Source organism: Peromyscus eremicus, chromosome 3, assembly GCF_949786415.1.
Source record: "Peromyscus eremicus chromosome 3, PerEre_H2_v1, whole genome shotgun sequence".
NCBI lineage: Eukaryota > Metazoa > Chordata > Mammalia > Rodentia > Cricetidae > Peromyscus > Peromyscus eremicus.
The window spans coordinates 99039680-99183382 of record NC_081418.1 but is presented as its reverse complement, the minus strand read 5'-3'; the positions used below and the strand labels follow the sequence as shown (position 1 = coordinate 99183382).

Below are 143703 nucleotides of genomic sequence, written 5' to 3'. Positions count from 1 at the left end.
GGTGCCTACAGAGTAAGGCTGAACCTTCCATCCCAGAGGAAAACACTCCTGAACAGGCCTCTCGTCAGCCTACAAATGGTGTGTGCTCCACCGGCACCCACTGGAAAGCTCACTCTGTAAACATAGGTCCTTGAGCAATCACTATTTTTGAAAGGATAGATCATTTGAGACCCAAAGTGCAATGTCTATATCTCCAATTTAAAAGGCAGGAATAAAGCTATAGGTTAAGAACTCTGAAAATTGAAACGAGCAGAGGATTTTTAAACTTCTTAGTGATATCAGTATGCAGTGTTAGCTTTCTTTGTACACACGTCAGGTGATCTACCTACACTGTTTCCATCCCTCAGGACAACCCCAAGGGGTTGTCATCCTTACCTACATTTTGCACATGAAGAAAGAGGCTCAGAGACAAGTAATTTTCCTGTTCTTCCTTAGCTTGGGGAAAGACCTGAACCCTTGCTGTCTCACCCACAACTGGCCTGGCAATTCTGATTTGCAGTTGTACAAAAAAACAAAACAAAAACAAACCAAAAAAACCCATGGCAGGTACACAGAATTGCAGACAGTCATAGAACACAATTCAAACTGTGGGTAACACACAATGGACTGGGGTGCAGCTCAGTGGCAATGTTGCCTGGTATGTGCAAGGATCCAATCCAGTTTTTCACAAAGGCACAGAACTTGTAAGTAAGAATGGGGAAAGGAACCATTTGGAACATTTTTAAATTGCATGCTGTTTGTTAAAATTTAAAAATTGAAGTAATGTGAGCAACTATTAAAGCAACCAATTTAATATTCCTAAAAATGCCCTCTTTTGGCCATTTTAACATCTTGGGTTTTGCACTTTTATATTTCCTCCCAAGTTTCACTTTTTTTCAGTCTTTCTCTCTCTTTTTCCTTTGAGAGAGGATTTCTCTGTGTAACATCCCTGGCTGTCCTAGAACTAGTTCTATGGACCAGGCTGGCCTCGAACTCGCAGAGATCCACCTGCCTCTGCCTCCTAAGTGCTGGGAATAAAGGCGTGTGCCATCACTGCCCGGCTCAGTCTTTCTCTTTTGCTCTCAACAATTTATTTCAACCTAGTCCTATTTCAGGATAATAATTCTTCTCCCATAATTGTTCCAACTGAAAAGTCACACATTTCTTTTTAAAAGGGTGGTCAGAGTTTGAAACCCAAGATAGAGCAAATAAAGCAAGTAATTTAAGCACCAACAAGTTTAAATTCAACTCCAAAACAAAACAAAACAAAACAAACAAACAAACAAAAAAACCCAACCCAATTACATAAACATCGGAGACCAAGACTAAGGAATACAGCAATTTCCTTTCCTGGTGATGGAAGAAATGGATTAGTGACACCAACTAGGACTTGACATCAGGGAGAAGAGTCTCTGGTGCCATCTACTGGCAGTGAAGCAGTAAGTGGAAAACAAAGGGCACTCCAGCTTTCAGTACTTCCCTACAACCCCGAACCCAGGTAGGCAGAGCTTTGTGCCCAAACAGGAGAATTCTAAATGCATGAGCCCCAGCTTTATGGCAAGAATCTTAATAAAAAAGCTGCATGTGATAGCATAGGAAGGTGCTTTGCAGCATGCAAGATAAAACTAAGGGCTGAGTAGTTAAAATGGAGAAACAAAAATCCACGGCATGGTTATGAGACAACCTTCGTGTAGTCTCTTAGTCCCCACTGTCTAAGGGCTTTTCTTCCCATGGTCCCAGCCGGGTGAAAGGTTGCTGCCAATGCTGAGCTCATCTCATATGTCACATCTGACCAAGAAGGGCTGCTTTGACTAGCACCTCAGTTCTTGACGCCCACAGCCCTCAACTGTCTGAAAGGCCTAAGGCTGTGGGAATTAAAACCTTCTTAACAACCAAGTTTACAAAACCACTATGAGATGAATTTTGTCTTCTAAGCTTCTGAGGAGTTGACTTCATTTTTGAAGTGGCAAATATTCACACAGGACATTACTGCTTTAGTATCAACCCTTCTTTGCAGCCACTTTGAACACTTCAGAGTCATGGCTTCTCTCATCATATTAGAATCTTCCAAACTTCCAAAACAGAAACACACACACACACACACACACACACACACATGTATACACACCCATATATAACACATACTGCACAGCACACAGGAGGGCAGTGAGGTCTCTAAAGGTGGATGGCATTTACACAGGCACAGAAAGCTCTACAAGGCTCCATGTTAATTCAATTATAAAATTATCTCTATGTGTTATTTGTTTAAAAAAAGAAAGATGGAAAAAGCAAGCAGGCTGCAGTGTAGCCCATCTGCAACCCCAGCACTCAGCACTAGGGCAGGCAACAGTGACTTCTATGCAAAAGGGCATTAGGACTGGCGAGCAAGCAAGGTCAGCGGTTAAGAGCACCTGCTGCTCTGCACAGGATCTGGGTTTGGTTCTCAGCACCAACATCACATGGCTCACAACCACCTGTACCTCTGTTCCAGTCGATCTGATGTCCTTTTCTGGTCTCCGCATGCACGTGATGCACATACAGATAAGCAGGCACATATACATAAATACAATTTAAAAATGAGTAACTTTAAAAAAGGGAATCAGTCCTATTTAAGTTAATGTCTTAAACACTTTCGAAAAACAAATTTTATATGGTTTAAACAAAAATCAGAAGTGGCTCAGTGAGAAAGCTGATAGCACTATATTCCAATTCAAAAGGTCCCAGGCACTCCATGGGACTGGGGCTATGTCAGCAAATAAGGCAAGGCACATTTCTCAAAACGGAAGGGCCAGTTGGTAAAAGCACAGAGGACAGACAGAAGCTTGTGCTAATTGCTGTGAAGTTAAGTAGATGTGGGCTTGGAGAGCAGGTATAGCACCCTCCTACACTACGGGGGAATGGAAAAGCTTAAACAAGTCATTATATAACCCAGTAATTTTACTTCTATATAGACAGACCAGAGAATTGAGAATAAAAATGTGTTCATTGTAGCTGGGTGCAGTGTTACACACCTTTAATTCCAGCACTGGGGAGACAGAGGCAGGCAGATCTCTTTGAGTTCCCGTTCTAGAACTGCCAGGGCTACATAGAGAAAAGACTTTGTCTCAAAAAATAAATAAATAAAACATAAATGTGTTTTTTACAAAAGTATACTAGTGTCCATGGAACATTATTCACAAAAGCAAAAGCAACCTAAATGCCCATCTGCTGTTGTTGAATTATAAGCAAAAACATGGTACAACCTCAGAATGGAGTATTAATCAGCTGAAAAAAGGAAAGGGACACCAATATATGCCACGACGTGGATGATGCCATAGTGAAAGCAGCCAGACAAAACTGTATGTGATTCCATTTACAAAACACCCACAACAGGCACACATCTAGAGACACAGCACGTGCTGGCGAGTTGTGGGAGCATTAAGAGTTGTCCGAGTTCAAGGTTTCTTCGAGGGATGATGAAAGACTAGATGTGAAGATGGATGTCTGCCTAAATGAATACACTAAAACTACTGTCAACTTTAACAGAGTATGTTTTATGGTCTAGGAATCTTATCCCAATAGAGAAGAAATATGAACATATCCAGGAGAGGGACCATTCCAGAGGAAGAAAAAGAAAGTGGGAGGACTAGGCAGGCACATACCTGGCTTCAAAGCACATTAGCACAGCAGATGTGTCCAAGTGCAGTGAGCTATGGTGTGAGTACATGAGCACAGACACACAGGAGCCTGAGACTGCAGCAAAACGGACTTTCTTCTAACAGTATCACTGAGACCAGGAGTGTGCGGTCTTTGCTGTGGGTGGAGAGTAGAGACGCAGCAAGAGCAGAAAGAGGGGACCCATCTGGAGCTTCTGCAGTAGTCCAGGTAAGGGTGTGAGCCTGGACTGGTGGTGGTGGTAAGCAGTGGCCAAACAAATTCTGAAGGGACTTTCCAGTCAATCAGATCCAGGGCATGAGGATGGGCCCAGAATTTGACTGAATGAAGGGCCATTTAGTACACAGCTATGAGCTAAAATGGGGGCGTCTCAGGGAAGAGGGCAGCAGGAAAGTGAGGGCTCAGTTCAGCCTCACATCTGAGGTGCCTGATCTGCAGGCTCAAGCAAGGCTGCAGCGTAGTGGAGGTCCAGCCTGGCATACATACCCAAGGCTATGCGGTACACAGTTAAAGCCACACGGAGTGCAGGGAGAGGGTCAAAGGCCAAAGCCCTGGGCATGCCAAGACACAGATATTGGAAACAGAAGATCTTACACAAAGTGTGGCCCTGGATGACAGCAGTCTATTAGAGGAAAAGGTCCTAACCATACTCCCCATCTCTTCCCAGATTTAAAAATCTAACCAAATGGAAATGGAGATCATTATGCTAAGTGAAATAAGCTAGACTAACACAAATATTGTTTTCTCTCATACATGAAATCTAGATTTAAATTTAAGTACATGTTTACATACATGTGACTGGGGTCATGAATGTATACAGGGAACCATGATAAATGGGGAGGAAGAGCTCTTGAGAAGGTAGGGGGAAGAAGAGAAGGTACTGGAATATGCATCACATGAAAGTAGAAGGAGGAAAGGAGCCAGCAAGAGGAGGCAGGCACGAGGAGAGTGATGTATACCATGATGTATACCATGAAAATGCCCAACAAGACTCATTACTCTATATGCTAACCAAAAAACTAATAAGGACATTAAAGATACGGCCAAAGAAATACAAAATCATGAGACACAGGTGTAATTACAGAACTATTTAAAATTGCAAAAAATTGGAAATAATCTGAATGCTAACATCAAAGGGGGCTGAAATAACCACAGTCCATCTGCAATAAAATAGAGGGGCTTTACATGCACTGCCCAATGAAGGCTCTGCTACAGCAGAGACACAGCCGACTTCCATCTGAAGCAGACACATACAGAAGTATGTCTATGCCGTTGTGGGCTGTCTCTAATGGACATGAAACCTGCTATAGATACCCTTCTCAAGGCATCAGAAAAGGCTGGTCAATTATGATACAACTAAAAAGCCACAGGATGCCATTGTCTCTAAACAATACAAGCGTAAAATATTCATAGTAAATGAGCCAAGGGTTAGAGGAGGGCTATATGTACTTTTTACATATTATTCCATGGGTGGGGATAAGAAATACTCTTCCGTAGGAGCCTGAAAAGACACACAATAGAATGTTTCTGGAGTAGATTGTGGGGAATTTTGGCTTTTCTTCTGCTGTCTGGTTCTCCTAAGTGTTTTTAAAGCAAACATATATCACTTTTGTTTCTGAGGGAACATAGTAAATGATATTTTGGGGAGAAATGAAGAATACACAAAAATCCAAAGCTATACTTTTTCCTTCTTCTGGCTTTTAAACTACCAAGAATCAAAATGGCTTAGTCTAAGCTGGCATGGTGACATATCTATAATCCCAGCCACAAGGGATGGAGGCAGGACTGTCCCAATTTCAAGGCTAGCCTGGATTACAGAACAAGACCTTACCTCAAAACAAAACAGATCTATGTGTGGAAAAAGAAAATGTCTAGGAGACTCTTAATAATAAAGATATTTGTCAAATAAATATAAAATGGGTAGAAATACAGTTTTATTGGAGAAACTCATATCTAAGTTACTTTCAGTTTTTTAAGAACTCCTAACAAACATTCAAAAAGAAAGCACACACAGGTTCAAAGGAACAAGACAAACGGGCTGTAGCCACCACAGGGTCACCACCTTAAAAAGTGTCACCTCCCTCTGAGGAAAGGAAGTACACTGGGGGTCATAAATAAGGTGTTCTTACTTTATAGGAAGGAAGAACCGAGATCCTGTTTGGAGGTGGATTAAATACAAAATATAAAATACTCTCTGACCCAGATGAAGGGGAATCCTCCAACACCTCAAGTCTCATGCAATAAAATCCAGAGGTCTGTTGAATCCGCCTTTTCGATTCATGTACTGCCTATGATAAAAAGAGAAAAGTATTTTTAAAAAATTTGGACTCTTATTTTAAAAATATAGTAAAACCATACTTCAAAATTCAAACTAACAACACCTTTCAAAATGCTTCACCTGGGTGTGATGGTATGTGCCTGTAATCATCACTACTGCAAGGGTGGAGATACAAGGATTGCAAGTTCAAGCCCAGCTTGGGATACACAGAGACCCTGTTCTCAAAAGCAGGGCTGAGGGACAGTATAAGGTAAGAGGTAAGAGCGTTTGACTTCCAAGCATGAAAAATGAAAAAAGCTAGGCATGGCTGTGTGTGCCTATAACCCCAGCAGTGGGAGGGCAGAGAGCTCCCTGCGCAGTCCAGCCAGCTATGAGCTTCTGGTTCAGAGACCCCGCCTCAAGGCAGCAACAGGCAGAGCTATTTGTTCACATGAATACCGGAAGGAAATTGTAATACATCAGAATCCAAACAACAAAGACAGTACAGTTCACAGGCACCAGTCTTGGTGGCACAGGTTTGTAATCCCAACATTTGGGCGGTGGAGGCCCAAGGATTGGATCATAGTTATCTTTAGGTGTATGTCTCAAAAACGAGGACACACACACACACACACACACACACACACACACACACACACGGAGTGAGCAAGCTAGCACACGTGTGCAAACAGTATGGAAAACTTCAACATTTCCAAAACATACACAACTGTCCTGTAACAAAATTCCCTTCCAAATGTGAAACTAATTTGAGGTCCAGCACAGGGGCCATGCATACCTGTATTTCCTCTTCTGAGACACGTTTATGGCATAGGCATTTACAGAGCCATCTACCTTCTTCCCCTGGAAAGAAACAGAAGGCCATACTAAATACCTGGGTCACAGAGGGGGATCCTGTGGGTATATTTTGAGTAACAAGAGCCCAATGAAGGGCAGATAGCCCAAGAGGACACCCCATGAATGCTCAAGTGTTACAACTCTGTTCACACCTAAGTATCAATACAGTATTAAAAAACCAAACACTTGGGGCTGGCGATGTACTTAGTGGTAGGCGCCTGACTAGCACGCACAATCCTCAGCCCCACAAAGCAAAAACAGTAAGCATTCACAGTGCTCATGTGATATACAAGGCATGCTGAAAACCAGAGGCAGATTTTAACTTCCTTCAAAGATCTTTTGAGGGGCTGGAAAGATGGTGCAGCGGTTAAGAACACTGGCTGCCTTCCAAAGGACCGGGGTTCAATTCTCAGCACCCACATGGCAGTTCACAACTGTTTGTAACTCTAGTTCCAGGGTAACTATGCACATAGAAATTAAAACTGAAAAAAAAAAAAAAAAAAAAAAGACTCCTTTGAAAAGTTCTCAGACACATACTTGGTTCATAATAGTCTCAAATCAAGCTAGGACAGTTTCTACATATTTAATTCCCATCTCTTGCACAGAAGATTGACTCTTTGACATTTAAATCAGGAACTGGAAGTTGGAGCTGGTACGAGCTGAGCTGGTGCTGTTGGCTTTTCCAAATGTGCATCTCTCCTCTCACTGTGGTCCAGACCTTCTGCAGCCACTTCACTCCCCATTCCCACTTGTCCCCATGCTGTTCCTCAGGTCTACATAGCCGTCCCTGCCCTTACCCAGCCTGCAGCTATCTGGGTGCTGTCCATGGGTCAAGCCTAATTGAACGGATCCAGCTGCTGACAGCACCATTGTCTTTAATTCCTGGACAGTAACAATGTCAACTGTGCCTTCCTTGAAGCACCACGTGTTACCTTTCAAAATTGTGCTCTTTCTCCTGAAACAGCACAATGCTGCTTTTTGTCTGTCTGTCCGTTAGTTTTGAGACGGGCTCTAGCAGCCAAGGTTAGCCTCAGTATGTAACTGAGGATGACCTGAACTTCTTGACTCTTCTACCCAAGTGATAGGATTATAGGCATGGTTACCTATCTGGCTTGAGACGGCAGCTTCTTGATGGAGGTTGTACTCTCAGGGCCTAGGCTACCTACTTTCAGAAATTTAGAAAAATGACAGCTCAGTGAAAGTCACTAACCACTGCCATAAAACACTGGCACACTCTCAACCCTCTTCCATTAGGAATGTGGCTTATCGGTGTGGAACATCACCGGACACTGCGTTAGGGAAAACCAAGGATTCTAGTACTGAAGGTTTGTAGAGGTGAGCCCACACATTTGAAATGGAGCTAAGATAAATAGTTTTGATTAATTTTCTTTCTTCCTTTGTGTGTGTGTGTGCATGTTCATGCAGATGTACATGAACATATCCGTGCATTCATGTAAAGGCCAGAGGTCTATGTTGGGTGTCTTCCTGAAGTGCTCTCCACCTTTAAAAATTTTTTTTTGTTGTTTTTTGTTTTGTTTTTGAGACAAGGCTTCTCTGTGTAACAGTGTTGGCTGTCCTAGAACTCGCTATGTAGACCAGGCTGGCCTCTAACTCACAGAGATCCACCTGTATCTAACTCCATAGTGCTGAGATTAAAGGAGTGTGCCACCATGCCCAGCCCTTAATTTTTTTTTTAAAGATTTATTTATTTGTTATATATACAGTGTTCTGCCTGCATGTGTCCCTGCAGGCCAGTAGAGGGCACCAGATCTCATTGCAGATGTGGTTGCTGGGAATTGAATTTAGAACCTCTGGAAGAGTAGCTAGTACTCTTTTTTTTTTTTTTTTGGTTTTTCGAGACAGGGTTTCTCTGTGTAGCTTTGCGCCTCTCCTGGAACTCACAGAGATTCACCTGGCTCTGCCTCCCGAGTGCTGGGATTAAAGGCGTGCGCCACCACCGCCCGGCTTTTTTTTTGTTTTTTTGAGACAGGGTTTCTCTGTGTAGCTTTGCGCCTTTTCCTGGATCTTGCTCTGTAGACCAGGCTGGCCTCGAACTCACAAAGATCCACCTGCCTCTGCCTCCCGAGTGCTGGGATTAAAGGCATGCGCCACCACCGCCCGGCTGAGTAGCTAGTACTCTTAACTGCTAAGCCATCTCTCCAGCACCCCCCCCCCCCCCACACCCACACCCACATCCACTTTTTTTGGTTTTTTGAGACAGGGTTTCTCTGTGTAGTTTTGGTGCCTGTCCTGGATCTCGCTCTGTAGACCAGGCTGGCCTTGAACTCACAAAGATCCAACTGGCTCTGCCTCTTGAGTGCTGGGATTAAAGGCCTGTGCCACAGCAGCCCCAGCCCTTCAATTTTTGACACTTATCTTCAGCGTGCATGTTGCTCACAAGCACACACACTACCGAGCTGTCTCACCAGCGCTCTGCCTTACTTGAGACAGGCTCTCACGGGAACTCACGAATTCAGATAGAGACGCTAGCCAACAAGCTCCGGGCATCTACCTTCCCATTTGTGTTTGGGGGACTACAGATGCACACTACTGAACCTGGCTTTTCTGTAGGTGCTGAGGATCCAAACTCAGGTCCTCACACTTGCACAGTAGCACTTTATCAACCGAGCCACCTCCTAAGCCCCAATTTGGACTTAATCTCCTATTCCTCTTTTTATTTAAATTTCCAGGGGGAGCAGTGGTACTGAACAAACTACCGAGCTCCTAAAAACAGACAGTAGACAAGACCCAGAAAGACTAGCCTTGGAAAGGAACATTATGCTAACCTTTTCAGAGTTCAATCTCTAGAGGCTTACTCAATTATTTGGACGCTTTTGGAGAGCTGCATATTACTAACTCTATTCTCATGCATTACATGTTGGGAGAGAAAATTATCCATTAGTAAAAATAAGGAAACTATGAATGTTTAATAGAAAGGAAAATGAATGAGCTGAGAGCCACATGAAGCCAACTGCACATAAACTAAATTAGCACCAATGTGGGGTAGTTAGAAATAACCACGTTTGGCTGTGTTGTGGCTCAGTAGTGCATAAATGACCTATTATGTACTGAGCCAAACCAGACCAAAGCAGAGTCCTGACCCCAGCTGCTCTCATATTATGTATGCTACACTGCATTTCGGAGCATCTAAGAATGCTTACTTTATGTCTCCTTTATAAGCAAACCTCTTCTGACTATAGTAAGGCAGTGTCTTGAGACCTTTAAAACCCTCAGGAATTACAAATATCAACCAGGCAATAACAAGACTAGAAACCAAGCTCCTTCACTACTATTCTAAGAACATAAAACCATAACTACTGCCAGGCAGTGGTGGCGCACGCCTTTAATCCCAGCACTGGGGAGGCAGAGGCAGGCAGATCTCTGTGAGTTCGAGGCCAGCCTGGGCTAAAGAGTGAGTTCCAAAGCAGGCTCCAAAGCTACAGAGAGAAACCCTGTCTCAAAAAACCAAAACCAAACCAAACCAAACCAAAAAACCATAATTACTTTGCTCTATAAGTACTGTTACTTAGTAGATTCATATTAATAGTGATTAATAATACATATTATAAAATACTCCAAATTAAAGAAAGAGGACTTAAGCTGGGTGTGGTGCTGCACACCTGGAATTCTAGTGATTGGGAGGTTGGAGCAAGAGGGTCATGACTGTCTCAATCAACAATGCCAACCAATACAATAAGAGGATTTGGTATATTCAAAGACAAAAAGCTGAGATGTTAATAGTGTTAAATTCCAAAATGGGGTTCACATAACCACTGCAAGAACAAAAGTGTAGAGAGGAAAATGTTTCAAGATCCAGTTACACGAGAGCAGTCCAAAAAGGACTCTAGCAGTACAGGAAACAATTCCAAGACACTGGCAGATGGGACAGCTATTAGAAAGCTCTGTGGTGGAGGAACCCATCAGCAGGCTGAAGAGACAGCCAACAGAGCAGAGAAACATGAATCCTTGCCAGCTACACATGAACAGAGTATTCCCATCGACAGTATACACAGGACTGCAACAATTAAACACCAAACAAGAAAGAAAAAAAAAACCTTGTCAATCAATAAATGAGCTAATGAACTGAAGACAATTCCCAAAAGAAAAAAAACACAATGACCAATAAACATTTATCTTTAATGATCAGGGAAATGTAAAATTACTTCATCTTATCCTGGTCAGAGTAACTATTATCAAAAACCAAATGACAGAGGCTGGAGAGGTGGTTTAGCCGTTAAGAGCACTTACTGCTCTTCCAGAGCACCCACGTTTGGTTCCCAGCACGTACATAGCAAATTCCAACAGCCTGTGCTCCAGTTCCAGGGGATCTGGCATGCACTTTTAGCATCTTCAGGCACCAGGCACGCATGTAGTGCAAGTACACACCACAGCAAGACACTCATAAACATTCAAAGAAAAAAAAATTGATTTAAAAAATAAAATAATCAACAACCCATACTGCCAAGAATATGGCCAAAAGGAACCCTTCCTCACTACTAGTGGGATTATATAAAACAGATGAATGGATAAAGACATATAAACTGGGCATGGTGGTGCCTGTCTATAAATCTCATCACTTGGAATGTAGAGGCAAGAGAATCAGACGTTCAAGTTCTTCTTCAACTACATAACAGGTTTGAAGCCAGCCTGGGCTAAGTGATACCTTTTCTTAAGAAAAAAAAAGGGGGGGCGGGGTTGGGGATTTAGAACACTTGCCTAGCAAGCGCAAGGCCCTGGGTTCAATCCTCAGCTCCAAAAAAGATTATGGACTAAAATCCTTGCTTCTTCTTCTTCTTCTTCTTCTTCTTCTTCTTCTTCTTTTTTTTTTAAAGATTGATTTATTTATTATGTACATAGTGTTCTGCCTACATGAATGCTTGCAGGCCAGAAGAGGGCACCAGATCTCATTACGGATGGTTGTGAGCCACCATGTGGTTGCTGGGAATTGAACTCAGGACCTCGGAAGAACAGCCAGTGCTCTTAACTGCTGAGCCATTTCTCCAACCCCAAATCCTTGCTTCTTAATCCTAGCACTCATATGACTAAGGCAGGAGGATTTCAATAAGGCCAGCCTGTGCTACATAGTGAAACCCTTCTGAAAAAGAGCAAAACTCTTCCTTGCTCTAAAACATCTACAGATTCGAATCCCTTAACATGGTGAAGGGAAAAAAGTCTGCCCTAGAGCCCCAGGCAGTCCTTAGCATTGACTGGTCACTACACCGCACTGCACACAGGGGAAGTCTCCACCATGCACCCTGTATCCTCATACTTACTGAACAGCACTCTGCTTTAAATTTGCTCCTTGTCTGCCTCACCACTACCTGCCTTTGAAAATCGACGTCCTTTGGACTGGAGAGTCCCAGAATATAAAGTAGCTTAGCACTTTCTCTGTGTATGTTTAAAGCCCCTCAAAATCCGTCTACAAGAAGCTAAGTCGTGCCTGTGGAAGAAGTTATTAGTGACAGCAAAGAATATGGAAAACCAGGACAGGTGTAAGGGACAAACAACCCGGAACATGTAACTGGTTCCATCTTTTACTTACTTTTGTGGAGTCAAAAGAGGCAAATCCCATTAATTTCATCATTTCTATTTCTTCCTCTGTCTTACCCTCCAGATCTTCCTCTGCAAAAATAAATGAGTTTTTGAAGTCCTATCATTATATGTGTGGATGCACAGAGATGTTCATCTGCACAAATGAAAAAGTAGCAACAGATGTGCAGACATGTCACCTCAGCAGCAGTGACTAAATAAAAGGTGAACCTATCAAGAAAAATTCCTATTAACTTTGACATGCCAGAATATCCATCATGTGCTCTCCACAGAGCCTTTAACATCAGATACAACACCATCAAGTTTGGAAGATATTCCCCAGATAGAATTTTTTCATGTTTTTAAAAATACCTTTCCTAAATCAGAACCAACACATACTGGAAATTCACTAATGTATAATTAAAATTAAACCTCAAAATGAACCCTATAAAAGGTTAATATTTACATGCTCAAAATTACACTTTGTTTGTTTTTTTGAGACAGGGTTTCTCTGTGTAGCCTTGCCTGTCCTGGATCTCATTTTGTAGACCAGGCTGGCCTCAAACTCAGAGATCCACCTGCCTCTGCCCTCTGAGTGCTGGGATTAGAGGTGTGCCAAATTTACACTCTGAATAGGACTGAAATTATCTCAACAAGTCTGCTCATCTAGTAATATTACCAGTGATCTGACGTTCTTTACTCTTTCCTTCTTTAGGTTCCTTCTTCTCTTCATCTCTTCGTTCCTTCAGTCGAGAAGGGGAAGGAGATGTGGATCTATGTCGCCTTGGAGACCTAATATTTATCATTTAAAAGCTGTTAGAAACACATACTAGGCAATTCTGTTGATCTGCACAGTTACTCATGAGCCCCTGACAAGTGGAGGCTGGACAAAGCCAGACCAGAGACCAGAGTCCATTTGGCTCTGACGGCTGAAAGAAACACTTTATTCACCAGTTACCAGTACAACTAAGGTTTAAAAAGTTTTGGGAGACAGAAAAATCTACCCTCAAAATTCTAAGAGGAGGCCAGAGATGGATCAGTGGTTAAGAGCAAGTACTGGCTTTGCAGGGGACCCAGGTTCGGTTCCAGTCACCTGCAGTTCCTGGGATCCAGCACCCTCTGGCTTCCATGGGCACCTACAGGCATGCAATTGGCACACGTAAAACGCATGCAGGTGTGTGTATATGCTCCCTTGCTCTCTCTCACAACACACACACACACACACACACACACACACACACACAAATTGGAAGTATCTTTAAGAAAGTTTGTAATAGGACTCGTGAGATGGTTTTGGAGATGAAGGTGCTTGCCGACCTGAGTTCATTCCAAGGACCCATGTAGTGGAAGCCAGAAAGTGACTTCCCAATTGTCCTGATGTCCACATGCCCACTCCACACCCCCTTCAAATGTAATAACAAAATTTAAGTTTCAGCCGGGCGGTGGTGGCGCACGCCTTTAATCCCAGCACTCGGGAGGCAGAGCCAGGCGGATCTCTGTGAGTTCAAGGCCAGCCTGGGCTACCAAGTGAGTTCCAGGAAAGGCGCAAAGCTACACAGAGAAACCCTGTCTCAAAAAACCAAAAATAAATAAATAAATAAATAAATAAATAAATAAATAAATAAATAAAAAATTAAGTTTCTAACAATTACACAAGTCCTCCTAAACAACTGCTGATGTTTTGGAAGAGTCCATTTCTACCACCCTGCTAAGGTCACCTGTTCTTGATTACACACTTAAATTTCTTACTCTACCAAGCACCATGCTAAGTGGTTTCCTCATTGTTCTTCCAAGACAACTGTCTTGGGCTGGAGAGAAGGCTCAGTGGTTAAGAACCCTAGCTGCTCTTCCAGAGGAGACTGGCTTCTAGCACCCACCCCACAGCTCACAACTGTCTGGAACTTGTTTCAGGGAATCAGATGTATCGTACACAGACATACAATGAAGGCAAAATACCCATACATAGGGAATAAAAGTAAGATAACATCTTTTAAAGACTACTTTCTTATGCAGTATAATTAAACCATTTGCCAGGAGTACTGCTAGCTTCAGGATAATGTGTGATTAAACTCTGCCTTTTTATTTTCTGCAGCTTTGTAGTCAAGCTTCTGGTTTTTTCTCTACACTCACCTGGAGCGTCTTCGGTGTGGGGATCTTGAGCGGCTCCTTCTGCGATCCCTCTCCCGAGACCTGGACCTTTCTCGGCGCCTTCTTTCTCGATCCCGTGATGTGGACCGGGACCGCCTACGCTCTAATACATACACAAAAATAGCAGAGACAAAAGTTATCTCAAACACCTAGAGCTGTCCTACTGAAGTATAATGCAAGCCGCTTCTAGCAGTCACAATGAAAGATTAAAAAAAAAAAAAAAAAAAAAAAAAAAAAAAGAGCCGGGCGGCATTCGGAGGCAGAGCCAGGTGTATCTCTGTGAGTTCGAGGCCAGCCTCGTCTACAGAGTGAGATCCAGGACAGACACCAAAACTACAAAGACAAACCCAGTCTCGAAAAACCAAAAAAAAAAAAAAAAAAAAAGTCAGCTGGGCATGGTGGCCCAGTGTTCTGGAGGAAGAGGCAGGTGGCAGATCTCTGTGAGTTCGTGTGAGTTTCAGAATAGCCACAGCTATATAACAGAGAACCCCTGTCATGAAAAGTAAACAGACAAACAAAAAGTAATTCCTGGGCATAGTAACACACACCTGTAACACCAGGACTGGGGAAGTGGAGGCAGAAAGATCATCGTTCAAGACTACCCTCTGCTACGTAAGGCCCTGTGTGGAAAAAGAAAGGTAGGGGTGTTGCTCAGAACACTTGCCTTGCATGTGAGAGGCACTGGGTTCTGTTCTCTTCACCACACACACACACAATAAAAACAGCCCAAAAATCATATTAACATTTTTGACTCAATATATCCAAACTATTAACACTTCAACACATAATTTCACTTAAAGTTAGGCAATGTGGTATATTTAAAATCACCCCGTATTTCTACTGTTTATACAATAGCTTAGTATTCAATTGTATTACCTGATAAATTATATTTTTAACACAAAGTTTTGTGCTTTTTGAAAATATGGCTGTGTATGAGGGTATAGTCCCCCCCCCCCAACTTGTTCAATCTACCATTTCTTGTACTAATTAGTAAATTGGTCAAAGTAAAGGATAATGCTACAAAATAAGTATTTTCCCCCCAAAGGAAACCCACTGACTATTGTAAATTTACAGCACTGTAATGGCTCAATTTGCTTGAGGTCCTGGTTGTCTAGTAAGAAAATCAAGAGTATTCACCAGCTGAAGACGAGCCTTGTTCTAAACATCTAGAGACTCTAATTCTAATCCCTTAACATGGCTAAGGGCACAAAAACTCTCTGAGTTTTCCACAGTCCCACCTTACCCCTGCCTCAGTACTGTACCCTCGGGGGCATGGGTACAGAAGACATTAGGCCACCCGGTATCAAATTCTAAACACTTCCGACTAATGACCTGGGCAAGGCACTAACATTTAGTAAGCATTTGTGAGCCAGGGCAATCACATGATGAATGTGTGAGGTTAATTCCCACATCGTGGGTAAAGTTACCCACGATGATTACGGGCACAGAACTAAAAGAACGGTGGGTTGACATATGCACGGTCACCCAGAAGCTAAGCGAAGGAACTGAACTCTAACTGAGGGCCGGGCTGAGCAGCGCAGGCCCCGGCCTCGCCCCGTCCCGCACCCTCTCCGTCCCTCCGGGCTGAGGACGCAGGGAGCGCCTGTCAGCGTCCCGAGCCGCACGACCTTCTGAACTCACCCCTCCGCGGGGAGCGGCTACGGCTACGACCCATCGGAGCTCCACTCCTCTGGCCGCCCCGGAAACGATCCCACAACTTCCGGAGCAGCCGGAAGTTGCTTCTGCTCACCGACTGGAAACCTTCAAGGACGCGCTGCGAGGGTTCCGGGCGCTCCAACAAGCGGATGGCGCCAAATCCTGCCCCGGATGCAACTCCAGGGCCTGGAGTTCCACGAGGAACTGACAGTCGCTTCCGTTTCTTCAAGTTCGTTTGTTGTTGTTCGCTATTTCCCCATTTGTCCTCCTGGAGAACTCACCTAGCTGTGTACCCCTCCACCCTGCGCCATTCTCTCCCGTTTCTCCATACGTATAAAATACATCATACTAGTTCTTTTTTATTGTGGTTTTTTGAGACAAGTTTCATTATGTCGCCCTCGTTGTCCTGGAACTTGCTATGAATACCAGGCCTGTCTTGGGATTAAAGGCGTACACAACATTTCTTTCTTTCTTCTTCCTTTCCTTTCCTTCCTTCCTTCCTCCCCTCCCTTTCTTCCTTCTTTCCTTCCTTCCTTCCTTCCCTCCCTTCCTCCCTTCCTTTTTCATTTTGCTCGTAAATGTCGTAAGAAACGAATAACCAAAGGATGCAGTCAGCTTTATGTTTTCTCAGATGACAACATTGAGACTGTGCCCTAAACTACTACGGTGGTTTTAGGAAGTTTTATTTTTTATACATACGAGAGTGTCACCAGAGGCTAGAGGAGGGCTTGTATCCTTAGGAGCTGGCCTTAAGAGCCTCCTGACAGCAGGTGCTGAGAAAATGAGCAGCAAATGCCTTTACTGCCCTGCACTCTGCCATCTTTTCAGCCCCAGCTATGATCTTTTCTAAGTAAAAGGCTCTAATATCCCGTTCTATTCCCTCAAAGAAGCCTCCAGAAACTGCCATAACCTTCAAAATGAAAGGCTTTATAATGCAGAAAAATAAGGAAAAAGGTTCCCTTGCACTCAAAAGATGAAGCTTTCTGCAGTAAAACTTGAATGTTCTAAATGGAAAAGGCTGGAGCCTCTGCTGCCAGAACCAGTGCTTTTTGCTAGTCTTGCAAGGGTCAAAGGCTGAGGCCCAGCTTTTAGAACAAAAAGCTGGGGATAGGCTACATTTAGTTTGCAAACACTTGGCCCACTGGTCATCATGTTAAAAAAATTAATATATACATTTTGATGTAGCCTCTTTAATACCTGTTCCCAACTAAACTAGAATTTTCACCATGAGGCCTGATTCCCATAGTTTTGAGATTATGGCATAATGTGTGTCAAGGTATGGAAGAGAGGGTTCAAAGGAATAGGAGTCTCAGTCTTTGCGAAGGAAGATTTCGGGATATTATTGGATAAACACTACTAACAGTTGAAGTCACTGTCCATAAGGAAGATAGGGGAATTAGACGACGGCAAAGACTGTGCATTAGAGGTTTAAGAGAAAAGCAACATGGTGGTTACAGGTGATCAGACATACACCCCACTCCCATCCATACAGGACATCAAATTCTTAGCACAAAGGAGATTTATTACCTTGGGGGGGAGGCTGCAAAGGCAGTAGCAGCAAGGAAACTAGCAGGTATTTCTGCAGGGATGGGATTTTAAGGAGAAAAAGGAGACTCTCTGCTAGGGTGAGTTGGTAAATCCTGACTGGACATATTAGCCAAATAATGAATTTTGATTGTTGGATCTTGGTGTTTTGTCTCAGGAATGAGTCAGTGGACAAATAAGGGAATGGACCTTGGGGACTAGCTTTAGGAATGCCATCTAATGGTTTTTAGCAAGGGAGAGGAGGGTAAAAGGCGAAACTTGTTGGCACCATGTTTACCATGCTTGGGCCTGCTAGAGCCCCTCAAAAACACTTCAAGAAATCTCTTCAGACTTTCAAAAAATGGTTGGGAAGTATGATGGAAATTGGTTTAATAAACATTTTTGGAATGCCTGCTGAATGATGGACACTACTACTTCAGCATTAGGGTGAAAAAATGAACGACATGGTCTCTGCCTCAAGAGGTTTGCAATCTTAATTATGGAAGTAGATGATGGGACGTTTTCATAATGTGGTAGAGAAGATATTGTCTAGTGTGTTATGAAAGGAAAAAGGCCATTCAGCTTAATTTGATATTCCAGGAGAGTTTCTGGGAATAATATTCCTGAGAGTTAGGATTACCCACTGTGCTATGTGCTAGGCATGATGAATACAAAGTTTTCTCACAGATACACACACACATATGTGCATACAGGCGTGGTGCCAAGCACCTTTACCTGCTTAGCCACCTCACCAGTTGCCTTTTGACAATGCTTATTGAGAAAGTAAGGGTTGGTCTGTTTGCAACATTCATAACATGACGATGTCCATATGGAAGACACAGAGAAGGCAATGAAAGAGTACTTCCTTTATTATTTGAGGGCTCCTGTGCCACGGAGTAACATGGGGGACACTCTCTTGCCCTTAAGTGCCACTTTATCAATTCAATGGAGCTCTGTGTACTCCAGTCTGAGAACCTGATTATACTTTAGCTTGTGGGAAAACCCGAATTCTATTTTGTTAGTTAAACTATTCAGTATGATGAACACAAGCCAGGCATGGTGGCAAAGGCTTCCCATCCTAGTACTCCAGAGTCAGAAACAAGTGGGTCTTCATGAGTTCCAAGCCAGCCTGTTCTACATACCAGAACCCAAGATCTGGGGAAGAGGTAAAAAATAAAGACAGAGGTGAGGGATTTATGAATCACAGGAGTCCAGGAGAGTGTCCTGAGACCAAGGCCAGCCCCAAGGGCCTGTGGACTTACACAGAAGAGGAACAGTCAGCAAGGAAGCCAAATTATGGTTGTCAAGTTTGAAAATACCACTTGAGCACAGTGTATCAGAATCCACAGGATAGAGTTCTGAGAAGGAAAGAGAACGGCTTCGTTAGTACACAGACCAGCAAAGAAGCTGGTCCTCATCTTCAGAGCCTGTGGATGTTGCCTATGTGTAAGGATGTTCAGATGAGGAGGCTGCCCTCCATGACCCAGGAGGGCCCTAAGTGCCTTCTTGAAGATCTACAGAAAGGCAGAGGAAAGGTGATATGGGGAGCAGGTCCTGAGACTCCAGAGGCAGGGGATGACATCAGAATGACAGCAACAGGGGCTGCACGAGGCGGATGATGGACCCTTCATGGGAAGCTGCAGAGGGAGCACAGCTCTGCTGACACCTGGCCTCAAGCACTGAACCAGGGACTGGACTTCTGGCCTCTGCAACTGTGGAGAGAACACACTTCTGCGGTTCTAGGCCAACATGTCCATGGTAATTTACTACACAAGGGTCAGGAAACCAAATCCATTAGCACAGCAAGGAACCCTGAAAAATAACTGAGCAGGATAGAACACTAGTGAGCTGCCTGCATTTATCTTTTTCCATCTAATCTGAATAGCAGTGTAAAGAAAGACCACAACCATATTTAAAATGTAGAAAAAGCATTTGACAAAATTCACCAAAAGATTTGGCAAATCTTGACCCAAATCTTGCCCACTGCACACTCAGAATAGCATAGATTTAAACACAGAATGCAAAAGGTATGGTACCTTTTAGGTGGTAACGGAGGCCATCTTTGGAATTTCCTTAGTCTGTCCAGCTGTGGAAAGGTAGCTTATAACAGAAATTTGTTCCTTACAACTTCATAGGATGGGAAGTCCAAGGTAAGGCTCTAAGGCTGCGTGTCTAGTGAGGACTCTGAGTCCTGGCTGCTGCCCCGTGATATACTGCTTGCTGTTTGTATGGTCTGGCTCCCTGCTGGGTTGCAGTTTTGGCTCTGCCAGGAAAGCAGATCCAATCTCATCATCAGCTATGATGTTGAATTTCAGTGTTACAATTTTTCTTACTGGGTATTTTCTGTCCTCACTCTGTAACCTGGGCTGACTTGGAACTTAGTACATAGCTCAGGTTGTCTTTGAACTAGAGGCAATCCTCCTTAGTCTCCTGAGTGCTGGTTGTGAGTTGTGCTGGGAACTCCAGGGATGTAGAGCTTTCATGAGCTGTCATGTTCCTGTAATTATCCCCAGTAAACCCACTGAGGTTTGTAATGAGTCTTTTTCTGTCCTGCCAGCCAGCTTCTAAAAAAATGACATGGAGACTTCTGATTAATTATGAAAGCTTGGCCTATAGCTTAGGCTTTTTCCTAACTAGCTCTTAAACATAAGCCAACCCATTTATATTAATCTATGTTCTGTCACATGGTGTTACCTCCTCCATCTTGCACCTCAAGTTTCCTCCCTGGGTCTCCTGCATGCCTAGATTCCTCCTCCTCCTCCTCCCCCTCCTCCTTTCTTTCCCGGGAAGTCTCGCCTATACCTCCTGCCTGATTATTGGCCTTTCCGATTTTTATTACATCAATCCCAGCAACACCTTCACACAGTGTACAAATATCCCACAACAAGGGTTCACCAAGTTAGACTCAGGTAGAATCTTTGGTCTGTCGTCATCAGTGCCCTATCTGGGCTGAACTGATGTTTGCTCAGCTCATGTCTCTATTAGTTATTTTTTGTTGTTGCTGCTGTGACAAAATACCTAGTAAAAGCAACTTGAAGAAGGGTTTGTCCTGGCTTACAGAAGAGTTCATCCTGGCAGGTAACAAATAGCAACAGGATCTTGAGGTGGCTGATTACAGGCCACATCTGTAGTCAGGAAGCAGAGCTTGATGGATGCTTGTGTTCAGCGTTTCTCCTTTTTTGTGCACTCCAAGACCCTAACTCAAAGAACAGTACTGCCTATATTTAGGATAGGTCATCCCACACACCTCAACCTCATATAGATATAATCCTCACAACGAGATATGCTCAGATTTGTCTCCATGATGATTCTAAACCCCATCAAGGTAACAATCAACGCTAACCATTATGTTGCCCTGAAGTCATGCAATAGACAGCTAGTTTTTGAACCTTCCCAGAAGGCCTTAGGAGAGATGATTTGGTACCTGGCTCACGGATGATTACAGCAGGGGACACTGGCCTATCTTGACAGCCGGTTTAAAGGGCTGGAGTGATGGCTCAGTGGTTGGTGCTCTTTTAGAGGACCTGGTTCAGTTCCCAGTCACCCATATGGGTGGTTCACAATCATCCATGACTCCAGTTCCAGGAGATCAATGCCTAACATCAGGCACACACATGGTGCACATACAGGGAAAACACTCATACACATAAATCAACCTTTAAAAAATTAAAAGAAGGCTGGGTGGTGGTGGCGCACGCCTTTAATCCCAGCACTCGGGAGGCAGAGGCAGGCAGATCTCTGTGAGTTCGAGGCTAGCCTGGTCTCCAAAGTGAGTTCCAGGAAAGGTGCAAAACTACACAGAGAAACTCTGTCTCGAAAAACAAAAACAAAAACAAACAAAAAAATTATAAGAAGTGTTGGGGAAGTGGGACTGGCTGGTCTGTGTGTAAATGTACATGTGAAAGGGAGTCCATTGATGCTCTAGGACTCAATTATAAGGAGTCTGGCCTCAGCAATGCACTAGTTGTGGAAACACCAGAAAATAAAATGTCACGATTATCAGTCATACTATTCACATTTAATGCATACTTATATATCAAAGGACTGAACAGTGAAAAAAGGCACATGAGTTTGAGGGGCTTGTAGGTATGAGGGATACAGATAAGGAAGTGCTACAAAAGTTTAGTCATGTGGAACATGACAGCAGGAAGGTACAAATGGCGAGCACCTGCCTAGTGTTGAGGGGAAAGATCATGCAGAAGAGCTTCTGAAAGGAAATGATGTAAGCGGAAAACAGCCAGAAGACAAGGGGGAATTGTGTGCTGGGGGAGAGGTCTCTACACACTGCAGGGTAAGGGCAAGAGGTGAGGGAGAAATGAGGGATGTGAGACTAGGGTTACCTGAGGGCACATGTGGAGCCTCTGCAGTTTTAGGGATGGGAGAGTAGTAGATTTGAGTTTCTTCAGAGAACACTTTGGGGTAATACAGGGCTGATTGAAAAGAAAACTGCATTGGAGGTAAGGACATTTATCTAGGTGAGTGTCTCAGTGTGTTGAATATAATACCAGAGACCAGGGAACTTACAATGAAAAGCAATTTCTCTTTTGTAGTTCTGGAGGCAGTGGATTCCATGGTGCTAGAATCATTGTGTGGTGTGAGAGCAACAAAGGAGAAGGTAGGACGCCATTCTAGACACAACCACACTGGCTCACGAAGGGCATAGTTGCTTTTACACATTACATTTATCAACATTATTGCTTAGGGAAATAAATTTCCAGTGAGTACTGAGCAGGGTAGGGTGAGCCTGTAACCTCAGCACTTGGGAGGTAGGGACACTGGAGAAGCCAAGGAAGAAAGATCTTGAGTTTGAGGCCAGCCTGGGCTACATAGAGCCTGTCTTAAGAAAATCTAACCCCAAAAGTTGGTGACTACTGTGGTTTTCACTTACGTTTATGCATCTTGCTAAGGCTTAAGCCAGATCCACAGAAAAGACAGGAAGTGTGTGTGTATGTCCATATGCCTCTGTAATAATTCAGAAACTACAATAATTCTCTTCTTTACTGATAAGATAACCAAATAAATTATTAATAGGTGACTAAAATAACCAAATAAATTATTAATAGGTGACTAGTTTTCTAGTCCTAACAGCCAATAGAAAACAAAACACACAAACAGAACTTGGCAGAGACTATATAGCAAGAGCTGGCAAGTACAAAGCCCACACACATGGTCTCCAATCGTCACCTGAAACTGCTCACACTTGGTAAGCTGACAACCTGACCAGGGAAAGGAAGTAGGTTATCTTCCTTGTTGATATATCCCCACTTTACTTGCCAAGATTTATAAAGACATATTTGGGTATAATTGTTTTTTGTTTTAAAGCAGGGTCTTGCAATGCAGCCCAGGCTGTCCACAATCTTGTGATTCTCCTGCCTCAGCCTCTTGTGTGCTGGCATTACAGGTGTACGGCTCTGTTGGTTTTGTTTTTTGAGACAGGGTTTCTCTGTGTAGCCCAGGAACTCACTCTGTAGAACAGGCTGGCCTGGAACTCACAGAGCTCAGCCTGCCTCTGCCTCCAGAGCGCTGGGATTAGAGGCGTGCGCCATCACCGCCTGACTATTTTTTAATATATAAAGAGTAAAGAATTTCTTATGCTGCTGAGAGAAAACAACTTAGCAGTGGGAGAGGAAATTACAGCCAGGTGTACAGTTCAGAAGTGGGGCCTATCACTGGCCAAACCATTGCTTCAGAAATATTCCTGTTGCAATTCTAGGAGGCAGAAGAAGACATTCAAAGTAGTTACATTTTGGAAAAAAAAACAAAAACCAAGGATAATTTGTGACCCTATCAACATTTTACCAGGAAAGAAAACCCACCAGTAATTCAAAGCTAGAAGCAGGTGGGAGCACGCACCTGTGATCTCCGGAGCTCAGTCTGTCTACTGTCTGTGTGAGAACTCAGCCTTTTTGTTTTCTATGGTTTTTGTTCTGTGTTTGTTTGTTTAAAAATAGTCAAGGCATGGCAGTGGTGGTGCATACCTTTAATCCCAGCGCTCGGGAGGCAGAGGCAGGCAGATAGATTTCTGTGAGTTCGAGGCCAGCCTGGTCTATAGAGTGAGTTTCAGGACAGCCAGGGCTACACAGAGAAAACCTGTCTTGAAAAACAAAACAGAACAAAAACAAATAAATAAAAATGAGTAAATAAAAACCAAGCAGCCAAATCTAAAGCTGCTAGCTCCACCGACCGACCCAGGTGTCCTCTCCACAGACTCCACAGCTGAGCCGGCCTTTCACCCTCTGCCTCAGAGCAAGGCTTCCCTAGCTCCTTTTCCCAGAAGCCTCTGAGATTTAGTCTTCCAGTCCAGTTGGTTTTTCTCTTACTCTCTAATAGAATTCTGCTTTAAAACTAAAGAAATACAAAGAACCAAGTACTTGGAAAAAAATTGAACTTCAAGAAAAAAAGAAAATCCTAGTTTTAGGTGAGGTTTTTGAGTCCACTTTAAACAGGAGCGTATTCCTTTTCCAAATGAGCATTTTATTTGAACAGATACATAAAAATGATTCCAATTTTAAAAAAATACTAAAACATACATCAACCATAAAAGCACTTCCTCTGACTGGAGGAAAATGGGAGTGGCTATTTTCAAAATAGCCATAAACACAAGGAGCCAACATAGCAATCATGACACGCATACATCACTTTCTTGACAAAAATAAGTTGTTCTAACACGAATGTTTTGTTCCAGCTCCTCCTGTACATTCCCCATAAAATCTGTTTGCGTATGTGACTCAAAGGCACTCAGTTCAGAGGTTATAAAGTCCTGAGCTCAAGTAGGAAACAAGATTCCCAACTAAAATTTGAACATAAATTCCAGTAGAACACGAAATGTTTGAAAATGTAGTATTGTATATAAATAATTCATAACAAGAACACAGAATGCTAGACAAGACCACGCACATAAGGTGAAGGAATATCCTCAGAATCAAACCAGTTTCCCTTATTCAAGTTTATTTCAAGTCCTAAAGCTGATTGCTGTTGTTGTCATTTGAAATTGTAGGAAAGTTAAAGTTTTAAAAAATATGAAAAATGCTTAAATTTAGATTAAAAAACAAAAACAAAAGCAAATCAAACCGAAACAGAAATAGTTCCTAAGCCTAGTCCCCCAAACCATGAAAAGGCTCTGATGGGAAAAAGCAGCGGAGACTGAAGGAAGGCATCAGACTGAACCGAAGACTCAATGAGCGACTGAGAACTAAAGGACAGCTTTAAAGGCACCCACTCAAGGAGCAGTTATAATTGGTCATCCAAACTCTGCCCTTAGCATTCTCTTAACAAAACAGGAACACATTTACAGATGAAAAAGTCAAGTTCACTAACACTAGGTAGGGTCAAAATTCAAGCTCAAAATTAAATCTGTATTTTGTTGCAAGGAAATGAGAAATTTACCTATAGTAATTTTCTACTGCTACTAAATTAAAGCGAGAGTTGATATCCTTTTAACATACATGGTTTGACAGATACTTTCTTAGTTTTAAAATACTTTTTCATATGTGCATAGAAACGTAATGAGGATGAGGACATCTCCTGCAACATCCATAAAGTTCATAAGGCCCATCACTGTTAGTCACCTTAGATGTAAATGCAGTAGGCCGGTAAGTTAAAGCTGGCCCCTACAGTTTTCAAAGTGCTCCTCTTCCCACCGACGAGTGCCTCAGTTTCCTGGGTTTTCTGGGTGACGATTACTTTCAGTTCTTTTTTCTGGTGATATATACAAGAAGTTACAGCAGATATACAAAGGGAAGACCAGAAGCCTGCTGTCCAAGTTCATCACCACTTGTTCCTACAAGACAGATTGGTAGGTTTAATGACAAGTAGACAGCAATGTTTTATAACATTTCTAAGTCAAGCTGTTGAATGAAATGAACTAAAGCAGCAGCGTGGGATGAAGCACTCACCACAGCTCTAATTGTAGACTCCGGCCCATTAGATGTGTGTATGAGCTTGTTAGCCACATTTCCCTCACTGTTTGGCTCCCTCACTGTTTAGCTCCTGGCTCATAGGATGGTACTGAGGACTAAAGCGGACAGACAGAACCAGCTACTCAACAGGGCAGCTATTTTCAGTTTTATAAGAGTCTCTATCAAGTTCCTGCGTATTTTATGAGCACAGAGTAAACAGAGGCTGGGCTCACAGCTCAGAGGCAGAGCACATGCATAGTGCTATCTGAGCTCGTCACTACTTTGAGTCCAGCATGCACAGGCTCTAGTTTCAATCCCCAGCACCTGAAGCAACCAACACACAAGCCCCTATGCACAGTGAACTGCTCACTTGGTTTCAGTTTTTAAGACACCAGTACAGACCACTAGACTGAAGCAGGGAGTCGATGCTGTCGTCACCAAGCACAGCCCTGCCCTTATCTAAATACCCCACTATGCCTAGAACACAGCACATAGTATTATCATGTAAAAGCATTTTGAGTTCAGCTACATCTATGCACATGAAACCTCCCAAAGACAGGTGGTGAGAGCCACAAGGGAACCACTGGTGCCTTGGATCTCTCTGGACTTCACAGATCTGTCCCAGAACCAGAGAGCAGAGTAAACCCTTAAAGAAGCAGCACTGAAATGACGGTCCCACATCTAACCCCAAGGGACGTCCCACAGGCTGCAGGCATCGGTCATGTTATTCTATACATTTCAGAGACTACTAAAAGCACTGTTTAGAGTCTGAAGCCCAATTCCTATACAGATCAACTATGTGAGTGACCAAAGTAGGCTTAAAGAGCTCTTTTTGCTGTTGTTGTTGATTGAGACAGGGTTTGACTGTGTAGCTCTGGCTGTCCTGGAACTCACTCTGTAGACCAGGCTGGCCTCCAACTCACAGAGATCCACCTGCCTCTGCCTCCCGAGTGCTGGGATTAAAGGTGTGCTAGCACCGATAATAGTACAACTTTTGTATGGGGGGGGGGGGAGATTTAAGAACATAAATTTAGGTAAATGTATAGAAATTTTATTCAAATATAGCCCACAATTTCTCTGTACTCCTCCCCAAAGGGAAGGTGGTATTCAGGAAAATCTCAGGGAGTAAAATCAGGACACTGTCATATTGGCAGACGGGCAAACAGTGCTGCCAAAAGGAATGTCAGCACACATCTGAGCCACTCTGCCTTGGGCCAAACTTGTCCTGTCCCTTCGACCCGAGTACAGCTTTACTAAGCCTTCACATCACATTTACTAAACTTGATGATTATCTTTGAAGCCATGCACACTGATGATAAAGAAAAAAAATCCCAACTGTGCACTGACAAAATCCAAACAAACAACCAATGTCAGGGGTCTGAGTGCAGTTAAAACTGGCCTCAGGTAGGTCGAAGGGCTAACTCCAGGGAAAAGAGGAAGCCGATGTCACTGTCTCAGGCCCAATGGACACATCAGTCTTGGAGTAAACTACATTAATCCCTCTCTCCAATCCCTAACACACTAGATGGCTTCCGGCATCCTCAAACCTTTAAACTCTACTCCGTACGCCTCCACCGAAACACCTGCATGGTGAAGTGCTCTCTGCAGGGTCCACTCTGGCTGTGCATAGCAGCAGCACACACCCAGGTTCTTTGCACACCAGGGCCTGCTTCCAGACAAAGAACTCACACTGCTGTGCGCAGTGTCTCCACCACCTCACCCCTGTGTTTAGACCGAGAGCCCATCTAACCTCCACTGGGGACTTGAGGAGAGAAACAGCTCTGATTCCTCCTTTCTGAGCACCTATCCTGTATGCTTTCACTCTGGCCTTCACTCCCCATCCTTGCTCCTGAATGTCTCCCAGGATCTTTATTCATTTATTTAGCTCCTATCTGACAGATCAGTCTTCCATTATGTCCCATATAGTGAACTCCTGGATGGCCAGGGCTTAGAGAGACACTGATAAAACCAGTTTTAAAATGAAACCAAGTGCATGCCCTCTGATAAAGAAACATTATCTAATGTAAAAAGTCATAAAGGAACAGAAAAAAGTACTGATGACAATTACACAGTCTTAATAAGAATAAGAATCACTCCAAAAGAAGAAATCACTGAGGGAAAAAGAAGCTGATCACCTTAAAGATTTGGAAACTGGCAACATGTGACAAACATTGCTCAATGTAAGTCATCAGTTTACACGGGGAGTCAAACAGAAACAAAAACCCAATTATACCAGCAATCCAACAAGTGAAATTTAAAGCTAACACAATTTGTACTTTCTTCCTTTCTTTTGTTTTTTGTAAAGATTTATTTATTTCCCATGTTTGTGTGTGCCTGAGTATATGCGTGTGTATGCAGTGCCCTCAGAGTTAGAAGAGGACATCTGATCTCTGGAACTAGAGTTACAGACAGTTGTGAGCTGCCAAATGTGGGAGCTGGGAATCAGACCCATGTCCTCTGCTAGAGAGCAGGAGCTCTTAACCACTGAGTCACCTCTCCAGCCCCCGAATTTACTTTCCACATCAAGTAAAAGATTAGAATGAATGCAATACTCTACTGGATGTACTCTCCTCTGCTGCTCAGAGGGCTGCAATCTGGCCATTAGAAAGGCATGTGCTGCCAGGAGCAGTGGTACACACTTGCATTACCAGTGACCAGACAGCCGGGGCAGAACGACCAGTGAGAGCCAGTCTAGGCTAAAACACATAAACACACAATAAATAATAGAAAAATACATGTGGGTATGTGTATTTCTTATAATAAAAACATTAAGAGACAACTTTTACCCAGTAAAGATGAATAATCTAAATTATGGTATTTGCTGGTTTTTTCCAGCCTAATACCTGTAACACATGGAAAACACATACACATAAGTGACCAACCAAAAGCCTCCGGCCTTCCCCTGCAGTCCGTCACACCTGCTCTATCCGTACTGAACTCGCTCCACCTCCCTCAGTTCTGAAGTGACCAGCAGCTCTCTTGCCCCTGTCTCACGCACCTGAGGCTTCTTAGGCTCACTTTTTCAGCCCAAGTGTTCCCTGAGCTGTCCTCACACTCATCTTCAACCTTGAAGCACGGGTTAGGGCTTCTCCTCCTCCACTGTCAGCCATCACATCTACCGTCAGCAATGCGACAGGGGTCAGGGCTTCTCCCTCTACATCACACAGCGCTCTGGGATCATGCTACAGTGCTTCTTACTAGGCTAACCCAACACAGGCTCATGTGGATTTCCTCCCCTACAGGAACAGAACTCAGCATGCAGTAGGCACAACAGCACTAGGCAAATAAAGTAGGTATGTAGTTAACTTGCCCTGGAGCCTTTTAGCTTTCTGGATGCTTTGAGGTGTCTGGATGCTATTTGTTATGAAGTTCCAGACAGAAGGTAAGGACAGACATTGCTCATTTAGTCACAGGGCCAACAGGAAATTTCAGTGCAGGAAGACAGGGATTTGAAGGACCTCATTCCATATCTGTTGAAAAAGACATTTCCGGCCGGGCGGTGGTGGCGCACGCCTTTAATCCCAGCACTCAGGAGGCAGAGCCAGGTGGATCTCTGTTGAGTTCAAGGCCAGCCTGGGCTACAGAGTGAGTTTCAGGAAAGGCGCCAAAGCTACACAGAGAAGCTCTGTCTAAAAAAAGAAAGAAAGGAAAGGACATTCCCACATACGACTTGCCATGCCTGCGTCTCTTTCTGCTTCTGTGGATCTGCAACAGTGCTCAGCGCCTCTCTCACACGGCCAGCACTCTGCCATGAGCTGTGCCCGCCCTTCGCATGGGCAGCAAGAGTGGAAGTGCACGCTAGGGAACTGTGGTGGGAGGTTCCCTAAGGCCCTTGGGGCACAGCTACTGAGTCTCCTCAGTGCCAGCTCTCCCACCTGAGGAAGTAAGGGCTCAGCAAAGGACTTCCTACCAATGTGGTAGGCTTTTCAAAGAAACACATTTCCTCACCATTTAGCACTCTCATTTTTGTTTACTTTCTCATCCTAACATTTCAAAGTTTATGCATGCATGTGGATGATGACATGACCAATGACTTCAGAGATAATATGGAGACTGTTATGGATGTCTATCCTCTTCCACTCAGGAGCAATAGAGGGTTGTCAGGCATCTTCAGGACATCTGCTGTGAGAGTGTGAATAAGCGCTCCCGGGTACAGGATAGAAGAAGCACTGCACAGCTTTGTGAAGATGATATTCACAGGAAGTATTTCCTTACCACCAACTCCTTCCTTCCCCTCAGATGATCTTTTGTTTGGTTTTGTTTTTGTTTTTGGAGACAGGGTTTCTCTGTTTAACAGCTCTGACTGTCCTGGCATTTGCTCTATAGACTAGACCTGCCTTGAACTCACAGTGATCCACCTGCCTCTGTCTCCTGAGTGCTGGGACTAAAGGTGTGCGCTACCACCACCTGGTGAGAGGATCTTTTTGTTTCAAAGGGTAGAGTAGCTCTCATCTGAAAGTCTTGAGACCAGACTGTCAGCCTTTGTATTTTTCCAGATTTCAGAACATCTTAAGTCTACACACAGATTCATTTGTGTTTCATACATACATTCATACAAAGAGACTCAAAGTAACTGTATGCACCATTTATTGGAAATATTGTTTCATGATGGACTGCTCCCTATGGTGCTCAGAACACTTCAGATTTTAATACAGCATTTTGGGTTTCATGGTTTTGGATCCAGGACACCAGGTCTACAGTGCTGGAATCAATCGAGCTCTGCAGAAGTGACCAGGATATTTTCACCTTTACTTTGCAACAAAAATTCAACTAATTTTCACATCAAAATATTGTCATTTTAATGTCAGTTTTACTTAAGAGCTTCAAAGACTCCAAACACACATACAATGCAGCCAAGTGGCAAGCACACACGCACACAAGCACACATGCATGTAAGCACACAAGCACACATGCACACAAGCACACACAAACACACATGCACATAAGCACACATGCACCCATACACGCACACATGCACACACAAGCACACATGCACACAAGCACACACGCACACAAGCACACATACCTGGTCTTTTTCAAGCGTCAGTATTTGGTAGCCAGTTGCTCTACTGCATATGAGTTTTCCACTACTGTCAAAAGAAGCCAATCGCAATCTAAAATTAAAAAAAAAATACAATTTTAACGTGGAGACTAATATAAACAAGGTCTTCCCCATTCTACTTTTTCCCTCTATATCCCTGGAAGCCTTATTTCTGGCAGTGCTGTGGACTGAGCCCAGCCCAGCGCCCTGGACATGCTAGGCAAATGTTAACACAGCTACAGCTCCAACCCTTGGTTTTTAGGAACAGGTCTCATTATGGAGCTCAGACTGGCCTTGAACCATGATCTTCCTGCCTCTACCTCTACTACTTACAGGAGTGAGTCCTTTATAAAGGATTTTAAAATTAACTCTATTCAGACTTCTAATTTGTGTTATTCTAATTATTGTATAAAAACAACTCTGAAGTGACCTGTCATCACCATGGTGAGACACACACATATATGAAGCTTACTATTTAGTTTCTTTGCAATGGCATCACCACATCTGTCCTCAGAGCATTTCCACCTTCCCCAGCTGACACCATCCCCACTCTTCAAATCTCTTCCCCCAGCTTACTTTCTATCCCCATCAACTTTTCTATTCTAGGCATGAGTGGAATCAGGATTGCTGGAGGGTAGAAGCAACCTGTGTGAGGCTTGAAAGATAACTGGATAAACATGGGTGGTAATGCCCACACCGCAGAACATGAGTCATCCTTCAAAGGGGAAGTCCAACAAAAGGCCAGCAATCCTGATGGAGTTGATTTTGCAAATAGCATCACTCAGCTACTTGTCCCTGTCAGTCCACAGCACCAGCTCCAGGAAGGACTTTCAGGCAGGGCTTTCTAAGAACGCCTGTCTTACTCTAGTGTGCACATTTTATTTGCTAGGAATGTAACATGGTGACAGTTTCGTGCTTGGAATCAAGTTGTCCTTCATTCCTATTCTAGCTGCTTATCCTGACACTCAAGACCTTCTCTTCTTGTTTACGGAGATATATTCAAAGAAATGGCGTTTTCTCAGCTCCTGGTACTTCCCCATATACTGCGTCTTACCCAAGTCCTACACTGGTGATCAAGGTTTCATCTCATTTCTTACCCTTTCACTGGTGTAGGAAGTGGGGGTGCCATCCTACCTAAATGCTATGCTCCTTCGAGGCTGTAAGCTGACAGATCCACTACATGGCTGATTCAGTGTATTGCGTTTGAAAATGATGTACCGATTGGTGTAAGTCACAAGGAGGTCAAAGCCGAAATTAAAACCCGTCCACCGCCAGCAGTACTAAGAAATACAAAAGATTCATTTCAGTTCATCACATTAGCAAATCATAAATTAAAAGTTCAAGTTTTTTTTTTCCCCCTTTTACATCAAGTATGTGCAAAGAAAAGCACTTTCTGTCTGTGTCTCTCCCATATGACTCTGCTCAAAACATCCGCCCTGGACTTGAGACCCCTTCTGTGGCCAGACTCCCCAAGCGTTATCCTATACTTCCCTTCACATTGCAGTCCCATTCCAGGCAACCACGCCTCCCACTACAGTTCTGAGTACAGACAGCTTGGGTACCTGGCATCTGTAGTAAAAGCGACTAGGCTCAGAAGTTCTCTAAAATGCTTCAACCAACTGCCAGACACATGAAGGCCACTCCAGATAGCATCGCCACAGCTACCAGTTAATCAGAGAGGGAAGTAAGGCAGTGTGGGAAAGGATAGAGTGTTAATACAGACACGATGAAATGCATTTTAAGGATTGACCCTTGAGGGATTTCTCATTGACACAAAGAGTGGAAGGAAAGAATTAGGCATCCACATAAATGCAGTTTGGAGCATAGATGACAGATGAACAAAGGTGCTATCTCCAAGTAGGAATCCTGGGGAAAACTGAGGAATGCTCCATCTGAGATGCTCTAGGTATCTGAGAAAGATGTCCAGCGGGAGTCAAGAGCCATTTCTGCAGACAGGCTGTAATGTCAAGGGAATAAATGAGAGCACATGGGACTGAGCATAGACAGGGACTAAGACCCGAATCTCAGTCAGTAGTACTGCTAAGGAAGAGAAGAATCTAGTAGACTTTAGAAGGAGCAGCCAATGACATAGGAAGACAACTGTCTGAGCAAGTGTCCTGGAAGTCAAGTGGAAAGAGACGCCAGCAGGGATAAGTGAAAAAGCTCATTGTTGCCAAGAGCATCAAGAAGAGAACAAGACTTGAACATGGATCATCACTGACACTGCTGTGGCAGTTCCAGTGGAGTGCTGAGAATAACTGCAGGGGAGTCAGAAGAGAGATGAGCCAGAACTAGCAGGAGGTGTGCAGCCAAAGAGCAGTCAGTCCTCAGGACCAACAGTCAGGATCTGAATGAGTAGGTGCAGCAGAAGAGCAGTGTGGATGGTGCAGCGGAGGGAGGTGGGCACTTCAGGCTTCTCAGTGTTAAAAAAGATGGAATCAACGGGCGGTGGTAGTGCACACCTTTAATCCCAGCACTTGGGAGGCAGAGGCAGGTGGATCTTTGAGTTCCAGGATAGCCAGAGCTACACAGAGAAACTCTGTCTTGAAAAACAAAAACAAAAACAAAAAGATGGAATCAAGATGGTGGGCAAGACAAAACAGACAGCTCAGGACAGTGGCAGGTCAGGGAGGCTGGCAGACTGCTGAAAGGAAGGTATACAGACTCCTACCGAAGTGAAAGTCAAGGCACCGTGTGAGCATCGGATGAACAGCATGGCCCTCATAAAGTGAGAAGGCGGAGTCACTTCAGACAGGGAGGACATGTCCACTGGAGAAAGGTAGACAGCCTACCATGCAGCACCACAGACCTGGGTGATGTTCATGGTTACAACACTAAGGAAAACGCACCAGGAACGGTGCTTGTCTCTAGCCTTGTTCTGGCTAGTCTTACATCAACTTGACACAAGCTAGAGTCACTTGAGAAGGAAACCTGATTGAGAAAATGTCCACACAAATTGTCCTGTAGGGCATTTTCTTGATTAATGATTGATGTGGGAGGTGCCCTTGTGGGTGGTGCCACCCCTGGGCTGGTGGTCCTGGATGGTGTAGGACAGCAGGCTGAACAAGCCATGAGGAACAAGCCAGTAAACAGCATCCTCCATGGTCTCTGCTTCAGCTCCTGCCTCCAGGTTCCTGCCCTAACTTCCTTCAGTGATGGGATTACAATCTACAACAACAAAGGCAGCTCTTCATGTGGAGAGCATTCTGAAGGGACATACGACTTTGAGTTAGAGTAACTGTCAAACAGAACCTCACTAAGACTACGCAACACCTCCCACACAAACAATCTCAACTTCTGTACTGCAGAGGGACCTTCTCAAGCTTCTCGTCTGGACTCTAAACCCAAGTTCAATGGTTTCAAACAAGACTGAGTAACTACTGAGTATGGTGGCTGTAACCCTTGTTCAGGACACCAAGCTGCAGAAAAGATGAAGTAAGGTCTCCTTAAGCCATGACATTCTAGTAATCAGGAGTCCCAGACATTTGCTTTCTTACACTTAAACTACTTTAAAAGAACATGTACTTATTTATTTTTGAGGCAGTACGAGTGCCATGGATATCCCACTTTTAAATATCATATTAGGAAAAACTGCAAACACATGAAAGTAAAGCAAAGAGTATAAGAGAATTTCCTCAGTAAGCTGAGAACATACAGACCACAGACGTACTTACTTCGCCATCTTTGGCAAGCTTTCTACCACACCTCATGCTATTTCCCTCAAGTTCTTCTTTATTGATTTCTTGAGGCCTAAAATGATATAAGAGTCATGAGCTTTCATAGATAATAGGCAACTAGCAATTGAAAAAAAAAAAAGAGCTGAGTTTAAAAGAACAGAAAATTGCTGGGCAGTGGTAGCGGACACCTTTAATTCCAATGCTCAGGAGGCAGAAGCAGGCAGATCTCTGAGAGTTTGAGGCCAGCCTGGTCTACAGAGCGAGTTCCAGGACAGCCAAGGCTACATAAAACTCAAGGGGAGGGTGGGTCAGCCCAGGATAAGTGTTATTTGCACCTGAGGGGGTGTTTGGTAGAATGTGTATTCTTTGCAGGGGAGGAATACAAACAAACAGTCTATTTTTCCTTTTTTGTTTACAGAGTGTCAAACGGACATAGGATTTGGTCAGCTGAGTGTAAAATAAGCGTGAGATGACAGAGGTTTCTGGGATAGGCTGCTTGCTGAAGGCTCCCATAGGCCATGATTATGAGTTTCTCCTGAAGTTTTCCTGAGTTCCCAGACATGTGTTCTGTGACTATTCAACTTTTTAGTATGATACTTTGCAGGCATATTAAAGAAAACAGCATAATGAGTCAAATATTCATTATCAAGCCTCAGTAACCCAGAGGAGCAACTCAACAGCATCAGATGTCTGTATTTGCCTTCAGGCAGAAGTGACACACTGCATTTCTGTTTTAGAAAGATAATCCTCTTCAGTCTGGGAGAAGATCTTGGAAGGTGGCTTTACTAGATCATAAGACAAAGTCCTCACACTTTGGAAGCCATGAAACTGGACCAGGCACTCAGCTGCATGAACAAGGCTGTGCAGTCATACAGTATAGTTGTATGCCCTCCCTGTTTACTACAGTGCTAAGGCCTAGGACATCCTGCATGACAGGTCAGCATTTGACCCGAGCTATGCCCCAAGTGGAACACATATTCCAGGGGTCAAGCAAACACTTACAGAAGCTGTGTCTTTGCTAAGAGAGAAAGGACAAAGCAGAAAAAAACCTCAAAAACATCCTAAACTTAAAGCCTAATATACAGTGCTACAGTGTCACTGGGAACTGCTTGACACCAACATTTCAGATACGCTTTCCACTAAATAACTGGGTCTTTGCTACTTCTTAATTTCTTCTACTTCAGGAATTTCATCGTCTTTGTGCTGATAAGTATGCTACAGACAAACTTGGAAAAAGATGAGACTATAAATAAAATAGAAATTTCAAAAACCCTGACAATAAGAATCTTGTAGCCCAGGCATGCACCACCATGTGAATTTGAAACCAGCCTGGTCCAGTTCCAGGACAGCCAGGGCTACATAAAGAGACCCTGTCTGTCTGTCTGTCTTTTGGGTGGGGGGTAGGAGTTTGAGACAAGGTTTCTCTGTGTAGCTCTGACTGTCCTAGAACTCACTCTGTAGACCAGACTGGCCTTAAACTCAGAGATCTGGCTGCCTGTGCCTCCTGAGTGCTGGGATTAAAGGCATACACCACCCACCACCACCAGCTGGCTGAGAGACCCTGTCCCCAAAACAAACAAACAAACAAAAAATCTTGTGAGTTTTATAGAACATTTTCATATATTTGCTGTTTGGACAGAAACTTACAACTAGGCTATTATTTTTTGGAAATTCTTTGGTGCATAAAAATGGGTTAAAAGAAAGTAAGGTAAAACAAAAAGTTCTCTTAGGCTTCCTTTGTGCAGCTATAACCCGATGGCTTTCATTCACTCAATGCAAATATCTTCAAAACCTATTTATTAATCATAATTTGACATCATCCCACAGTACGAAAATGAGCTTTATCTGCACATAAATTTCTAAAAGTGTCAGTTTAAACAGCATGGCAGTATGTGAGTGGATGCCTTTAAAAAGTCACGGCAACCACGTGAGGTGCAAACAGTCTTGCGCATGTGAACTACGTCTGCTGCATGCCTGACAGCAGCAGTACCTCAGGCAGCAACGACTGCAGCTGCAGGATGACAATGTCAGACAGAATTCTGAGGGAAGCAAGCACCTCACTTTCTGTTTGCAGGGCTCTGCCTAGAAGAAGTCTCGAGTCCCATGGTCTTGCTCACAGGCTTTCTCAAAATCGCTCAGCATTGGGCAGCTTTCCCCTCCAGTCCTCTTTTCTGCCCGTTTTCTTAGACGGCCCTTCCTAAGGAGCTCCACTAAAACTATAGTGGAAATTCATAGCAAGGCTTACTATTTATGTTGGATTGGGGACTCTGTGGTAGAGCACTGAGTGGAGCACATGCTAGGCCCCAGGTTCAGTCTCCCCCTGAATACCCAGTAACACGATGGAGCATACTTACCCCACTTCACTGTCTTGTTCAGCACGGAGCATAGCCAGCCACTGCTGTTTATACACTGAGGACAGCCACTCTAAAGTGTAGACAGCAATTAACAAGTGGTTGGTAAAACTTACTCCTAAACTTATATTTAAAACAGCAATTCACAAAGCAGGCAGTTTGTTTTATAAATACACAGCAGCAATGAGACTCTTAGCTCTACCGTGATAAAGGGCATTAAGCCTTCTCTTAGACTTAAGAAGGACCTCCTTTCCGGAAGAGAGAAAACAGGCTATGCTGGCACCAGGCTATGCTGGCACCAGGCTATGCTGGCACCAGGCTATGCTGGCACCAGGCTATGCTGGCACTTCCCTTTGCTCCTCGCAGCACATCGATTCCATTTGTGAACATTGTTCCTAAGAGTGTTTTCAGGTATTTTTGGACCAGGCTGGCCTTGAACTTACAGAGATCTGCCTACCTCTGCCTCCTGAATGCTGGGCTTAAAGGCATACACTACCACTGCCTGGCTATTTTCAGTTTTTAATAAAGTTCTGTATTGGGGGACTTAATAATGGATTCTTCATCTATTAAGTTATCTGTAGTAACATCTCATTATGGGAAAAAAGCCATCTGTCAAGTTCTAGAGTGCTCTGCAGTAGGCGTGTACAGGGAAATGGAACAAAGAAGGTCTTGCTGGCTTTTAACTTTACCTAGTGGAAGGGCAACTGCGTGTAACCTACCACCATCCACACAAAATCTAAGACCACAGAGCTGAGAAAAGACAGGCAAGGTTCCACAGAGCAGTGGAGAAGAGAGGACTGAAGAGACAGAGGACTGTGAAAGGGAATGGGGCTATGAATGGCAGGTGAGATAACAGCTTGAAAACACCAAACTTCTGATGCAGAGCAATTCTGATGAGCAAGTCATGGCATTTCCATGGGTGGTAAGTGTCTACTATTCTGCAAAGATACATGTTCCCAGAGCTGAGGTCAAACAATGAGAAGGTAGGAATCCTATAAATAAACTGACTGGTTGGGAAGGAAGAGGGTAAATCAAGGGGTGATGTGGAGGAAGGAGTAGGGGTCAGGTCACGAGCAGTACTGGAAAGGACACTGGGGGCTAGGACTGACTGTGCCTGTCTTAACTTCCTGGTCCCTGGTCACCAGGCTGAGAGATAAGGTTCTCTTTAGTACAGCTAAATAAATGCAGAGAGGAGACAGACGATTTTGAGATTTTGTTGATCCCACCTCTAGAAAACAAACGAACGAACAAACAAACAGGGCTTGGGAGGTGTGGCGATAAGATGGATGAGAGTGGAGGAGGCCTAGCAGAGGCTACAGAATAAGACATCTGCTGAGATGACCTATGACAAATCTAACTCCACGACATGACGAACCTCAATTGAGCCTAACATTAAGACACCCGCTCTCCTGCTGAGGATGGAACCCAGGGCTCTGTGCATGGCACTCAATATCTCTGCCCCAGCCTACATCTTTAGCCCCATTTCCTTCTGAGAGCATATTCCAATGAGCCACATGACACTGTCTGCTTCCTTACAAAAGTGTGACATTTAACTTTAACTTACATTTTCTTTTTAAATTGAAATTTTGAACACACAGAAAATTTTGCTTATATTTATAAGATTGAATAAAATTTGTTTCAAGTCTTCTTAAATCACTTCACATCGGAAGAAAAAAAAAAACCCTGAAATCTGGCCATAAGTCTATTTTTTAAAAAATTTTATACCGGGTTGGGGATTTAGCTCAGTGGTAGAGCACTTGCCTAGCAAACACAAGGCCCTGGGTTCGATCCTCAGCTCAAAAAAAAAAAAAAAAAAGAAAAAAAAAAAAAGAAAGAAAGCTCCAGGCCAGCCATGGCAATACAATAAGACCCTGTATCTATCTATCTATCTATCTATCTATCTATCTATCTATCTATCTATCTATATACCAAATAAAATGCTTCAGACTCCAGATGTTTATACAATTTGTCTTTCAGACATAAAACTTGTCCCCTTGTACCAGACACACCAAATGTAAATTATATCAGACTGTTTTCCAAACTCAACCATCCTTAAAGATGGGGCTGGAGAGTTGGCTCGGTTGCTGCTCTTCCAGAGGACTCAAGTTTGGTTCCCTGCCCACAATCAGACAGTCTGCAACCAAGCCTGTGTAACTTCGGCTCTAGAGAATCCAATGCCTGCACCTGTACTCAAATGCACACACACACACACACACACACACACACGACACGTACTGATACACAATTAGAACCAATCTTTAGAGCACCTTAAGGAAAGTTTGACTGGAAGGACGTGTCATGGCTTTGGCATCTAATTTCCATCTCTGCCTGGGGTTTAGGACACACTAAACTACTATAGGCTTGGCGCCCTGCTTGCTTTCTCTCTTTTTGCTGGACTTTGCTTCAAAACCAGGGTCTTAAACATACTAGACAAATGTCCTAATGTACTTATACACTACCAAATGCAGCTTGCTACAACTACAACAGACTTATAAAAATAAATACTTGTTTCAAGAAATTTGAATTATAATGAGTAGACATACTTGATTCGACATGTTTAGGAATTCAGAAAAAGAAAAAGCAGAAACTAAGCAAATTTAAGAGGAACTAATAAAAGGAGCAGCTGTACTTTTTAAACATATCGAAAGTAATTTTTTCAGGCTACTATTCAAAACAGTGCACTGGTTACCCAACCTGAGGAATACCCAGAGCCAAGTGTGTGGTCGTACGCTTCCTACGGCAGCACTTGGGAAGTGGAAGTCTGAGATCAAACGCTTCAAGTTGGGGCTGAAGCTACAGCTAACTGGTAGGGGCTAGCATGCAGCACAAAGCCCTGAGTTTGATCCTCAGTACAGAAAACAAAAACAAAGTACTCTATTGCAAAATGCTTCTTAGTCACTTAAATATTGTGGCAGGTACTTTAATAATGACATGACACAGTATGAAATGTGAGCACCGGATGTTCACATGCTCATCTCCATGAGCATAAAGATACATACTTTATGGGATCAAAGATGACTTCCTGGTTTCTTTAACTGCTCTTTCCTATGCAAGTATGAAATGCTACAATCAGAAAAACATGACTTCAAGTCACAAACACATCAGGTTTTCTTACCTGAAGGTACCAGAGAATCCTGCTCAATGATCCTTGCAGAAGCCAGGTCACTGATAATGTACTGTAGCCTTAAATGTCTGAACACGGACACAAACGGTTTTCCCTGCTCAGTTTCAAGGAAAGTCGTCCCTTCAAAGTCTATTAAGAAAGTTTTAATTAAACAGCATTCTTGTCAAATGTGCTGTTTTACTAAATGTTTCTATGGAGACACACACACACACACACACACACACACACACACACACACACACACACACAGAGTCTGCTAGAATGCAAGTAAGCTACTTCCAAGGATTTCAACAGTCTTAGTAAATCTAAGATGTGGAAAACCTTAGAGGAACTTGAAAAATCTCTCAAATTAATTTTGGTACTAAATAGGCCTTTGGCTGAGACTTCAGCTGTCCTTTTATTCTTGTGGTTGATCTTACAGGACAGTATGGTAGGAGAGGTGTGCTTGAGGAAGTGGCTCACATGAGACTTTCTCTCTCTTTCTAATCCCTTCCCGAGGAACCCAGAAGGACATATGAGGGTCTTCACGTGATGACCAGGACAAGAACAGCTATCCATCCTTCTAACTGACATCAATAATAGATACCACATGCAACACCCATTATGTGGGTGTTGGGAATTGAACTTACGTCCTCTGCAAGGGTAGTACTCACTCTTAACAACTCCTGAGCTATGTCTCCAGCCCCAGCAAGGGCTGCTTACACACTGTGTGGTACATGTCACACACCACCTCTGCATCTACTTTCCAGTCAGTGATGCTCAGAAGCAGTCCAGAGGCCCTATCAGAGAGCCGGGGCCTAGCTTACCAGGGGACTCTAATCGGCCAAACAAGCAAGTATAACTCCCTGGATGAGCTGGTGACAAACAGGGGAACAGTGTAGTTCTGGGGTCAGAATGTGGCCACAGGTCAGGAGCCTGTCCTTACTCAGCACTGACTTTCCTGCTGTGAACAGGAGGCTCAAGTAGGAAATTGCTCAGCTGTCTTCCAGCTCTAAAACCAAGTCTGTAAGCGAAAGCCAAGGCCTGATTTTAAGAAGTATCATTAAAAGAAAAAGAAAAAAAAAAAAAAAAAGGCACGCGTGCGCGCGTGTGTGTGTGTGCTTGTGTGTGTGTGTGTGTGTGTGTGTGTGTGTGTGTGTGATTCTCAATAAAAATTTCAATATACCTTTTTTCCACTTTGAAAACCAGACATCTGTTTCTGTCAAAAGCTGCTTTAAAGACCCATTCCAGGAAGGTACCAGCTGAAGGAACATCCACTATTTAAAAAAATAATAAAAAAGGAATTGTAAGACTTTATCACTTCAAGATATTTTAAAATAGTCCTATTAAAAAAAAAACCTTTTTTTTTTTGAGATGGAGTCTCATGTAGCCCAGGCTGGCCTTGAAATTAATATGTAGCTAAGGATAACCTTAAACAACCTGTGGAGAGCTGGAGTTATAGGCCTGTGCCACTATACTCAGTTTAAGTCAGCAGTTCTCAACCTGTGGGTCACAACCCCCTTGGCAAACCTCTATCTCCAAAAATATTTAGACTCATAACAGTAGCAAAATTACAGTTATGAAGTCACAATGAAAATAATTTTATGGTTGGGAGGTTACCACAACATGAGGAATTGTACTGAAGGGTTGCAGCATTAAGAAAGTTGAAAACCACTGGTTTAAGAGGGGCTGGTTATTAAACCCAAGGCTCTGTACGTGCCAGGCAAACACTCTACCAATTGAGCTACATCTCTAGCCTATGACAATGGCTAAAATTTTCATTTTACAAGCAAATGAAAGCTTACTATTAAAGCTTTCAAGTCATCATGGCAGGAAATAGACCTCTGATAATAAAAACTCAGTGCATTATAATAATGAGAGTCGCAAGCACACCGTACTGAATCAAATACCTACAGCTTCAACATACATAAGACACTGGTAATTCTGTATTAATTTATTCTAATCATTAACAAAAATAACACTAAATATGTTGAAAGCCCACAAGACTGAAAAAAAAAGTGGACACGGGAAAAGGAAATTCTGACTCTGTGATGTTGAGACGGTACGGAAGCAGTAATGAGTGTGGATGTTCACTCTCCACCTGTCATGGAGAAGCTGAACACATCACCTAATTTCTCTGGGGTTAAATTTCTTCATTTGCAACTCGAGTGTCCTGGAGTGCTCCCCAGGTCACTAAGGGATGTGTACTGAGTGTTTATGAGCATGGTGCTGGCATCAAACCAGCTACACTGACAGAGTGATTGCCAGTGGAGCTCACAGGTAAAAGTGGGGTCCCACCCCCCCAAACACACACATTTTTCAACAGCCCAAATGCTAAGTTTCCTCGAAGGAAACTAACAGCTGCAGTCTCATCTTGACCACAGAAGCGCTGTGACTTGGAAGGTTCTCACTAAAGGTTTCACAGCTGCATGAAGTGCACACTACATTCTGCACAGGGACAACGGATTATTACAGGTGAGGCAGTGGGGCAACAGCAGTGGCCGCTGAGTACAAATGCTAGCCCTCACCGACAGTCACAGTAATAGCTGATTTTGTTTTCAATTGTGAAACAAAATTAGACCTAAATCTGTCAAAAGGGTGAAAAAAGCTGGGCTTGGTGCTCCTATGTGTAATCACTGCACATAAGAGGCCGAGGCAGAAGGATTGGTACAAGTGTGGGATGCAGAATGAGGCCCTGCCTCCAGAAAAAAAAGCAAAACCAAATATTGTGGTGGTTTGAAAGAGAACAGCATTATCTGAATGCCTACTCCTCAGTTGGTGGAAATGTTTGAGAAGAATTAGAAGGTGTGGCACTTTGAAAGTGTGTCAATGGGGGTGGGCTCTGAGGTTTTAAAAGCCCACCAGAGGTCCAATCTTTCTCTCTGCCTTCATCTTGCTGATAATGATTTAAACTCTCAGCTACTTCTCCAGCATCATGCCTGCTTGGCTGCTGCCATGCTCCCTGCCATGCTAATCATGGACTAACCCTCTGAAATTATTAGCGAGCCCCCAGTTAAATGCTTTCTTTTATAAGTTGTCTTGGTCATGGGGTCTCTTCACACCAACAGAACAATAACTAAGACAGTCACTAACCCCCAAATCTAAATAAAGACTTAGGATTTGGCACATAGCCACCTGCTTGAGATGGCGTGGTGGACTGACTTAGGTTTTCAACTGTGGTGATAGAGAAATGCACCAAGGATCACATGCTTTCACTTCAGGAGAGAACTGAACAAATTATAGGAGTCACATGACACTTAATGATGTAAGTGTCTTAGGTTAGGTGATGTGGCCACTATGGCTAAATAAGCATTGTGAGCACATTCAAGGACGGTGAGGCTGAGGCTGAGCTGTGGTGTTCAGGTTCGTTATTTTCAGCTTATGATGATGGATTTACCAGACACAACCCACTGTAAACCAAGCAGCACGTGTAGTTCTGCCTAACTGAGCACCCACAAGCACTGTTTCCAGCTTTTCACTATGGGAGCAACTGAAGTAATATTCCTGTATACATTCACCAATACCTTTTTAAGAGCTGTATACACATCCATCTCCACTTGCATCACAAATAAGTTCGATGAACCGATGAGCTGTTTCATGACGTTTATACTGGAAAGGACAAAACACAGAAGTAAGCTCGTCTTTATACACAGCTAAAGGACTCTGGTGACTTTTAAAAAACTTGTATTTGTGTGTATGTAATATGTATGAGTGCAGGCCCACACATGCCCTGGTGTGCAGAGGACAACTTTCAGGACTTGGCTCTCTCTTTCTACCACAGGTTCAGGGGCCTGAGATCAGGGCACGAGGCCTGTGTAGCAATTGCTGTTATCTGCTAAGCCATCTCATTGGCCCTAAAAACTTTTAATTCTCTGTCAAATGAAATATGGAACTGAAGATGGCAGCAATGTTATCTGCACGAGACAGAGCACCTTCACTAGCACTCCATTTCACACGACCCTTAATTGTGACCCTGGGTTGTGAAGGATCTGCAGAACCTGCATTTACTCAGATGCTGGAAAAGTACTGCAGAATCCGACTAAACAGCAGCACCCTCATCTTCCTCCCCCTATTTCTATGAAAAAATAAAAAAAAAATTGAAAATTCACTAAAATAGCTGCATCTTCAAAGTAACCTTTCTTTTCCTGAAGCAGGAAATTGCTACAGACCAGGCTGTTCTCAAACTTGCCATCCTCCTGTCTTAGCCTTCTCAGTGCTAAGATTATCAGCAGGCCACCACATACTATTCAAAATAACTTTTAACATCTATGTTTAAAAAAACTTTTAGTCAGAAAGTCCACTTAAGTCAGGCATGGTAGCTCATGCCTATAATTCCAGCAGAAGCAAAAGGATCTCTGTGAGTTCAAGGGTAGCCTGATCAACACAGTGAATTCCAGGATAGTCAGGGTTACACAGTGAGACTTGTCTCAAAGAACAAACAAACAAAAAGCAAACAAACAACATTTTTATTACTCTCAGAGTAAGATGAGGTACAGTAGTTTAAAGTTAGAAACGAAATGCGGTCACTGGCTGCTCACTCTGTTTTTTTCTTTCCTTTTCCTTTAACCAGAAAAGCTTCCGGGTTTTTAAGAAGACTCCTCTATGACACCTTCTTTCTGACAAAGTTCAGTGAGATCTCTAATACCTCTCCCACCTCAGAAGCCATGGCATACTAAACCCTTTGTTGTATTCGTTTTTATCAAAATGCTTCTAATCCCAGCATTCCAGAGGCACAGGTAGGTGAATCTGTGAGTTCAAGGCCTGCCTGATCTACATAGTGAGCTCCAAGGCAACCAGGGCTGTATAGAGAGAGCCTGTCTCAAAAACAAAAAACCCCAAAAACAAAACTACTTAAAAAAAAAAAACAAAAAAACAAAAAAAAAGGAAAAAAGACCAAAAAACCAAAAAAACACTCATGACAGACATGAGTATTATACCTTAGAGCCTTCAAAAAATCATTCCCATCCAGAATTTTCCAGTCTCACTGATACAGGAAAGCTCTGACCGTGGAAAACACAGCACAACCAAACTGCATCCTTCACAGCCCTCAACGGTACAGCTTTAATACTCCAAGGACATCAAGAAGAAAGTAAGACAGAGTGAACGATACATAGATGCAGTTCAAAGGGCCAAGCTAACTATGAGTATAATTTTTATCAGGTTCAGTAAACATTACTTTTTAATTTTATTCTATGTGTGTAAGCGCGTGTGTGTGTGTGTGTGTGTGTGTGTGTGTGTGTGTGTGGAGAGAGAGAGAGAGAGAGAGAGAGAGAGAGAGAGAGAGAGAGAGCGCACGAGCGAGCAGGAGGGAGAGAACACAGGTCATGACAGGTGTGAAGTCACGGGACAAGTCATAGGGACTGGTTCTCTCCCGTTACCCTGTGGTTCAGGGGATAGAACACAGGTCAACAGGCTTTTTGCGTAAGTGCCTCCATCCGCTGAGCCATCTATTGTCCCACAAAAATTGTAAGACAGGGTCTGGAAGATGGCTCAATGGTAAGAGTAAAAATGGTAAAAATCAGCTCTCATATGTGCTTTTAAATATTAAAAAGTAAAAACAAATCAAAACAGCAAGGAAGGAAGGACGAAAACTCATTACTGCTTCCCAGAACCCACACAGTGGCTCACAAACACCTCTAACTTCAGTTCTAGTGGATCCTACACCCTCTTCTGGTCTCTAAGGAGTCCTGGACAGAGACATACAGGCAGACAAACTGATATTAAAATAAATCTTTACAAAACATTTCCCCCCTAAAACATGTTGTTTTAGGAATTCAGTCATCAGTCAGCTAGCCAACTGAGAGGAGCGGTTTTTTTTTTTTCGGTCCAAGAGGAGGGGTTTTCATTGGGGATAGCCATGACTGAGGAAGAGGCAGGCCTTTTGGGGAGCAAGGAATGAGCGACTGCGGGTGTAAGAGGTGGCTTGTGACTCAATTTAGGTCCCCCATTTGTCCTTTAATATTTGTGCAGGATTTTGCTTGATAATAAACGGTAAAGAAATCTTTTATCATCTGGTGTACAACATGGTCTTGCAGAGCGGCTGTGCAGGAAAACAGGGGTGTGGGGAGGGTGTTCACCACCCTCCACCAGACTGCAGAGCAGCTGTGCAGGAAGGATGCACCCTAGCGATTTCTAGCAAGGCCATGTTCTATGATAAAAATGATTTTCAAACTATCCCTTTTGAAGCTTTACAGGCTTGCAGAAGCGAGGTAGCACTTGAACGTCTTTACAGTCTTAGAGGAGGGTACATTTCTATTACAATTGTTAAACAATATATGTACATTTTATAATTTACAATAAAGAGAGAGAGACGTGCAGCATTTATTCAGTTTGCGTATACAGTCAGGGTGCCTTTCACTAAATTGTTTGCTCTTCTTCTCCTCATTCTTCTGCTCTTCCTTCTGCTCCTCTTCCTCCTCCTCCTCTTCTTGAGACAAGGTCTTACTATGTAGCCCTGGCTGTCCTGAAACTTGGTATGTAGACCAAGCTGCCCTCTAACTCAGAGATCCACCTCTGCCTTCCAAGTGCTAAGATTAAAGGTGTGCACACTAGGCCTGGTTCTAATAAAGTTCTTTGTGTTTTACAAACACCTGAATACCTGAGCAAATGCAAAGTGTCACTTTAGGGTGATTTGCTGTGAAGGTTCTTGGAATCCAAATACCTGAGTTCTTTGAAAAGCTCCACACTCTGGTGAGTCATCAGGTTGTTCAGAAGCCACTCGAGGCACCTGAGGAAAAAGTGTGGTTAGCTATTTTATCTGAAACTGGTAAGTCACTGACATCTTAGTTTAGTGAAAAGATATTAATCATGCTAGGCCATGCTCAAAGTTTTTTACCTCAGTGATCTGAAATTTAGTATAGCTTTTGTCAGTAGTTATTATGGGGTATTCCCTTTATATTAGTATCATTTCTCATTAAGAAGTTAAATGCCTTGTAAGACGTTACCTTCCGTACCATCTGAAAATAAGCTCTGCAATTCTCAAACTACCCAGATCTACATAGTATATAAAGTCTGTGGTGCCTCCTCCTTAAGTGGCGGCCACAGCTGTATGAGCATAGTTCAGCCCCACCATGGTCACCGACAAGCGCAACTCTGAGCAACTTAATGCTCAGTCCAGAAGAAAAGCAGGCTTTCAAAGTAACAAATTCTATCACTCTATTCTTTCCCCCACTAATTCTTTATTACACTCTCATAAAACTACAACACAGCCAAATTCCCAGAAGTGGGATGGGAAAAAATAGGAAAAGTGACTCACTTTTTCTTTACAGAGTCTAATCCATAGGTCCCTGCTGATGTATAATAGCCACACACAGTTTTCACATTAATTGTTTCCTTCATTGTCTCACCACACTGCTGTATTAAACCATCCTGTAAATATAAACAAGCACTGGAAAGGCCATTTCACCTGGGAAAATCAGCTCTCATATGTGCTTTTAAATATTAAAAAGTAAAAACAAATCAAAACAGCAAGGAAGGAAGGACGAAAACTCATTAAGTGCAGCAAGCCTAAGTTTCTTCTAAGTCAACAAAAACACCGAAGAAAGGATCCAGCAAGTGCCCCACTCCACACCTGGGACGGAGAACGAAATGGGCAGGGGAGGCACAGGGACAGGGAGACGCTGTGTGTCTCAGCTCTGTTTTCCACTCTGGACCTTTGCAAACGTCTTCAACAGCACCTTACCGTACGTTCTTCCTGCTCTTACTAATCTAAGAACTCTTTACACAGCTAACCAAGAGACAAGGTAGACAAAGAAATGATACAGATGTATGGAACATCACTCAGTAAAGTTTAAAGCACCATCAATACCCAACCGATGCTCTAAACAAGTATATCATAGTTTTAAGTAACATATTAAAATTGTAATCTAAAAGAGTCACATAGGTTTCAAATAAACCACCTCCCACGTACACAGAATATTGTCATTTTTCATTCAGATTTCTGAAATATATTCATCATGCAACTATATATTATTAAGTTAGAATTAGTAAGTTATAAAAATAAGGCAGAAAGCAGATTTAGAACAAATCCAAAAACGACCAAAGTTAGAATATATATTCAAAGTAAGTATTGGAAAGATAAAAATATTTGAAAAAAAATATTATCAACCAGGACAATAAACAAGCTAATAACTAGCACTTTTTCATTTTTATTTTTTTGGTTTTTCCAGACAGGGTTTCTCTGTGTAACAGCCCTTGCTGTCCTGCATCTCATTCTGTAGACCAGGCTGGCCTTGAACTCACAGAGATCCACCTGCCTCTACCTCCTGAGTGCTGGGATCAAAGGCATGCGTCACTACCGCCTAGCCTAATAACAAGCACTTTAAATAGATCAGCAGGTCAAACCACAGAAGCTTAAATTAAAGCATAACATTGACGCATTGGTTTTTGAATTTAATTCTAGATCCTTCTTTTCCTAACACCTCAACTTCACTGTCCCAGTAGATCCCACCCTACCACCCGACTTCCTCTTCTGGAGCCTTTTCCTCTCTGGTTATTACTGTTACCTTCATCTAGATGGCATTTGGACAACCGCAGTACATTTGTGTCTCAAATGTGCTCTCTTTCCTTCACACACTGTACCTGAACTAGTCCTGTTGTTCTGGTGTGGGGCTGGGAATCAAACCCAAGGCCCTGCACAAGCCAAGCGAGTGCTCCACAACAGAGCTGTACCCTCAGCCAACCTGAAGTAGAAACAGTCTTTCCCTGATTAAAATCTTCCAAAGGTGCTCGCAGGTCAAGTTAAACTTTGCAACACACAAAAGGAACCCTCATGTGCTGGGTTTGGCCTTTCTCTCTAATCTTTTTTAATTTAATTTATTTTTTGTTTTGTTTCTTGAGATGGGATCTTAGCATGTAACTTTGGCATGTCTGTAAGTCACTGTATAGACTAGGCTGACCTTGACCTTAGAGATCTGCCTGCTTCTGTCTCCTGAGTGCTGGATTAAAGATGTGCACTACCGTCCCTGGATATTTTAGATGTTTATTACTTATGCTGTATGAATGGTGGGGGCACACTTCACAGCATGCACGTACTGATCCAGGATAGCTGGAGGACTCAGTTCTCTCCTTCTACCATGTGTGTCCTGGGGATGAACTCAAATCGTCAGCCTGGGTGGAGGCACCTTTATAGGCTCAGCTGTCTTGCCAGTCCTCCAACTCTATTTAACTGATGCTGGGAACTCAGTCTCCTTAATTCTCTAATCTTCTATTTTCTCCGACTTTCGGTCTTTCTGTTCCTGGTCCAAAATGCTGTTTTGCCCCTCTTTTCACACATGAAAGGTAAGCACACTTCAAACTCAATCTAAAATACAGTGTCCTGTGAGGGTCTAGGCTGAACTGGCCCTTCCTGTCTTTACAAGTTCATTAGACCCACGAGGTGCTTATGTTCTACTCTTAACACGGTAACTGTTGGGACCTTTTGGCTATGTATCCACCTCTCACCTGACCCTCACTGTACTGTGAGCTCCTTGAAGGCACACACAGATGTCCATGTTTAGGAACTACATCCTCTTTGGCCCCTTCACCAAGTCCCACACTGCACAGTATATTCAACATACAGTCACTGAATGACACACATCATTTACATAGGATGGTATCACAGTCAGGAGCTTAAATAACAGACTCAGTGCTTCTTTGACCCAATGAACTAAATTACTGATCATAAACCATCTGCTCAGCAGTCATGTCACTGATGGACAGAAGTCTGCAGAGGAACGTGGGCAAGCGAACGTTCCCAAATAGCAACTCACCAAGGAAGCTACTCAGAAACAGCTCCCATCCACTTCACACAGGGATCAAAGCCCCTCAATTGAACTAACGGCTGTTAGTCAAGCATTTTCAACAATTTCTAACAAATGGCATGTTTATACATTTTAAGAACTGCAGAAGCAGAATTTCACTTGTGTTTTAGAGGTGTGCACAGAGACATAGCAGGCACTGTGACACTGCTGAGTGGTGGCATACTCACCAACTGCAGCATGCAAGCTGCAGCCAAAATGGCGACGACACGGCTGGGTTTGATTAAGACGTCATCTCGATACAGTGATCCAAATGCAACCTGCAGTGCTGAAAGCAAAGTGCACACACATAATGAAACACTACCTGCAGGTGTGCGGCACGCCCTGCAGAAGCAGCAAGGACATTCGTCTGAACCTAGAGACGCAGCACGGATTAGACGGCAGCCTTCGCTATTGGTGGTATTAATACATAACGTGCTTGCTGCAGAGGATTCTGCCCGCTCCTGCCACATTCTTCTCTGTCTAATCTTAACACAGTCAGTAGTGAGAATTAAGGCCTCCTGGAAGATGGTTGTGCCAGAACTGATGAGTAGATCAATCACTAAGTGTTGGTACACAGCCCATCACTCTATGACAGTATTTTCTTTAGGGGAGTAGGTAAGGAACTCACTCACTATGTAGCTCAGGCTGGTCTCCAATTCACAGCAATCCTCCTGCCTCAGCCTCCTCAGTACCAGGATTATAGACCTGTGGCACCAGGCCACTAAGGTGTGAGTTTAAACTCCTGGCCTTGTCTGTGCCCACTCATGCCCAGCTCCTCAAAGCTTTCCAAAACTGCTCCTCCTCCAACGCCACTCTCTTGGATGCTCTTCGGTTTGCTGTGTGAACCTCAAGTTTCTTTGCGTATGGAGCAGGCCCTGGGTCTTTCCACTCGGCCTATGCAATGAGACGAGCAGAAGGAGAAGCAGGATAGGAACCGGAGAGGGCGGTCTATGGAGGCTCATGGAGCTGGTTCCACAACCCGGTATCCTCTCCCCAGCCCTGTTTCCTCAGCCACAGGTCCTCTGAGCTCTGACCCAGCCTGCTACATGCTTCATATGCTTACTGCTCCACAAAAGATCTTCACACATCATTTATTTTTATTTCTTGCTGTTAAGAGATCAAACCTAGTACAGGGTAGGAAAGTACTCTTAACACTCAACTATACTGCCAACCCTCAATACATTCTTTAAAAAAGTAGTCATACTTTCTATCCTTCTTCTCACATCCCTCATATCCACAGACACATAAGCAGATTGATTAGACTCCTGTGACAAACAGAGACAGGAAGAACAGAAGAGATAAGCTATGGAGTAAATTAATAGGAAATCTTCACCTTCCTGTATATAACACAACTTTTCCCTAGCCTATAAGGCTAGGATATTTTTCATCAAAAGAATAGTAAGGTTCTGTTTTTAAGATTTTTATACACTAATAATTATGGAGGTCATACCTTCTATATCAATGTTCTGGTCAGGAATCTCCAGTTCAATAATATTCATGCTGGATTCTTTCCAAGAACCACTGAACATACTAGAAAAGTAGCCAGACTGGAAAAAAAAAAGTCAATGATTAGCTAGTACTTCATCTTTGAAATATTTTTCTCATTTCTAATTCCAAGCAACTACCTAATCAAAACTAATCTAACATACCATTTCAGGAGAAAAAGAGCATCAAAACATCTACAGGAGGAAACAAATTAAAATACGGTCATTACAGGTTAGAGTGAACTACATGTTAAATTTGATACTGTTGCAAAACTAAACCAGATTCTTAACTACTATCAGAGTCCCGACCCGACCCGAACCGCATCACTGTGGAACCTGGTCAACTTCTCACCAGTCACAGCAGCTCCTGGGAGTACACACTGCAGCATTTCTCACAAGCAACAGCATGCACACCAGCGTATGATTCTGCACTCAGGAGAGCTCAAGAAACAAGTCCTTCTCAAACTACTACCTTCTTTCTGTGGTCCCTCAGCAATTAGGGATCCAGAGTACTCCCAGATCGGACCAGAAAGGATGCACCCCAAAGAAATCCAAGACCCACAATTTAGTTTTACGTGACCACAATGGCTTCTGAATTCCAACAATAGGTAAAGTCTATCATTGCCTACCATATCCATTCCTCATAATTAGCACTGTAGTACTTTAGAACAGATCAAACATTTACTAATTAAAAGTTCCACTGCACGTCAAAAATATATAAATAATTAAAATAGAAGGAAATATAACATTCCTCAGCATTTAGGATCATCTGTTTGCACTTGTGGCTCCAGGACACAATCAACAGTAAATGAGATGCTGAAGTGCATAGGCTTTCACACTCTAAGTCCCCTGCAGGTCACTTGTGCCTAATACAATGTAAATGTTATATAATAATTACAGTTTTTTAGGGGGTGACAAAAGCTTTATATGTTCAGTACAGAAGCAACTGTCTTTTTTCCAAATATTTGTAACACAGAGTTGTTACATCTGAGGTTGTGGAACCTGCAGATACACAAGACCAGCTATTCACGGTGGCCCATAACAAGGACACAGACAACGGTTTCTGTCTGAAGATGCTGGCATGGATCATGAGACTTAGATGATAACTAATCCGGTTTCACAGAGGCCACCTCACCTTTAAGTCAGTAAGAGACTGCTTTTTCTTTTAGGGATTCAAAAAACAGATAGAGTAAAGATTGGTATTCTGATATACCCTGATTATAGTCTTTGGGATATAAAGGATTTCATCTTTCCTTCCTTTCTTAAAAATTTCTGGACTATATTCTTCAAATCAAAGTAAACTTGTTCAAAAATAAGTTTTAAAAGCTTTGATTAAAGTCGGGTGGCAGTGGTGGCACATGCCTTTATTCCCAGCACTCGGGAGGTAGAGGCAGGCGAGTCTCTGTGAGTTCCAGGCCAGCCTGTTCTATAGATCAAGTTCCAGGACAGCCAGGGCTACACAGAGAGACCCTGTCTCAAAAACAAAAACAAAAAAAGTTGTGATTTAAATGTGGGAGGAGGGACTGGAGAGATGGCTAAGCAGTTATGAGAACTTGCTGCCCTTTTCCAGGAGATGAGTTTAGTTCCCTGTACCCACATAAGGCAATTCACTATTGGGGATCTGACACCCTCTACTGGGCTCCACAGGCACTGTACTCAACTGCACAAACCCACACACAGACCCATATATAAATACATAAATTTTAAATGACAGAGATAAAACAAGTTTTTAAAAGAAATCTAATTAAATGTGGAAGGAACATCTTCGCTGGAAAATTCTAGCTCTATTGCCTTTGAGTCCATTATTCTCCAACAATGAAGGGAACACTAAATCCATAGGTAAGAGCCCACAAGGTCTAGTACACTGACTGGATGAAAAATAAGTGAAATAAAATGTCTGAGGGGCCTGGAGAGATGGCTCAGAGGTTAAATGCACTTGTTACCAAGACTAACAACTTGAGTTCAATTCCCAGGACTGGTAGAAGGAGAGAATCAACTCCCACAAGTTGTCCTCTGACACATTGACCCACCATGGCAAGCATGTGCAGACACACACAAAAGAAGAATAAATATTTTAAAGAGAAAAAACTGTCTGAGCTCTTAGTGCCATGTTGAAAATTCTGAGCCATTTTGAAGGGGAAAATAGAGACAGAAAAACGTTTAGCACAAAAGTCAAACAGGCGCATCAGCCTAATGACATTACCACTCACAGGTTTAACTCCACTGGGTTTTCTAGGAAAGGGAGTAAGCATTAACTTCTCATTCACTTTCTACAAAGAGCAGTATTTCAGAGAAACATATTCAAATCGTTATAAAAAAAATTTAATAACCTTAACCTGAATGTTACAGATTTTCTCCTAAATTCTTCCATTTTCAGCAAAGGCACTAAAACAAACTTCTTGACAACTAAGAGGCAACAGAGTGTAGAATAATCCTTTTGTACACTGTAAATATGTATTGTTCTCATTGGTTAATAAAGAACTGACTGGCCTATAGCTGGGCAGGAGAGATTGGGTGGGAAAGCCAGACTAGGAGAATTTTGGGAAGAAGAAGTGTGGAATCAGAAGAGTGGCCATGGGATGCAGAGGGAGCAAGACATGCTGGAGGACAGGTAAAGCCATGAGCCATGTGGCAGCATATAACTAATAGAAATGGGTTAATTTAAAATGTAAGGATTATCTAGTAACAAGCCTTAGCTATTGGCCGAGTATTTGTAATTAATAAGTCTCTGTGTTTGTTATTTGGAAACTGGTAGCCTGGAAATAAAAGTCCACCTCCAAATGGTGCTCAAAACTTTCTTTTTTTAATTAGACAAAAAGGGGGAAATGCTGTGGAATAATCCTTTTGAATACTGTAAAGATTTGTCATTCAAATTGGTTTAATAAAAGAGTGACTGGCTGGTAGTCAGGAAGGAAGTTTAGGTGGAACAACCAAACTAAGTGTGCTAGGATGAAGAAGGGTGGAGAGAGAGGAGTCACTAGCCGGAGAGAGAGAGTAAGCAAGACATACTGGACAGATAAAGCCACGAGCCATGTGGCAGCATATATATTAACAGAAATGAGTTAATTTAAAATGTAAGAGTTAGCTAGTAACAAACCTGAACTATTGGCTGAGCATTTATAATGGGAGCGCTTGTGGGACAGAAACTCCAGGATACATAACAGTGGGTAGTATGACCAAGAATTTCAAAACCTGGTTTGCAGGCTGAAGCCAGCTTTCACTTGCAGGGCCCACCATCTTTCTTTCCAGCAGATGCTTCACTAGGTGAGAGCGCACTATGAAATCCATCCAAACAGCAGAACATACTCCAGAGACCCCAAACTTCTCCAAGCAGCTCCCCAGTGCCTAAAACATCAGTGAAATACTCACTTGACATAAATAGATTTTGTGTAAGCTCCACTCTTCACCTAGAGCACAGATCTTAATGTCACTGTTCTCACCATTCAAAAACAACGTTTGATAGATGTACTTAGATGTGCTCTTTAATTTTTTCCTGTTAAGAAAACACAAAATTATATAAGCAAACAGCTTAGTGGGAGAGCACTAGCATCACTAGGCCCTGTCCAATGCCAACACATTAAAACATGCAACATTTCACTGATCTTCATACACAGTTAAGTCTCCTTTTGTCCTGTTTCTGTAAGATCCAACTTACCCACTGTGTGAATGAGGAGGAAGAGGTAGGTCAACAGAGGCTACACTGGGTGCTCTTACTAACAGCAGATGGGTGAGGCAGGAGGGTGGTATCTCTAGCCACCCTTTACAAGTTGTTGGTTCTAAATCAATTTGCTCAATAAACAAAGGCACATCAGCAATCACACTTTACTTATTTCCTTGTTTAGAAACCAGCGCTATGAAACGGACAGTGGTGGCACACACTTTTAATCCCAGCACTTGGGAGGCAGAGGTAGGTGGATCTCTGTGAGTTCAAGGCCAGCTTGGTCTACAGAGTGAGTTCCAGGATAGCAAGGGCTACACAGAGAAACCTTGTCTTGAAAACAAAACAAAACAAAACAAAGAAACCAGTGCTATGGAAGATTCAATACTGCTGCAGCAAACTATTACTCAACTATAATCCAGTTGGCAGAGTGCTTGCCTTGAATGCCTAAGGCCCTAGCTCAATCCTCAGCAACACAAAAAAAGAAAAAAAAAATTACGTTCAAGCTTATTTCAAACTAAACTAAACTCATTGTTTTTCCCCACTAGACAAATGATTTGCAACCCTAGATCAAAGCTTTTCAAAACTATGCTCAAAGGATAAGCATATTACAGGTCACTATTAAGGGCAGAGCTAAGAAACATGGACACTCTGTAACCTCACCCCCCAGAGCACCATCTATTCACCACCTATTATCTATTATATCTGCAAATATATTAGACTTCTGCATCAGACTTACTTTAGTAAAATAACTGAATTTTAAAAGCTTGGCAACCACGGAGTTGAGGACATGGCTCAGTTGGTAGAGTGCTTGCATAGCATGCACAAGGCCCTTGGGTTTAATCCTCACTACTGGATAGACCAGGTATAATGGGGCAAGTCTGTGCGCCCAGCACTGAGGAGGTATAGGAAGGACAACCTGGAGTTCAAGGCCCTATTTTGCTAATAGCAAGTTCGAGGCCAGCCTAGACTACATGGAAACCCTGACTTTAAAAAAAAAAAAAAAAAAAAAAAGAAAGAAAGAAAGTTTGCAATCTCTCCTCCAGATGTAAGTAAGAGAATGGTGGCCAGCAGGGGATGATCTAATTTTAAAATACATAATTTTAAAGATGTTATTTATTTACTTATGTGTCTATACATCTGTATACATGTATTCACAAGTGTAGGTGCACATATTTGAGCATGAAGAGGTCAAAGGAAGGCAGGTCAAAGGTATCATTCTCTACCTGCTTTTTTGTTGTTTGTTTTTTGAGACAGGGTTTCCCTGTATAGCCCTGCTGTCCTGGAACTCATTCTGTAGAGCAGGCTGGCCTCATACTCAGAGATCCAGCTGCCTCTGCCTCCCAAGTGCTGGGATTAAAGGCATGGGCTGACATTGCCCGGCTCCACCTGTTCCTTTTTAAGACAGGGTCTCTCCCTGAACCTGGAGCTTATGTATTCTGGTAAGCTGGAAAACAAAAATCCCCCTCGATCCTCCAGTCCCTGTCTCCCTCCCTGCCTTCCCCCAGAGATAAAGTGACAGGCGTGCACAGCACACCTGGTTTGGTACCTGGGTGCTGGGTTCATATATGAACTGCAGTTCTTGTGAGAGTGAAACAAGAGCTCTTAACCGCTGGGCCATCTGCAGCCCAGGCTAACCTATCTTAAAGTTTCTGATGACTTCTGATAGCTTTCTAGTAGTTAAACTTTTTAAAATCTCTGGGGATGGACAGATGGCTCGGTGGTTAAGAACACTGGATTCTCTTCCAGAGGACCTTGGTTTGATTTCCAGCATCTACATGGCTGTTCACAATAGTCTGTAACTCCAGGTCCCAGGGGATCTGGTGACCTCTTCTGGCCTCTGAAGGCACATGATTCGTGTGTGTGCACACATAAAAATAAAAACAACAACAAACCCTTTTAAAATCTCTTTCTAGAAACAAAAATAATTGCTGGGTGTGATAGTTTTAATTGTTAACTTGACACAATCTAGGTTCACCTAAGAATAAAATCTCAAGGAGAGATTTATTGTCTGAATTGGGTTGGACTGTGGGTTTATCTCTGGGTTATCTTGATTATGTTAACTAAGGTGGGAAGACCCACCCATTGTGAGTGATACCATTCTCTAAAAAGGTTTCTAAACTGTGTAAATATGAAGGAAGCAGAGTACACACGTGTTAATTCATTGTTCTCTGATCTTGATCACATACAATGTGCCAGCTGCTTCCAGTTCCTGCCTTGATTTCCCTGCAATGATGGACTGTAAACTGGAATTGTGAGCTAAAATAAACCACTTCTCTCCCAAACTGTATTTTCAGGGTGTTTTATCACAGCAACAGGAGAAGAAACTGGGCGTGGTGGTGCACACCCATAACCTCAGTGCTCCTAAGACAGGAAGATCAAGAGTTCAAGGTCAGTCTTGGCTAAAGAGCAAGTCTGAATGAGATCGTCATGAAACAAAGCAAGAGAAAGTTACTCTCTCACCCTGTGTCTGGAATCAGCATTGCATTAGTCAGGTTCTCTAGAAAACACACACACACACACACATTTATAAAGGGGATTTATTAGAATAGGTTACAGGCTGTGGTCCAGCTAGTCTACCAACAGAAAGTCCAAAAACCCAGTAGCTCAGTTCATGAGGCTGCCCAGAAAGTGTGGCCTAGATTAAAGGTGTATCTTCCTACCTCAAAAGATCTGGATTAAAAGTGTATCTTCTAGACTCAAAAGATCAAGATTAAAATCAAGATTAAAAGTGGTGTTCCCACTTCAAATGATTTAATTAAGAAAAAAATCCCTCACAGGTGTACCCAGCCTCTTGAGTTTTAGTTAATTTCAGATGGAGTCGAGTTGACAACTAAGAATAGCTTTTCGATATCAATTAGCAATCAAGAAAATGCCCACATGCTTCAAGACGTGTTCCAATTCAGACTCCTTCACATACCACTGGGCTGTCAAGTCGATAGCTGAAACTAACTAGAAATACCACTAAACAAAAGTTAAGGGAAAGAGAGCCAGAGTCCCAAGGAAAACTCACAACACAAGGAAGCAGGAATTTTCAAAAATGCATATTCATATGCTTGGAATTCTCAAACGACGACGACGATGCTTATAAAATGATAATGGGGTGCAGTAGCAAAGGATTACTCAGAACAAGAAAGAGATATTTAAATACATGCATATGAGTCTCTGGATTGTCAGGATTCACCAACTACCAAGCTGTCCAAAGACTCATAATAAGAGGCATTCATTATGTTCTAAAATACCAAAGAAAAAGACTTTCAAAAGGACAAAAACATGGTCACCTAAAAAGAAAACAGAATTGGACCCAGGTCAAAATCTCCATCCATGCTTAGGTTAGAAAACCAGTATCATCATCATTGGATAAAGGTGGCTGAGTGAATAAAGGTACCTGTTGCCAAGTCTAAGGGCTCAAGTGTGATTGATGCCTGGAACCTTCATGGTGGAATGGGAAAATCAATTTCCCATCCTCTGACCTCTACATGGGATGTGTACACACATGTACATGCACACCAAGTAAAAATACAATATTTTTTTTAAAAAGTAGATGTTTATCTACAATATAACTTGTGCACCTAAGGTTCAAGGAATATAGAGGAAGAGGGGGAAGAAAGATTGTAAGAACCAGAGGAACAGGAAGTTTGCCTCACCAACATAGCTGTCTAAACAAGACCTGAAAAGGATGTACCAACAGACACACTAACCTGGAAGAGGAAATGTCACTGAGCCTCAGCTCTAGATGAAGAACTACAGGCAACAAGGGAATGCTGAGAGCTGGAGAAATAGTCTGACCCAAGAAAGGGCCCTTGACCTGATTATCCAGTACCAAGTGGTCAGCCCCAAATCACATTCGTACAAGCAACATTATACAGACTAAACAGGTTGTATTATATATTTAGAGGGAATAGAGGTGATGGACTTGAGAGAGAGCAGGGGTGGGGTGGGTACAGGGGAAAGGTTAAAAGGAATGAGGAAAACGACATAATTCAATTTTAATTTCAAAAATAAAAACTATAAAAAAAGAGATGTTTAAAGATATGGGAAGTCATATAAAGTACCATAATCAGTCAAAGGAAAAATAAACCAAGACTAAGTTTATATTATATAAGCAAAAATGATCACCTTTCTCCACTCTTTCATGAGAAAATACTTGAAGACGTAGTTCACTGAAATGAGGAAGAAAAGGGGAGAAGCTACTGAAAACCACAGTCCATTCATAGAGAAGGAGGTCAAAGTCCCAGTTATAATAATTAGAAGCAGGCAGGCCCAAACTGGAGTAAAAGGGTGGGACCCTGTAGGAGGTCTAGGGTTCAAAGATGGGTTCTATGCAAGGCTACCTCAAAAGATTGAGAAAATCTCAAGATATGACGAAAGAGTATTAATTTATCATTGGAGGTAAAAAAGGCAGTTAGAAACTCTAGGAAAATAAACCCCTTTTAAAAAGGGGGCCAGGTCAGGCATGGTGGCACTGACTTCAACCCCAGTACCAGGGAGGCGGATAAGAGGCAGAAAGATCGCTGTGACTTCCATGCCAGCCAGAGCTACACAGTGAGACACTGAAGGGCTGGGGGCGGGGTGAGATGGCTCAGCAGGTAAAGGCTTTGCCCACCGCACCTGAAGACGCGAGTTCAAACCCTTAAATCCACATGGTGCAAGGAGAAACCTGACTCCCTCAAGTTGTCTGCTGATCTCTGTGCATGTACTGGAGCACATGCCTCCCTCAAACATAAATAAACGTAGCTATTTATGTAAATAAAATACAAACAGAATCAGCCCAACTAATTGACAGGAGGTCAGAAAAGGTTCCAGGGACTAAGGATGTAGCTCATCTGACAGAGTGCTTGCCTAGCATCTATGAAGCCCTGGGTTCAATCCAAGCACTACTATATTGAGTTTGAGGCTAGCCCAGAGGCTAGCCCAGAGCCTAGCCTAGGATAAGTGACACTTTGTTCCAAAAGGTGAAAGATTCAGTCTATCCATGAGGTTAGCAAATGCTTCCCTCTGGCATTAGGCCTGTGAAGTGTGATCTGTAAGCCTTGTCCATAGCCCAACATCACTGACTGACCTTTACACAGTTATAATTACACATTGTTCACTAGATTTCCATTTTTTACAGACAACCTGTGGACAAGATGCAGAGAATCTGCTGCAGAACAGTGTGAATTTTAACAGCTTTGTTCATGAAAAAGAGGGCAGTTAGCAAAAGGTGTAGCTGAGGGGTGGGCATAGAAGCTGAAGCTTTTCACAAGCAGCTCTGCTGAGGTGGGAAAGCACAAGAGAACCTGACAAGGGAATCAGAACCAGCAAACAAAATTACAGATCCAAGCATCTTCTTATACCTTCAGCTATTCAGTCAGACATCTCCCACTATACACACACTCTAAAGTCTGACATGCATTTTCTTTTTTTGAAACAGGGTCTCACAACATAACCTAAGCTGTTCTTGAACCTGTGAGTCTCCTGTCCCAGCCTCCTGAGTGCTGGGATTATAGGTATGTGCCACAATGCTGGGCCTATTCCTGTATCTTTTTTTTTTTTAATCTCTTCTCTTTATACTTTGTCCATAATAGTTATTTCCTGTTCTTTATTATTAAGATTTATATTTTCCTTGTTCAGATTACTGTTTCTCCTTTTAAAAATGGGCTCTGTCATACATTTCAACAATTACATTAAACATACATGGTATATACATACTAATCAAAGGGCACAGACTGTCTTATTGGATTTAAAAAAGCAAGACTTAACTATATGCTGTATACTTACCTATCTTAAATATAAATACACAAATGGGCCGGGCAAATCACTCACATAATAAAGTGCTTTTCAAGTACAAAGACCTGAGTTGAATGGGGGGGTGAGCAGGGATGGGGACCACGATACCAAAAAAACCAGGTGGAATTGCCAGCATCTGTAATCCTAATGGGGCAGGTGGAGGGGCAGAAACAGGCAGATCCTTGGACCTTGCTGACTGGCTAGATTAGCCAATCAGTAATCTTCCAGTTTAGTAAAGAGACCCTGTCTGAAAAAGGTAAGGTGGAGAGCAATACTGAACGATCCAATGTTGACCTCTGGCCTCCACATGCAAGCACATTTGTACATGTATGCATATGTAAAAAGTGAAAACATGGTGTGGGTCTACAGCTTGTCAGTAGAGTGCTTACCTAGAACAGATAAGGCCCTGGGTTATGGGAGGGGAAGTGATGGGGTGGTTGGTTGATGGGATGTGGGATGCACGTTGGAAAGGATGGAGCAGGTACATCAAACAATTACCAAAAGGAGGTGGGAGTGACTAAGTCACTAAGGCTAAATAAAGAAGATGACATCTTATGACATAAGAGTCAGTTCATCAAAGAGTTCTAACACTTACTGAGTACACAAAAGACAGGCACTGTGGGGCTAGAGAGGTGACTCAGTGGTGAAGAGCACATACTGCTCTTACACAGGATCCAAGTACAACTCCCAGCACCCATATTAGGGAGCTCACAACACTCCTGTAACTCCAGGGAATCCAGCACCCTCTCTGGACTCTGTAGAAACGTGCACAAACCCACATACACATACAGACACACACATAAACAAAAATAAATTGTAAAAAAAAAAAAAAAAAAAAAAAGCAAGCCAGGTGCTATACTTGTGCTCATTCTTAGGTCTTGAAATTGACGCCTTCTCTCTCTCTCTCTCCAACATGCCCCAGCTCCTCCTTCCTCTTCCTTCTCTCCAGGGTCTCTATATATAGTCCAGGAAGGACTTGAACTCACTATTTGGTCCAGGCTGACCTCCAACTTAAGATCTTCCTGTCTTGGGCACCAGAGTGTACATATTACAGGCTTGTACCACCTTGCTAGGCTAAATCTGTGGAACTCTATGATGTGGAAGTAATATTTCCATTTTTTGTGCATCCATCTTGTAAATATATTCACACATAAAACTCTAATGAAAGGGTTTATATTTATAGTAATTTAGTTTTTACCTATGACATTTACATGTTAGCTCTACAATTGAGCCACATCTCTAGCACCCATACTTTTTTGTCAACTAAAATGCAGTGAGTGTGTAGCAAAATACTGAGCAGATAGTCTTTTTAAATTTTTGTATTGAAAAATTACATCCGTGTGATTCTAACAATGACCTTAAAAGAGAAAAAAGAGCAAGCAGATTCCTTATATGAAAATACATTCTAGTGGGCCGGGTGGTGGTGGCACATGCTGTTAATCCCAGCACTCGGGAGGCAGAGGCAGGTGGATCTCTGTGAGTTTGAGGCCGGCCTGGTCTACAGAGCGAGTTCCAGGACAGGCACCAAAACTACACGGAGAAACCCTGTCTCCAAAAACCAAAAACCCCAAACCAAAACAAAATCATTCTGGTGTAAGTCACATCTACTTCACAAGCAACGGTTTTTTTTTCAACTCTTCCCTCAAAAATCTTAGGCAGCCTACATAGACCACAGCCCACCTCAACAAGCAGACTCTGACAAGACTTTGTTCTTTATTCAGGGGAATGCACAGTATTGCCAATCTTCATATGTGCAATCACTGGTCCATCAAGTGGACAACACAGAGAGGTGTCCATACCAGGCACTACTATGTTCCTCTCTATACTGACTGAAGGCTACTGAATGCACAGTAAGTTTTCCTGTGGCTACTCACTCAGATAGCAAAGGCCCACTAGGGAAGGTCCGCAGAAGCTCTGGCTAGTCCTTTCGGTCTCAGGTTGAGGCTCTGACATACAGGAAGCTTCCGGGTAACGTGCAAAAAGCCTAGGCTCTTCAGCTCCCGGCACTGACCCCAGGTCTGTCCGCAAGCGTCCAACTCCTGCACTGACCCCATGTCTGCCTGCAAACGTCCAGCTCCCGCACTGACCCCAGGTCTGTCTGCAAACGTCCAGCTCCCGCTCTGACCCCAGGTCTGTCTTCAAACGTCCAGCTCCCGCTCTGACCCCAGGTCTGTCTTCAAACGTCCAGCTCCCGCTCTGACCCCAGGTCTGCCCCGCACGCGCTCAGCTTCCGCTCTGACCCCAGGTCTGCTCCGCACGCGCCCAGCTCCAGCTCTGGCCCCAGGTCTGTTTGCAAACGTCCAGCTCCCGCTCTGGCCCCAGGTCTGTTTGCAAACGTCCAGCTCCCGCTCTGACCCCAGGTCTGTCTGCAAACGCCCCGCTCCCGCTCTGACTCTAGGTCTGCCCTGCACGCGCTCAGTCAGCTCCAGCACTGATCTCAGGTCTGCCCGGCACGCGCTCAGCTCCCACACCGATCCTCCCCGCGCGGCCGCCCCGCACTCTCCCGTCAAGGGCACCGGCGGCCGGGCGCTCCGTACCTGCGCGGCGTGTTCAGCAGCCGCTGCTGCTCGTCGCCCTCGTCCTCATCTTCGTCTGTCTCCGAGTCCGGGTGGCAGTAGCAGAATGTGCCGCTGCTGCGCTTGCGCTTGCGGCCGCCGGGACAGTAACAGAAGCCGTGGGCCGCATCCTCGCCCGCGTCTGACCTGCGGGCCGCGCCCCCAGAACCGGGCGTGGGCTCGGGCTGTTCTGCGCGCCCCGCGGGCCGCAGCACCCGGCTGCTCAGCGCGCCCATGGCTCCGGCGCCTAGGGAGCGCCGAGGGGCCGCCCCGCCATGCCTGACGCCCCACCGCCTACTCCGCCGCCGCCTCGCGCGCAGTCCCAACCGTCGTCGAGAACGCAGTCATCTCCATCCTCCGCCCCGCCCGCCGGGCTTCAGCCGACCGGCTCCTCAAGACCTCGCCCCCTCGTTCTCGCAACAAAGCGCGCGCCGCAGGGCGCAGGCGTGCGGCGAGCCCCCGGAAGGGGCGGGAGCAGCTGGCCTCGGGGGCGGAGCCTGGTCAGCGTGGTTGCGCAAGCGCGGGAGTCGGGCACGCCTCCGCGGAGCTCAGCCCGGGTGGGGCGAACTTTCAGTGCTTCCGGCGTTAACCTAGGGGCACGGGTGCTGTGTGCTTGTCATCGAGGGATCTGGGGACCCGTGTCGTTGATTCTTCCCGCGAGGTTCCTCGAGTCCGGGGTCTTCTCCAGCCCTGTGCAGTCAGTTTGTGGATGGACATGTCATTAAGGCCCTTGCTTCCCTCCCAGGCTCTGGGACTGTGCTGCCACGGCTAGGCGGCCTTCACCCAGTGTTGTTGACAGGCGTCAGTCTGGAGCTGCTGTCAGCCTCTAGTGCCTGGCTCCTTTCTTCTGCCTTGTTTTGATTAGATTATTTTATTGTGTCAGTGTCTTGTATTACATGCTGACCTTCGACTCTCTATATAGAATGATCTTGAACTTCTGATGTCCTGTGTCCACCTCTTGAATGCTGGGATTACAGGCACGCGTCATATCGCCCGCCTATTTAACTGCTGGGGATCCGACCCAGAGCTTCGCGAATGTTAAGCAACCACTACCAATTCAACTACATCCCAGGCCTCGATTTTTTTTTTTTTTTTAAAGAAGGGTCTCACTCTGAAGCCCAGGCTGGCCTGGAACTCTTAGTACTCCTCCTGCCTAAGCCGCTGAGTGCTGGGAGTTGAGACGTGAGCTACCATGCTGGCCTTCTATACTTTTCAAAGTAAAATGTTTATAATGAAATGTTTCAGAGCAATACAAATACCTGCGGACCCACTACAGGCTTGGAATTTTATCACACTTATTTTGATTCACTCTCCTTACCTCTTCAGCTTTATTGAGATATAACGGAGAATGATAAAAATATGAGAAAAACCCCTTGTGTACCCACCCTCTGCTTACATCCTCGCCCTCTCCATGCCATTTCTGTGCATGTTTCTACACGCATACCCATAGACGCTCTTTTCTGCTGCACATTCAGACATATAATTTAAATGGAATCAGACCATCCCAAACCTATGATTCAGAACTTTTCTCCTCTCTTAAAGCTATACTTTGGACTAATCTTTAGTTATTGTCACCACTCATTGTAAGACCAGTGATTTACCTACTTCCTCACTGAGGGGCTTCAGTTATTTCTACTTTAATGCTCCTTCAGAACAGATATGAACATTACGCACAAAAGCTTCATCAAGCAGATCCCCGAAAATAGATTTTCTTGGACATTTTCAACTTTATGAACTCTTGTCAAAATTTCCCCAGAACTGACTGCGTCAATGCGCCATTTGCACTCCTTTTTGGCAGGCCGCTGAGGATTTGTATTCGATTCATCCCTGAGAAATTCTGAGGGCACTTAGCTGAAGAAGGCTGAAGTAGATGTTGGAGCAAGAGAATAGCGGTTGCAAGGGAATACACTGCATGCACAAAATGCAAAACGTGTGCATGGGGCCATCTTAAATATTGTGCAAAGAGGCCTTGGTGTAAGACTACAACATGGTGACCTCAAGTGTCACTAAATTCTTTTTTTTTTTTTTTAAAGATTTACTTATTTATTATGTATACAGAAGAGGGTGCCAGCTCTCATTACAGATGGTTGTGAGCCACCATGTGGTTGCTGGGAATTGAACTCAGGACCTCTGGAAGAGCAGTCAGTGCTCTTAACCTCTGAGCCATCTCTCCAGCCCCAAGTGTCACTAAATTCTTAAAAGGTAAAACAACCATATTGGTCTTGCCTAAGGAACCTCAGGTAAATGGTTCCCTGGTGATGGTATTACTGAGGGGACTCACGGGAATGTCCTTAAGAACCTGCCACAGTTACACAGGAGTTATCCTCCACCCACAGAGCAATGGCAGTCAGGCAAGAACTACCTAATTCCCTCTGCTCTTCTCCATGCTGCTATGACCCAAGCAGGAAGGATGGAGAAAGAAGAGATGCCCACCTTCTCCCTTCCCCCAGCCAGATGCCTGCTGGCAACAGGCCAGAACTGACCGAGGGAAGAAGTCTCAAATCACACTTGGAATTTTGACTCATTATGTTGGTGACTGAAATAACATTGTTTTGGGACCTTAAGGAGCTACACAGTAGGACTTCTGAAAAGCTAATCATAAACACAAAAATTGTGACTTTCTACCCTCCCTCTGAATTTACACCTGCACTCAATCACAAAACACTGTCCCAACTTCTGAAATTTGTTTTTAAAATTCTAGCTAAGGCGTCATTTAAAGGTAAAACATCTACTAAAACCAAAACAAAGAACCTCATAATGCTTCCAAAAACAATGAAGCTGGAGTAGAGATTCCACAGCCCTGAAGTGGCAGCGTCAATTCCTGAATCTGTGTTAATTGGAATGACTGGTCACATCGGCATGTTGTCGATGATGCCCACACCCAAGTGCAGTCCCACTGCAGCAGGAACAAAGGGATGTGTGTGTGTGTGTTCTTTTTACACCTGTAACTTTTGTCCTTTGTGGTGCTAAGAAAAGCAAGGTATGACTCTATCCCACCGAGCTACAATTTTGGCTTTATATGTAACATTTACTATAAACGCTCAACTGAGTAGAGCAGAATGTCACTCATTTTCAGAGAGCAAGCTACCATGTTATTTAATATCATTGAGGAGTGTTTGGCACACACAAATGTTAATGATTTTGTTGTTTTGTGTTTGTTACTTTGTTTTGGTGAGAGAGAGGGGTGTCATCCCTTGTTCTCTCCACCCTTTGGGTTCTGGGGATTGAACTCAGGTTGTCAAGCTTGGCAGCAAGGGCCTTTACCCACTAAGCCATCTCAATGTCATCTTATTTATTTGGGTGTGTGTGTGTACTTGAGAGTGTCTGAGTGTGCCAATGTAGAAACCAGAAGTTGCTATCAGTGTCTTACTCTCTATATCCTCCTTCTCATCCTCATCAGAGACAGGGTCTTCCACTGAACTGAAGTTCATTGATTCAGCTATAAGGGCTGGCCACCGAACCCTGTTATCTGCTCCTCTCCACATCCCAGCTTTGGAGTTACAAGCATACACTCACTGGCTGTGCTTGGCTTCCCACTGGTGCCAGAGACCCAAACGCGGCTCCTCATGCTTGAGCAGCAAGCATCTTACTCACTGAGCCATCTCCCTGGCCCTTGTTTTGCTTTTTTGAGACAGGGATTCATGTGCTCAGGCTGGCCTCACACTGGCTATGTAGCCGGGAGAGTCTGAAGTTCTGATCCTCCTGCCTCCACCTCACTAATGTAAACATTCGTCTTATAGAAGCAGGCTAACATATGATTAATGTGCCATTTTTTTTTTATGTTGAAGCTTAGTATCATAATTCCTTCAGAATAGTTCCTTCCATGGTTCCGGATTGAAAAAAAAAAATCTCTGACATGGAAAAACCAAACAAAGAATACACATCCCTTTAAAGTCACCATTTTTAATTAAAAATTTCTCACGTTGTATACAAACCAAACTCCATGATTACATGCAAAGCACCATTTCTGGATGACTGTAAAATCAAAAAGGCACAGTGGGAATCAAATCAACAATCTAAAGAGACTATTTTTAGCAGAAAAAAAAATTCCCTTAGGTTGGGCACAACCCAGAGCATCACATACCAGAAGAACCTCAGACAAACCTTGCTCTTTCCCATCACTTTCAGGCAAGATTAGGACAGTCTTAGCATTTTGACTTCGGAATGCTCAGCGTGAGTGGCAACCAGACACATGGGCTCTGTTTAACCACACTTGAAATTTAATTTGTTTAATGAGTTGGTAACTTTGCTGCACTTCTTGGGGAGAAAGTGGTCTCAGTGCAGGAGGAGATGAATCCTGCCACACCAAACACACTATCAGCTAACATGATAGACAAAGCCAAAGAAAGGAGGCTCATGAGAACTTCAATCCACAACTGTGTAAAATAGGAAACCGGATGGAAATTCTCAGTAACAGATGCCCTGGGTCCCACATGAAGAAATGACTGGCTGCCCAGGGAAGAGAACTGCTTCTGTCCTGTAAAATTCTTACTGAAAAGAAAATTCAAAATGATTTAGTGCATTCAATCTCTGCAAAAACACAAATGGGGAAATAATCAGCTATAGACGTGGAGCACATTCTAATTTCTAATTCTAAATCTCCATTTAGGTCTTAAAAGCTTTGAAAGTACAGGTTTAAGGCATCAAAATGACTAATTATAGATGATAATAACACAGTCTGGATCATAGGAGGCAACTGGACGCGTTTTAATTGGAAATAAGCATTTGAGATAATGTTAATAGCAGAGCAGAAAAATGAAGTTAAAAAAAAAAATCAGTGTTAAGAATCCTTCTGTCCTGGGTCTTGTTTTAATCGTCTCCTCCACAGAGAATGAGGAGAACCTTCCTGTAGTCTCCGGAAGTGTCGCCCTGGGAGAAAGAAGATCACGATTACCCACAGTTAAGAGATTCTTAGTTACACAGTTCAAAATCACCTAAGTTCATTTTGCAAGCATGGCTAGATTTTTCTCAGGTTCTCAAAAATTTTTTTTATTACAAAAGTAATGATTTGGGCTGGAGAGATGGCTTGGACACTAAGAGCACTCTTTGCTCTCACAGAGAACCTGAGTTTGATTTTTGGTGTTCCCAGTTGCCTATAACTACAGGTCCTGGGCAATCTGGCACCTTTTTCTAGTCTCCTTGGGTACTGCACACATAAGGCACATATATACATACACATTTACATACATATACATAGATATACAAAAATAACAATCTTTTTAAAGTAATACTTGTTCTATATTTAAAAAATACTTTAAAAAAAGCATAGGAAGACCCATAATCCCATGACCTATGGATCACTGTTGTTAACATTCTGACATGTCCCTGTCCCCTAGTCTTTTCTCTTTGCATGCAGATCCCTATGTGATGAGACTGTAGTACAGTAATCGTCTATGCCTTCATTTTGCTCTTTTTATTTTTGGTGGTGCCAGGGACCGAACCCATGACCATCCTCATGCTAGGCAAGTGTAGGCAAGTGCTCTACCAATGAACCATATACACCCAACCTCTGTATCCTGTTTTTTTCATGACAGTATTATTTAATGATTACAGAACATTTCCTTCCCCATTGTCTGATGTTTATGTGGTCTTTGATCACTATAGCAAACTTTGTTGAATAAAGCACCTTGCAGCTGAGTTTTTATGAATTTTCCTCATAATCTGCTTTGAATACATTTTCATAAAATGAAAATTACTAGATTAATATCGTGAATTTTTCTAATACTTTTCATATGAGTTGCAAAATAGCCTTCCAGAGAGGTACTATAATTTCTATATGGAAATGTTTATGGCCTAATAAATACATTATAGTTTTTCCTTATTATTTATTTATTTATTTATTTATTTATTTATTTATTTATTTATTTATATTTTTGGCACTGGGACTGAACCCAGGTCCTGGTGTATACACTAAGTAACAATACCCTAAGCCCAATAAATCAGTTTGGGTTACTTCTTAATGGGCACTGAAACAGATGGAACTTTAAGAGTTCAAATTTTAATATCTGTCAAAATGAATAGTAATATATTATAATTTGTCTCATTGATCTGTGAAATAATAAGTATGTACAAAATTGCTTACGGGCATAGCATTGTTGCCATTGTCTTCTTATGGAGCTGTCCCAGTTAGGTTTCTGTTGCTACGATAAAGCAACTTGGGGATGACAGGGTCTGTTTGGCTTACCTACCCCAGGTCACAGTTCAATAAGGGAAGACAAGGCAGAACTCAAGGCACGAACCTGGAGGCAGGAACTGAAGTAGAAGCCATGGAGGAGTGTTGCTTACTGACTTGCTCCCCATGGCTGGCTAAACCTTGTTTTCTTATACACCCCAGGACCCAGAACCACCTGCCCAGGGGTGGCACTGCTCACAGTGGACTGGGCCTCTGCCATCAATCATCATTGAAGAAAATGCCCCACAGGCTTGCTTGCCTACAGGTCAATCTGGTAGGGGATTTTCTCAGCTGAGGTTTTCTGTTCTCAGATGACTCCAGCTTATGTCAAGTTGACAACTAGCCAACACAGGCAGGCGTTCCAAAGCTTTGTGACAATTTATTCTCTCAATCCCCACTGCCTGCTGTGTGTGTGTGTGTGTGTGTGTGTGTGTGTGTGTGTGTGTGTGATAAGCTAGAGGCTGACACTAGATGTCTGTCTCTTCTCTTATCACTCTACACATTATTGAGACAAGGTATCTATCTCACTGAACCAGGAGCTCACCAACTGGACAAGACTAGCTAACCAGTGAGTCTCATGGATCCTGGGGTCTCTGCCTTTGCCTGCTTGCTGTTACTCCTTTTATGGGGTACCTGGGAACCAAACTCATGTCCTCAAGCTTGTATGGCAAGCATTTTGCCCACTGAGCCATCCACCCCCAGCCCCATGTCTCCATGCCTGACACTCTTTCTTCTTAATGGCAGCCCTCAAACGGTCAGTGTATTCCCTGCTTTTCAGGGTATTTAATTCACAGGTCAAATCTTGATGAGAAGTTTGCTGTAAGCAACCCAAGCTTCTTGGAAATTAGTCTCGGCTTCATGTTTATGAGACTCTCCAGGCTTCTTAAAGAAGCAAAGGAGTTAATGAGGGGTTAGGAGGGGTGAGTCAGTTTTTACCACACCCACGCCATCTTGGAACTCCTGACTGTCTGGTACCCAGTAAAGAACAGTGAATGGGTAGGGCCGGAGGGGGATGCTTTCTCCCATTTTCAGCAGACCCTGCTGGCCCTGCAAAGGATTCCAGGCGCAGCTTCTTCTGCCGCCATTACCAGGCAGGTGAGGAAGCTGTGCTTTTAAAAGTATTCATTAAGGGTTGAGAATGTAGTTCAGTGGTACAAAACCTGGAGCCCTGAGTTCAATCCTCAGTGTGTGTGTGTGTGTGTGTGTGTGTGTGTGTGTGTACGCTTATAAAATTTTGATCTTTGGAGGAAGAATGAGGAACCATGAGCGACTGCAATTACTGTATGCAAGGATCTAAGGAGAAAGAAGTATTCACCCTAGGGAACAGCTACTGTCGGCCTCACAGGTCAAAGAACTCAGTGCTGTGAAGAAGGTATTCACATGAGAACAGGTGAACAGCTGTGGGGACCCGCCCATTCCTTACAGGGAGCCTCTTAGGAAAAGCACCAAGTAGAAGAAACATGTAGATTACAGGAATTCGTGGTGGGTTATTTAATGAGAAACGTCTCCCATAGGCTCATGTGTTTAGAAACTTGGTCCCCAAGTTTTTGATGGCACTGTTTGAGAGGTTATGGAACCTTCAGGAGGTGCGGCCTTGCTGGAGGAAGTGCGTCACTAAGGGCAGGCCTGGAGGTTTTCTAGCCTCGCTCCATTTGCTGTGTACTCTGCTTCCTGTGTTCACATCAAATGGGACCGGCCAGGTTCCTGCTCCTTTGGCCGACCGCCATGCCTTCCCTCCTCTGGAACTATAAACCAAAGTAAACTATGTTTTCCCTAAGTTGCTCCTGGCATGGCGTTTACCCAGCAATAGAAAGTAAATGATAGCACACAACTTCCGTCCAATTTGTTTTCCCATCTATTGGGCGCCTTGATGGCAGGCACGTGACAGATCTCGGAGGGAAGAAACAGAGAAATAATAAGAGCCATTGAGAGCTCAAATAATGGGGTGTATACCACTTACAGACACAGCTCTTACATATCTCAAAGACCCTAAAGTTTGCAATATCAAATACTGGAATAAATTATGTGAGGTTATTGCTAACACATTTTGTTCCTTTATTTTTTATTTTCTGTTTTTGGGCATTTTGCATATACATATATGTGTGTGTGTGTGTGTGTGTGTGTGTGTGTGTGTGTGTGTCTGTGCACTACATGTATGCAGCACCCATGGAGGCCAGAAGAGGCTGTCAGATTCCTAGAACTGGAGTTACAGGTGGTTGTGAGCTGTCATGTGGGTGCTGGGAATGGAAATGAGGTCCCTAGAAAGAGCAGTCATTTCTCTTAACTGCTTAGCACTCCAGCCCCTGGTATTCTAACCTTTCGGTAGAAAGATGTTTGAGACTGAGGTCAGGGGTGATGCTTCCTCTCCATAGTCTTTGTTCACTTGAACAGGTCAGTTACTTAAAATGTTAGGGCTTGTTATACTACCCATGCTTTGAATAAAAGCAGTACTGAGTCACTGCTCCGGAATCTTCATCCTTGTTTGAGGCCAACATGAACTTATTACTGTATTTAGAAGGTAAACTTTTCAAGCTTGTACACCGTGAGAAAGGAAGGACCCTGGAATCCCTGAGGCAGAGGGCCATCTTCGTTGGAAATGACATGCTGAGGAGGAGGAAACCAGTGCTGCTGCCCACCCAGGCCAGCCCTGTGTTCCTTGTGGTGTCCTACCTTGATGAAAGAGTACAAAGACTTTCCATAGAGCCTCTTGAAGTTTGCCCGGATGTCCAGCATGTCAATCTCTGCTCGAGAAACCATCACTCTGATGAGGGTGCTGTCATCAGTGCCCAAGCCCTGAGGAAGGGAGCCAGACCTTGCATCAGGTGATACTCTTCGTGGTCCAGCAAGGCAAGACAAGGCAACAGAGACTCCACCACAGCATCCTTTGCTCTATGACCTGGGAGGCCCGAGGAGCATCCTCATGCCTTAATTTGGGATGCAAGGCTTGACACGGCCCACCTTTCCAACACTCTGTGCATTGACCTGAAGACATGGCTGAGCCTTTCCAAAGACAGGCTCTGTGCTGTTCAGCAGCCCTGTGTCATTTACTATCCCTCACCCCCCACCCTGCCCTGTGGAAAGCTTCCCCCAAGGTTCTGCTTAAACAGAACAAGCTGGTTTTGTTTTCTTCCTTCTTTCCTTCCTTCCTTCCTTCCTTCCTTCCTTCCTTCCTTTTTTCCTTCCTTCCTTCCTCTCTCTTTTATTACTAGGACAAGGCCTTGCCATAGAGCCCAGGCTGGCCTCAAACTAAGCAATCCTTCTTTTTCAGCCTCCCAAGAGCTAGAATTTCAGGTGTGTATCAGCATGCCTGGCTCCAATTTCCTTGTATGATCTTTTCAAATCCTCCCTCAAGAATACTGAGCAACTATACTCTGTCCTTTGTACTCCTATAACAGTGGGTGTTGAACTGCTGCTGGCTTCCATTCCGTCTTACCGTGTTTTCTGCATGTTTTATTTTCTCTGAGGACAGATATTCTTTAAGAGCAAAGACTCCCCACCGGGTAAGATGGCACAGGCCTGTGATCCCAGCACTTGGAAGGCTGAGGCAAGATGATCAGGAGTCCAAGGCCATCCTCAGCTACAAAGAGAATTCTAGGCCAGCCTGGGCTACATGAGAACTTGTCTCTGAAGAACAACAAGAAAACCCAAGGACTTGGCTTCCTGGTTTCCTGTCCTCCTTGGGGTTCCCGGCAGGGCTGGCTACAGAGGGCCCAACACAGATCTGGGAACCTGGCTCTGAAGCTTGAGTTTGCCTCCTTGGGGCACTTCCTCCTCCATGAACAGTGCAAACAAACTTGTATACTCTGTATGCCTCAGTTTCTCCCCTTGTGAAACAGGACAGTTTGTGCCCCTGCTTCTCTTAGGGGGATAAATTAATCCCATACATGTAAGGCCCCGGGAACAGGGCTCGGTACATCACAAGTACACAGAGAACAGCACTCAGCATGAACAGCAGCAGTATTTAGGGAGAGATACAACATGGAGTCGAGTTGGCTGTTCCAGGGTGGAATTCGGGTGGCAAACCCAAGAAGGTGGACAAAAATATGCCACGTTCTTTCGAGTGATAAAGGCGAAGCCATTTACCTTCATGGATTTATAAAGTCGTTCAGCAAAATACGCAGGTTTGTTCCTCATGCACTTCACTGTGGAGAAAATGAACAACAGGAAGTGAGCACAGGCCACGCCCCTGCCCACCAGGCCACTCCCATTCTCAGGAGTGCTTCCCTGCTCTTAAGAAATTATCTCTATTTCCATAAAAAGAAGAATGAAAAGATTACAGAAAAAAAAAAATCCAAGAACAAAGAAAACTGACAGTTATTCTGTTTCTAGGAAGTCTCAAGAAATATCTCCTGCTTGCTTTGCGAGACCCATTTATGCCAAGCAGCACTTCCTGAACACAGTCTGCACTCCAGGCCCCCTCATACAGACAAGAAGGATCCTCGGCTTCTCAAGTTCCTGGGGAAGTCATTAATGAGGGCCATCAAAGCGAGGGTGGCTTATAGTTCCAAAATGATTATTACATCTGCTGTACAAAGTAGTTGTGAGGGGGCTGGAGAGACAGCTCAGGGGTTAAGAGTATTTGTTCTTGCAGAGGACTAGCACTCACATGATTGCTTCCAACTGCCTGTAAGTCCAGTTTCAAAGGATCTGACACCCTCTTTTGACCTCTGAGGGTGCAAGACATGCACATGATACACAGACATACATGCAGGCAAAATACCCATACAATAAAAAAACCTAAAAGTCAGTTATTAACCCTAACCACCCACTGACTTGCCGGATGCACTAGCATGGCATTATCTTTCTCCTATAATGATAGAGAAAAGTGCCAAAGACCAAAACAAAACAAAAAACACAAGTCCCCGGCACAAGAGCAGTCAGGTCATACGACATAGTTCTTTTTGCTTTGCTTTTTTCAGTCAGGTTCTCACATAGCCCAGGCTGGTCTTGAACTCACTATGCAGCTGAGGATGCTCTTGAACTCCTGATCCTCATGACTGCCTGTACCTCCCAAGTGCTGTAATTACAGGTGTGCGCCATGTCTAGCTTTGCAAATATTTCTTGTTTAAAGTTGTAGAACAGCCAGATGGGGCTGCTCATGTCTATTATCCTAGCACTCCTAGCCAGGATAGGAGGATTGCTATAAGTTCAAGGCCAGCCTTGGCTACTGAATAAGACTATCTAGAAAAAGAAAAGTCTGGGGCTAGAGAGATGGCTCAATGGTCAAGAGCACTGGCTGCTGTAGCAGGAATCTTAAAGTTCTTATTAATAAAATCAAACCTGAGGCCAGTTATTGGGGTGAATGCTGGAAGATCAGAGAAGCAGAACAAGCCACAGCTACCTCACCTTGCCAGTTCCTCAGCTGATCCTGTTTCCTCAGACTGGAAGCCTCTGAGTCCTCATCCAAATGGATCTCAGCTGAACTGCTGCTAGAAGCCTAAAAGCTTAACCAGCCAAATGCTTCTAGTTCCTGGTCTTCACGCCTTATATACCTTTCTGCTATCTGTCATCACTCCCTGGGATTAAAGGCTCACTTCTTGGGATTAAAGGCGTGTGTCACCATGCCTGGCTGTTTCCTTGAACTCACAGAGATCCAGACCAATCTCTGCTTCTGGAATGCTAGGATTAAAGGCGAGTGCTACCACTGCCTATCCTCTATGTTTAATATTGTGGCTAGTCTATTCTCTGACCCCAGAAAAGTTTATTAGGGTGCACAATATTTTGGAGAACACAATACCACTACAGGTTGCTCTTGGAATGGACCTGAGTTGGGTTCTCAGCACCCATGTGGTGGCTCACAACACTCTGTAACTCCTGTTTCAGGGGATCCAGCACCCTCTTCTGGGCTCTGTAGGCATTGCACACATGTGGCACACAGACATATCTGCAAGCAAAATACTCACGCAAAGAAAAATTATTTAAAAACAAAACAAAATAAAAAAGTAACAGTTCTGGAAAATCATCTGGATATGGTGGCACATGGCTGTGGGTCAGGTATTTGGGGATTGAGGTGAGAAGATCACATTAATCCAGGAGTTCCAGACCAGCCTGGCCAATCCATTTTTTGAAATTCTAGAATTTACCCTGAGTGATTGAAACAACTTTAATTTCAGAAAAACACAGTTCTACATCTCCATGACAACATCTGGATACCAAGGAGGAACATCACCAGAATTAGCTCGGTGGCACACCAGCTTACCTATAGCCAACAGGGCGTCTTCAAAGCTACCAGATGTTTCCGATTTTATGCTCTGTTCAATGTCCTTCTGTGAGATCCGTTTGTACTCATCGAACACTACAATCAATAACGAGATAGCGTGATTTAGAAAACGGGGCTGGTGTGACGACTCGTCTGCTAAAGGTACTTGCAGCCAAGCCTGGTGACCTGAATTCCCTGGAACCCACATGGTGGAAGAAGAGAACTGTCCTCTGATCTCCACATGTGATCTGTGGCGTCTGCATACCCGTATACATGTACTCGTGCATGCAGGTACACACACATATAACACACACACACACACACACACACACACACATACACTCTCTCTAAATAAACACATAAATAAATGTAATAAAAATTTAAATACAGGAAACTAAAATTTATGCAGAGAATGAACACATTTTAGCAAGCTTATGCTATTTAATTTTTTGGCATATTTCAAGAGGAAACCAATTAGTACCGTGGGTGAGGACCCAGGCAGGATGTGGCCTGGTGAACTGGGCCCATCCAGGAGGAAGAATGCTGAGATCCCTGGAGAATGTTGGGCACTCTTCCCCAGATCAAGTGGAGAGTTTTTGGGTACACATCTGCCTTCTTCCTGCTTCAGCAGACAGGGTCGGGTAGCTCACACCTGTAATCCCAGTACTTGGCAGGTGGAGGGAGGATGGGCAGTTCCTCAGTCACACCTTGAGTTCAAGGCCAACCAGGACTACATGAGACTCTATCATTTTGAAATGTCAGCCTTGCATGTCACCTATGTCCTCCTCTTCCATTTGGCTCATTAAGACAAGAACAATTCAGCCTCCTCAGAACTGAGTCACATCTGGTAACAGCCGGTTGCTTCTTTTAATAGATTTTTCACATAATTAATTTTTTTCTTGTTTTTTGCCAAGGATTTTTGAACACGATGAATATATTCTCCTCTCTTCTTCCAGAGACTTCTTAGGACAGATATATCTGTTTTGTTTATCTCCTTAGTGGCCTTCGTTGGCATACTGTCTTGTCCCCTCCATCCATGTGATTCTCACAGGTTATCAGTCAAGGGATACCAATGTTCAGCAATTCACAATCATAACCGTGGCCCAGCAGGGTCCCTCTGAGTGACCTGTCCTCCAAGGAGATGGTTTTCTTTCTTTTTCTTATTTTGTGTGGTCAGGCATGGTGGTACACACCTTTGATCCTAGCACTTGGGAGGCAGAGGCAGGAGGATCTCTGTGAATTTGAGGCCAGCCTGGTCTATAGAGTTGAGTGTCACGACAGCCAGGGCTCCACAGTGAGATCCTATCTCAAGAAACCAACTGTGTGGGGTGTGGTATGCTATGTTCTAATGGGTGAGCGTGCGTGCGTGCGTGCGTGCGTGCGTGCGTGCGTGCGTGCGTGCGTGCGTGTGTTTGCGAGCATGTGGAAGCCAGAAGCTGGTGTCAGGTGTCTTCTTATTTTTAATATATTTTAATTAATTAATTTTGATTGTGCTTACCACTGCTTATGCCTGTATGTATTTTCATGCACACAAAAGCCACAGAAGGATGCTGGGGGTCTTCCTCTCTCACCCATATTCTCACTGCTTTAAGACAGGGTCACTCACTGAACTGGAAGCTCACCATTTCAGCTAGGCTAGCTGGCCAGTGAACTCCTGGGATCCGCCTGTCTCTACCTTCCGGTACTGGGCTTACAGGCGCATGCGTCGGTTCCTGGCTTTTTCATGTTGCAGTGCGGGCTTTGAGCTCAGGTCCTCATGCCTGCGTAGCAAGCACCTCCCACTGAGCCATCCCCCCCCCAGCCCCACCTCCCACTGAGCCATCCCCCCCCCAGCCCCACCTCCCACTGAGCCATCCCCCCAGCCCCACCTCCCACTGAGCCATCCCCCCCCAGCCCCACCTCCCACTGAGCCATCCCCCCCCAGCCCACCACCTTATTTATTTATTTATTTATTTATTTATTTATTTATTTATTTATTTATCTATTTTTGAGACAGTCCTCACTACATCTGGAGCTCACCAATCAGCCAGACTGGCTGGCCAGCAAGCCTCAGAGATCATCCCATTCCCGTCTTTCCTGCCTAGGATTACTGGTGCATGCTGGAACCAACCAGCTTTTTGTTTGTTCCCAGGAAGCTCCCCAGAAGCACCTTGATTTGTGTTCTCATGGGGGGTTCAGATCTCCCTCCAATCTGGGGAGCCACTGGTACTTGCCGTTTTCCTTCTCATGGGTGTATATTTGTCCAGAATCAAAGATGCTAATCAGAACCCCACTGTAAACTGGAGTGAATGCTTCCAGACAGAAAATTATTAACAAACCCTTACTTCTGGCCATTACTGTTTGTTGGTAACAAGATCATTCAGTTTACACTACCTAAGTGGTGCTTAAAATATTGTCTCTTGGTAAGTTATGAACAAGTAATTTTTAACTGCCCAACTACAGACATACTTGGAATTACAAATTCTAGGTAAATGCGTCCCAGGACCTGCAGTTGTGGGAAAGTGCCACAAGAGGGAGCTCACATTTGTAACCAGGCAAGGGGAGCCAAATAAAAGAAAGCATTAAAGCCCCAAGTTTCATGGTGGTGTATGATTTATGGACAGGAATAATTGCTTATTATTATTATTTTTGCCACTGAGGAGTGTCTAGAATAATTACAACTTGTAAATGTGTCAAACTTCGCAGTTACGTTGTATTTTCAATTTAGCAATCCCATTCTCCTCAAATTCCCCACAAGCTTTGAAACGTCATGCCTATGACAGGGAGATGGTGGTTTATAAAATTATGATGCCCATGAAGGTCTACAGAGCTCATCTACAAGACAAACTGCCCTACTGAGTCCTTACTGCGGTTTACAAGGAGACTTAGCCTGACAACAAATATTCCATAATGGTTCAGTGTTCTTTCCCCCCAAAGAAGTTAAAAGCACATTGCAAAGTTTAGAAATTACCAGAAGCAAATTAGGAGCATCACACAAAGGAAATAAAAAGTGAAATTACCCACGACTCATCTTACTCAATATAACCCCTGAAGAAATCTATCAGTGGTGTCAATAGAAATAAATATCAACTGACATTTGCTTAAATTGGCTCCTCGGGCAGTGAAGGTTCCCTTCTTATGTAAGTAATGGGAAATGAATGTCTTGGGGTTGCACTAGAGAAGGGACCAATTGGGAAGGCTGGTTTCCTGGGATAAGGAATGCTAAATTATTACGAACATGTTGTACATCTGTCAATTACTCAAATTAATCATTCAAAATTGGCCTTCATTCATATAATTTGATTCCCACATTTACACAGTAAAAATCTAACAGTTTAGTTTATTTTCTGTGTCATGGTGGGGGAAAGGTCATCAGGAACTGGGGGAGCACTATGATCAAGACACATTATATACATGTTTGGAATTATCAAAAAATAAATAAAAGATATTCTTCTTTTAAAAGGTTATCAGGGGCTGGAAAGATGGCTCAGTGGTTAATAGCACTTGCTGCTCTTACAGAGGACCTGGGTTCAGGTCCCTTCCCAGCACCTATTTGGTGGCTTACAATTGTCTGTAACTCCAGTTCCAGGGGATCTGGCACCCTCTTCTAATCTCCAAGGACATGAGACATACACTTTGGTTCATAGACGTATATTCAGTTAAAACATTCATATGCACAAAATAAAACAAATTACTTAAAAATTTTAAGGTTATCAACCATTCCAGCAGAATTGAATGAGGTAGAGAGGTAGGTACCCACCATGCAGCAGATGGTTCCGATTCCGGGAGCAGAGGATGCTCAGGAATTTCACCTCATCTGTCCCCCATCTCTTCTCTCCAGCCTCATACAGGTCCTGGTGCCAAACAAAGCATGAGTTTAAACACCAGAAAGGATGTGCCAGTACCTGGGCAAATAGTTCTAGAAATTCTAAGAGTCGCCGGGTGGTGGTGGCGCACGCCTTTAATCCCAACACTCGGGAGGCAGAGCCAGGCGGATCTCTGTGAGTTCGAGGCCAGCCTGGGCTACCAAGAGAGTTCCAGGAAAAGGCGCAAAGCTACACAGAGAAACCCTGTCTCGAAAAACCAAAAAAAAAAAAAAAAAAAAGAAATTCTAAGAGTCAAGATGGCTTGGTTTTATTTTGTTAGTTGGAAAGGCAAACATGCTGTGTACACACACAGACACACACACACACACACGTATACACACACACACACACACACACACACACACACACACACTCTAGGTCCTTCAATTACTTTAACCTCATAATGGCATGGAACAACATACATTCAGCAGAAATCAGGCTTCAAAGTTTCCATTTTGATCTTTCCTCGAACCAGTCTGTATAGTTTGGGACTTCATGACAATGTGAGCATCAAGCAGTGAGCCATGTTCCCAGTTAGCTACAAGGGCAGACAACCGTGACACACTAGAGTGGACTTCACTGCTAGGCTCCCTACTGTGAATGCTTTTTCAGCTTACACATAACACCATTGCAAGTCTCTGTTTCTGTGTCTGTCTGTGATGTGTGTGTGTGTGTGTGTGTGTGTGTGTGTGTGTGTGTGTGTGTTGATTCTGTTTTACAGAAGACCCTGACAAATATCCCACCGTGTTAATAAAGGAAGGCAGATGTGATCCCGATTTCTGGCACTAGCACATAAGCAGTCATACGGCCCTGGAGACTCTGAGAAGTCCGCGCTGAGCGATACACACACTCCCTTCTTTTCAGTGCAAGCGACAGGTTCTTTTCTGCACGATCCATAGTGGCTCACACCCTGCACTCCAAGTGGAATCACTCCACTGCTTAGTTGGGTGTTAGTTAACAATGGAAGGACTAAGATAAATCCCAGGTCTTTCAGGTCCTGGTTGTTGTTGTTTGGTTTTGGTTTTTGTCAATGTGAAACCAGCTAGAGTCAAATGAGAAAATGCCTCCCTTGGATTACCTGTAGGTGAGTTTGTAGGGTATTTTCTTGATTAATGATTCATGTGAAAAGGCCAGCCCATTGTGGGCAGTGACATCCATGGGCTGGTGGTCCTGGGTGTTATAAGAAAGCGGACTGAACCAGCCACGCGGAAAAAGTCAGTCAGCAGCACCCCTCCATGGCCTCTGCATCAGCTCCTGCCTCCAGGTTCCTGCTGTGTTTGAGTTCCTGTCCTGACTTCCTTCAATGATGGACTACAATGTGGAAGTGTAAGCCAAATGAACTTTTTCCTCCCCAACTTGACTTTTGGTCATAGTGTTTCTTCACAGCAATATAACCTTAACTAAGATAGAAACATAACTATGATACTCCATTATTTGGTCTGAACTCAAGCAAAGAGCTTTCTCCAGAGCTTCAATTTCCTTACCTGTAAAATGGGGTAAAAGTCCTAAGGTTGTTGTAAGGATTCAATGGTTTGCCTAAGAAAAGCTGTGCAGGGAAGGGGAGGGGGTGCTTGGTTCTTACTGCGGGTCCACTGTTTATACGCTACTGTCACTATGTCACCTGGCCACAGGGATTAGTGTCAGGACAGACAGACAGGGTGTCAGGACAGACATCAGGGTGACAGGACAGACTTCAGGGTGTCAGGACAGACAGCAGGGTGTCAGGACAGACTTCAGGGTGTCAGGACAGACTTCAGGGTGTCAGGACGGACATCAGAGCATCAGGACAGACATCAGTGTGTCAGGACAGACTTCAGGGTGTCAGGACAGACATCAGGGTGTCAGGACAGACAGCAGGGTGTCAGGACAGACAGCAGGGTGTCAGGACAGACTTCAGGGTGTCAGGACGGACATCAGAGCATCAGGACAGACATCAGGGTGTCAGGACAGACATCAGGGTGTCAGGACAGACATCAGAGCATCAGGACAGACTTCAGTGTGTCAGGACAGACATCAGGGTGTCAGGACAGCAGACATCAGAGTATCAGGACAGACATCAGGGTGTCTGTCAGGACAGACATCAGGGTGTCAGGACAGACATCAGGGTGTCAGGACAGACAGCAGGGTGTCAGGACAGACAGCAGGGTGTCAGGACAGACATCAGGGTGTCAGGACAGACATCAGGGTGTCAGGACAGACATCAGGGTGTCAGGACAGACAGCAGGGTGTCAGGACGGACTTCAGTGTGACAGGACAGACAGACAGGGACAGTAGCCTTCTTTTGAGAGTCGCATATATTTACAGGTCCTACCTCATGTTTTCTTTAGGGAAGTGTGAAAAGCAGAGGCAGCTCCTTCCCTCCGTATCGTTCAGAAGATGCCTGAAATGGCTGGGGACTTAGCTCAAGCACTGAGCACTTGCATAGCATGGGCCAAGCCCTGGGTCCCATTCCCTGGCAAAACACACACACACACACACACACACACACACACACACACACACACACACACAGATTGAGAGTCTCTGGGATCCCCATGTGGACCCAGTGTGAGAAGACCTAGAATCCAGGAGTGTAGACATGGCCCAGAGCCACCCAGCGTCCCAGGTACCCCTGAAAGAAACCTGTTAATAAAGGATTGTCTGTGGGAGTCTTTTCCATAACACACCCCAGCCTGACTAATATACCCTGAAGTAGAAGAGGCTGCCCACCAACCAAGTGAGGCCTGTCTTAGAGAAGAAACTACAAGAAGGAATTTGCAGTCTACTAACCTGGGCGTCCTGCTTCATAAGCGCATCATCCAGGTAGTTCCCTTCATCCCTGCCTCCCTGAGAATGAAACAGACCAGAGTAAGCAAGTGCCCATGGAGATGCCAGAGTGCTCTTAAGACAGAAGGCCTGGAGACAAGATGCAATAAAAGCTGGGTCTTCAGTTTAGAGAGTTAGGACCGCTGTCTTAGGTCACCAGGGCTTGGACCTATGCCCTGGAGATGTTCCCGGCAGTGTGAGCCCCATCGTGACTCCTGGTGTTACAAAATCGGCTCTTCCAGCAGAAGGGCAATACCATCTCTCTGCTTCCTCCTCTCCTCCCCCGATTGCCACCACTGCACTGACCCAGCTGACTCGGCCTTCTTAACTAGCCAGTCTCCATTGATCTAGAGAATGCTGGACCTGAGGTGGAACTTGGGGAGCTGATGCAATGCCAGCACCAAATACACCAGCTCCGGCATGGAGGACCACGGGAACCCCCGAAGGAACACTAAGGAGTGATAGGCACTGCCCTCCAGTTTGGAAGGCTGTTCTTTAAAAAGTGTGTTATGTGTTGTGTGTGTTGTGTATGTGTGTTCAGGTGCCTACAGAGGCCAGAAGAGGGCATCAGGTCTCCTGGATCTGGAGTTACAGGTGATTGCGAGCCATCCAATGTGAGTGTGGGGTTTAACTCAGGTCCTCTGCAAGAGCAAGGAGTACTCTTAACCTCTCCAGCCCTGCCACCGGATGAACGTCTAAAACATGTGGAAGTTAGCTCTCGATATCCTTGTGATCCGGTGCACTTTGTAACAGAGGGGTGGCTGGCACAAACTTGTGACATGTGAACAGTGAATTAAAGCAAAAGAAATGCTTGAGCATGCATGACTAGCCAGGGTCTCTGAACGAGAAACATAAAGGAACAGAGCAGCACGAGAATGACACCTGGGGAAGACCCATGTTTAGGAGGCTGAAAAGATGAAGGTCAGGTAAAGGAGAGCGCATGTGTCAATCAACCCAGCATCCCCTATCAGAGGCTGGGACCGAGGAAGCCACGCACCGCTGTCAGGGACACCAGTACACGCTGGAACATGAAGGATGTATCTGAGCAGATGTCCTCTTCAAGGCTCCTTCCATAGTCTACCGAGAAATTGAAAATGGGTACATCAGAACAGAGACCTGTCCAGTGCTGTCACCCTCCAGCAAGCTCTGTCCCTCCAAGCCAGCCTGCTCACTGGAGCAGCTCAGAGCAAGGTGCTACCCCATGTGAGGTCTTCAAAATCTGAACTGTGTGTCCCCAGCCCTCCCTGGGGGTCTATAAGCAAGTAATGGTTGCTGGGGAGGTGAGGAGACAATTCCTTTAGTGAAACCATCAGTAACCATGAGTAACTATGAGTAAGGTACCCATGCTCCTGTAGGTAACCCTTCACCCATACTCCTGTAAGCAATTCTAATGAAGCTCATTAACTCATAAAAATGGCAACAACAAACAAACAATAAATATGACCTCGTAAATGGACCCAGAAGGAGCTATGGCTGTCTCTTTAAGATGATGGGGACCAAGAAGGCGGGGCTAGAGTCCTGCTTGGTTTCCTTTTGTCTGAGACTCTGCTCTGTATGTGTCTGAATGGAAGCTTGTTGTGGAATATTACTTTAACTGTGTAAAGGTGTGTTACATTTGTTTCTGCTGCCTTTGTTAAATGATTATTACTTTAACTGTGTAAAGGTGTGTTACATTTGTTTCTGCTGCCTTTGTTAACGATGTAAAGATGTGTTACATTTGGTTACGCTGCATTTGTTTAATTATGTAAAGATGTGTTGCATTTGTTTTACCTTGCCTGCCTAAGGCACCTGATTGGTCTAACAAAAAGCTGACTGGCCAATAGCCAGGCAGTAGAGGGATAGGCAGGGCTGATGGGCAGATAGAATAAATAGGAGGAGAAACCTAGAAAGAGAGAGGAGAGAATGAGGGAGAAAGAGGGAGATGCCCAGAGCCAGCCAGGCAGCGGCCAGTCAGCAGACATAGAGTAGCACATACAGAAAGAAAGGTAAAGCCCTGAGGCAAAACATAGATGAAGAGAAACAAGTTAACTTAAGTTAAAGAAAAAGAGCTAGCCAGAAATGAGCCTAAGCTAAGGCCGAGCATTCATAACTAATATTAAGTCTCTGTATCATGACTTGAGAGCTGGTTGGTGGCCTAAAGAAAAAGCCTGGTACAGAAACTAAGGTTACCAGTGTCACAGGACAGAGGTCCCCAGAGAGGTTCTAACAGATCTCTTTGAAGAATCACACTCTCTACAGCCACCAAAAGCCACTGTGGGGCAGATGCCAGGGATAGGGGCTGACTCCAAACTGTAGGTGGGACTGTGTGGTAGGCATGGAGGTTCTTGTACTCACAGATAACACCAGGGTGAACAAGGTATTAAACACACAGGATTGCTCCTTCCAAGGAAGGGGTGTACAACCTGTTATCCACCCAGAAGGCTGGGAGCAGACGTGGTTAATAGCCTGGTGACCTTTGCACTATCTGTGTGGACAAGACCACACTCAATCCTCCCCCGACCCTTATCAAGAGCCTGTCAATCTATAGAACTTATCTTTATGGGAGGTGTCACATGTAATCAATCTATAGAACACATCTTTATGGAAGATGTCACATGCACATTACAAAGAGTTTCGATGTAGTCATATCTTAAGTTTTATTGTGCACACAGGGTTGGGTTAGTTATCACCAGGAAAATTTTCACCAAATTATGCTGTGCTTAAATATGCCTAAAACAAACTACTCAGGGTCAAAGATTGAACGAACACTGGCTACTTAGTCGTGTTGAACCAAATTGCGTTCTTGCCTCCCCTTACTCTGCTGGCTGTGGTGATCACAGAGACACCCCCTCCCCTCCAGGGCTGAGGTCAGGGTTATGGGGCTAAATCCAAAACCTTCAGAGTTAGAGAGCTAACTCCAAATCCTGGGTAAGGCAGAGGTCAGGGTTGGGGGCTAACTCTAGACTCCTAGGGTTTAGGTTCAGCCTCTGAACCCTGAACGAGAGTCCCTACTACATGACTGTTTTCTCCATAGAAGTGATACAGATTGTATATGAAAACATAGGGAAAGTTAGTGCTGGGGTACAGCTCCGTGCTAGAGCCTAGAGCAATGGCCTAGCTTGTGAGAGACTCCGGGGCTCCATCCCTAGCCCCTGGTGGGTGATACATACGGCAGACACCTAAGGGAAAGTAAGTAAAAATAAAGGGAAGAAAACTCCACTATAATCTAATAGCTGAGAAATTATAGTTACTGGTCTTGTTTTCAAGTCATAGGCAACCTGTGCCAGGGCTTGGAGGATGCTACTTACGCTGCTGGTAGGTCTGGTTGATGCGACGGATCTCCTCGGGGGTACGAGAAGCCAGGATTTCAATCAGACAGCCCTCATCCGTGCCAGCTCCCTAAATGTGAGGCCGGAGGTGAGATGGTATGAACCAGTGGGTCAAGTTAATGTGCAATCGTTATGCACAGTCGAACAAATAAAATGATACAATTAAAATTACAAATTAAAAACTTGAGCCCCACACTCAGAAGGAATGCAGGTATGAAGCTGCAGGGTGTAATGCCAGCCCACTGGGGTCCAGAAGCAGGGCCTGCTAACTTTTACCTGGCCTGCCCAAGCCCAGAGTGTTCACCATAATCATTATTCATAATAACACACACTTGTACAGTGGGTCGCCATCTGTTCCTGGTTGTAGCAGGTTAGGCACAGTTTCTGCCTTCTGTGGTCCGGCTCTTTCCTTGACCTCTGTTCTCTTTCTCTGAAGGTCAGACTTCCTGGCAAAGACTTGATTACCTCCCTGTTTTCCCAGGGCCTAGCCCAGAACCTTCTACAAGGTGTATTTATATTTATTGATAAGAAACTATACAGGCATCTCAGATTCACTTGCTACCAACCAGGTCAGCTATAGGGGATGGATGTGCATGTGCATGCCTGTGGCTGGGTTCTACCAGCGCCACAGACCAGGCCCTCCTCATTCAGCCCCAGGAAGGAACAAACGACTCAGCAAATTTGGGGGAAACAATTTTTTAATTACAACTGCCATGTACACCTCAAGTTGTCAAGAGGGAAAAACCCGTCTCTCATCCTCTATTCTGCCCCCTCTCAGAAGGACTTGCCTATAGTTTTTTTTGTCTCATTGTTTCTAACTTTAAGGTTTGACTTTACGTGCGTGTGGGTCTGTGCCTGTGAGTCCAGTGCCCAAGGGGGCCAGAAGCGGGTGTCAGATCCCTGGAGCTGGCGTTACAGGTGGTTGTGACCTGCCCAACGTGTGTGTTGGGAAGACAACTCCAGTCCTCTGCTAGAGCCAAAGCACTCTTAAGCACATCACCACATGCAGTGAGGACATTAGGGTGCAAAGGGACCACTGACCTTCATAGCCCTCCGCAGCTCCTGCACATCATACAGCACGGTGGGCGTCATCATCCCCACAATCACCTGCTCAAAGTTGCTGCTCAGCTCCGACTTCAAGTCCTCAATCAGGTCCTGAGATGAGAAGGAGTGTCTACTGTTAGCTGCTACTGTCTCTACTCCAGCCACTCTCATCACGGTGCAAGGACGTCTCGGGCACTAAGATGTCTGTGCTCTCGCCCTCCCGGAAGCAGGCAGAGGCGTTTTCCTAGGCCATGGACACATCTGCACAAGTGGAGGTCAGAGCACAGCCTAAGGGAGAAGGTTCTCTCTATCCTGTGGGGTTGAACTCAGCTTGCTCAGCTGGGCAGCAAGCACCTTTACACACTAAGACATTTCACTGGCCCCATAGTTTTGTTTGTTTGTGTCTATGTGTGTGTATACCGACATACTACATATGTGTGTACATGTTTATGTGTCTGTACCTGTGTGTAGGTACATGTACGGGTGTGTACATGCACACATAAGCATGAGTGTGTGTGAAAAGGCCAGTTGTCAATGTCTGGTGTCTTCCTCAACTGCTCTCTACCTTCTTTTTGGGTAGGCTTGGCTGATTGGCCAACAAATCCCCCCTGTCTCCTCCCCATCGCTGGGATGATATTTTATATATATATATATATTTATGTATATATAGTAAAAATTATACTATATATATATATCTTTCTATCATGCATATTTTTATGATAAATTCACAAATGTGGATTGAATGAATGAATGAAGGAATGAATTAGAAGTCAGACAATCCATTGATATTGGTCACCTCAGACTACCACAGGTTAGCTGAGTTCTGAAGTTAACCCCAAGTGTGTATTGCAACACCAGTTAGATGTATAGCTCACACCTCACTTGACTGTCCACGTCTGCCACTAGGCATTCAGTTCCTGGGGGATGCAGAACAGTTATAGTCGGTGACAGTCTGTCCCATTCTGTACAGAAGTGCCCAGGGTTCGCCTCTAGATGCTCTGGAGAGCAGCTAATCAGCTCTGCCCTGCCCGTCCCTCCCCAGCTTGCCCAGCAGTGTGGAGCCATCTGTGAGAAGCAGCCTCAATCTTCCTGCTGTGACATCTCCCAAGACAGATGCTCTGGGCATGAAGTCACTGGGTGCTGATGTACAGAGATGCTCATCGGCTGTTTCCTCAGACTAAGGTTCTCCATAAGCACAAGAGTTGGGGGTGCTTTTCAAGGTGACATGGAAAGACTGGTTGGATAATTCTAGTGAAGGAGTTATTGCGAATGGAGTTGAGCGTCTTCAGTGGTGTGGGAGTCAGACAAAATCTAAAGTGTGCAGAGTAAACAGTGAGTTTATAAGCTGCCATGCATGCACATGCAATTCCACAGAAAGCCCCATTCTGGCATGTGAAGGTCTCTCCATTGAAGTTCATCAAAGGAATGACTATCTAAATGTGTATTTATATATACGAGTCACAGCACTAAATTCCAGGAAATGGTGGTGAAGACAAACTGGACTTCTAAGTATTTTAGTCAGGGGTCTTGAACACTAGGCCCAATGGCTCTGCAGGTGCCCGGTACTCCACAGCACTTCCGATTGAGCACACAACCCACAGTCCTGTGAGGACCTGGGTGGAAACTGACCCTGCCTGGCCTTGTGGCTGTGAGTCAACAGCTCCCTAAAAGTGGAGAAACCTTGTTTTGTTTTGAGTTTTGCAAAAATATCCTTTAAATTTTCTTTTCAGATATTTTTCTTTTTATGTGTGTGTGTGTGTGTGTGTGTGTGTGTGTGTGTGTGTGTGTGAGACCTCACATGTGGAGGTCAGTGGACAGTTCTGTGGAGTTAGTTTTCTCCTACCACCAGGTGGGTCTCAAGCGTTGAAGTCAGGTCATCGAGCTCTGGGGCAAGTGCCCTTACCCACTGAGACACCATTTTCTATCCTTATTTTTCATTGACACACAATTGTACTAATAGGTCTCGGTGTGACATTTCAGTACTTGTACCCGATGTGTGATAATCAAGTAAAGGGACTGGCATATCCGTCATTCAGACGTTTGTCATTTCTTTGCTAGGAACATGGCAAGTCCTCTCTACTCTCTACTCTAAGGTATTTGATTAACTGCCACCCACCCACAGTCACCCCACCATGCTCCAGAGCCTCAGGGGTTAGCCTCTCCTCTAGCTGCTCCCCATACCTGTTACCTCTCTTCTCCCACAGCTTCTTAGACTCTGGTAACCCCCAACTTCACAGATAGTCTCAAGGCACTGGGTCACTTCAGGACTAGGTTGGGGTGGGGGTGAGGGGACGGGGTGAGGGTTAGAGGGTGGAGGGTGGGGGGTGGGAGACTCTGCTTCCACACTGCCTGACAAATCCCTGGTCATCGTCAAGGAGAAAGCGGGCCTACCCTGCCGATGTTGCTCTTGTAGGCACTCCTGATTTCCTGACGCTGGGCAGTGTTGCGGTAGGCCAGGACTCCGATGATGGCATCTTCATCCGTACCTGGGGACGACATGGAGACAGCAAGGAGCCATGATTTGCTGGCATGAGAAAACGGTCTCGCCTGTGGCCACTGGAGCTACCTCAGGAAGACTGAGTGTTTGCTAAGAAAACAGAACCTGGAAGCAAGAATGACGTCAGCCTCTAACCCAGCAGTCGGGAGGGGGTTCGAGGCAGGAGGAGTTCATCTTTCTCACAGCTGGACATTACTGTGTTTGAAGAATTTTCTGTTTATTTGTTGGAAGAAACAGCTGGGGTGGGGTGGGGGATAGAAACTGCTCTACTACAATACCCCAGGAGGAAAGCTTTAAATGGTGAGTTCACGGCAGTCACTCTTCACAAGATTAGACATCCAGGAGGAGAGGCAGAGGGAGAGCTGTGGAACTCTCAAATCCAGCCTTCAGAGCTTTGCACTGGGAGGCGGAGCCCTTCCTGCTTTGAACCCTAAAATTAGCTTTGAGTTTTTTAATGGCCCCCCCCTTCCTCCAGATTCAAATTTCCTTCTAAGCCATGCAAAGTGTGGCCCCACAACCTTCGCTGTACCCACACTCTGCTTTTAACCCATACATTACCACGCGAATTCAAGACTTTTCCGTCGGCCTGTGAAACCTTCTAACTAAATTCTCCGTTTCCAGCTAGGTTCACTTTCCTATAAGAAAAACTCACAGCTCATCCCTCGCCTGCTCCGAAACTGACAATGGCTCCCTGTGGTCAGCTGGGTTCACACAGGGCTGCCTTCTTGGGTGCACTGCCGTCTCCGGTTCTCTGAGCTATATACCCATGGACCAGGAGAGCAGGCAGCCAGATCCATAAGCTTAGCTCTCTTTTGTTTATTTGGGGCTTTCCTGTGTAGCCCAGGCGGATCCTGAACTCTCAATCCTCCTGCCTCTGCCTTCCCAGGGTGGAGATTCCAGGCATGTACCACACCGGCTCAGAAGCTGCTTTTGAATTGCTCTGCTTTTCCCACTTGCACACTGGCCACTCTCTCGAACCCTTCATTACCAGTCTCCGTGAGTCCATATAGCATCCTAATTCTGATACCTGCGGTTTCCTGGCCAGTGCCTCTGGGCCATCCCTCCAGGCCTGTGACTCAATTGGTGGCTTTCTCAGTAGCCCTAGGGCATCCCCCCTTAGGACTTGCTATCTGGGGGTGGGGGGGCCTCCCCCTGGCCTGTTCCTGTTTTGCAACTTTTCATGAATTCCCTGTGACTCCTCTAAGCTCAACTTCCCTTCCAGAAACATATTTTCTCTTCATTATTTATTAAAATTCCACCCACCTCCCAAGGGCATCTCAAATTCCATGCCTCCAAGGTTTGCCTGATGATTCGATGTGAAAGGTGATCTCGACTTTTTTTTTTTTTTTTAAACACAGATTCATGCATCCAAGCCTGTTCAAACTTATTATGGCCTTGAACTCCACCTTTACTGGAGATCAAACCCAGGGCTTTGTGCAGGTTAGGGCACTCTACTGACTGAGCCACAACCCTGGCCCCACAGAGTTCTTGCCCATCCGATGTTTAAATTTTATTTTAAATTGTGTGCATGCGCATGGGCACATTGGAGGTGTGTGCAGATGCCTGCAGAAGCAAGAGTCGCTCCATCCCCTGGAGCTGGAGTTACAGATGTCTGTGAGCTGTCCAATGTAGGTGACGAGAATGGAGCTTGGATACCCTGAAAGAACAGAACATGCTCCTAACTGCCGAGCCAGCTCTTCAGCCCTGCTGTATACTCTTAGCTGTGCTGACAGGCACCCATGGATTCCTGACCACCAGGAATAGGTTTTATGGTCCTTGTCTCCTCCGATCGCTCACCTCATCAGTCCACATCAGCAGGCCCTGAAAAAGGCCTGGTTGTGCCAAATGTCTCCTGATTCTTGCCTGGGAATTCTGAACACTTTGCTACACACTCTGGACTATACTGCTCTTGCAATATACAGAATTAAAACCAGAATGAAAGATGACAGTGGGGCCTACATATTTTCTACTTTATTTACAACCAGAGGAAAAGGAGGAGGGTGTCTAAGTTCAGGAGGACATTCTTTCAGAGATAGGTGGCAGGGTCACAGTGCTTAGGCCTGGCCTGGGGTGAAGTCTGATTGCCAGAGGCTGCCTACTTGCCATTTCCCAGCATCCTCACTGGTTCCAACAGCCTGGGGAAGTCAGCTCAGCTCCCTGTATCCCTTCACCTCCCCACACCCGCTTTTTAGGCTAACAAGGTGGAGACTGACAAACCCTGCCACTCTGGCCGCTGTTGTTAGACAATCTAAGGAAAATGAATCTGAGATGGAAAGACTGAGAAACAAGGTCTCATTGCCAGGGGTCACTACCCAAATCTCAGAGATTCTCAGTGATAGCTAGGAACTGGGGACATTTCTCCTTCCCCATGTCCAACAGGCAAAGCCTTGAGGCAGAAATGTGTCCAGGGTAGCTGGCAGCGCATCCTGTACAGCCGCATCTGCCCTTAGGAAGACAAGTGCAGGGCCAGGCCCTGGGAGACATCCTCTGCCTGCTCACGTATGACCGCCTTCCGCATGTCAGTACTGACTCAGCTGCACAGTTATGTAGCAGCCCCAGGCAGTAATGGGAGGTGATGGAACGTTTAAAAAGGTGGAACTTGGGCAGTGGTGGCGCACGCCTTTAATCCCAGCACTTGGGAGGCAGAAGCAGGCAGATTTTTATGAGTTCGAGGCCAGCCTGGTCTACAGGTCTACAGAGCGAGACCCAGGAAAGGCACAAAAAGCTACACAGAGAAACCCTGTCTCGAAAAAACTTAAAAAAAAAAAGAAAAAAAGAAAAAGGTGGAACTTAATGGGAAGAAGTTAGGTCTTTGGGAGGTGTGTTCATAAATCATTTACTCCTGGCCCCTCTTCTCTCTCTCTCTCTCTCTCTCTCTCTCTCTCTCTCTCTCTCTCTCTCTCTCTCTCTCTCTCTCTCCTCTCTAGCTGTAATATGAATTAACTTTCTTGTTGATGTGCTATCTAATCACAGGAACCAAAGGAATGAGCCAGTCAGCCATGGACTTGATATCTCTAAAGCTGTGATCCAAAACAAACTTTTCCCTTTTTTAAGATGATTGTCTTGGGTATTCTGTTATAGTAACAGAAAATTCACTACTAACCCACTGTCCCATCTAAACTGTAGACAATCCCTTACCATCGTTTTGTTTGTTTGCTGTTGTTTTGAAGTACAGGTGAGTGAACCCAAGGGCCCTGTGCCTGCGAGGCCAGTACTCTACCAACTGAGCCACCTCAGCTCTGTCCCCAATACATTTTCCTAAAGGTGACCTAGTCATGAATATCAGTGCCCACGGCGCCCTCCCCACGACTGTGACATACCACACTCAGGACAGTTCACACTCAGAAAGATACTTACCAAGTCCTTTCATGGCCTTCCTCAGGGCCTGGGCGTCTTCAACTGCATTGAATCCCGAAGCAGCTTTCACGGTTCCTCCTTTGGTTGCCTGAAAACACAGACAATGGCATGTCAGTGACCTCCCCTTCAGAATCCCAGGCTCCGCTCCGGGGGCCAGGGCGACAGCAGCAACCGCGAAGGGTAAGGCTCTCACCCTGGCCGAGCTGCCGCCCTCTCTAAGGAAGGCAGACAGTGGGCACCCCTCAAATACACACCCCATAGACAGCACGTTAGACACAGAGGTGCCGCAGAGGAAGGAGAGTCCTGGTGGGCTGCAGGAATGGCTGACATTTAGGCCAGAGATGGTTCATGTGAGGCCTTTGGCCACACAACAATGAAGACAGAGTAAATGCTAGCCCAAAGGCCCTGGGGCTGTCACCAGCTTTGAAGGTGCCAGAGCTGGTGGGAGAAATCACACCACCTCGGGTGATGCAATCTCCCAAAAAGGAAAAAAGAAAAAAAAAAGTATGAATTCAATCAAGTTCAAGTCTGCAGAGCCAAAAACATTAGCTGTAAATATAACTCACAAGGAACTGCCAAACCAATAGCATAGCTTCTTCAGTCTGAGAGACTGCAAGGGAGACTGGGAGAGAGAGGTGGAGGGAGTGCCAGCTCAAGAGCTTAAAAAGACACACCAGCCAACAGTAGCTGCATGCCCGTCATCCCAGCACTTGGGAGATGGAAGTAGGAGACCAAGAGTTCATAGATAGCCTCAGCCACATACCTGGTTCAAGGCTAGCCTAGGCTAAAGAGGCCTTATCTCAAAAACCCAAACCCTAAACCCCAAACCAACCAAACAACCAACCAAACAAAAAAATCAGCCCTCGAGTCGAGCCTCATTTGGATGGAGGATCTGAGTAAGGGAACAGGACAGCTATAAGACAGCTGGACATTCGATATTTTATGACCCAGGGAGTCAGTCCTAAGGTTCTCTGGTCTGGTAATGGTGCTGTGGCTGCTGCTTATGTTTTAGGAGGTTTACCTTTATGCCGCTGACTCATAGGTGGAAGATAGGCTATCTGGAATCGGCCTCAGAACAACGCAGGTGGGAGAAGTAGAGATAAACAGGACACAAAATTGAGTGCGAGTTAGTAATTAACCAGAAGGATGGGAAGGAAGTTAGGCACCCGCAGGCTTGGAGGTCACTGAAGAGAGAGATTCCTCTCCTGTCAGCTCTGGCCCCACCGCTGGGGTCTCTGTTAACGCACTGATTTTAAGGGAGGGGGAATGTCAAAGGGCTCATCTTTAAGATTTAAAACATCAAATGAAGGGACAGTTACAGATGAACGAACCAGGGAGGGAGGAGGCAGCAGGGCAAACAACTGTTATTTCCTCCCGGTAAAGACAGCTATTTTTGAATGTACCTGTGTATGTGTGCGTGCATGGAGAGGCCAGACGGTGACGTCAGGTGTTTCTGCAGCTACTCCATCTTGTTTTTTAATTTAACATTTTATTTATGTGTATTGTACATGCGTGCCTGTGAAGTCCCAAAGATGGCATCAGGTCCTCTGGAGCTGGAGGTAGAAGTGGCTGTGAGCCACCAGATGTGGGTGTTAGGAACTGAACTCGGGACCCTTCAAGAGTGACAAGAGGTCTTAACTGCTGAGCCATCTATCCAGTACCATTTTTTTTTTTTTTGAGATAGGGCAGGGTCTCTCAGTGAGCTCACTGATTGGCTGGACTGTCTGGCCAGCTAGCCCCAGGGATCTGCCTGTGTCTGCCTCTACTCGGGTTGCTGACCTGCTTCTTACATGGGTTCTGGGGATTGAACTCAGGTCCTCAAGCTTGTGTGGCAAGCACGTTACCAACTGAGCCATCTCCCCACCCTAAGATGGGTATATATACATACATACATACATACATACATACATACATACATATAATATATATAATGTAATTACACACACACACACATCTTCCTTCCTTCCTTTTTTTTCTTTTTATTTTCTTTTTCTTTTTTGAGACAGTCTCTAGTTCAGGCTGCCTGGCCTTGAAATGAGGATGACCTTGAACTTCCAACCTTCCTGCCTCTAGTTCCTGTGTGCTGGGATACCAGGGTGAGACAACATGCCTGGTTTATGTGGTTCTAGGGATCAGGAAAACTAGGAGTTCAAGGTCATCCTTGATGACACCGAGAGTTTGAGGCTAGCCCAGAATATGCTCAGGCTGCTGTGGAGCTGGAGACCAGCTGACAGAAAGGACTGAGGCTGCGGGTGGGACACGGTGCTGGACAGGGTGAGATCCAGAGTATGGGAGCACAGTCAGACTTCACACATGATTTCAAGCAAAGACACAGAACTTGCTGATGGATTAACATGGAGGTGAAGACAGAAAAAAATAATCAAGGATGGCTTCAAATTTCGGAGCAGTACCGTGAGAGTGGTGTCATTTATCCAGAGGGGACACTGAGAGAGGATGGTCACATCTGACCTGATGGGTGTGGAGTTTAGGAGTTCTATTCTCAAAATGTTTTCTATTAGGCATCCATGCTAAGCACCCATGAGCAGTGGTCCAGGACAAGTCTAGAGGTTAGCCTAAAATACACATTAGGGCACACCAGCACTGGATGGGGGTTTGTTGAGACACCCTAAGGAGAAGTGAAGCGTGAGGGCAGAAGCACTGGGACCAGCCTGGGTCTCTCCCACTGGATACGTCCAGCCCAGCAGAGCCTGACAGGCCATCAAGCATGTCGATGAGAGTGGTCACCTGGAGATGTAGGAAACCCCCCAATGGGGGACGGAGGAAGTGGCCGGTAGCTGTTACAGCAGACTATAATAGTTAATAGTCAACCTGAATCATGTCAGAGAGAAAACTCTAGCTATGCCTATGAGGAAGACCCACCCCAGGCGTGGGTGGCACCATTCCATGGCTGCCCGGACTGTATAATACTAAGAAGAAAGCTGAGCACGTGCGCCTGGCCCTCTCCTCTCTGTCTCCTGACTGCAGATGCAGTCTGAGCTCCCACCACCGTCTCTCCACCATGACAGACTGTATCCTCAGACTCTGAGCTAAATAAACCTTCCTCCGTGGCATTGCCTTTGTTGGGCATCTCGTCATTTAATAGGTCATTTGTAAACAGCAGAAGCACAGGCACAGGAGCCTGATAGGCCTGGCCAGGGGCTTGTCTCCAACCCTCGGCAGCTGTGTGCCCTAGAGAGGTTTCGTGTTTCTCATGTATATATTGAAAAGAATTAAATCAACTCATGGTGTTGCTGGAATAAGGAAACAGGATGAAAATGGGAAAGTACTCAGCATGGAATTGGGAAAAAGTTAAAATAAAAACTTAGACTAGATGGCCACCACTATCACCACCACCACCATCATCATCACTATGATTGCCATCACCATCACCACCATCATCATCACTATGATTGCCATCATCACCATCATCATCATCATAGAAACACAAATCAGGCACATTGCCAAATTAAATATTATAGTGAGAGTCTTTGTTCTCTCTCTTATACTATTTATTGATACAAGCCAATGAGATGATGACCAAGATCCCACAAAAGTCCTCCACTGCCACAAGGCATAGACCTCCTCTGCTCAGGTGTCAGTCAATGTGAGCCTTAGTCATTGACTGTTGCCTACTCAACAGAGGACAGCAGAGAGCCAGGACATCAGCTTCTGGCATTGTTACCCTCAGGACCTCAGAACATGACCTTAGCTGGAAGAGGGCCACTGCAAACGTGGGATGTTAGGAAGAGGGGACAGTGCAGGGTGGGCCCCAGACCGGACGGGGCTGGTGTCCTCACAGGAAGACAGACCACAGGGCAAGTGGCAGTGAAGGCAGAACTGGAGCACGTCAGGAACTCTAAGACTGCCCTTGGCCATGCTAAATTGGGAGGGACAAAAGGAGTCTTCACACTCTCAGATTCAGAGATGATGGGCCAGGTTGATACCTGGGGTTTAGAATTGGAGCCTCCAGACCTAGGAAGCAAAACACTTCTGCTATCTTTTCTTTTCTTTTTTTTTTTGGTTTTTCGAGACAGTGTTTCTCTGTGTAGCTTTGCGCCTTTCCTGGAACTCACTTTGGAGACCAGGCTGGCCTCGAACTCACAGAGATCCGCCTGGCTCTGCCTCCCGAGTGCTGGGATTAAAGGTGTGCACCACCACCGCCCGGCTATCTTTTCTTTTTTAAGTCACTAGGGTTGTGGCACTTGCTACAGCAGCCATGGAAACATGATACATGCACCCAACTTCTTTTATTTTACCTTTTATTAGTACTTTGCTGTGAAAATTCTAGGTTGGTCTAGCTGATCACAAGACTGTGTGTGAGAGTGTGTGTGTGTGTGTGTGTACATGTGTGTGTACATGTGTGTGCACCTCTGTACTGGTGCTGGAAATGCAACCCAGGGCCTCACATATGTCAACTCATACCCTCAACTTCCTGAGTTAATGTTTCCTGAGGTTCTTTGGAATTCTAGTATTGAAATTTTTTGGATGGTTCTCAAACACCAAGTTCAAGTTTAAACTGCATTGCTGACGACATTGTTATAAATGAAACTTAAGGTCTAACAAGAGAAATCGATAGAGAGGTTTGCAAGGGTGATTCCATTTACCTACTAACATCATGAGCAACTCTTTCTTATTCTACGGGAAAGATCAAGAGCTTTTTTTTCCCTTGTCAGTCTTATGAGTGCCTGTATTGATTAAATTCCAGGTCACAATGCACAATTATCTTTTCAAGGAAGATGGGGAGGGGAGATGTCCATCCATGCCGGGAAAGCTTGTTGTAGTAGCAAAGGAAGCATCACTGTCCTGGCTAGTTTTAGTCAAGTTGACACAAGCTAGAGTCATCAGAAAGGAGGGAACCTCAATTGAGAAAATGCCTCCGTAAGATCTGGCCTTAGGCATTTTCTTAATTAGTGATTGATGGGATAGTGCCAACCCTGGGCTGGTGGTTCTGGGTTCTATAAGAAAACATGAGGAGCCATGAGGAGTAAGCCAGTAAGCAGCATCCCTCCGTGACCTCTGCATCAGCTCCTGCCTTCAGGAAGAAATCTCTCTGAGTGGGGAGAGCAGATGGGCCAGCCTGAGGTAGCCCAGAGGCTCAACTTCTACCTCCATGCTGAACTTCATAGAACTCCCAAAGGGACCCAAGCCCAGGCCTGTGCCAAAGACCAGATTACTATGTCCCAAGAAATCCGATCACAGCTGTAAGCAGGGGGCAGGTGGCAATCGGGAACTACTAAGAAGTATCCCTCTAGGGCTGACTCAAGATGCTCAGCAAGCATGGGGCTCTTGATATCTACCCATGTTGACCAGAGTTCGATTCCTGAGACCCATGTAAAGACAAGAGAGAACTAACTCCACAAAAATTGTCTTCTAACCTCCACACAAATGGCATGTGCTCCCTGCCCCCAATACAAAGAAAACATCCCTCTCGGTGAGGCTAAAATGATGGAGCTGTTCCAAGTGATCCCCTGCTGGGGGTAAAAATGGCTTTCCTCTGAGTTGGCCTAGTTGTTCTAAAATGGACAGTTCTGGTTTGCAGAGAGAAAAACATCACTTGTTTCTATATTCTCAGGCTGTTAAACATGTGAGGGTGTCTGCGAATTGATTTTCAGGGTCAAGTTATCACTTCGAAATAAATTTAAATGATGTGAAAGAAAGAAAGAAAGAAAGAAAGAAAGAAAGGAAGGAAGGAAGGAAGGAAGGAAGGAAGGAAGGAAGAAAGAAAGAGCCAGCCAGGCTAGGCAGTGCAAGTCTTTAATCCCAGTACCGGGGAGGCAGAGGACTCTGAGTTCGAGGTCAGCCTAGTCTACATAGTGAGTTCTAGGACAGCCAGGGCTATGTAGAGAGACCCTGTCAGAGAGAAAGCCAGAGAGACAGACAGACACACACACAGAGAGATAGAGAGACACAGAGAGAGAGAGACTGCCTGCCTCATATCTTCCCTGTCCTCTGCTGAACAAACAGAGCTTTGTTTAAGCCATGAGTCCCTAAGTACACATCCTGTGCCTGCCTGTGGCTGGCACCAGGTGGGGCGAGGCACTTACCATGGCTGTAGGTCACACTGAGAGTTCAGTCACCCCAGCAGAAGCTCCTGTGAAAAAAGCAGAAGAGAAATTACTGCGACCAGGGATGTGGCATTAATCGTTAGGGTACCATGTTTGCATGAAGTTGAGCCAAGAGGAAATGACACATGAATTCATCAAAAGGTCACCTGTGGTGGAGCCAGAGCTCCTGGACCAGGCTAATCATTAAAGAGAAGATTTGAGCTGTTGAGTTTATTATGCCAACAGCAGCTTCCTAACTGCTCTTCGGTTTGGAGGTGCACACTACACCTGTGCTCCTGTTTTTTTGGGGGGAAATGCTGTAACTGATCCTCAGGACAGAGATTCTGACTTGTACACTACTGCAGGTCAGCACTGGGGCGAGAAGGGACAAGCCATCTGAACCGGGAAACTACAGGACTCAAGACTGCCCAGTGTGTGTGCACATGTGCCTGCATGTGTATGAATGGGTGTGCGTGTGTGTGTATGTGTGTGTGTGTACCCCATCCTGTGTGTGTGTGCTCATGCATGTGTGTACCTGCATCTGTGTGCATGCATGTGTCTGCATACATATGTGTAAATGTCTGTGTGTGTCTTGACCACGCTCCCAGCATCGGACTCTGTTCCCTTCCCAGATGCTATTTCTACTGCACCATCTCAGGATCAGAAGGACTTTCCCTCATTGATACCTCACATATCCACAATTGTTCTCAGTTTCCAGTGTCCCTTCCTTCATCAGGAAAGCTTGTGTGCAAAAATTTCCCTGTGTGCTCCCACTCTTTTGGGGGTTCCCTTGTGAGGAGCAGGCCTACTGACTCCAGTTCCCACCTCTAAGTCATGTGGACCTGGCACCTCAACACTCAAATGGTCATCCTGGAACCAACAATTAGGACATCTGAGAGCTTGTGAAAAACGCAAAATCAGCTGGGTGGAACATGCTTGTAATCACAGAACTCGGGAGGCTGAGGCAGGAGAATTGTGAGCTGAAGGCCAGCCTGGTCTATACATACAGTAAGGCTCTGTCTCAAAAACCGCACAGCATGTCTGGACATGTAGCTCAGTTGGTAGAGTGCTCCTCTAGCACGCAGGAACCTCTGGGCCAGAGCCCCAGCAGGGAACCTGCTCTTGTGAAGCAGCTGAGTCTCAGCCAATCACAAGCCAATCTACCTGCCTTCTGAAAAGACAGATGAGAACTGTAACCAATCAGGTTGTCCCTTACACCTCACTTCCCTTTTCTGTACATCACTTTCTTTCTTTTCTTCTGGTTTTAATTAAAACCTGGTGCTGCAGAATGGGCATTCTGGCCATCTTTGATCTGGGCTCTGGCCTGGTTCCAGGATCATAAACAAAGCCCATTAAGATCTGCAGAGTTAGGTTCATTGCTATTTTGTCTTTAACATGGAGGCTATTCCAATCAGGGTACCAGGAAGGAGCGGGCCTGATAGCATGGCCCAGAAGCACCTCAGGAAATGCCGTCTAAGCTGAAGGAAGAGCGTGGGCTGGCCTTGAATTCCATATACATAGTCAAAAATGACCCTCCTGGCTCCACTTCCTGAGTGCTGGGATTACAGGCCTACAACACCATGCCCCCATTCATCTGGTACTGAGAACTAAACCCAGGGCTTAGTGCATACCCACTGAACTACAGCCCCAGCTCAGCTGAATGAGGCTCTACTGAAGGGCAGAGGCAGCCTCACCAAGTTCCAGGAGGTCTCTTCCAGGTGGAGGAAACAGTTATGCAAAGACCCCGAGGCAGAAACGAGCTGGTGTAGCTAGTGATTCTAAGGATCAGGATAAGATGCCCATAAAAGGGAGGGGAGCACGGGAACTCCCCGTCCCTTCTGCTACATCTGCCCTCTGTGCCTGCTTCTGAGATACATCTTTTATAAAGCATTTGTGATTCATTCAGTAAACTCTTTCCTGAGTTCTGCAAGCCGCTCCAGCTATGGGATCCCTTGGTTTATTGTCTGTGGGCCATAAGCACTTCCTGGGCTTGGGAGTGGCTCCTGAAGAGGGCAGTGTGGTGGGACAGAGCCTTTAGCCTGTAATAGCATTGGAACTGCATCAAGGTGTAGGGTACCCACTTGGAGCCAAGAAAGAACTGAAGAATTGCTTGGTGTGGGAACCCACCGCCCCCACATCTGGTGGCTGGTGCTCACCTGCGAGGCGGAGTCCCTCTAACTGAAGGAGAATGGAAGGCTCAGAACCATTCTCAGAACCCAGGTCGCTCTGGTCTCTTCCCTGTTTGACTTTCCCAAAATTGGTCATGGAAACCAGGCTCCTAGAGCTCTCCCACATCAGCCTTAAGCAAGCCACAGAGCCCAGAACGTTGAGTTAACCTTTTCTGTATTTCTGTGTAGGAGCTGGCCAAAGGAAATTCTCTTATCTGTCTTGTTTGACAGTAAATCACGGGACTCTCATTGCAGGTGGCTCTTGCAGGACACTCAGGAGAAAGGAACACACAGTCCAAGAAGAATCCCAACAGAGGTCTTGCTGCCTCTTCCCCTCAGGTCACTACCATTGGATCAAGCCTTCTGCCCTGGATATTTCTACACATCCATCCATTCTCTACAGAACCTAAACATAAAATCGGAATTTTCCCCAGGCCTGGTGTGGTGGCTCACATCTTCAAATCCCAGCACTCAGGAGGCAGAGGCAGGCAGATCTCAAAGAGTTTGAGACCAACCTGATCTACACAGTGAATTCTAGGCCAGCCAGGGCTAAACAGTGGGGCCCTGTCTTTAAACAACAAAAACAAACAAACAAACAAACAAACAAAACCTCAGAATTTTCCTGGGGTGTTCAGGGTCTTCATTTATGAAGACTTGAGTCTCATGTAAAATGTTGATTAAGTAAACGTGTCAAGCTTTTTATGTGGTAAATGTCTTGTTATTGGACTGTTGGCCATATCACACCTTTTTGTGCTATTTGTTAAGAGTCACCAGATGTTAAGAGTCAAGGCCAGCCTGGGTTACATGAGGTCTGGTATCAAAAAACCAAAAGTGGGGGTTGGGGATTTAGCTCAGTGGTAGAGCACTTGCCTAGCAAGCACAAGGCCCTGGGTTTGGTCCTCAGCTCCAGAAAAAAAATTGAAAACAAAACAAAACAAAACAAAAAACAAAACAAAAGCAAGAGCTCTGGGGAGATGTCTTGCAAGCACAAGGTCCGAGCTCAGTCCCCAGAGCCTACACATGAAGAGGTGCTCACTTGTAATCCCAGCACTAGGGTGGAAGAGACAGGCAGTTACCTGTGCTCAGTGGTTGGCTAGCCTAGTCTACAAGGCTAATGAGGGACCCTATCTAGAAAAAAAAAAGGTGGAACACACACACACACACACACACACACACACACACAGGGGTGAGGGGAATACTGAATTAAAGAATTAGACTTGGAAGCAGTTCTGGCTCTGAACCCCAGAGCCACCTCTGGGGAAAGTTTGCTGGGATGGGATGAGGCATTGATGAAAACCCTGGTCCACAGACTTCACACGGAGGAGGAGGGCGGGGCCAAGAAACTGTGACACCAGGGAGAGCAGTTTCATCCTGTCAGTGGGCACCATCACCTTCCTGAACCCTCACTGAAATGGGCACGAGTGGTAACGGTCTTGGGGCAATGCCTTTGGTTTTGAATGATTCAGAGGAGAAACATCCATTTGTGTTGATCGGAGACCCACAGCTGTCCACGATCAGACAAGCAGATTTTCCTGAGGGAATACCAGTCTGGAGGGCTGCAGTGAAGCCACTGTGAGGCCTGATTATGCTGAGAAAGACGGACAGTCCCTCTGTCCATGTAGAAGTCAATAGAACACAGCAAATAAAGCAGTTGATAGGCCGGGTATGCAAGCCGCCTGGGCCTGGCTTCATGGTAACTGGGGTGGCCACCCTCCACAGATGCCTACCACCAAATCGAGCACCTGCTTGGAGGAGGGCACACCATGTGTCTCTTTTATTAAACAGGGTCTCTAGCCCAGGCTGCCCCTAACTTCTATATGTAGTTTGGGATGGCCTTGAAATCCTGATCCTCCTGCTTCCTTCTCTGACATGCTGGGATTACAGGCATGCACCTCCACCATTGGTTTATGAGTGTTGGGTACTAAACCCAGAGCTTTGTGCCTGCTAGCCAAGCACTCTACCAACTGAACTACATTCCCAACCTGGGAAGCACATTTCTAAATGGTTATTTAAAAATAAGACGAATGGGTCAGGTGGTGGTGGTGCATGCCTTTAATCTCAGCACTCAGGAGGCAGAGCCAGGTGGATCTCTGTGAGTTCGAGGCTAACCTGGTCTACAGAGTGAGATCTAGGACAGGCACCAAAGCTATATGGAAAAACCCTGTCTCAGGGGGAGGAGGGGAGGAGGGGAGTGTTGGGGGGGGAGACGAATGAGTGCCAGCCAGATGGCTCAGTGGGTGAAGGTGCTTGCTGCCAAGACTGATGCCCTGAGTTTGATCCCTGGGACACACATGGTGGAAAGAAAGAACACACTCTCATAAGGTGGCTTCAGACCTCCACACTCACTCTGTCACACGTGTGTGCCCAGACACATACACATCAATGAGCAAAACCAACAAATAACTATGTAATTAAAATATAAAACAACTAAGGTGAATTAAGCAAATATGAATGAAGGCAAAACAAAAAGTCATGAGCAGACCTCCTGCCACTGCCCTGTGCCACCCTACCTGAGGCATCCAGATGAGCATCCCTCCCAAAGGGTGATTCCGCCAGGAGCAACCCAGCTGCTGTCTCTACCACGTAAGTTAGGAGCAGACGGCAAGTGAGGGGGCAGGGAAGAAGGACACCTCCAAAAAAAGGAGGGAGCCTGGACTAAGAACTTTTCCACAGCTTCCTGCTCCATAAGGAGTGGGGAATGCCAGAGCCACGCCTGCTGGGAATCTTGAGAGTCACCGCTCAAGGAGCCAGGAATAGTTTACTAAGATAGAAAACAAGAACGGAGTCTTTGGCAGACAGTTTATGTGGAGCTGCGGACAGCACTCACATTAGGTCCATGTACCTAAGATAACTGTTGGGCCTCCTTACCAGTGCCAAGCGTGTGTCTACGCAGATGACAGTGTGTGGAAAGTGGTGCCTTTGATTCTTGCCCGGCTGTGGATAAAGTGAAATAGTCTACCAACCTGTGTCTGAGCAGTGTCAGGCTCCTAGCGAGGCCACAGACGCGTGGCAAGGAGGAAGAAGAACAGCAGAAAGAAAGTCTGGGCCTTAATATTGACTGTCAGTTTAAGGGACCTGGAATCACCTCGGGCACAAACCTCTGGACATGTCTGTCAGGGAGTTTCTGGACTGGACTAAATGAGAGGGGAGGACACATCCTATCTGTGGGCAGCACCATGAGGTGGTTTGGGGTCCTGGCTTAAATAAAAAGGAGAAAACGAGCTGAGCATCAATCATCTCTCTGCTTCCTGACCATGGATTCTGAGTGACCCGCTTCTCCATGCTCCAGCTGCCTTCCACTCCATGAGAGACTGCTCTCAAGCTCTGAGCCAGAATTATCGCATCTCTCCCTAGCTGCACAAGACAATGCTATCTTCCCATCCCAGAGGGTCCTGCCTCCCGAAGCTCCACTACATCTCCTTGCCTGGTGGCTCCCTGTATGTGGCGTAGACTCTTGCTTTCTCAGCTTCCTGGACATCTTGAATCTTTCTTTCCGAGGGCCTGCCTAGAATTCCCTAAACTGAACTATAGGTCCATCTTTTCAATGACTCAGAATCATGTTGGGGTTTTAAAAACTTTGCTCTCACAAAGAGGGTAAAGTAACGAGCAGCCAGGCCTCAGCTTTTACTCTGGAAAAATGCAAACACGTTTCTGGGGCAGTCAAATGACCCCAAAGGCATCAGGACTTGTCCAGACGCAAAGTGACAACAGGAGGTGACACATCTTTTTAGAACTGTCTGAAACCCCTCAGGGACATACAGAGCTGTGCGTGGAGCGACGGCCACTCCCTAACCATGTCCAAATGTCACGTGCAGAAAGGGTTCGGGATAGGGAAGCTGTGAAGGCATAGTTTAAGCCAGATGTGGTAGTGCACACCAGTGATCCCAGCACTCAAGAGGATCTCTGAAGCTAGACCGGACTACATATTGAGACCATGTCTTAAAAAGAAAATAAACTGCTTTAGAGCAACTGAGGGGAAGCTGGGAATCGAACATGAGACCTACAACAATAGCAGTCACAGAAGGGAAACTCAGCTGCCAGTGAGTTACCTGCTTCATTGAAGATTACATACATTCACAGAAATAATTCACGGCAGACTCATGAGGAAACACTGGGTTGTCAAGAGCACATCTCTCTTATTTCCCAGGCTCACATCCGGAAGGGTTAATGTGCACAGCCCCGCTAGCGGCTATCCTGCGTCCCTGTCAACAGACCGTCACCGCCCTGAGCTGAATGCTGACTCAGGCACCACACTTCTCATGTCCGGTCTACACATATGTGGAACAAGGGCCTGCTATTGGAAAACTGTTTTGGTGAGTTCAAAGCCAGCCTGGTCTACACAGGGAGGCCCTGCCCAAAAAAACAAAACAACAACAAAACCCCACTGCCAAAACTCCCTCCTCCTGGAAAACAGGCAAAATAGATGCCCTCTCTCCTGAGAATTAGACAGTAAAATCAGCAAACATCAGCAAATATCAAGACGCAGATATGCAAAGTCACTCCAGCAAGAACAGCCAGTCTGAGCAGGCCAGCTGGAAGATAGGCAAATCTGAGGAGAAACTGCCTGTCAACACACAAGCTCTCCCACAGTCCGAAGAGATTCACTATGACCTGTCCCAAGGAAAGGTGGAGCCAGACACTGACCCACACCCCGGGACAGGCGACCTGAGCCTTCTTCCGGAATGGACTTGTCTGCACCGTGTTCTAACTCTGGCACATTCTCGCCTCCCTGGGGAAGTCACATGTGAGTGACTCACCCACTCACTCCTTTGGAACACAGTTTCATTTTACATCCCACAAGGACAGATTTAACTTCCGGTCTTCAGGGTTAGTGAAGGGTGTGAGCAGGCACCACCCAAGTAGGAAGGCTCTCAAAACTGCCAACGACGTGGCAGCAGAGACTATTTACTCTTTCTTGGAACTTCCTTCCTTCATGAGACAAGTTTCACTGAGTGATGGGTTTGGAGATGGGGATGCAGGCATTTCCAAACCTTTCCTCAAAGACAGGCTCTATAAGTTATGTGAAAGTGAATTTAGAAACAAACCCGCATTGAGTAAAATCTAGAGGAGATCACAGTTCCAGACTGAGAGCTCCAGCATGGGGTGCCCACAGACTCAAACGGAGTCCCCGGTGCTAATGCCACTCAAGCAGACCGAAACTTTAACAAACAGGAAAACTGGGATGAGGAGGCCGCTCCGTGGACAAAGGGTTTGCCAGGCAAGCCCGAAGACTGGAGTTTAGACCCAGAACCCACACAAAAGTCCTGTAAGCATGGCAGTCTGTCTGTAACCCTAGCTCTCTGGAGGGAGGGAGGGATTCAGAGAGGGGGAGAGATCCTCAATAAATAAAGTGGAGCGCAATTGAGTAAACACTTCAGGTCTCTGCACACGTTCTGTCTAAAACTTGTACAGGTATAGCAGCATGGGAAATGACAGTATCAATCCATTACCTCCAGGGCACATATTTCACATACAGTTTACACTACCTTAGCTAACAGATTGAGAAGCAATTATTTTATATATGACTTAAACCAGCCCCACCCTTCTCTCATTTTTTTTTTTTAAATCAAAGTTTGGACTCTATTCCAGTGGCTCCTTAATCTAAACAGCAGAGGGAGGAGTTGGGGACATTGATCACACGGGCCTCTACAGTCCCGGAACTGACGCTCCTGGCTGCCTGGGGAGTCTTCATCATCATCTTCATCTTCTCAGACAAAACTGAGGTTTTAGGTCAAAAGTCAGCTCATGACCAGTCTAGGATAAAAGCCTCACTTCGTCCTGTTTGGTCTGAGCTCTTAGTCCCCTTGGTGTTTTTTATTTGTTTGTAAGGAGTGGGAGGGTATGCCTCATTTGTTAGCTTAGGCTAACACAGAATTCACTACATAATCCAGACTGACCTAAAACTCACCACAATCCTGCTTCAACCTTCTGAGTTCTGGGGTCTCAGGCATGAGCAATCGAGTTCAGCTTCCTCTGTCCTGTTTGAAATATTTCAAATCGATTGGAATGCCACAAGAGCAAAACCTGACTGAGGTAAGTTCTGTGTTGTATTAAGAAGCAAAGTTAAAAGTCAACATTTTACTAAAACAAGAAGAGCCAACATGGCCTAGGTGGTTGGGCCCTGCCTGTTTAGTTCAATCCTTACCTTGTTAAATGTCTTGCCTCAGTTTCCCCAGGCATAAGCTTCAAGCAGGGTTACTGTAACAAACTTTATAAATGTAGCTGGTGACACCGACTCTTAGGCCGGCATTCACCAGCGCTGTGGAGTCTTCTCTCTCTCTTCCCACCCCTTTCTCAACAGCCCTCAACAGTGCATAAGGACTAGAGACCTTTGGGGTTCTGACTGGCTGCATCATTTTTAAAAAAAATTTAAAAAAAAAAAAATTGTTCTAGCCGGGTGTGGTGGCACATGCCTTTAGTCCCAGCACTCAGGAGGCAGAGGCAGGCGGATCTACATGAGTTCAGTGTTGTGAAATATTTAACTATGTAAAGATGTGTTACATTATGCTACAGAATATTACTCTAACTGTGTAAAGGTGTGATACTTTTTTATGTTGCATTTGTCTAATGATATAAGGATGTGTGTTTAATTATGTTTCACCTTGCCTGCCTAAGGCACCTCATTGGTCTAATAAAAAGCTAAACAGCCAGTAGCTGGGCAGGAGAGGGATAGGCAGAGAGAATAAATAGGAGGAGAAAGCTAGGCTTGAGAAGAACGAGGAAGAAGAGAGAAGAGAATGAGAGAGAAAGAGAGGGACACGCCCGGGGCCAGAAGCCAGGCAGCCACCAGCCAGACAGACAGAAAGACAGACAGGAGAAGCAGTGAAAGTAAGACATATAAAAGGAAGAAAGGAAAAAGTCCTGAGTCAAATGTAGATGAAGAGAAACAGGTTAAGTTAAAAGAGTTAGCCGGAAACGAGCCTAAGCTAGGCTGAGCATTCATAATTAATAAAACGTCTCCATTTCATGATTTGGGAGCTGGTTAGTGGCCCAAACGAAAAGGCCTGGTACAGTTCAATGCCAGCCTGGTCTATAGAGGGAGTTCCAGGACAGCCCCGGCTACACAGAGAAACTCAGTCTTAAAAAACAAACAAGCAGAAACTATTCTACCTTTTAACCTGCAGAGAAAGCTGATTCACTCCCTCTCCAGCTGGGGGCAAGAGGAACTCAGAGTGGACTTTCTGAGACGGACCAGAGTCTCACTGAGGTGTCACTCTGTCAACATTAGCTGGATGAACACCTGCTCTGTGCACACTTTCATTCTACTACTGAACCCTTCAGAATGGAGGATTATTACCCATGCCTGTCTGTTCAAGAATAATCTATCATCAAAAATCCTGAAGGCCATTGAGAGCTACCTCGCTACTCTTGCTGGTGAGAACTCTGCAGCCTTCCCCAGCGTCACCACTAGCTTTCAGCTGCCCTCAGCCCCAGGAAGCAGGCTTGTTCCTCCACAGCAGCTTCCTTACTGCTGAGAGGCTCAAAGCATCAGGAAAGCTGAGCTTACAGTCCATACCCTGCTCTCTGCAGAAAGAGGGAGTTTATTTTTAAATAAATATTGACCCTTGAGTTGCATTAAATAACAGATATTTTATCAAGACTATCTCATTTGTCCCTCTCATCTAGAGAAGTGGGTGTTATCCTGTACACCACAGGGAAATTAAGCGTGGGGTCCCAGGTCACTTGCGTGAGAGTGATGGGGTGCTCATTCAGATCCCATGCTCTCTGTGTCATACCATGTCAATACATGAGTGTGCACACATGTAAATTAAGTCTCAAGGCAGATGACAATTCCAGAAGCTTTCAAAATAACATTGCAATGCAAACTTTTAAGTTGTTAGGGCTAGAGAGATGGTTCAGCAGCTAAGAGCTTGGATTGCTCTTACAGAGGACCCGAATTTGGTTCCCAGCACCCATGTTAGAAAGTTTACAACTGCTTGTAACTCCAGCTCCAGGGAATCTGACACCTCTGGCCTCCACGGACATCTGCAGTCATATGCACACACACCCCACCCCAGAAAAATTCATGCACATAATTAAAAATGTAAAAAATCCTTTAAAACCCTAAAATTTTAAATTGACGTGTTTCTTGCTAAATCAGCTGCTTTCTTGTTTTTCCTCTTTAACAAACTGGATGCAAAAGCTAAAACAACTAGAAAATACACTTCCCAGATGAGTTGGCTGAGACTGGAGCATACTTAATCTGGCAGAGGGCTGGCTGCTAGTCAAAAGCAAAAACTGGTGCCGTGCAAATCCAGAAACACATTTCTAACTGCTGCACCTCTGTCTAGGTTCAGCCATTCAGTCTTTGGGATAATGCCCCTTGGAGCTGACATGTAGTCAGCAGCATGCCATCTCCAGATGAAGCCACAGGATTCTAACAGGCACATTCTGTGCCCACCTTAGAACAGAACAAGGCCTGGCATCCTGTGGATGCAAGTGGGGAAGCCATGGCTGGGCCAACCATAATACAAAAATACTGGACATGTAGCCACATCCACAGTCACAGGAGTACCCATAGTACTCAGGAGGCAGATGCAGGAGGATGGAAAGTTTGAGGCAGCTGAGTTACATAACAAGACCTTAGTATGTGTCACACACACACACACACACACACACACACACACACACACACACAGAGTGCTGTTGGCTGTTGGCTCCAGCAACTCACTGGGGAATAATACGATTGATTAGTCTGAATCCAGAGTCCAGAGGGTTAGACAGTGAGCTCACCGGTAGTTTACCCTGCAGTTTGAGGAGCACCCAGCAGGCACCAGCAGGAGAGTGAGGAGCACCAGAAATAGCTCTTCTGGGTTTTGCTATGAACCGAAAGTACCAGGGGCATTCATGCAAAGCCTCTGATGAGGCAGACAAAGTAATGATACGATTTTTCCAGCCCAGATAGTGGTTGCTTTAAGTTATCATGGCAGTGACCTCCAGGCTTAAAACACAACTCTTTTGTTGCTGAGTTAGAACTGGTTTTCTTTGTTTCAGATCAAATTGCCAAGCACACCACAGCCAAGAAAACGATGAGAGCACACAAAGGGGACAGGAATTCAGGGCTGGAGAGATGGCTCAGCACTCTAAGAGCACTTGCCTTTGCAGAGGACCTGGGTTCTGTTCCCAGCACACACATGGTGGCTACAACCAACCACCTTTAACTCTAGTTTCAGGGATCCAGCGCCCTCTTCTGTTCTCTGTGGGCACTGCATGAATATGGTGCACATGGGTACATGTTGATAAAAACATCTACACAGATAAAATAAAAACAAATAAATCTTTTGTTTGTTCATCTTTTTGAGATATGATCTCACTGTGTAACTCTGGCTATCCTGGAACTCTGTGTGTAGACCAGGCTGGCCTCCAACTCACAGAAATCCTCCTGCCTCTACTTCCTAAGTGCTGAGATCATAGGCATGTGCCACCATACCCAGCTAATAAATCTTTTGAAAAAGGAAACATGAATCGAAATGGGGGGAGGGTCCCATAGAAAATGTATTCCTGCCAGGGTTGGATTATTGATGCTCTTCAGGGAGTATCCGGCACACCCTGAGTTGCAGATGAGTCAACAGTCTCATCCACAGTAACTGCTGACAGCCTGGTAGCCGCTTAAAGGTTCTCTGTGCTGTCTCATCGTGGGCAGCTCATCGTGGGCAGCTCATCGTGGGTATACCCTTCAACAAGAGAACTTGTGTCATTCTTCTGATGAGAAGTAGCCGGGGGAAGTCCAGCTCCAAGGGCAGCAAAGCCAGCTTCCCAGCTTAGTTAAAAATTTCCCATCATAGCCACTCAGAACAGAGATGTCTCTTTAAATCTCATGCTATCCTCCCTCCAAAATAAAGTAGGTGGAGTCCTGTGGACCATTTGTTCTAATAATCTTTATATACATATTCCTAGCTATGAAGTTTGGGCCAAGGTACAGTTTCTCAGATCTCAATATTCTTGTGGGCTACATAGAATCAATAGCAAGATCTAGTGATAGAAAGAATAATCAAGTTATTACTCCAAATTCTTAGAATGGTAAACACATGATGAACCTGACAACGTTTATCTATTCCTTTTATTACTGTTTGTTCCAGAATAATCAGGTCCCATATATGAGAACCAGCTCTATACCACAGTGAGACCAAATGAAAACGGTCCAGGATTGTTCAGAGTGAAACTTACTGGGGACTTAGTGATAGAAGAGATGTCTGTCCCCCTTACCCCCCAGTAGCAAGACCAGGTTGATCTTGTGTCAGAAAGACATTAGGATAAAAGTGACTTCGTCCAAGCCAGAAGGCACCTACAGCACCTCAAGTGAAACTCAAAGAGGCGGGATAGTCCTGGCACCAGAGTGGCAGTGAGACCCACCATCACTTCAACGTTTGTTTGGAGTAAGCGAGGAAGCCATGTGGGAAGGAGGGGTTGGAGACCAACCAGAGCTACTCAGGGGCAATCATGGCGGTTTGATGCAAGATGGCTGCTGTCAGGCCAAGGTAAATCTGCAGGTGATTCTCTCCAAATAACCTTTCCCCACCACATCCCTAAAGTCTAGCATTGTCCACTCACGGCTTACCAGGTTCAGACAGTGCTGTAGTCTTACAAGATGAAATGAGTTCTGTGAATGAATAGTAGTGAAGACTGCAAAAATAATGTGAATATACACTTCAGTATGGTAACTAATTTATCTTATGTGTATTTTACCTCAATATTTTTGTGTATGTGTGTGTGTGCATGTACATGTCTTTTTGGGTGCATACATGTATGTAGGCATGTGTACATGTGTGCTCATGTGAGAGTGGAGGTCAAAGGTCAACTTTAGGTGTCATTGAGATAAAGCACCTTGTCTTTTGAGACAGGGTTTCTCACTGGCCTGGAGCTTGCCAAGTGCACACCACCACGCCCAGCTGATTTGCCTGGATTCAAAGGCTCAAACTCGGGTCTTCTTGCTTGGGTGCCAACTGAGCCATCTCTCCATTCCCTTAAGAATGTGTCCTTTTAAAGATCCTTTTTAAAAATCCTTTGTAAAAATCTCTAGTCATTTAAAACCATGAATATTGTGCCTCAATAAAGTAACATACAATTTTACAGCCTCAGACACGGCAGTCGCCTCTGGGGAACACGTTGCTCCTCCTTTCACTCACCAACACCCACTCTAACACGAATGAAATCCAAAGCCCATATGGTCCTCCCACAGCATCATGGGTAACATCGTGTCTCCTCAGCGTAACAACCACTTAAAGAAAGACTGTCCACAACTAGGCTCTTTCAGAGGGGTGCATGTTTCTTGACCAATCCAGGATGATTTTGGAATCAAAATTCCTCAAGGAAATGTGGAAGGTCCCTTGGTTCCATGCCCCTCCTTCAGGAAGACTGTAAGTAAACTATTCTGGGCATGTGGGAATCTCATGCAGGAACCTCAGCTGGCTGGTTGGAACCCACCAGAGACTATCACCAGAGACTCTCATATACTATCTGCACACGCACCACCCTGGGTGTTCCTCATGGATCGAAGACCACAGGCCATCATATGCCAAGACCAAGATTCCAAAGCTGCTTGGTGTCTCCTTTCATTCTAGCAATCTGAAGTCTTAGGCTCAACACAAGGGCACCTCAACAGAGAAAGGTGGGGTTTTTTGTTTTTGTTTAATTTAGACGGAGTCTCTCTACATACCCTGGCTATCCTAGAATTTACTATGTAGACCAGGCTAACCTCAGACTCACAGAGATCCACCTGCCTCTGCCTACTGAGTACTAAGACTAAAGGCATGTATCACCATGCCCAACTCAGATACCTGACTCTTGAATGCTCTTTCCCTAAGAGATTAAAATCGTTCCATCTTTCTTTACAAAATCCTGATGACATAGAATAATAGAACAGTTTGAATCTAAATAAGAGAGTGGGATGCAGGGGGTTTGAAGAAAAGGGAACCCTATGCAATGGGGGTACAGATGTCAGTCGGTTCAGCAGTCATGGGAAGTGGCATGGAGGGTCCTTAAAATTGCTAAAACTAGAGCTGGTAAAGGCACTTGCTCCCAAGCTCTATGACCGAAGTTCAAGCCTTAGAATCCACATAGTGGACGGAGAGAATTGACATGCAAAGGTTGTCCTCTGACCTTTATATGTAGTGTGGCATGTACCCCCACCTCCCCCCCCCCAAAAAAAAAACTCAAAGAAAATGTAAATTAAAGACCAGACTGGTTTACAGAGTGAGTTCCAGGACAGCCAGGATTATACAGAGAAACCTTGTCTCGAAAAGCCAAAACAATAACAACAAAAAAGCTGAATTACATCAGGATCTAACCTCATTTCTGGGTATTGACCCGAAAGATTAGAAATGAGTGTGTTGAACAGAAGTCTGCACCTGAGTTACCAGCAGACCGCTCACCGCAGCGGATGACAGAATCAACCTAAGTGTCCATCAGCAGTTGAACAGACAAAGAAAAGTGGTAAATGCGTATCTGGGATGCTTTTTACCTTTAAAGATAATGTGGTCCTTGTGACAACAAATCAAAGAAAAGAACATTGTGCTAAGTGAAATAAGCCAGGCACAGACAGACAGACTGAGCATAGGGACTCTAAACCAGCAGAACTCAAAACACAGGGAGAGTGCAGGCCTGGTGGTGGCTTGCACCTGCTGTCATCTCAGCATTCAGGAAGTGACAGCAGGAGGGTGGAGAGTTCTGGAAGTCTGGGAATGGAGACAGGATGGTCCCCAAAGGCTCCAATACATCAGTGAAGGCAGGATAGGATTTTTCTTTATTGGAGTCACTGTACAGTATGGTGAATGTGACAAATAACACCACATACTTAAAATTCATGAGAATTAATCTTAAATAGTCTCACCACAAAGAAAAGTAAGTAATGGGGTGATGGATATGCCAAGTGGCTTGATTTAATTATTTGCTATATATCCATAAACCACAGTGTCACTTTGTGACCTAGATACACACAGTCATCATTTATCCATAAACGTTTTTTAAAATTGCTTTTTAAAGCCAGGCACGGTGGTTTAATCCTATAATTCCAGTACAGAGGTAGAGGCAGGAGGATCAGAAGCTCACGGTTGTCCTTAGCTGCCTAGTGATGCCAACCTGGGCTACATGAGGCTCTGTCCCCCCCCAAAAAAAAGTGTCTTAAAAAGTACAGGAGTGGTGCCTGGAGAGATGGTTCAGTGGGCAAAGCATGAGGACCTGCGATCAGATCCCCAAGCACCAACGGTTAATAATAATAATAATAAAAAGAAAAGAGCGTGGCAGGGAGCCTGTAATCCCAGTTCTTGGGGGATGGAGACAGAAGGATCCCTGGGGCTCACTGGCCACTGTGCCTAGATTAATCAGTGAGGTCCAGGTTCAGTGAGACATACTATTAATAAGCGGTGGTGGCGCACGCCTTTAATCCCAGCACTTGGGAGGCAGAGCCAGGCGGATCTCTGTGAGTTCAAGGCCAGCCTGGGCTACAAAAGTGAGTTCCAGGAAAGGCGCAAAGCTACACAGAGAAACCCTGTCTCGAAAAACCTAAAAAAAAAAAAAAAAAAAATGGTGTGGAGCAAAGACAAGACACCTGGCTTTCATCTCTGGCCCCACACACTCACACACACAACGCAGGAGGAAAGGGGCTGCAGTAAGCTAGCATGTGGCCAGGCTTCCAGATGTCCTGCTGGGTTCCTTTGGCCCCAGAGTGGGATATAGGCTTTATGTGACCCTGTCCTGCTATAGAGTCAGCCACCTGGCCACCCCCATTCATCCAGGAGGGAAGAGCACACTTTTTCCAGATGAACAGGAAAAGTGGCATGTTTTTCCTCCACAGAGTGAGGCAGAAATCAAACCCTGAGCAGACTGGCCCTGAGGCCTGAGCTCTGCCAGTGCCCTCAGAGGCAGCCAGCTGTGTGGGCAGCATCTCCGTCAGCCACACACTCCCTGGGCCAGGGTGGGGCTCTGCTCCCAAATCTTTCCAGAATTCAAGCTGAGTCTGGCAGAAAGACACAAAGCAGAAGTGTTCAAGCTTCCTCTGTGGCTTTCTGAATCATGGAGGGAGCTTTGCTATTTATGGGGAAGCCTCCCCCAGTTTTGTAGGTGAATCCTCTTCAAGGCGGGAGTAAGAGAAGAGACTTCCTGACAAGACTGGAGACAGCAGGGCTGACCTGAGGGGGCAGCATCAGGCTGAGAGGGACTGAAAGTAGCTTACCAGGATGGAAGTGGAAAAAGTGGGGGAGGAGGGGTGACATCAGGGTCTGGCCCTGCTCCCTCCCAAACCTGATGGGAGATGTTGGGAAGGAAACCATAAAGTCACAACAGACTCGGGAGATGTATATATATGAGAATATGTTTTTCCTCAGAGAACCAGCCATTGAGGTGAAAAAAGAAACAGAGGGCTGGCTCAGTGGATCAAAGCCCTTTTCTCCAAGACCTTACTAGCTCATTCCCAGGACCCACATGGAGCAAGGAGAGAACTGACTCCAGCAAGTTGTCCTCTGATGTCTACATGTATGCCATAAGATGCTCACATACCCTAAAGAAAATGTAATAATAACACACACACACACACACACACACACACACACACACACACACACACACACACGAGAGACGAGAGACACAGAGAGAGACAGACAGAGAGAGAGAGACAGAGAGAGAGAGAGAGAGAGAGAGAGAGAGAGAGAGAGAGAGAGAGAGAGAGAGAGAGAGAAGCGGGTGAGGCATGCCCATCAAATCATTCCCAGCACTCTGGAGACTGAGGCAGGAGTTTGTAAGTTGGACTATTTTGCATGAGATTGTCAATAATTAAGTGTTTTTTACTGATAGAAACTGAGAATTAGAGCAAGTTCCTTGAAAACAGCTCTCCCCTGCTGGAGAGTGGGTGTCAGCACACAGGGGTGACACAGGGCAGGCTGCTGACCCACAGTCTCTTCACCTTGCACTGGACTACAGCTATAGGGTATCTCTGTTTTTTAAAGTCTGTATCACTTGGACTGCACTCACTCTTCAAGAGGCATTAATTCCCCCATATGCATTAACTTTACGTTTTCAAATGCATTAACTTCCTGCAGGACTGAGGTTTGCTTTGACCGCTGTGCACAATGCACCTGCCAGGCAGAGTGTGTCCTGTCTAGTATTACACGTAACCACTAACTGGTACCAGCAGCTTTGTTCACTTTGAATATTTTTCCAGGCACTAAGCAATATTTTAATGTGTTCATTTGAATATGGTTCACAGACAATACAATGTATTCATTTGCAATTTGAATTTGCTAATTATCTTAATTACATTATTTTCTAGCTTAAAAAGGTAAATGTGGATATATATGTTTTATACATACACACACACACACACACACACACACACACACACATATATAGTTTTTTGTTTTTTGAGACAGGGTATCATTTTGTATCTTGGACTAGTCTGGAGCTTTCTATGTAAACAATGCTGGCCTCAAACTCATAGAAATAAACCTGCTTTTACCTCCCAAGTGCTGGCATTAAAGGCGTGCACCATGATGCCTCACTGATATTTAAGAATTTTAACTGGAAACTTGCTCCCCATGTAGACATGATGGATGTCAGAAGCTTCAGTATTGTCACTGTGAGGAGAAAGTGAAGGAGTTGACCCAGGAGCTCACGAGTTCACTTGGACACACGCAGTTCTAAAAGCCATAGGCCTTTCGGTTCAAATCATATTCTTCTGGAGAAGACGAACCAGTTTTTTAAAATGAGGTTTTAAATATTTAATGGAAATTTTAAAACATTTGGGCCAGAGTCTTGTGCTCTCCAGGCTGGTACCTAACTCACTACATAGCCTGGGATGAGGCTGGACCCTCCCTCCACCTCTACCCCCTCCCCCGCCCTGCTGGGTCATAGCTGCACCTGACTACAGACAATTTTGTGTGGTTTAAGGATCAAGTCCAGGGTTGTGAGTGCCAGACTCTACCAAGCGAGCCACATGCCCAGCTCGTGAAATAATTTTTTTCATACTTAATTTAGCTACTACAAAAAATCTTAAGTATGTTTAAAATATTCTGAGAATTTGAATTGATGGTAAAACTATAAATACTATGAAATCCAAATATGTACCAAATTTTTCTGGTGACAAGTAAACATTGAAATTCAAATGTGCCACCACTGTAAAATAGTATAAACTGAAGGGCAGTCATTAACAATTTGATATTGATTATATATGATCATACTTTGGATATGCTGGTAAAATAACCCAGTTTTGTTTTCCACGCAATGCTGGGGATTGAATCCAGGCCTTTGCAAATCCTACGCCCACACTCAACAACTGTGGTACATCCCAGCTTCCATCTTTACTACTGAAGGTAATTTGTTTCCATCTCCTTTTACTTACATTATGTTTAATATTTCTTGAGTGGCCTGAAAGTCTGGGCAGCACTTGAGCAGTAAGTAACTAGAGTACTCCCTGCAGTGTGTGTGTGTGTGTATGTGTGTGTGTGTGTGTGTGTTGTCTGTGTGAGTATGGGTGTATGTGTATGGTATGTGTAGTGGTGTGTGTGTGTGTGTGTGTGTGGTGTCTGGGGGGTGTATGTGTATGGTATGTGTAGTGGTGTGTGTGATGTGTGTGTGTGTGTGTGTGTGTGTGATGTGTGGTGTGTGTGTGTGTATGTGTGTGTGTGGTGTGTGTGTGTGTGTGTGCTGTCTGTGTGAGTGTGGGTGTATGTGTATGGTATGTGTAGTGGTGTGTGGTGTGTGTGTGTGTGTGGTGTCTGGGGGGGTGTATGTGTATGGTATGTGTAGTGGTGTGTGTGGTGTGGTGTGTGTGTGTGTGTGTGGTGTGTGGTGTGTGGTGTGTGTGTTAGCACATGCAGAGGCCATGGGATGACACCAGCATGCCATCCTCAATCGCTTCTCCACCTTATTTTTTTAGCCAGCATCTCTCACTGACCCTAGAACTTGCTGTTTAGACTTGGCTGGCCAGCAAGCCCCCAGGACCCAGCTGGCTCCGCTCCCTAGAGCCAGCGTTCTAAGTACACATGCCCAGGCCTGCTCTTACATGGTGCCGTGGATCCAAACTCAGGTCCTTACACTTACACAGCCAGCCTTTTACCCACTGAGCCGCATCTCCAGCCCCTCTTTACAGTTCCGTACTTTAAAAGGTAGCTCATGCTAGGCCACTGCATGGCACAGCTCTAGACATGGCTCACTGTTTTCTGTAACTGTGACGTGACCAATGCTGACAAAATGGTCATCACAGTCAGACCTTGTTCTCTAGAATGCATATGCATGGTTACTGTCCTTTCAATCCTCACCAAAAGTCATGTGTGTTCCTAGTGCCTGCGTTCTGCCGCTCACATCAGACAGACGGGAAAAGTGGGGGAGGGAAGTACACTGGAACATTAGGAGAGATTGTCCTTGGAAACAATCTGCTTCAAAGAAACACTTGGGTACTTGGACCCCCTCAGTGTGCGGCAGAGCACACCCCTTTACACTTTCTTGTCTTACACCAGTTGGCTTACTCATTTAAACTCGCGTGGAGCCCTTAAGTGCAGGATACTCAAAAGATGCTGAACTGAATCTGCCTTCGGAGCAGGTTGGTTGTCCTCCTTGGACAGGGGTCTGTCTGTCTGCTGGGCGGGCGCAGAGGCAGAGCGGCTCGCTGAGCCAGGACCTGCTTGTGAGTGTTAGGAGGAGGAGGGAGGGAAGGCAGAAGCTGGTTCCTGCTGAGAAGCTGCGGTTTATCTCAGGGCAGTGGGGTATCTGCAGGAAATTCTGGGTAGGCTGAGGGCAGCAGCGATGACCAAACAGCTTCCTAGTCACCGCCACTCACTCTGGCCCAGGTCAGGGAAGAGCTGAGGTGGCTTTGGTGAGAGGTAATAAGGGCCTAAGTGAGGCCATAACAGTGGGGAGCAGCTCTGAGAAATAGCAAAGAGACAGGCCAGACAGAATGCCATCCTGGTTTGGTAGAGAGGGTAAAGAGAGTCAGGTGTGGAACATACTTCTTGCCTGGTTAGCTGAATGTGGCTTCCTGCCCATTCGTCCTTAGATACACTGAGTTCAGACGACATTAGAACGCTTGACTGGACATCTTGTAGGACTCCAGAGCTGAGGCTCCATGGTGGAGTACTTGCTTAGCATTTAAGAGGCCCTGGTCCAACCTCCAGTACCATAGAAACTAAACAAATAACAAAAAAAAAAAAACCTTCAATAAACATGGGTGATCAATTTAAATAGCTACCTCTGAAAACAAGACATTCGAATGGCCAGCCCTACTGGGGGAAAGGCCCAGCATCACCATTCACCGGAGAAGACCAGGTCAAAACCACAGAGATGTCACCTGCCTCCAGAACAGGCTACTGCCGTCCAAATGACTAAGGACAGCCAGTGCAAACAAGTGCGGCATCAGGATCCTTGCACAGTGTTGGTGGGAATGCAAATTGCTACAACCACTATGGAAAGCAGTATGGAAGTTCCTCAGGAAATGCAAACAGAACGCCTTCGTATGACCCAACACTCCCACTACTGGGTATAACTCAGAGGAAGTGAAATCAGTGTGTAGAAGAGACACGGACTCTCCCATGTTCATGGCAGCCCGATTCACAACAGTCAAGAAATGGGACCAACTTAAGCATACATCAACTGATGAATGGGCAAAACAAACAAAGCAAAACTCCAATGAACACCTACAGTGTGTTCTGAGTCACAAAGAGAATGAAAACCCTGTCATTTACAGCTACTTGGATGGAACTGGAGGTCATTGAACTAAGACAAACACAGAAAGACAAGCACCACACTACCTCACTCATGTGGAACATGAAACATGTGCAGCCATAGAAGTTGAAAGTAGAAAGGTGATTACCGGGGGCAAGGGAGAGGGGGTGTGGAGAGATTGATCAGTGGGCACTGGGCTGTAGTTAGAATAAGGAGTTCTGGTGTGGATTGTGTAACAGGGTGACCACAGATATTCATAATACATGGAACATTTCCTAAAGCTAGAGACAGTGAGTGTGCATCTCGGTTGGTAGAGTGCTTACCAGGCATGCACACAGTCCTGGGTTCGATGCCCAGCACTGACTGCTTACTAATAAAACCAGATGTGGTAGCACATGACTGTAACCCAACACTAGGGAGGGGCAGAATGCAGGCACTAGAAACACACATGTCTTTTGGTGAGGGCACCCAGGCAGGGGGATCGGGATCTGTCCCTGGTCTATATTTTATTTTTAATTTGTGTGTGTGTGTGTGTGTGTGTGTGTGTGTGTGTGTGTGTGTGTGTGTGTGTGTGTGACCTGTGCAGGACAGAAGGTGGCAGATCTTCTGGAGCTGGACTTACAAGCCATTGGAAGCCTCCTGGCATGCGTGCTGGTCCTCTGGTGCCTTTACAGATAGGCACGTAAGCAGCTCCAGTTTTCTGTTCCTGGAGCAAGCCTGCATCACCTGCACCCTTGCACACAACTCCACACATCCCAAGGGTAAACCCAGGGGAAACTCCTAGAATTGAAGTTGCTAGAACGTCTTCTTACAAAAATTCAACAAATGCCACCAAATTTCTAAGCAATTCTTCACATGAGCCTCAGGTGCTTTAGCCTGGGTTCAGAAGGGTGTTTGGAAACCTCTTGAAACTCTGTGGAGAATGTTAAGTATGTGTTGATTTTTCTCAAGGGACCGGTGGCTTCAGTTACATTCTCATGGGGCAGGCACCTCCAGGAAGGATGAGAACTACCGAGTCAAAAGGTCCTCATGAGCATCAGGAAGATGCACCTGCAGACAATGGCACTAAAATACCAACAACAACAACAAAAAGGTGTTTGTTCCTTGCTCCCTGAGAGGTAGATGTGGAGCCCAATTCCTGTAAAGGCCCTGCTCCCTTCTCTAGGGGACAGAGCTCAGGCACAAGTGAATTAGGAGAATGAGGACCCATGTTAGCCTCTGATAGCAATGCCACATGGTCCCTTGCCAGGGGGAAGGTCCCTTCACACAGAGGATCACATCCATGTGGGCCGGAAAATGTCTGCTCTCTGGCATCTCATTGTTCAGACTCTGTGTGGCAACCAGGCCAGCGGGTTAGGGGAGGCGGGGGAGGAACCCACGGGATTCCTACATGGTGACCTCCAGTCTGGCCTTTAGTCACCATTTATGCCTGTGCTGATGGCAGAGATAGCTCAGGAGGTGGTATGACAATTTACTGACCTCAAGCAACGGGAACCTTTAAGTTTAGAAAATGCTCTTCAGAAACGGTATTTCAGAGCCCCCCAGCAAAATCACAGCTCAATTCAAATACAACCAAGGAATTATAGCCCACATAATGCACAGTGGGCCTCAGAGACCCGTGGGGGTTTTGTTTGTTTGTTTGTTTGTTTTGCGAGACAGGGTTTCTCTGTGTAGCTTTGGAGCCTTTCCTAGAACTCACTCTGTAGCCCAGGCTGGCCTCGAACTCACAGAGAACCCCCTGGCTCTGCCTCTCAAGTGCTGGGATTAAAGGCGTGCGCCACCACTGCCCGGCAGAAACCCGTGGTTTTTAAGGTGGTTAGTGGAGTGTGTTCATCCATCTCAGTTTCAATCAGGCTGAACAACAACAAGCAGAAAACTGTGGGTTGGAGCTAAGCCGAGAAGTGCTGAGCACTGTAAGACTGCGCTGAGGGGCGAGGGTCACCATGCAGTTGGTAGACTGCTGCCGGGTAAGCAGGAGGACAGTTGGACCCCCAGAAACTGTATTTTTAAACTGTGAGGTGTGGTAGGTTGCTAGGTGTGCTTACGACCCCACTGCTGGGGAGGCAGAAACAGGTCCTTGAGGCTCACTGGCCAGTCAGCCTGGCTTAGGTGGAGAGCTCCAAGACAATGAGAGTCCCTGTCTCAAAATAAAAGAAGATGAGGAACAACAGCTGAAGTTGTCCCCCCGTCCCTGTACCCCCCCCCGGCTTCCACAAGCACATATGTTCATGTGTATATACCCCTCCCCCAAACACACACATAGAATTGTGTTTGGAGGGAAAAACGCCTGTTGTTAATCAGATATATACTATATACTATATACTATACTAATCATATATATATATATACTGACTGTTTAGCAGAGGACTGTCCTTCAGAGTGGGCAAGTTTAGAATGTTCCTCCTCACATGGAACAATAGCTTCACATCACCTAGAGCATGCAGTGTAATGGCAGATCAGTCCGATGGAAGGTCACACTTTCACACCTCACTCAGCTTAGCAAGCATGCTCATTCGTGAGTCTGTAAGGCCTCCTTCTCACAGTGAGCTCCTGGGAACACCTTTAAATACACAGATCCTGGGACCCCAGTTCATCACACTGGATCAGAATCTGGGGCAGTGACCTGCCAAGGTATGATGATGCACACTTGTGTAAGTAACACGGAATCCAGAAGGCTGAGACAGAAGGGTGTCAAAGTCTAGGTTGGCCTGGGTTACACAATAAGGACATTTAAAAAAAATTTTTTTTTTTAAAGGATGGGGCAAGAGCCAGGCATTATGGCGCACACCTTTAATCCCAGCACTTGGGAGGCAGAGGCAGGTGGATCTCTGTTGAGTCCAGTCCAGCCTAGTCTACAGAGTGAGTTCCAGGACAGCCAGGGCTACACAGTGAGACCCTGCCTTGGAAACAAACAAACAAACAAACAAACAAGAAGAGTGCAAGAATCTGAATATGGTTTAGACTTCCTAGGGGATTCCAATGCACCCTGAAGTTTGGGGAAGTATTAGGACCAGGACTTGAGGCCATGTTTCCTCATCTGTGAAACCGGGTTAAGAGCCCATCTCAGGCTGAAGAGAATTAAAGAGCGTGGGCTGACCATTACTCGGACACTCTGAGAAGGCCATCGTGGTGCCTGGTAAACTCCCCCCATACTCTAACTGCATGAGAACAACAGCAAAAGGCTTGGTTTGGGAAAAGTGACACCCCCAAACTCAAGCAACTCCTTTTTGAAAGCTTCCTGTTTTAGACTTTAAAGGTATATAATTTTGGTGGCTGGAGATGTGGCTCAGTTGGTAGAGTGTTTGCCTAGCATGCACAAAGCCCTGGGTTGGACCCCAGCACCAAATAAACTAGGCATGGTTGTGTACATCTGTAATCCCAGCATTCAGGACTAGAGGCAATAGGATCAGAAGTTTGAAGACATCCTCGGCTACACAGAAAGCTTGAGGTCAGCCTGGGCTACATTAGAGCCTATCTCAAAATAAAAGATAAATACAGAATATAATCTTTGAGGGTTCTCCTCTAAAATTTATTATGACTGTTTAAATATAAAACGTGATTTTAATCAAATAAAATTGGCACTTAAGGAAAACCTCTGTAATTCACCCTGTAAGCTTCCCTCTTTCCCTGGCAAGTGACTCAGTGTAGCCTACAAGTGGGTAAGCAAGATCAGGGAAAAAGAAAAAAGAATGGCTGGTCACAAAGCAATGTGCCCTGGGACATGGGGCTGGAGGGCCACGAGGCTCACCCTGTGGGTCCTGATGGCTGGCAGGTGCAGCCTGACCCAGAAGTTCATCTCCAGGCTGCTTTCAGAGAAAACATCATCCCTAACACAAGCAAGGACTCTGGCTAGGAGGAAATCATTGCCCTCGGCCTAATAGTTGTGTGGCTAGTACCTGTGGGTGAGTGTCCATGTGTGCGCCCAGAAATCAGAAGCCTGTTCTGACTTTGGCAAAACGGCCATCACGGAAGTCTGTGGGCTCTCTGGTGTTTGTGGCTGTGGTTGGTGGTGGCTGTGGTTGGTGGTGGCTGTGGTTACTGCTTCCCAATCTAACTCCCGACTTCTCCTGCTTTTTTGCAAAAAAATTGTGTGTGTGTGTGTGTGTGTGTGTGTGTGTGTGTGTGTGTTCTCCAAGGCCACAAGGTGCTAGATGCCCTGGAGCTGGACTGCAGGCAGTTGTAAGTCATCTGAAGTGGATGCTGGGAATCCAACTGTAGTCCTCTGGAGCAGCAGCAAGTGCTCCTAACCACTGAACCATCTCTCTAGCCCCTACCTGATGTCGTGTTTGTGTTTTGGTTTTGGTTATTTGGATTTTTCTCTCATGCAGTCCAGGTTAGCTTCCATTACCCTGAACTACCTACCAACTGTCCTGAGGCGCTGGGATTTCAGGCAAGAGTACACCTGCTTTACTCGGAGCCAAGGATGAAACCTAGGGGTTCTGGTATGCTAGGCAGGCACTCTATCAAGTCCTCCTACCCCTTCTACTCCCTGTTCTGTATGGATTCACTGGCATCCATCTAAGATGTTGCTTCCCATCTAAGAAAGCGGGCGTCTGGAAACGATGGGCAGCGGGACGGATAACTCGCGGGCCATCCCATCCACCCTTTCACCATCAGCTGGAGAGCCAGGACCCCGGTTTTCATGGAAGACACGGTTACCCGGAGCCCACAGTGCTCCTCCAGTAACTGGAAGCTTACTCACACACTTTCACACCTCAAGCAAGCAGAGTATTAAGCCACCATCCTCTTAGACGCCAAAGACCCTGGCTGGTCAAGGCTCTGAGGACGAGTGAGACTAGGGAGACTGTAGCCACAGGCGGACACCGGGACACGCGGCTCAGAAAAAGATGATTCCTGGGTGCCAGGCACTGCGCAGAGGTCGTTAGGCAAGGGGTGGGGTGGGGCGAGGAGCGCCATAAGAATAAGAGAAAGTAAACTTACCTGTAAAAAAGAAAAGGTAACACAAGTGGAGCTGGGGTGAGCTTCAACTCAGCAAAGGGGTCTGGGAGTGGTGGGCTGGGCTGGGTAGTGCTGTGTACAGCGCCGCCTGCTTCTTTCTACTGCTTCCCAGGTAGCTGCTCTGGCTCGGGACCGCGCGCAGGCGTCCTGGGCGCGCTGCCAGGTGGCCCAAAGAACCGCGCTTGGTCGCAATACCCCGTCCCTGAGCTCAGGACCCCCAGCCACAGCCTAGGACAGCAAGCTGGAGCTCAAGACTCCCATGCCCGAGCCCAAGACCTGCGACCGAGCCCAGGATCTCGGGACTAAGTTCAGGTCTCCAGGCCCCAGTCTAGGACCTGCGGCCGAACCCAGAGTCCCAAAATCAAGTCTAGATCTCCAGGTCCGAGCCAAGGACACCGGCCTGGAACCTAGGACCCCACCCAGAGCCAGCAGCCGAGGTCTGGACCCCGGCCCAAGCCCCTTACCTCCCGTACGGAGACCGGCTGTGAGTCTACTGCGGCTGCCACACCCTCGTCCCGGCCGACAGGACCCGCCCCGTCTTGGGGTGGAGACTGAGCACGAGTTCCTGGTTGTCCCTTTGCCCACGGGATGAAAAGTCCCTCCCAGGCGGAGCACAGCTAGAGCCGCGCCGGACTCGCCCCCTGCACCAGGAGGCGCCCGAGGCTGCTCCCGCGACGGATCCCGCACACGGCTTCCCTACCCCACTCAGGACGCTCACCCAACAAAGGACCCTGAGCCTGCACCGCCAAAACCCACTCGAGACCCCTACCTTGCACAGCCAGACCCCACCCACGTCCTCAATCCCAGGATCTCAGCCTCGGGTCCTGGAGGGGTCACACACATCACACCTGAGTCTCAGCGCTCCAGCCGGGCACCCAGGGTTCCTACGCCCAGACCTTTTCCAGTGGGCTGGAAAAGTAGAAAATGACATCCTAGGGCACAATTCGTGCCCTTTTTCCACACTAGAACTTATGTTCCAGAAAAATCCTAGCAGTTTCACGCCTCTTTTAAGAAGACAATTACAGGCCGGGCGGTGGTGGCGCACACCTTTAATCTCAGCACTCCGGAGGCAGAGCCAGGTGGATCTCTATGAATTCGAGGCCAGCCTGGTCTACAGAGTGAGTTCCAGGACAGGCACCAAAACTACACAGAGAAACCCTGTCTCGAAAAAACAAACAAACCAACAAAGAAGACAGTTGCAGTCTCAAGAGTCCGGAGAAGGGTGCAGGAAGGTGGGTACAAGGCACCTTTGGGGACTTGAGGTTAGCAGCAGCTCCTGGTTTCCCGCTGAACCCCCCTCCTGCTACATTGCTTAGTTGCCAGTCTGGTTCTTGCTCCTTGCTTGTGTACCCAGTCGGGGCACACGCTTGAAGAACCAAGCCTGTGACTCTGCAGGCAACCTCCAATTTCATTTGAGAAAGAATGGGTTGCTTTGGGCAATGTTTTCTATCCAGCCAACCAAAACCCAAGTGGTCATTACATTAAATCATATCAGCAACGTGTGGCTAGAGGAGATGGCGTATTGTGTGGTTAATAGCTGCGGGTTCAGGAGGAGACTGATCTAGGCTTGGGCCTGTCCTTTCATGTTTGAAGGCCTAAATGTTTCTAAGCTTCCGCAGGGGGAGGAGACAAAATTAACCAAGGTTATAGGAAGAACAAAATAAAGACACTTCACTTCTGGAAAATTCGAGGCTGTTGCATCCTTTTAAAAATAGTTAGGGGCCGGCGGCGGCGGCGCACGCCTTTAATCCCAGCACTCGGGAGGCAGAGCCAGGCGGATCTCTGTGAGTTCGAGGCCAGCCTGGTCTACAGAGAGAGATCCAGGAAAGGCGCAAAGCTACACAGAGTAACTTTGTCTTAAAAAACAAAACAGAACAAAACAAAACAAAAAAAACAACAACAAAACAAAATTAAGTGCAGGGAATGGGAAAGTAAACGTTAGAATCTTAGTACGTAGCAACTGCTGTTAGCATCCAGCTAAGCTGACCTTTACAGCAAGTGCACCCAGGCCACAGCCCCCTGCTGCACCTTCTCAGAATGAGGGACTGGAGAGATGGCTCAGTGGTTAAGAGCACTGGCTGCTCTTGTACAGGACCTGGGTTCAGTTCCCAGAACCCACATGTTGGTTTACAGCCTTCTATAAAACACCCTCTTCTGACCTCTGCAGGCACCAGGCGCACGTGATGCACATACGCACTTGCAGGCAAAACACCCATACGCAGAAAGTAAAATAGTAAATCTTTTTTTATATAAATATAAAAAGAGTACTGACTGCTCTTCCAAAGGACCCCAGGTTCAATTCCCAGCACCCACTTGGTATTTCACAACTGTCTGTAGCTCCAATTCTAAGTGATTCTGCAATCTCCTCTGGCCTCCAAGGGCACCAGGCATGCAAGTGGTGCACAGACATGCATATAGACAAAATACCCACACATGTTTTTTAAAATACCAAAATAGAACATATATTTACTTCAGATTTCTCCTGAAGATGAATGAAAGTAAGAGTGAATTTTTTCATTTTACAACACATCTGGGCTCCGTGGTACACACCTGTAACCCCAGCACTTGGGAGGTAGAGCAGAAGGATCAGGAGCTCAAGGCCATCCTCAGCTACTTTGCAAAGTCAAGGCCAGCCTGGGATCCATGAGCCCCTGTCTCAAAAAAGAAGGAGAAACAATAGTTCTGTGGATGTAGCCCACTGGTAAAACATACGCTAAGTGCCGGGCGGTGGTGGCGCATGCCTTTAATCCCAGCACTCGGGAGGCAGAGCCAGGCGGATCTCTGTGAGTTTGAGGCCAGCCTGGGCTACCAAGTGAGTTCTAGGAAAAGGCGCAAAGCTACACAGAGAAACCCTGTCTCGAAAAACCAAACCAAACCAAACCAAACCAAACCAAACCAAAACAAAACAAAAACCATACACTAAGCATACACAAGGCCCTGGTTTCAATCCCCCAGCACTACATAAACATGAACATCTCTCAAGGCCAAGGGAACCAGAGAGAAAAAACAACAATATGACTCCTCTGGCAACTGAGAAGCAGAAAGCCAGGTGACAAATGTGGCCGGCCTGAGAAAGCAGAGCCCAGTGCCAGGAGAAAGCCAAGAAGCGGGTGAAATGTGATCTCATTCTCAAGATCTGGAGGGCTCGGCCGTACCAGGTGCCTCTGAAAGCAGATCTTCAGGTAGGACTGAAGTCAGGCGGCTCCTCGGAAATCTTTTCAGGCAGCAGCTGGTGTTCTCTGTCCCCTCTGTTCAGCTGTCCCCTCTCCTCTTTCACCCAGGTAGAAGGCTGGAAGATTGGAAGGGCCTTCTCCAAAAGGGGTCGAGAAGGGTATTTTGGGGGTAGGGGTGTCTGGTTGTCAAAGGCAGCCTTCTACTTGGTGACTTAAAACAATGGCCACTTTATTTCTGTCTTATTATGATTCATGACTTTGTGGGTCTGAATTTGGACAGTGCTGGGCTTGGCATGCCCAACACTTTCTATCATTGTGGCATCAATGAAGGCTGATTGGTATAGCAGGCTAGCTGGATTCACCAACCTGGGGAGTCATTCATGTGCTGGGCAATGTGGCACTATGGCAAAGTATGGAAGACTGCCCTCCAGTGACACCATCCTCCAGAGAACCTGCGTATACCATCTCCACTTGAAGTCAGATTTCCTGTGGAAGTTCAGGGTCTCCAGAAAGAACACTGTACGGGATCCAGCAACTCACTGTCTAGGCTTCAAGGAGATCAAACACGCCTGCTGGGCTCCATCCATCCGGAGTCACTAAGGCCCACCTGACTTCAGGGTTCCACTTGAGGCTCTATTGCTGAGTGTCTTCCTGGGTGTGAGTGTATGTGAGAGGGATCTAGGGTAGGAGATTTACACAAGCCTAGGGCTACTCTATTGACATCGAGGTGGTAAATATGGAACTGCTCCTGTTCAGTGTCTAGAACACTGGTGCAGGGACTATGCCCACTGAGTTGGGAAACCGGAGACTCTGGGGTATCTAAGAGCAAAAACATAAAGAGACTGTCATCAGTTGCTCAGAGCAACCGGAAGCAATGCTAAGGTTAATAAAGGCACGACGTCAAGCCCCACCCACTCACAAGTGCAGGCAGCCTGCCAATTTTGTTTGTGGGATGGCTGGACAAAATTCAGGACACTTAGTTAAACTGGAATTTCAGCTAGACATGGTGGTACTTGCCAATAATCCCAGCACTTGTGAGGCAGAGGCAGGAGGATCAGAAGTTCAAGGCCAGCCTGGGCTACATAACAAATTCAAGGCCAGCCTGAGCTACATGGAAACTTTATTTCAAAAAAGAAAAAAAAAAAAAAGAATTTCAGATGAATGACAAACTTTTTTTTTTTTTTTTACAAAGTATAACATAGCTGTATATCATAAAACTGTCTTAAATACTGCATGGGGCAACTTATGCTAAACATTGTTGGCTGTTCATCAAAAATCCCAACTTAAGTAGGTATCCTGTTTTGTTTTGCTAAATATGGCACCCTTAAGAGCAGATGAAGGCCATCAGAATTTAATGGAAGGGTCTAACATGAAAAAGACAACCCCAACACATACAAACAGGAAAGGAAGGAGCTGGGAAGAAACAGACTTGGGAGAGAGGAAAACTCAGAGGGTCAATTATTAATCTCTGGGAAATAAAGTTGGGATAAAAGTAGAATAGACATCCTTTAAGAAGATAGTCAGGGAACTAAGCTGGATCTTTAATGTTTTAAAGTCCAAGATCTTTTAAATTAAAAATATGGAAACAACAGAAAAAAATGAGGCCAGTGAGGTGACACAGCTGAAGGAATCTGCCGCCAAGCCTGATGACCTGAGTTTGATTCTTGGGACTCAAGATAAAGAGATAAATGACTTTTGGAAGTTGTCCTCTGACCTCCATGTGTATGCATGCCATGGTGTGAACACACACACATAAATAAATGCATAATTTAAATAAATAAATAATTTAAAATTTAAATGAAAAAACTCAGTAGGAGTGGGAGAAGGCAGAATTAAGAAATAAATGCAGCCATCTCCTAGTGTCCTCAGAGGATTTCCCCCAGAACCTAGGTCAACAATAACATCTCTGGATTTCTCAGTCCCTCATTCTACTTATTTATTTATTTTAGTGTTTTTGAGACAGGGTTTCACTTAGTAGCTCTGACTGTCCTGGAACTCACTATATAAGCCAAGAAGGCCTTGAACTCACAGAGATTGGCTTGCCTCTGCCCTCCTGAGTGCTGGAACTAAAGACATGTGCCACCACACTCAGCCTCCCTTATTTTATCACATTCATATATTTATTTGTGTATCTGTGTGTGTGTGTGTGTATGTGTGTGTGTGTGCGCATGGGAGCCATGGCATACATGTGGAGGTCAGAGGACAATTGCAGGAGTTGTTTTTCTCTTTCTACCACGTGGGACCTGGGGATTGAAGTCAGGTTATCAGGCCTGTGGACAAGCCCTTTTACCCACTGAGCCATCTTGCCAGTCCTCCAAGTTCCTAATTTCAATGGCATAATATTTGCATGTAGCACAGTACATCCTTGCCTATCTTTGGTTTTTTTGTTTGTTTGTTTGTTTTGCTGTTGTTTTGTTGGAACATAGTCTTACTATGTGGCCTAAACTATCTCACAATAGTAATCCCCCTGCCTCATCCTGTTTGTGCTGATACAGACTTGGACATCTATAGCCTGCTCTGTCATCTGATGTGAACCATTTCTAGATTACTTACACTGCACAGAACAGTGTAAATAGTTGCTATTCTGTATCATTTGGGAAACAATAACAGACATATTTATGTCTGTAAATGTTCAGTACAGACCCAACCATATAATGTCTGCAAGCCGTGGATGCATGGGTCCATGCTTGAACTCACAGATGCAGAGGGCCACCTGCAGAGACAGGACATAGAGAAATTAGGTATGGCCATGAAGCATATAAGATTAGGGCTAGCTTAGCATCCTGGGTCTCCACTTTGCTTGGGCTATGCACATACACCCTTAACAGTGCACCTAGCAACCTAGGACACACACACACACATACACACACACACACACACACACACACACCAGACTGCAGGTTTCATACACATCAAACAGAATAAGTTACTCCTCCATAGCAACCTTTAACAACTCCCTTTTGTGGTCAGTTTTATTTAAACACATTTCAGGATGCATCTGGGTGCATCAGGATGCAGGGAGCTGATCTAGCCTGAACTAATTTTGGGTGCACTCACAGTAAGCTGAACTGTGCTCTCTGAGTGAACTTTTAGAGGAAAAAAAAAATCTACTCACCATTTTATGACTATGAATAACTGGATGTGCATATGATTAAAATCAGATGCATCACGGGGCACACTACCATTTCAGTAAGATTTACTATGTTCCGCCGGGCGGTGGTGGCGCACACCTTTAATCCCAGCACTCGGGAGGCAGAGCCAGGCGGATCTCTGTGAGTTCAAGGCCAGCCTGGGCTACCAAGTGAGTTCCAGGAAAAGGCGCAAAGCTACACAGAGAAACCCTGTCTCGAAAAACCAAAAAAAAAAAAAAAGATTTACTATGTTCCAGGCACTGGGCACAAGCACTGTCCATATACAGTACCAGCCAGTCAGTCCTCATCGGATTGAGTTAGATACCTTCGGAGGTGTCAATAAACATCATCATAGGCGGTTATAGTGAGTGGGTTGTGCTGGCTTGAATGAAAATGTCCCTCATAGGCTCCTGTATCTGAACACTATTTGTTCAGTTGGCAGTACTATTTCCTGGGGTGGCACAGTCATGCTGGGTCATGAGATGACCACACAGCTCCCTCTTCCCACCCTTCCTCCTCCCAAACTGTGAAAGAGCAATAACAAACGGCTGGGTGGCTGATGCTGCTGCTCAATGGTAGCCTGCTTGCCTGGGTGTGTGACGCACTGGATTGGATTGGTTCTGGCACCTCAATCAACAATAACAGTAAAAATAATATGTCAGGCACAGTGGTGTAGATCTGTAATCCCAGCATGTGGGAGGCAGAGGCAGGAGAATCAGACCTTTTAGGTCATCCTCAGCTACATATCAGTTTTGAGGGTAGCCTGGGCTACATGAGACCCTATGTCAAAAACAAAATAATAATTGTAATAAAGGACTTGGTTTTGCACCATAAAATGTAGGATTTTTTTTATTTTTGAGAAAGGACAATCAGAACACCTCCCCATGAAGGACACTGCAGGTCAGATTTGAATCTCCTCTTCCAGTAGTCACTGAAACGGTACAAGGCATGTAAGAGGGGATTTTTACCTTGAGTAACAATTCTCTTCTCCAACCCTGGAGATGGAATCCCAGGACAACCGCCAGGCTACAACCATTCTGGTCACTAGCCAGGAAGTAAGGCTAGAGGCCAGGCAGCCTTTGGCCCCTAGGGACAGTGGCTTCACAAAGCCTAGAGAAGAACCTTGCAGAGACAACCTCCTCTGTGGATGGCATTTTCCATACAATGCTTAGGCTGTTGGCAGGTGATCAAACTGCAGTTAAAATACAAGAGGAAGATTCCTACAGAATCTACAAGGACAGGCAGGGGGCCAGGAAAGAATGACATCATCCTGTTCGGGAACAAATGCAAAGCATGTGTAAAACTTTCACCTTTAAGGATGAGTAAGCATGAAAAAATACATAAGCACAATAGAAAATTATAGAACATGGGCAATGTAACACCTGCCAGATGTGAGAGTGAACTCCAGCACTTGGAAGGTAAAGACAGGAGAACAGAATGAAGAGTGCACGGTTATTCTTGGTTACATACAGAGTTCGGAGTTTGGAGTTCGAGACAAGCCTGGGTTACATGCAACTCTGTCTTAAAAGAAACAAAGAAGCAAGCTGGAGAGCTGCCTTGCAGCTGTGAGCAGGTGCTGATCCTGCAGAGGACCCAGGCACTCCTCAGGCAGCTCTCAGCGGCATGTAGCTCCAGTTTTAGGGGATTTGATGCCCTCTTCTGGCTTCTTTGGACACCTACACACACACACACACACACACACACACACACACACACACACACACACACACAGAGGCATTCACTCACACAATGTACATACATAATTAAAAATAAAAGTAAAATACTATTTTGAAAAATGAAGAGGAGGAGGAAAGGAGAGGGAGGAGGTAGTTGATGACAGAACAGCACAAGGTGGAAGTAACTTTTCTAAAGTTTTGCAATCTGAATTCAATTTAAATAGTCTCTGATTCATCCCGGGTGGATGAAATAGGCCAAAGGCATGAACTAATATGAGTGACCCTGTTCATAAGGTAGAATTAATAGTTATGAGCCAGAGTCCAAAATCTATCGGACATTTACAAAAACTGATAAAAACATTTATTTCAAAGAGAGCCTCAGCTGGGCATAAAGGCACACATCCTTAATCCCAGCACTTGGGGGCAGAGGCAGGTGGATCTCTATGACTTCAAGGCCAGCCTGGTCTACAGAGTGAGTTCCAGGTCAACTGGGGCTACATAGGGAGAGAAAAAGGAGCATCATTAAATTCCGAAACAGAGCTTGAGGTGTGGCTCAGTAGTACAGTGCTTCCTTAACATGGGAAAAGTCTATGGGTTCAACACCCAGAACTGAAAAAATAAATCTGTGCTCCGAGGTTCTCTGGCAGCCTCCAGAAATGCACTTGTCTTTCCTGGACCCAGACTTTCTCACTTGTAGAAGAGGGGCAGTGGTACCACCTCCTTTATAGTCATGACTTTATGGGCTTAAATAATTTTGTAAGAGATTTGGAGAAGAACTTGGTAAATTCTAAACTCTATCACTGTGACCTATTTTTCTAGTCACAGTTAAATAAAATAAAAGTTCAATGATAAAACGTGTGTGTTGTGAGTATGATGTGTGTATGTGTGTGTTGTATGGTGTTTGCATGTTGTGTATGTGCACGGTGTGTGTTGTATGGGTGTATAGTGTGGTGTGTATGTGTGTGTGTGTGTGTGTGTGTGTGTGTGTGTGTGTGTTGTGCAAGTGTTGCCTCTGGAGGCCAGAAGGTGACATCATTTTTCTCTGTGTCATTCTTCCCCTTATTTTTTGAGACAGGGTCTCTCACTGAACAGCAAGCTGCCAGAATCTACCTGTCTCTGTCCACCCAGAGCTGGGGTTACAAGCACATCCTCCCTATGCAGCTCTTCTGTGGATTCCGATGCAGGTCCTGACACTCGTACAACACGCGCTTTACCCACTGAGCCATGTCTCCTGCCTTCTCCCACCGCGCCATCTCTGCCCCCCCCATAATAAAACTTGCAGCTATCTACTCCCACCCCCAACCAATAGTATCCATGTCACCCAACGATGGCATGGCATGCTTGGAGACTCTAAAAGCTGCATCTAAGACAGGAGTTCAAGAAGAATAAACCAGAGCATGCAAGACCACATGAGCATCATCACTGTCTTTGGCTTCAGGGTTGTTATGGTGGTGGCAAGATGCCTGGCTTTGGCATGGTTCACAGTCTCTTGGGTTATGGAAAGAAAAGTGAATCCAGGCATGGGCTTACATGATGTAAGCGATCCCACAAAGCGAAGGGGGCCTGAGACAGCGTGAAGGTGGTCAGGGGCTTTGAAGGCCAGTGTGGATGCCAACAGCAAGAGTAAGGACCCCACAGCTGCCGTGCCTGTTGGAGGCTGGGTGAATTTTTTAAAGGTTTATTTATATTTGTGTGCACATCTGCAGGTGCCCACAGAGGCCAGAAGATGGTGTCGGATCCCCTGGAGCTGAAGTTGCAGGTGATTTGGAGCCTCCTGACTAGGGTGCTAAGGAAAACTCCACTTTGTGCGAGGCGCCCATTCTAAATTCCCAAAAGATAAGCAAGCTCCTGGCGACTCTGACTCCTTGCCCTCCTCCCCAGAATTGTAAAACTGTTGTGAAATGATTACCTGTTTGCTCTGTAAACTCCATTACTGTTGTGTACAGAAGTGAGGTAGTTCCCCACCTAGCTGTAAATTCCACAGGAATGAAGCAGTTGTGATCTGACTTCAAACCCCCTCCCTTTTAAGCTGGGCCTCAAGTGCAAATGCTACGTTGGGGACCGAGGACAGCTGCAGCTTAAAGTAAAAGTTGGCTAATTACAGCTGGCTAGGGTCCGGTGGTCCGTCGGTGTTTGCTAACTTCCTAACTCTAACTTCCTAACATTCAGATCCTTTGCAAGAGCAGTGTATACTCTTGACTGAGTCATTTCCCTGACCCTCACGGGAAATTTTAATAACAGGACTAATAGAATGGAAACTTAGAGATGTGTGTGTGTGTGTGTGTGTGTGTGTGTGTGTGAGAGAGAGAGAGAGAGAGAGAGAGAGAGAGAGAGAGAGAGAGAGATCTTCCACCTCTTCTTTCTGTACCTCATACTGCTTTACACATCAACCCACCTGGAAACCACAAAATTATCAGTCCCCTAAGAGTGAGAGCGTGTCCCATCAGATGTCACAGCAGTATGTTAGGAATGCTGAAGTGTCTGTTTAAAGTTGATAAAATCAACTCTCATAAAAAGCAAACAAGCGGCCCGGGAGCAGAGGTGCATGCTTTAAATCTCAGCACTAGAGGAGGCAGAGCCAAGTGGATCTCCTGTGAGTTCAAGGCTAGCCTGGTCTATATAGTGATTTTCAGGACAGCCAGACAGAGCTACATGGTGAGACACTGTTTTATACACACATACACACACACACACACACACACACACACACACACACACACACACACACACACACGGGGGTGGGGTGGGGGTGGGAGTGGGGGGAGAACCAGGAGGAGCTGGACAGGAATTCTGCTCTGCTTGGGGCAGCTCCTAAACAGGCCCAGTGGCAGAGACGGTGTGCCATCCGTGACCAGAACTGCTATTCCTCTGCCTCATGCCCCTCTGACTGGAATGAGCAGGTGCTGGTTCCTCTGTAGAGACATGGTGTAGCTAATTTCCCTTCAGCCAAGCTCCCAAGCACCTTGAGGCTCAACCCAGCATCCATGGTCCACAGTGAGCACGTTTGCTGACTGGTGTTGTAGAGATCAGCAATCAGTGCGCCCCCTGCTGTTGAAGATATAGCCCAATGTACTTCAGTGCCCGACATCAGGATCTCAGGACTTCATGTTTGTGTGCAGATACCCTTTCCCAACCTCATTCTCCATCAGGACCCTTAAACAATAGAGATTCCTGGTGAGTGCCCCCCAGCAAGCAGTAATAATCTACAGAGACTATGCAGTGCTCGGAATGGGGCACAGACACGTGTACATGCTGGCTACCTGGTCTGCCAATGAGCTGGGCCCACCTCCACAGCAATCAACTCTACTGGACAGAGGTAAGGCACATGCCCCGCAAGCACTGTGCCAATGAGGCAGGAAATAAAGTTCAAAGCAGCAGCAGTTGCTAGTTTTGTTCTTCTCTTTCCCCCCATCCCTCACCTACAAACAAAATTCACAAAAAGCACAGCAAAAACCTGTTTTGGATGCTGTGAATCGCTGCAGTTCAACTAAGTCAACAACCTGCTTCACCGAGGGAGGCCTATGGGTTGCACTGTAGCAACCCCTCAGCAAAGTTCGATGATTCAGTAAAAGAATTACGCTTGGTGACAGCTGCCCTCAGCAAGGGGCTAGCCTGCCCTGTGCCCCACCATGCCCCGTTTCCAGCCCCACCCCTGTCCCTACCTGGAAGTTTGACAGCCAGAAAGCCCGGCACGTTCCCTCGGTCTATGAATTGTTTTGATCTTTTGTTTATGTTGTAGTGCTGGGGGATGGAAGCCAGGCCTGGGCATGACAGGTGGGATGGTTAGCTTTCATTGTTAACTTGACACAAGCTAGGATCTAGCCTGTGGTCTTGTCTGTGGAAGATTTGTGGATTTTTTTGTTTTTTGGTTTTTGGTTTGTTTGTTTTTGTTTTTGTTTTTTTGAGACAGGGTTTCTCTGTGTAGCCTTGGCTGTCTTGGAACTCTCCCTATAGACCCAGGCTAGCCTTAAACTCAGAGATCTGCTAGCCTCTGCCTCTCCAGTGCTAAGATTAAAGACATGCACCACCACCTGGTTGGATATTTTTCTTTAGACAAAGTCTTGAGACCCATGTGGCTTGGATTCTGGAACCCTGAGTAGAGGTAGAGAGAGAATAAAGAACAGACACACACACACAAGGAAGCTGAGATAAGGTGGGGGTATCCTCATTCGGATGGAGCCAACAACTCAAACCTCAGCGTGTTTATTAGGTATAGCCCTCAGACAGGGTTATCTACTCCACTCTGGGTAGGAGGTCTCTGTAGGTGAGCAGTCTAAACATCAGGGAGGAGGAAGAAACTTCAGTTGCTAGTCTTTGCACGCATGCACTGCTCACCCATTCACTTGGACTCCTGAGGAAAGCTCTGCCATCCCTCTGAGCCTCACCCTGGTAAGGCTTTCCATTCCCATGAGGCTGAGGCATTGGAGTCCAGGATATGGCTGCACTCATGTCAACAATACACCTTCACTCAGGGCTTCATCCATTCCCTACAGACTTGCTATATAGCTCAGGGTAGCTTTATTTACCACTAAGTCTGAGACAGGGTCTTACAAAACCCAGTCTGGTCTACAACGTTTTGTAGTTGAGGATGATCATTCACTTCTGATCTTCCTCCCTCCTCCTTCCCAGTGCTGGGATTACATCTCCCCATGCCCATTTATGCAGTGCTGGGGACTGGAGCCGGGCCTTCAAGCATGCTAGGCAAGTACTCTGCCAACTGAACTATATCCCCAGCCTCCAGGCTGACCTTGAACTGGGGCAATCCTACGGTCTCAGCTCCTACGTATTGGGATTTCCTGTGTGTGCCATCATTCCCAACACCCCTAAGTTTGTGAGGGAGCTCCTAAGAAACCCCTTTGTTCTCTCTGGACATGGCAGTCCCTTCCAGGGAAGGAAGGTGAGGCTCCACTCTATTGAAGAGCGGCTACTTCAAGGCTGACTGCTACATAGACAATTTTGAACAAAACTCCTGGTTTCTCTTGCTCGGATGAGGAATTCTCTCTCACCAGTGGTAACTTCTTATTTTAAGCTTCTGAAATGTCAGATTTGATTCATCGGCCAGAAATAAAGATTCATTCTTTTTAAAGACTAACTTTAATATCATGAGAATGTCGTTGTAGATCATGATGTCATATGAAATACAAAAATCCATGAACAACGAATAAAAATGAGTATAGGAAAAACTTGATCTGCACTGGGGTTGGGTCGGACAGGCCTTGGTTGGGCTAGTGGGTTTGTTGGGAGACTCTCCTGGTTTTGGAGGGTATTCACCAGCATCCCTGACTACACATTAGATTCCAGTGTCCCTGCCCCTGTAGCAGGCTTTCTTGAACTGCCAGCCCCCAAATCATGACATGGAGACTTATTATGAATGCTCAGCCTTAGCTTAGGCTTGTTTCTAGCTAGCTTTTTAAACTTAAATTAACCCATTTCTATTAATCTATGTGCTGCCCCAGTCTTGTTTAACTCATCTACGAGCTTTCCTGCTTCCTCTGTGTCTGGCTGGCTCATCCCCAGCTGACTGGACCCTGGTGGTCTGCCCACCCCTCCCACCCCCCCTGCCTGCCAGCCCCCCTTGTCCCTCCTCTCCCTAGCTATTGGCTGTTCAGCTTTTTATTAGACCATCAGGTACCTTATATAGGCAAGGTAAAACAACAACACATCTTTACATAGTTAAACAAATGCAGCATAAACAAATGCAACACATCTTTACATAGTTAAATATTCTATTCCATAACATGCCCCAGTTGTGACAAAAATAGTACTATCTCCAGGCATTGCCAGGGTGTCATGGGGAACAAGATAACCCCCACTGAGAGCTACTTCTTTATGCTAGTCTCTTCTTTTGGAATCATTTAAAAATAATAAAAAAAATTAAAGTATCTGGGAGGGCTCAAGTGAAGGTCAGGATAAACCTTCGGGAGTCAGTTTTCTCCTGGGAATTGAAGTCAGGTTATCAGGCTTGGTGGCAAGGGCCTTTACCATCTTGCTGATCCTATGACCAACTTTAAAAATAAATTCTCAGAGAACTTGGATGTACCTCAGCTGGGATTATAGGTGTGCACCGCCTTCCCCAGGCAAGTGCTCTTACAACTGAGCTACATCTGCAGTGTGGGGAAGTTTTTTTTTTAAAGATTCATTATAAGTTTAATTGTGTGTGTGCACGTGTGCGTGCATGTGCGCTTACAGAGGCCAGAGGTGTCAGGTTCCCTGGAGCTGGAGTTATGGGAGGTTGTGAGTCACCCGAGAGGAATTACGTGAAGTCCTCCAGAAGAGCAATACACACTTTAAACCTCTGAGCCATCTCTTCAGTCTCCTGGAAATTTTTAATAGTCTTACTTGCTAAAGTCTTACATTACTTCAAAATGGCATGTGAAAGAAAAGCTACTCCATCAGTCCTTGGTGATAAACACACCAGGATGTCAAATGCCAAAGGAGCGGGCTCTTCTAGCGTGAGACTGGAATGGCTCTACTGTCGCATGCAGGCCTAGCATGGCAAGATCAGGTAAAGCTGAACAAATGTGTTGCACAAGACCCACTTCTAATCTAGATCTTTGAGGTGGGAAGATCCACCTTTAATCTGGGCCCCACCTTCTGATGGCAGCCTATGTGAGGACATGGAAGAAGGAAGCTCTCTCTCTGCCTGCTTGCTCTCCGCTCTTGCTGGCAAGTCCGTTCCTTCACTGGCCGGAGGGTTTCCTTCTTCGGGATTCTGGCGTCTACTGGAGACCAGGCGAGACATCAGCTTCGTGGGCTGAACACCTGCTGGATTCTTGGACAAGAACAGCTCTGCTGGGTGTGTGCTGCGAAGCGAAGCTGGGGTCCTTCCTCTAAAACAGCCTGCGGCTTCCAAATCTCAATCCCCAGCCTCCTCCCTAAAGTGCTGATGCCTGGTCGGGGCGGCCACCTAGTGACCAGAGAGGAAACTGCAGCGATAAGCGCCGCTTATGGCAATGAGCTCATCGCCTCTTCCCGGAACTCAGGTGACGTTCCAGCTGTGCCTTGCCAGTCAAGGGAGCATCAAAGGATCCTTGGAAAAGATACTTTGAAATTAGAGAGAATTGAAAGCATTCCCTTAAAGCCAACTTCGTCACACATTTATGCTGCTGGGAAGTATTTGGTGTTGTGGGTAGACAGGGCCCCTACTCTGTGGAATTTGGTAAAAACCATTCCCACCTCGGCCGGGAACTCTTGAGCAATGACCAGTCCGTACTGCTGTGCCCTGCGGCCCTAGTACTTCAACAATCTTCCTCTTAGAATTTCAGTAGCCACTCCCACCCCCTCCACAGACATACATTCCTAACAGAGGGGCACAAAGGACACTCCCGCCCTCATAGGTTTGTTTATGGGACTCTCCAAGATCTGTGAGGATTTCAGTTTTCAACAAGAACTATTCATTTTAGCTTTCTGTGTGGGTGGGATGGTTCAGTGGATAAAGGCTCTTGCAGCCACACCTGACCACCCTAGTTTGAGCCCCCAGACCCACATAACAGAAGGAAAAAGCACAATCCCCCCTACACATATATGCCCTCCTCCACACACAATGAATACATAAATGTAATTAACTTTTTAAAATTTAGCTTTTTATCCTAGGTGTTGAAGGTCTCTTTCAGATGGTATGGAGAAAAGCCTGGGAACTCCTAGTGTTGTGTCTTTAGGAGAATAGAAACTTCACAAGTTCTCATCATAGACTACAGTGTAGAATTGGACAAATCGAAAGTGTGGAAAATGTCACACTTTAAAGTCCATGAACAAACACATGTCAGAACTGACAGGGAAGGGGTGTTCACTTGATGACATTTCCAAAGCACTTGGTATTCTGGATGGATGCTCCCAGGCCGGAGCAAGGGAGCCTCTGCCTATTGGACCCTGCCCTGCCCCATCTAGAACATGCCTACTCTCCTGTGCCCTGTCTCATCTAGAACATGCCTACTCTCCTGTGCCCTGTCTCATCTAGAACACACCCATTCTCCTGTGCCCTACCCTGTCCCATCTAGAACATGCTCATTCTCCTGCACCCTGTCCCATCTAGAACACGCCCACTCTCCTGCACCCTGTCTCATCTAGAACATGCCCACTCTCCTGTGCCCTGCTCCATCTACAACATGCCCACTCTCCTGTGCCCTGTCTCCATCTAGAACATGCCCGCTTTCCTGTACCCTGTCTCATCTAGAACATGCCCACTCTCCTGCACCCTGCCCTCCCAAGCTCACAGTCCAGAAGGTAATCTTAATGACTCTTGTCCCATCTCACTCTCTGGCAGGGAGCCTTTTACCACCCATGAGTGTATCTCTTTCAGCACTCACTGCACTCACTGCACTCACTGCAGTTACTGTATTTACTACATTTATGTTGATTTTTTTCTCAGCTCTCCTCTCCAAGTCATTTTTTGTTGAATTTCTCTACCATTTCCTTGTTTTCCATTTCATGAATATTTGCTTTTATTTTAGTTATTTCTGTCATTTCTACCTGTGCTAAAGATTTTATTTTTAGTCTCGTGTGTGTGTGTGTGTGTGTGTGTGTGTGTGTGTGTGTGTGTGTATGAGGCCATTTCATCCCCTGGAGATAGAGGTGGAGGCAGTTCTGAGCTTCCTGACATGGATCCTGGGGACCAAACTCAGGCCCTCTGTAAGAGCAGTACGTGCTTTAAACCACCGCGCCATCCCTTCAGCTCCAAGTCTATAGATTTTTGGTCCTGGCAATAAATGCAAACTTAAACAGATGGATCAACAGTAAGAGCACTGGCTGCTCCTCCAAAGGACCTGCATTCAATTCCCCACACCCACATGCTGGCTCACAGCTACCTGTAGCCCGGGTCCCATGGAATCCGACTCCCTCTTCTGGCCTCCACTGGTACCAGAGATGCACAAGATGCACAGGTGTGTAGACAGACAAAAGATCCAAACACATAAAACAACAGTTGGACCAATGTTAGTGTGACTCAGAGCTACCAAGGGGGCCTGATTCGCCTGATTCCGCTAAGCTCTAGCTGCAGGGGCCCCTCGGGAGGCTCCAGTGCAGTCCTCAGCCTGGCTGCAGTGATAGCCCCTGCTGAGCTCCCGGGGAGGATGATGTCAGCACTGCTTCTCTGACATTCTTTGAAGTGTTCCAGGTGATTTTCCTATGCAGCCAGACTGAGAGTAAGCTATCACCTAAGAGACTCCCTGACTCCAGCTTTGCTCCCTTCGGTCGGTGCTCACTGCAAACCAGAGGGTCTTAAAAACAAACTTCAGCTGGCTGTGGTGTCTCAGGTCTGTCATCCCAGCACTCAGGAGGTGGCTGCAGGAGGATCCGGAGTTGAAGACTAGCCTGGGATGCTTGAAACCCTGTCTCAAAACAAGAACAAAACCTACGTGAACCTGACTAAGTCACCACCTTGCTCAGAACCTCCCCAAGGCTGCTCCGGTCAAACATCTCTGTGGCTGGGACAGGTCATGCTCTGACCCCTGCTGGGTCTTCCAACCCCATCCCTCCCTAACAGTGCTTCAGCTCCTGAAAGATCCCGAGTTGTGCTGTACTCACCAGCAGGTGGAAGAGCTATGCTGTGGTCACCTGGCCGTGCTGGAGCCAGGGGAGGAACCGGTTCCTCCCCTGGGTGGCCAGAGCCACTGCATCCCCAGGAAGATGGCTCAGTTCTGGGAAGCAGAGACTTCCAGGTAATGAGTATTGCTCATTCCCACTCCCAACCCCAACCCCAGTCCTGTGTAAAAGTTCCTACTGGTACTGGAATTCTGTTCCCAGGAAACAGTCCCCAGTGTGCTTGGTTTTGAGAAGAGGCTCTGTCCTCCATGGTGCAGTGCCAACATGTGGTCTACTTATCTGCTCAGCCACAGAAGTATTGACCCACCCTGCAGTGGGTGCCTGGCTCATGGACACTGTAACAGCAACCAATTGTTCCCAGTTGGTAAGTGTGGAAAACTGTCAATGACTAGAAAATACAGAGCTGGAATCATAACTCTGTGGAGGAGTGCCCCCCCCCCTCTCTCTCTCTCTCTCACACACACACACACACACACACACACACACACACAGGGAGACAGAGAGAGAGGGGGAAGGGAGGGAAGGGAGGGAGGGAGGGAGAGAGAGAGAGAGAGAAAGAGAGGGGCTGTAATACTGTGACCTCCCCTGGTCAAGACTTCAAGATCGAAGTAAGCATTTCCCAAACAGATATCAAGGAACTGAGAAAGTTCCCGGCAGGTGCTGTAAAGCCCTTTCAAGGGTTTCCAAGAGACTGTTAGAAAGAGAAGGGTGGGGATCAAACATTAGGATGGGGTGACACCTTACTGTGCTTTCCCTTCCAGTAGTGACCTTCTTGGGGCATCAGGCCAACGGGGAGGACCTCAGCGGCAGCAGAGGGTGGGACATCCCTGCTTCTGTCGTGTAGAGAGCAAGCAAGGTCCTTCTGTGTCACTCACAGCATGAGCTAGACATCTAGGGAATGTGATGAGCTCTGTCTTCCCACAGCAGAGTCCATGGTGAGAGGACTCTTGGGGGTCACATAAGCCAAGGGACTTACTAAGCCAAGTATCTGCTATGAGACACGGAGCACACAACCAATACCCAGTTGTGCCGTGAAACTCATTGAACATTGCCCTGGTCAGATTCTCCATGATGAAAACTACTCCATTTATTTTCAGTTTTCTCTCGAGAAGACTCCAGTTAGCTCCCCCACCCCCACCCCAGAGGGATGGGATTTAGAGGACTGGGCACATTTCTCAGCCTGCTTGTCACTTAGCAAGAAGCCACAGAGATACAGGTCACAATGAAGGCTTTACTTGAAATGAACTGGCTGAAGGGAGGACTAGTGGGGGCCGGAGGCTGAGGAATCACAGGGAGCAAGATGCAGGATGGGGATGTAGTTTAGTGGTACAGTGTTTGCCTAGCATCCCTGGGGCCCCAGGTTCAAGTCCTAGTACTGGGGGTGGGGTGGGGGGGAGACCAAGCCAAACAGAGGGTATGTGAGGAAAGTCCCAAAGGCACCAGCTTGGCTTTCTCTAGACTGGCCCAAACTTCAAGGTCACTGTCAGTCCATTGTCTTCCCTGGAGGTGATGGCGCATGCTTGTAACCAAGGAGGCAGGAACATTGATGCAAATCCGAGGACAGCCTGGTTTATGGAGTTAGTTCCAGACCAGCCGGGGCTAAATGTCTAGACCCTATCTCATTGCCCACCACACACACAATTAAAAACAAAAAAACCGGAATTGATGTGGTCAGGTCACATCAATACTTGCACTCCTGGCGGCTCCCCACTGTCCCTTCTCTGATGGGGTCTTCCCTCTCTCCAGCTGTGTGGCTGGGATCCAGGCATCTGCACCATCAGCAGCTGCTCATCTTCTGCCTCTCTTCTCGGCTGGCAAACCCGACTCGCTTCGTCCACAAACACTGCTCATCCGTGTGTGTTTCTCAGGACTCTCAGGCTTCAAGAGTGAAAACTCATACAGACAGCTTCGGTAAGAGGGGGACCTAAGGGCCGGGAAGTGGCTCGGGCGGTGAAGTGCTTGTTTGGCGAGCACAAGGCCCTGAGTCTGATACCGAGGGCTCACATGGAAAAGCCAGGTGTGGCAGGACGAGGCTGTAACCTTAGCACGGGGAAGGCGAGAGAGGAGGATCCCTGGGGCAGCGGGTCTAGCCAGTCTAGTGGAATCATCGAGCCCCTGGTTAGTGAAAAGACCGTTTCATCAGTAAGGACAGCCAGCTAGATGGCTCAGTGGGTAAGGGCGCTTGCTGCCCAGCCTGATGACCTGAGTTCTATTGCCAGA

At 45.5% G+C, this 143703-nt stretch overlaps 3 protein-coding genes and 1 long non-coding RNA gene across 8 annotated transcripts in view; 1 reads left to right on the top strand and 3 right to left on the bottom strand.

Annotated features, from left to right (window-relative positions):
- Positions 1-6005, top strand: part of LOC131907146 (uncharacterized) — a 6871-nt gene extending 866 nt beyond the window's left edge. The window contains exons 2-3 of the long non-coding RNA XR_009378299.1: positions 3741-3843; positions 5770-6005. This is a non-coding gene — a long non-coding RNA (uncharacterized LOC131907146). The remainder of the gene's footprint in view (positions 1-3740; positions 3844-5769) is intronic.
- Snrnp27 (small nuclear ribonucleoprotein U4/U6.U5 subunit 27) lies at positions 5546-16376 on the bottom strand. Of its 3 annotated transcripts, none has more exons than XR_009378297.1 (7): positions 16064-16376; positions 14971-15042; positions 14405-14525; positions 12954-13066; positions 12288-12367; positions 6687-6751; positions 5546-5921 (listed from the first exon to the last, which is right to left on the bottom strand). XR_009378297.1 is itself a non-coding variant. In XM_059258133.1 (6 exons), exons 1-6 carry the CDS (start codon positions 16095-16097, stop codon positions 5867-5869), a joined length of 468 nt encoding a protein of 155 aa, XP_059114116.1. In that variant the 5' UTR covers positions 16098-16368; the 3' UTR covers positions 5546-5866. The 3 variants fall into 3 exon arrangements, 1 of the variants encoding a protein (XP_059114116.1); XR_009378298.1 differs by lacking the exon at positions 16064-16376 and adding an exon at positions 15934-15950; XM_059258133.1 differs by lacking the exon at positions 14971-15042 and having other exon boundaries at positions 16064-16368.
- Positions 16377-24055: 7679 nt separating this feature from the next.
- Gmcl1 (germ cell-less 1, spermatogenesis associated) lies at positions 24056-63236 on the bottom strand. 2 transcript variants are annotated; one of them, XM_059258130.1, is made up of 14 exons: positions 62900-63235; positions 54305-54428; positions 50902-50998; positions 49640-49737; positions 46928-47040; positions 46334-46399; positions 43197-43281; positions 40859-40949; positions 39685-39822; positions 36573-36642; positions 34216-34291; positions 31676-31821; positions 30527-30614; positions 24056-25382 (listed from the first exon to the last, which is right to left on the bottom strand). In XM_059258130.1, the coding sequence occupies exons 1-14, from the start codon at positions 63151-63153 to the stop codon at positions 25254-25256; spliced, it is 1575 nt and encodes a 524-aa protein (XP_059114113.1). In that variant the 5' UTR covers positions 63154-63235; the 3' UTR covers positions 24056-25253. The 2 variants fall into 2 exon arrangements, with proteins under 2 accessions (XP_059114113.1, XP_059114114.1); XM_059258131.1 differs by lacking the exon at positions 24056-25382 and adding an exon at positions 30101-30219 and having other exon boundaries at positions 62900-63236.
- Positions 63237-66804: 3568 nt separating this feature from the next.
- On the bottom strand, positions 66805-124505 carry Anxa4 (annexin A4). Of its 2 annotated transcripts, XM_059258129.1 has the most exons (13): positions 124428-124505; positions 98189-98235; positions 92145-92232; positions 88682-88776; positions 86288-86401; positions 85226-85316; positions 82936-83015; positions 81903-81959; positions 79028-79121; positions 75289-75384; positions 73173-73231; positions 71760-71882; positions 66805-67786 (listed from the first exon to the last, which is right to left on the bottom strand). In XM_059258129.1, exons 2-13 carry the CDS (start codon positions 98189-98191, stop codon positions 67727-67729), a joined length of 960 nt encoding a protein of 319 aa, XP_059114112.1. In that variant the 5' UTR covers positions 98192-98235; positions 124428-124505; the 3' UTR covers positions 66805-67726. The 2 variants fall into 2 exon arrangements, with proteins under 2 accessions (XP_059114112.1, XP_059114111.1); XM_059258128.1 differs by lacking the exons at positions 92145-92232; positions 98189-98235; positions 124428-124505 and having other exon boundaries at positions 88682-88814.
- Positions 124506-143703: the final 19198 nt, after the last annotated feature.

Excerpts from the sequence above, each read along its gene's own strand:
- Snrnp27 (XM_059258133.1), bottom strand. The coding sequence starts at position 16,097 with ATGGGTCGTAGCCGTAGCCGCTCCCCGCGGAGGG. Across the intron at positions 12,368-12,953 it reads TAAAGAACGTCAGATCACTG|AGGAAGATCTGGAGGGTAAG; the intron begins GTAATATTACTA and ends TTATTTTTGCAG. Across the intron at positions 6,752-12,287 it reads CCTCTTTTGACTCCACAAAA|GGGAAGAAGGTAGATGGCTC; the intron begins GTAAGTAAAAGA and ends GTTTCTTTCCAG.
- Gmcl1 (XM_059258130.1), bottom strand. The coding sequence starts at position 63,153 with ATGGGCGCGCTGAGCAGCCGGGTGCTGCGGCCCGCGGGGCGCGCAGAA. Across the intron at positions 49,738-50,901 it reads CCAGAACATTGATATAGAAG|CACTGCAGGTTGCATTTGGA; the intron begins GTATGACCTCCA and ends CTTTGCTTTCAG. Across the intron at positions 31,822-34,215 it reads AGCTTGCCAAAGATGGCGAA|TACTGCTGGCGGTGGACGGG; the intron begins GTAAGTACGTCT and ends TGTATTTCTTAG.
- Anxa4 (XM_059258129.1), bottom strand. Across the intron at positions 85,317-86,287 it reads AGCTGCGGAGGGCTATGAAG|GGAGCTGGCACGGATGAGGG; the intron begins GTCAGTGGTCCC and ends CCTCACATTTAG. Across the intron at positions 81,960-82,935 it reads TACTGGTGTCCCTGACAGCG|GGAGGCAGGGATGAAGGGAA; the intron begins GTGCGTGGCTTC and ends TTTCATTCTCAG.